Consider the following 144,179-nt stretch of genomic DNA (forward strand, 5'->3'; position numbering starts at 1 on the left):
CATGTGTAAAGCTGCCCTCTGTGATGGAGACATACCCAAAGTTTCAGGTTTTGGACAGAAGGGCCTGCTTTACCATCCAAATAAGGTTCCACTGCACAGCACTGTTATCTGTGGGAGCCTATTGCCCACAAATGAGCCATTTATTAAGTACACCATGGAAAGCACCATGTTGCAGGTTCATCCAAGCTTGCTGTTTGAAGCAGTACAACCCAAGTACTTAAAAGAGTCCTAAGGGAGTCAGGGACTCATTACACGTGAGAGAAGTCATGTTGCATGCATTTACTGGTAATAACCAATTATTCAGGCAGCATTAACTTACTCATAGTTGAGATAAAGCAGATAAGTGGATGGGCACAGCATTTCAAAGGAGTTCTCATAGTCCACTAGCTCAGCACATTACTTGTTCTGGTAAAATACATGAACCACCAGTCCAGTGGAAATATGAGCAATATAAACCATGGAGGCCTGAAAGTCTCCTGGGGAGAGAGCAAAAGCAATCCCCTGGAGAGATCACCTTAAGTTCTGGGCATTCCACATAGCTCAGGGTGAGGAAAGAACCTTCCCCCATGGTGGTCTCCAGCACTATGTTAATTTGTGCCAGTTCTGTTCTCTCCATTGGCCCATTGGCCTTCCCTATGCCTTTTACCCTTATATGTTCATGTTCTAGTAAATTCTCCACTCTGTGTAATCCCATTGGTGTGTAACCCTGCCCATCCACCCTGGCATTCCCTATTAGTCCCTTGCCTGTATACTGCTTCTGAGCCCTCAGACCATTGGATCCCTGATGCTCTTCTCCACCCCCTCATTTCCTGTGTTTATACCATGGATCCTCCTTTGTTCCCTCTCTTTGGCCCCTGGACCCCTTCAGCGGTGTACCCTAATAAACTGTTGTTGGAACTCCATGCCTGGACCCTCCTGTGTCTTCACTGTTGAGTTGCTGCCTCTGTGGGTATGTGTATGTGCTGGTGCTCTCATGGCTCCTACCCGCTAGCACAAGACGCTCTCGGGGAAGATTGTGCCCACCACCACTGCCGACCACAACAACAGACTATAATCATGAAACTGATAAACAGAGAAGCAAAAGGAGAAAGGTGATTTTAAAGCAGCCCCCCTACCATTACAAGCTGACAGAACTGTTGAGTAAAATCTGAAAAAAGAGGCCCACTGTTCCTTGAAAAAAAAAACTTGGAAACTTTGATAGAATATTTAGCAAAGGATATTTCACTGTGTTCAACCGGAGAAATCTTGATAGTCCTTGTTGCACAAAAGAATAATGTACAGGATACAAAACTCACAACAAGCTGAAAACAGAGATACTGTTGTTGGTTTTACTGCATATTAAATGTGCCATTTATTAGCAGGAATTCACACTAAGAGCATTCAAGGAATATGCAGCTAACCCCAACACATATTTTGGGTTTTTTTTCAGAAGGCATTGTCCTGTGAAGTCCTATAGCATGGACTTTCAGGAATTCTATGGAATTCAGTCCATCAATATCATCATATTCAGATGTGTAAAGTGACTTGTAGTGTTTTAACCACCTAATAAAAATACATTTCCATGGGAAATCACCAAGTTAATACAGATTTACATCTCTTCACTACTGTTTAGCATTGTTGCTAAACTTTATGATGAAGAATTGAAAAGACAACAGAAACACCAGGAAAACCACATCAGACCCAGATTTTGGATCTATCAAGCACACTTAGGAGATGTTACATAAAAGGAAAAATAACATGTTAGAAATAAGAGATCAGATTCAAAACCAGTCAAGACATACTCAAACCCCCATAATATCATGTCTAAAAGGAAATACATCAACAACAACAACAACAAAAAGTTTGCCAGGCACTAACACACAAGGAAAGACATTGCTCAGGTTAAAAAAATTCAAGCACACAAGCAAAGACATAGCATCAGGTTTATAAAAGTTATTGTTTTATGCAGGACAAATAATGTATATTATGTTCAATATATTTTAAATACCATCTCCCAAAATGATGCTTTTCTCTCATAACTAAACTGAACTACAAGTAAAAGACATAGGTTATCTTTACACATTTGCTAGCCAGCTGTTTTTTTTACTTTACTAGAGAGTACATGAGTTACATGAGTTACTAATAGTTTTGAAAGTCTTAAGGTCACTTTCCATTTTCCTAGATGAATTGCACAATACTGCTTACCAACACATGAATGAACAAGAATTTGAAGTTCTGTTTCATGATTTAGATTCTAGCACTGGCAATAAAAATAAAATTTAAGCTTGAGTAATAAATGATTTTTAAACTTGAACAAATTATTTCTTGCAAGGCTATATGTATGCCATGGCTTATAAATGACAAGCTTCTTGTATAAATGACAAGCTCTTCTGAACACAAGCATTTTCCCATTCACCATCTGTACGCATCACATCATGTTTTAGCCAAATTCACATTACAATCCAATTAAAAATCAAAGTTTTAATAAGTGATCAATAAATAATAAGTGTCTGAGTGATTTGTTTCTGTCTCTGCCTATGCCTATATTTCATTTAACATAAAGTCCCTGGGATAAAAAATGTCTGTGATTGCCATGATGAGCATACTTAGACCCTGGGGTTTCACAAAAAGAGAAACTGAACAATACTCATATCTTATATGGAATTTGTTAATACATTGTGGAAAGAGATCTAAATCATTATCATTTGCAAATCAAGATACAATGACATAAAGAAGAATACCTAAATTCACTGGCTACCTCAAAAACTGAGGGCAGACAAGCCCTCCTCCCTGTCCCAGTCATTCCTTATGAAACTACAGGTCCTAAGGAGGGATGGTTGCAGTCAGGATGTGTCTGTGGTCTTAAGCAATGCAGAAGCATAACCCTGTCATTTAATTTAATGCAGGGCGTGTGACAGGAATCCCTGTTACCAAATGCAAGTGAAACTGCATCCCTCTGCCATTACTATGCACCTTAGGAGAGCAAGCCAAGGTATTCTGGTAAAGTTTTATCAGCTGACAAACTGTGTCTAGAACAGGAAATTGTTTTTTACTTTTTCTATAAAAATGCAGTGCTTCAGCCAGCTTTCAGATGTGGATGAATCCTTTGAAGTCTGACCTTAAGTATGGAAGCAGAGGTGCTCTGTCACAGTACACACAATGGGGAAAAGCTAAACTGTCTAAGTGACCTACTGACTAGCAGAGCTGTGGGATCTCTAACAATTGCAAGAGATAAAACAATTTACAAAAAAGCCACCATTGTTCTTGGTTTGCTGATGATGTAAACACAAAAAACCCCATCTGTAAACACAGAGAAAGGATTTCCCGCAAGTTAGGTGGGGTATTCAAAGCTTGCATCTGAAACAAAAATGAAGAATTGAGCCAAAAATGGAAGAATTCTTAGGACCTTTAGACTCTTATACAAGGGGATGTGCCTGTGTCTCTATGTGCATATCTGAGTAAAATCCTAAGTGCTTCCTACCTCTTAATTGTTGCAGAGGTTATAACAGTGTTTGCACAACAGCAGTTTCCTGTTTCTAATATTTATGTATTTTCTTTTTGAAAGTATTAAACTCTGGAGCAGGTTTTACAGTCTTGGTTTTACTGTCTGAATCACTGAATGTGCTGTCAATTGTCCTACTAGACATTAGTAAATTATATTTCTGGTACTAGCATGTAAGAACATATTAATGTTGATATTTTAACTAACATACACTGTGGTCTCAAGAGAATACCCAGTAACAATTCATACAGCTTGCAATGAAACCCTCAGATCAGCAGAAGCTGGTCTGTGCAGACTTGGCAATGATTAAATGCAGTTCATGTGGAAGTTTAAAAATTTTTCAAGATAGCTAAATACATATTAAATTGAACTGAATTGTGTACTTTAGAAGGCCTTTTAGTAAACGAGAATGAGAACTTCCTCAAATACATTATTTTATAAGATGACAGCATAGTAGGGAAGAACCTTATTTAGCAAAGATGGCTATCAGTTCCCCCTTTCTCAAATTTCATGCCTTCTGCCTGCAGATGACCATTAAATTTCCAGCACCATGATTCATCAAATCTCATTGTGGGTGGAATGTTTCCATTAAGATCCCAAGTTTCTACTAGGAGAGATGTCTGGACTGCTGGATGTCTTCTGCTCAGAGTACCAAATCAAGAAGTTCTGATTCAAAATCAGACGTCTGACACAGAGAAATGCTCATAAGACTTTGCCTCTTATTGAAGGATGGAAAAATAACAGTTAAAATCTCAAGGTCTCTTGAAAAACTCCGATACCAGATTTGTTCAGCGTTTCTGTCATTATGATCTTGCTAAAAAATATTTTGCTAAACAAAGATCTTTTCTTAAACAAAACTAAAAATCATACTTTCACCTCCACATAGAGATGGAGAGAGACTGTCTTTAAACCCTAATGTATTCCAATCAGTGTTGCAGCTTTGTGAACATGTGAGTCTCACAATTAAAGAAAAGTCCTAATTTATAGCTCAAGCAGAAGTCCTTGGCTACTTTTGGATTTAACAAACTAAGTGAATTACTTAACTAGTTGAGTTGAACATCAAATCAACTTTTTTTCCCCCCTTTTAAATAAAATAACCTTTTGCTCTACTGGGGAAAAAAAAGCAGGAATTTTCCTTAACTCTGAAAGGATACAAGTTAATGACATGTCTACATATCTGACAAATCTATTTTTCAGGAGTCAGCATTTGCCTCAAACTTGTCTCAGTAGTTTCTTTGTTGACAAAATAACATGCCCTCACAGTTATATTAACTGATTAGTGAAACATATTTTTTAACTGAGGGAAATACTCCTTTTCCCCGCCCATTTTTTCATTAAGTCTGCAACTGCTGTCAGCTGAACTGTTTTCACTTGTTTAACACCTGCTGAATCTGCATTCAAACTGAATGGCACTGTCCTGAAAGACAGTGCTCATCTCTGAACTATCCCAAGTGAATTCTCTGTGGTCAAGAAAAAAACAGGATTAGATAAGGCTCCAGATCCATTTGAAAGGACTGTAGGGACAAAGCAGCTGCTCTGCCTTAGGAATTATCCAGTTTCCTGGGCCAACCTCAAGAACCTCTAGAGTTCATAACAATGAAAGAGGAACAATACAATCTTAATTACTCTTCATGCTGGTCCCAATGTGTCTGAATAGGTTTTTAAAGAACTATGTAACAGCAAATAGCACAACTAAAACATACATAGTGTTCAATACTGAGTGCTTCCATCTACTGAGACATGCTCTAGCAGAGAGCAGTAGATTATATCTAGATTCATCACAGGACACTTGTCTGCCTCACAATCACTCACAGATCACAATTATTTGCTAGTTATGCCCCATAGAACTCTGGTATGTTCATGCCCTTTACTCATCTTAAAATATATTAGAGAAAAACTGAACAACACTAAAGTGTAAAGTGTTTTTTGCTGATAGAGCTGTTCATTATGTTTCCACACCTTGGGGCTAGGTGGATACACAGAATGACAGAAAAACTTAGAATCATAGAATCACAGAATATGATGAGTTGGAAGGAAACCGTCGGGGTGATTGAGTCCAACTCCTGGCCCATGTTGAAGACAGAGGCAAAGAATGCAGTAAACACTTCAGTTTGTCCCAATTTGTGAGATGACCATCCTTAACTGTCTTTTGCCTTTAACATATTTGAAAAAAACTCTTTTTATTGCCCCTCCACAGTTCATCTCTAACACCATCAGCTTCATCTCTAACTGAGCCTTGGCTGCATAAATTTTCTCCTTACGCTAGCAAATAACATCCCTGTATTCTTCCAAAGTCACCTGGCCTTGCTTCCACTGGACATAATCTTCCTTTTCCATCTTATTTTCCATCTTATTTTCAAGAGAAGATCCTTGTTCAGCCAAGCCATCCTTCTGCCTTGTCTGCTTAACTTGTGACATTTAGCAATAAACCATCTTTTTATAGCATAAAACTACTCAGAGCTGCCATAAAATGATATTTTTTGAGGGCATAGAAAAAGGACCAGAATGAATTTTTCAAATTACTATAATAAAACACTTCTATGGCATTTTTTCTCTCATACCATTTCAGCACTAAGGTAGAATTTTTGGTTCTGATTCAAACTGAGTAATGTTTATCACACCACAGTTAAAAATTATCTATGAGAAAGCCAAATTAATAAATGTGAAAGATTTATTTTTGCAACTGTAATATATGTTAGAAATAATTCATGCAATAAAAGAATGCATTTTATAAAGATTGTGAAATCCAAACGAGTCTCTGACGACAAGCAGGCCAAGAGGTGGACGTCTGTTCAAACTCTGAAATTCGTGAAGGCGGCAGGATAAGGATCGGCATTTAGCTTACGGATAGACACACCCAGCGTGATGATCACCGCTATCCCGAGCCATCGGAAGACGCCTAAGAGCGATCATTGCCCTGTTGATAACATCGATCAAGATAGCTGAAGTCGCCAGAAAGATACATGTGAATACGTGACTTCCCGGGATTCGATCAATGCTGGCTATCAACCAGGAAACGGCGATTGTCCAGCTCTGCACAGTGAAAGAACCAACTATGAATTGCAGAGTCACAAAAGAAACTTGGACTACTTCGCCTCGGTCACAATAAACTGTATAAAACATCCCCACTAGAAGCGGCTCGTGTGAATGGGGGAGGGTCCGATGTGATAGGGGTCGGATCCAGGTTCACCCAGCGCCGATCCCGGGCTCGACACTGTCTCTTAGACTGTGGTTTTTGAGGACCGTATTTTGGTCATGGAAAAAGATAAATAAATCTTTTCATATTTTTGATAATTTGGCTTTCGATTGATCATTTATAACAGCAACCAAAATACGGTCCTCAAAAACCATAGTCAAAGAGATAGCGTCGAGCACTGGATCTGCGCTGGGTGAACCTGGATCCTCTATCACACTGGATCTCCCTCTGTTCAAGAATGCCGTTTCCAGCAAGGCTATTTTTTTGCAGTTTTTTATGCCTGAGGCAGAGGTGCCCCGATTTCTTTTGTAACTCTGCATATGTGTGAAGTTTTCTTTCACTGTGCAGGGCTGGACAATTGCTGTTTCCTGAGTAGTGGCAGGCACTGATCATGTCAGGGGAAGTCATGTATTCAGATGTATGTTTTTTGGAGGACTTTGGTTATCTTGATTGATGGTATCTATCAAGTGCTGATTGTCCTTGGGTGTTCCCTGATGGTTTCCAGGGAAGCCCATCTCCGCACTAGCCACATTCTTTTATTAGTTAATGAGGCATTCTTCCTCTGCTGCCACCAGGAGTTTTGTAACCTCAGTGATAATTTGTCTCCAGGTTGTCCGTGATCAGAGGCTCATTGGATGTTTAATTTATTTTACAATTTTATTTTTATACATTTTTCCCCCTAAGCATGAATTACTTTACATTACATATTTCATAGCCAATTTTTGGAAAATAAGAAATTCTGTCTTCCCTGAAACAGTATGTTTGTTCACATACTCCACAGTGAGTGTAAAGCTCATGGTAAAACAAGCACAGTTAGGATCAGGATAAAAAGTATGAATGAAAAGGATAGGGAGCCTTCATACAAACAGCTCTGTAAACAGATTTTAGAGGCTTTAAATAGCAACAGGAGCTAGCTGACCACTAGAAGCCAACTACTTATGCTTGGAAGTAGTAACCTACTTGCTTATCTCGCAGCTAAGTGATTTACACACAAAGCATGGATTTATACACCTAGAGAAATGTATCATCTCCAGAACAACAGTGCATTCCAATAAAGTTTACATGTATTCTAAATATTCCTTCCAGGAAATCAAGACTTGTATGTGCATGAGACAAATACTTACCTAGGGTGGGAAAGGTCTGTCTGTTGGGGCAGTGGATAACTTCTTGGTGTCTGCCAAAGCTTAAGTTCTCCTTGTGTTTCAGGAACTTGACATTACCAGTGTCAGTAAGGTCAGACAGCCAACTATGTGTGAGAAAGGACTAGTCTAGAAGCCAATGACCTGTCCATATTTTTAGTCCAACAACAACTTCAAAGATACAGTGTTCACTAGAAATATGTTATTGATGCTGAAATATTCATCCAGACTGGCAAGTTGCACAGGACCTAGAATTGATGGAGTTGTAGTGGAGCAGGGTCACAGCAAATCATTTCAACATCTTGGGCAGCTTGCCAGGTTTTGCCTAGGAGAACTTTTGCTTTCTACAGGCCTGTTTTGAGCAGGTGCAAGCAGAGTTCAAGGCAAGGCCAGCAAAATTTTTCTACCTCCTCTCTATCTCTCCACTCAGAGGAGCAAATCTTCAGCACTGTACCTGAAATAGTAGGAGCAAACAAATCCATATTTGCTGGGGATGTGGAATATACCTATGAGAGTGGGACAGCTGGTTGCTGTTCAGGAGTCAACTGGTCCAAAGCCAGACTTTGCCTTTACAATTGCAGTGTCCACATGAGAATGACCCATTACAGGATGCTACTCACCAGTGACCCTCTTTGTCATGCTTCCCACAGCAGATGGGGCAGGACACCATGTGATATGTCTGCGACCATTGTGCTGGACCTAATTCATTTTTCGTTGTCTGACTTGGTTTGTACAAATCTTATTGTGCACACTCGCACTGCCCAGTGGGACAAATTCATTCAACCTTGAAGCTCCTCTGTCATTAGCAAAGTTTCCCTTCTATTGGTCTTATTGCCCACTTGGTTCTGTTACCCTATTTCTTTGTCATAGTGAAGAAAGGCAGTCAGGAGCAAATTATGATGAACACAGGTAGTTGTTGCCAACATATACAAAGTGGAGAGTAACTTGTGAATCAGGATGACCTGCAAAAGAAAGCAGTGGCTTCAGGCTCAGTCAAAACCAAATCATTTTACAGAGCTGGATTCTCTAAATCAAATAAGTCTATTGTTTGTCAGAATGTTTGAGGGTTTTTTTTAAGTCTATAACTCAATGTTCATAAACAGAGAAAAATATTCCTCTGTGGTATACTAGCATTTGGTCGGCATTTGAAAAATTCACCTACAGTACTGAGACATATAGGAAAGACCAAGAGGTAATACAATGCCACATCCACAAGACTGAAAGACCAAGATTCCAGAAGTGAAAAAACACCCCATGTTCCCTTTGATTGCTGATGGATGTGTTTTGCATAAGCTCAGGAAAGCAAGTAAGAAAGAACCTTGCAAAGGAAGTAGAAGAAAAGCAAGCTTGGTAAGTCAAAAAGGAGAACTCAGTAAAATGAGACAAAATCAAAAAATGAGGCATGTATTATACTCTCATGCTGATACTAATTTCAGCTCTTCATCAGTATATATTTTTTCATAGAAGACACATCTTAGAAATGCTACGTCTTCTTGGCTCAGTGTACAGTTTATTATAATTTAATCAGATTTGATAAATGTTATCACATTTAATGTTCTTTTTCTGCACATTCATGCAATTTTGTAATACAGACCTTGTAACAAGGTTGACGTTTCCATGTTATTTCAGAGTCTTTGAATATGTTATGATGATGAAATAAAAGGAGGATCAATGATCCAAAACATTCATCAAGTCTTTTATTCATCAGATAGCAATACCAAAAAAATAACTCATCTTATAAAAATCTTGTTGTAGGCTTTCATAGCAGTATGTAGATTCAAGTGACTACTTCGGTATGTATGTGAAGAAGTTGCTGGCCTTTGTATCATCATTCATTACCCCTTCCTGCTCCCCACCCTTTCCTTTCCATGGCATTAGAGTTATAAGGAAAAAAGGAGAAAAAGTTACTTTCTTCACATGCATAGCTACTCCTGAGGTGTGATATGAAGCTTCACACTGAAAACTGGTAGCCCTGACAAGCTTGCAACATGACATGTTTTGCAATGCAGAATCATCCATAATGATTTTGGCACAATATTATTTTGGCACATAATATTATTTGAGCAAAATTCTAATCATAAAAGCACAATTTATGTCAGATAATTTACAGTAAAACATTTTAATCTGAATGTAAGACATTGTAAAATTAACGCAGAGTAGCCCACAACAGTTTTCAAATGTAGGCCTAATCCAATCACCTCAGAACCAAGCACAATTTGAGATTTATTTGTCCCTAACCCTTTGCAGCCCTGTAACAGCTTTATTAGTTTTATACTATCACACATTTCTAAGCAAATCAACAGACTCAAAAGGAAAATATTCAGGAAAGATTTCATGCTCAGATACAGCAAAGAGATGACACACTTGTAACAGACACAATTACAGATCAGTTGTGTGTTAAGTACCTGCATAGGAACATATTTGGGTTTTACTGCTGTATGTTCATATAGTGCACTATGATGGTGTTCGTTCAGCCAATAAGCGGCTACTGCCATCTACTGGAAACATTATTAAAATACAAAAATTATAATATACTGCCAGCAAGGGATCTGGACTACAATATCCTTTCTGGAAATAAATTCTCAACTTATTACAAATGAAAACTGCTACAAGAATATTATCAGGGACTGTTAGCTTGGATCCTGATACATTACAGGTATGAAAGTATAAGTGAAAGAATTTTAGCTTAGTTCAATTTCAGAACTGTTGTTAAAGTTTGCTTCTAAAACACCAAGTGTTTGTAATTACTTTCATGCCCGTGCTCTGTCCCACGCAGCTGTGCTGACTGCTCCTCTGTTGCCTATTATCTCTGTGCTTCCACTTGACTTGTGACACTCAGAATCTAAATTTATACATCGAAATGCTGCATGACCGTAAGTATCTCATGTTACAGTATTCACAAGGAAATCAAGTTATTAATTTACTAGTTGCATGACACTCATAAATTGGTTTCTTTCTAGCTATAAGTGGAAATTTTCCAGTTGTCAGTCTTACACATAAGGATCTGTTTTTTAATTTTTTAAAAATTATTACTATTTTTCAAGAAACACTTTCCATCCCCTGATCAGGTTTTAACCAGGACTTTGGGTTTGCTTGAGGAAAAAAAAGCCAAAACAACCAAGTGTCCTGACATGGCACTGTCTGATAACTAACTGGTACAAAAGAGCAGCATCTGCTGAGTAACCACCACTGCTTGCTACAGCATTTAGAGATTTCCTCACAAAGATCCAATCCTGCCCAATCTTTTTTCATTATCCCAATAAACACCAGAAACACAGTAAGGTTAAATGCAGTGGTATGCAATAATTTCATTTGCAAACAAAAGACACTGAACTCAGCACACCACTCAGGGTTCAGATTACAGATTTAATGCTGCACAGCTTCAGTTAAGGCAGTGCTGACAGGCAGAGTGTATTAATACTCCTGGTAATGATGTCAACACTGAGCTAAACATGGTGTCCTGTTGGCTTGGATGGGAGCATATGGCTTGAGCAGACATCAGAAAAACACCTCTCTCACATGGAAGATGAGACTGTCGCTACTCACAAGTAGCTTGCTAGACGGTAGGTGCAGCAGTTCTGCAGAGTATGGTGAAACTTGCATGAAGAAACAGAAATGACAAACATTTATTTGAACCTACTTTGGATTTCTTGATTGTTACACAACACAGGATACCTGTAAAACCTTATTACTGAGATTTAAGAAATTAATTGATGTGACTTTACGTTTCAACTGTTACAATTTTTCATGATAAGCATAGTGTTCATCAAGTCCAGATTCCTACATTTACAACAGAAAATCCTTGCCACAAGGACCACATGATCCAAGCATTTTTTGCATAACTGATTCTAGGGTGACATTTGTTTCTAACTACCTATTTCACAATTTCAGTAAGAAATATTTTCCCTTCCCATTCTATCTTGAAGCAAAATGGCACAAAATATCTTATGACCTGCTTTAGTTTCTTATAAATAGCCTTAATTAGCCTACAGCTTCTGTCAAATTACTTCAAAAAGGGAGTAAAATCTGTGGTATGTTGCTGATTTGAATAACCAGCTCCTTTGGATTTTATCTAGTTAAAATACTCTAGTTATACTACTCCTTTCTGGGTTTTTACACTTCACTCTTGAAAATGTATTCAGTCCTTGAAGAAATTTTAATAAATTTTGACTTCATATTCACCAAAGTATATAGAATTTCATTAGTGGTTATCAAAGCAAAGTATTATCTCTGGCAGGCAACTGAAATTGCCAAAGAACTCAAGAGAGAAAATAACAATGAAAAGATATGACGATTTTATTGATTTATATTTACATACATCTACACATACATATTCATATAAAATAGATGTGTACATACTAGAACTGAAGTCAGAATTTAATGGAAATTGGTGAGTTCTAATTTCCTGTATGATTTCAGTCATGGAATTCAGATTTTAAAGAGACTTTTAGATTAATTAGGCATACTAAACTTACAGAAATGTAAAAAAAAAAAATAGAAAAAGAAAGGAAAAAAAGCATCCCACTTTGATTTTAACCAATTCTTTACCACAGTGGAGAATACAGATCTGAACTGAGAATTAGTCCCCAACATTGCAGATTTCTTTCTCTCTAGACATCCAACACAACACAGTAAGCTATACACTTGGCTTTGCAACTGGAAGAAGATTTTAGAATTCTAAAATTATTTCTCAAGTCTCTAAATTATTTTTTGGATTGTATCATTGACTTGCAAAAACATTCCTTATTGAAATGAAGGCTTGTATCAGTTGAGTCAAGGAAATATATTGATCCTTAAATGAGGAAAGACCAAGAGAGCTGAGATTTAATTTAGCAGAGAAGGCTCAAGGGAGATCTTATCAAGTGTTTATGTATATCTGAATGGTGTATAGATCACAGAATGGTTTACATTGGCTGGGACCTTAAAGATCACCTGGTTCCAAGCCCACTGCCTTGGCAGGGACACCACCTATGAGACCAGGTTTCGCAGGCCCCCACCCAATCTGGCCTCCAACACTTCCAGCAATGGGGCATTCACAACTTCTGTGGGCAACGTACTCTAGTGCTTTACCACCCGTTAAGTAAATAATTTCTTCCTAATATTTAGTCTAAAACTGTCATCTTTTAGTCTAAAGCCATTGCCCCTTATCCTGTTACTGGCTGCCCGTATAGCATCACAGAATCATAGAATCATAGAACCATAGAATGATTTAGGTTGAATGGAACCTTCAGAGATCCAATACCATTCTGCCAATGGAAGGGTCTCTTCTACCACATCTGCTAGCTCAAAGTCTTGTCTTTCTCTATCTTTCTTATTACCCCCTTTATATATTGAAAGGTTTCCCTGGAACTTTTTCTTCTCCAGACTGAACAACTTCTTTCAGCTCTTTTTTTTTTTTTTCCACAGGAGAGGTGTTCCATCCTCTCTCTGATAATTTTCATATCCTCTTCTGGACCTGCTCTCACAGATCCACATCTTTCTTGTACTGAGGACTCCAGAAGTGGGCAGTACTCAAGTGGGGTCTTATGAGACCAGAGCAGAGGGGCAGAACCACCCCCTCAACCTGCTTTTGATGCAGACAAAGACATGGTTGGGCTTTCTGGCCTGCAAGTGCGCATTGCTGGGTCACATCCTATTTTTCATCTACCAGTTTCTATCCTCAAATCCTTCTTCACAGGCCTGCTCTCAATCCCTTCATTCTCCAGTCTGTGTTGATATTGGGGAATGCCCACATCAAGTTGTAGGACTTGGCCTTGTTGAACTTCATGAGGGTCACGCACTGCTCAAGCCTGTCAGGTACCTCTGGATGAGATCCTTTCCCTCCTGCATCAACTGTAGCACTTAGCTTGGTGTCATCTGCAAAACTGGTGAGTGAGAATCCCACTGTATATAAACCAGACTTTTCTCAGTGGTATTCATTGGAAGGACAACAGGCAATGGGCATAAACTGAAATTCAGGGAAGACCACTTAAACACAAGAAAAAACCCTTCATTGCTATGGTGAGGTCAAACACTGGATAAGGTTGCACAGAGAGACTATGGAGTTTCTGTCCTTGGAGATGTTCAGAAATGACCAGGCATTAAGGAACTTGCTTTAGCCAACCATGCCTTGAACCAGGGGGGATGGGGGTTGGGCACATGGCCTCAAGAGATCCCTTCCATGACATCCAAGAAACAGCCTCACACAAAGCAAGAACTGGCTCCTAGTCTGGTATGGCAAAGCTCAGAAACAGACACAAGAGTGAATTCTATTCACTTACCACAATCCTCAAAACTGCTACACTTCGTAGCATGATTTTATGATTTTGTGGTGTCAGATAGTTTTAGATGCCCTTAATCTTCCCGTCTTTCTTTTTCCAACCTATATTGGTAATTGTTTCCTGGAACATGAAATGTCTGATGAAAAACATTTCAACGAGTTTGAAACTGAGGTAACACATTTGTAGCTGTTTTTTTTTTTTAACACTAATATTTTCAATCCACAGATTTTTTTCAAAAACATTTTGTAGACTTTTTTAACCTTTCCCATTATCTTCCAATTCTCTCTTTTTCGTCTGGTCAATAAATCTGGAGTTAGGATCTTCCTAATTTCCCCCCTAAATTAGACTCTTAAGAGAAAAATGTAGTCTTTTATCTTGAATATAGTGTATTTTCTAGGTTTACTATAACTCCATATAGAAATGGTTTTCCTGTAGGCCTTCCACAGGAAGAAATTCTTTGAGGCACATTTTCCAAAGGCAAAAACAGAAGGTAAGAAATCAATCATCAAGAAAAAAATATTGTCCATTGGGTCGCACATTCCAGCAGTGCCTTTGGAAATTTCCTCGCATACACTTGCATGAGACCTGCAAACGAACATTAGAATAACAGACAGAGATTAATTTCTAATGGCTATGTATCATTCTTGATGGCTGAACAAAAAATTAGGCACATAGGAAATCAGGACTTCATGAAGAGCAGCTGTCCTGAGCAGAGGGAACATGAGCGCAACCAACAGCCAGTTATTTTGGGGCTAAGGTAATTGACATTAGAATGAGATGTTCAGAAGGTGAAAATTCTGGTACTTAGTACTATGTTTGAGTCTCTTCTTTGGCAGTATAATGAATCTGTTCCTTTTCTTGCCATAATTTCTTAGAAGTAGATAATATGTTGCCTGCAATAAAAAATTTCTGACTGTTACAGACAAACTGTCTATACTGCTCTGAAAAATCTAGCATTTAGTACTTGGTTCAGAACTGTGTATGCTTGCAAAACCACATTTCCACTATGAAAAAAAATATCTTCCCAATGCATGGAAATACATTACAATGTCTGTTTTAACATAATGAGTTCTCCTATGTATTTGTTGAAGAAATCCTACTAAAGATAATATAAACAATCCTAGACATTATCATATTAAAACTATATTTAAAGATAAACTTTTGAACACTGGCAGAACATCAAAAGACTTTCTCCTGTGCTTCCTCCACAGAACAACAAGCATTAATTTCTTTCAAAGTCTGCATTATTTCTACAACTATGATTAATGAAAAAAAATCCCACTGAACATGTGAGATGCAAAGCTATGTTTCGTGTCAGGTACAAACAGGCGACGTGTGTATTTGTGAATGCGAAATGTGTGGACCCTGACAATGGGAGAGCTGTGAATTCTAATAATAACTGAGGAAAATAAAGCATGGAAAAAGGCCTTTGAACCTATCTTTTGTTTGCAATTAACCCTAGTTGATTTAGGAGCATTGGAATTAAGGTGTTAAAGATGTTGCTTTTTGCTTGCATTTAATCCATAAAAAGCTCTGCAATAATAACCTTTTGAAGTATAATTTTAGAATATTACTTGTATCCTTGAAACTATAGCTTTGGAATATATATAAAGGAAATATGCTTATCTCACACCTTATTGAAGCAGAGAAAAACAGCTTGAGAAAGGAAGATGAACATCACCTCAAGGATTTATGGTTTTGACCAAAGGGAAGCTGGACATCACTGTTATGAGATTTATAGTCTCTGCAATTAAAAGGTGGACACATCTGGGGAGCTGGACTCCACCAGATGGGAATCGTCTTTCTTCTTTCGGAAACTGGACCGTCACCATCTGGGGATACTCCTTTGAGAATACATCCTGAGGAATTAAAATCCTAATAGTGTATAGAACTGTGATGTAATAAATTTGGAATAAAAATTGCCAGTGAGTAAAAGATTGGAAATAGAAACTGCTGAAAAAAAACTGATGAGTACCCCTATTAATACCTGTAACCATCAATTATCAGCATGCAGTTGGAGGGAAAACTTCCCCCACTGTACCCAGCGCTGTATTGCTCATACTTTACCATATTAAATAATAAATTGATTGCTGCTTGAATATTGGCCTAGTCAAGCTTCTTATTCATAACAAACAGAACATGGATTAGACACATTAACCATTCAGTGCATGAGCAGAATGCAATTTCTACACATATGCAGGAGACTTCTTTTTCTGAGTCAATCTAGAAAATAAAAAAAGAGAACTCTGCATAAAACCACTTTCTTTTCTTGTGAATCTTGTTTTTCCTATCAGCAACTTTCAACAGTTACTCAAAATCCTTTTTTGACTGTTTTATTGCAAGGACTTCTTAGAAGCTTTATGTGGAGTAGGGTTTGTTTTTAATAGGGATGTAAAGGATTTGGATGTCAAAAAGATTTTAGGAAAGTAACATTTCATTTCCCCCGGTTATATGTCCAGTTGAAGCTACTCTGGGAACTAACTCTACTATTTTAAACTTGCGAGAGTAGCTTTTGTTTTAACAAACTTGTATTGCAACATTCTGTAGTGGTAGAGATAAGTTGCTGTTCTCTTTATGTCTAAACAATATTAATTTTAAAAATATTTATGATCTGCAAATTTCTTAGTTTTCATATCCATTACTATGATGAACCATGGAAACATTGAACATGAAAAAAAATTATTGGATTAGCATTTCCACTGATGAAAAATCAGATGGGCTACATTACATGATCAAGTATTGCTGAAAATCAGAAGACCTGTAGAGGAAAATGCTGCTGACTACCATACCCAGTATACTTGGTACCTTCACTTATAGCTATTACTTTATAGAATCTTTTCCTCTCATTCTTGGCAAAATTATATAGAATAAAATGGGGGGGAAAATACACCTAAATTTAGGGTGAATGGGCACTGTACATAGTAAATACACTCTCTCTTTTTAATCCACTTTAATATTTAAAGAACTTGAATTGAGAATAGCATTAGACTAAAATCTGGACAAAACTTAGACAGATCTATGCCAAAAGCCTTCTGTCTGACTTAGTTAGTCAGAAAGTTTTCCTTGACCTTAAGAAAAGAGAAAGAAATCCTTCCTAGACTTACTAGCAAAAAATCTCAGATTGGTTGAAGATGATAACATGAAAAAAAAAAAAAACCTGACTCTACTTTTAGAAGTTATTTTAAAGGCAATTATATTTATTTGACCCTTCTGCTTTTCAAGTTTCACCTTTGAGCTTTTGTCTTGCACACTAATCTCAAAGTAACCTATAATGGCTTTAATAGATTGATGAGTATATTCTGTTAGCAATAAAATACTATCCAATTTTCAAAAACTGAGTAAGAACTGAGAAAAGCCTACATGCATAGTCAGCCATATAATATAACGGTGACAAAATTAGGCCCTAAACAGCTAACAGAAAGAATGGCAGCTAGCCTAAAGTAGATAAAAAAGGTAAGATGTTTGAGCTACAAAAGGTCTTATATTATAGGGAACAATTATGTTTACTATGAAAAATGAAATTAAGGAAAAAATCTTTAAAAAACATCTCCTACTAAGCAGAAAGAATGCTAGGAGACACGATGCGAGGAAATGGCATAAAGCTGTGTCAGGGGAAGTTCAGGTTGCGTATTAGTAAAGAGATTGTCACTGCAAGAGTTGCCAAGCACTGTCACAGGCTCCCCAGGGAGGTGGTCATGGCCCCAAGCTGTCAGTGCTCAACAAGCGTTTGGGCAGCGCTCTGACATGCTGATCAACTTTGAGGCTGCTTTGTGTGGAGTCGGGGCCTGGACTTGATGATCCTTGTGGGTTCCTTCCAAATCAAGATATCCAATGTTTCTGTGGGTTTGGATTTGCTAGACAGGTATTTCAAGTGACATGAGTATAATCCAAATAAAAGTGCTATTTAATGTATAGGAATTAAGAGAAAAAAAACACACAAGTCAGATATTTAACACCATGATGGATATTCATGTTGCAGCTACTTTTCTCTTTTGAGTCTGTTTTCTTTCTTCTTCCTAACATCCCTTAAAAATCATAAACAGCCAAACATACACTATATAATCCTCACTTCAAGTTATAGAAGTGCATCTGCACATTAACATAACTGCATACATTCTGGCCCTCCCGTCCCAATTCACAGTACCTCTACAGATTTTACACTTAGCAGTTCTTAAGGCCGAAGATAATGTGAGAAGATTTAGTTTCTCTTCTATTTAAGAAATTCACCACTACTCAGGCTTTTTATGTGTTCTTTATCATTAATCCAACAGAAAGACTCTCTATTTATGCTAAAGATACCAGATTCATAATCAACATGATGTAAGTATTTTGGGAGGATCAACAGAGATAAAACCATTTAGACAATCAGTGCTCAAGAGAGTTTGTCTTCATATCATTTTTTTTAAAGGCTGGCAGTATGGGCAGGTAAAAAGACAAGATGCTTTCAAGGCTGAAGATAGCAATGCAATGTGGTTACGGTTTAGAAGACATTATGGACTTCTTCACAAACATTGGGTGTAAATTTGCTGTTTTAAACTGAAACTTTGTAAAAAACTGATCGGCTGCATTCACAGACCATACACATATTACAGCTCAAAACGTCCTCACAGCAGTTAAAAAACTCAGGAAGGCCATCAAGTTAAAACATATTTTATTTTTTGTCATAACGCAACTTAACACCAGAATGTATTACTTCTCACCACCTATAATAAACCAAACATTTCAAGTGAACAGTTTACAAGGGGTAGCAGCGCAGCACGCACGTGTGCCGAAGGGAGGACGAGCGCAGGGATGCCGCACCGACTGGCACCGGCCCAGTTTGCTGCTGGAGCAGGAAGCGCCGTCCCAGGCCCGACAGCCTCCAAGGACGCAGACCGGGCCGCTCACGTTTCCCGCCCGGAACCTGAGCCGCGCTCCCGGCCCATTCCCGCCCATCGCGAGCCCACACGCTTCCCCGGCCTGCACGGAGTCCGCCCAGCCCCGCAGCGGGGCCGGGTGCGCGCAGGGCCGCAGGGCGGACGGCGGCTCCGGCCGGGAGTGGCCGTGAGGGGCGGAGGGGAAGCGGCAAGGAGCGAGCGGGCGATGCGGCGTGCCCGCACACAGCCCCTGGCAGCGGGCGAGGCAGAGACGGGTCCGTGCTGCCCCAGCGCTCCCTCGGCTCCCGCTCGCTGCAAACGGGAGCGACCGCTGTTACTGCAATAAGGGAAAAATTAATTGGTATCACTTTCCCCTGACCAACAATTCATGCATTGATGAAATGACACCGCAGTGGTTCATGTCAGCAGACCATTAAACCCAGGTTTGGGGGTTTGGCACCACAGATAACTGTCCTCTCTGAATATTTAATCGTAAGCACTGTTCTGTGTTTTGCCTACAAATGTAGCAAGCAAAACACACTCCAAACAGAAGAAAATACAAATAGTGTTTTGTTGGTCAAGAGTCAACAGGAAAAAAACCCAACCACACAAGAACACACCGATTTTTAGCTGCTGTGTACACCATATGCCAGAATAGGTATAGTTTGCTGATTCATTTAAGTTCCTTGGCAACTTGCATTTTAGGCGGTAGTTTGTTTTGTGTGCTCAAGGGATATAAATCTCTACAAAATCAGAATGTGTAAATTCTTAGTCAGATGTACATATATCACATAAAAGTACTAGAAGAGAGAAACGTGCTCTTAAATTTGATTTCTAAATATGGTAAGTTAAAAGGTAGTTGATATATGGGGGTGTTTTGTTTTTGTTGTCTTTCCTCATTGCTCTTCTCTTTTCCTCATTTCTAGTGCTGTATCTTTCTACTTTGCACCATCTCTGGTGCTTATTATCTCATGCAGTATTACAATTAATTTGGTAAAACAGCAAAAAGTTCTTGCATAACTCTGGTTTAATTGTCTGTTATTCCATGAAAATTTATTAAATTACTACCAGAGTCAATGCAGAATAAAGAAACAGGAGAACATACCTGGAAGGAAGGTTGATATGGGAGAAGCAGGATTTAAAATTGTCCAACTGTAGGCTGCTGGTAAAAACCCCTCAGGTTGCCTAACCTTTCTGCTTTAAATATGCCAGAAGGCTTGGAATTCCTGCATACGAATTTCCATTGGTTCCCAAACTCCATTCATCTCTTTGCAAGTAGTGGCAGCAGCTGTTATTTTGTTTGGCTGAGCTGACCTTACCTTTACTTCTGTTAGTAGATCATAGAACCACAGAAGGGTGATGGTTGGGCCTTTAAAGGATGACCTTTAATATGCACCTACTCCAATACCCTGCAAGGACCAGGGACATATTCAACTTGACCAAAGCCCTGGCCAAACATGCCCTTGAATGTTCCCAGGGGTGGGACACCTGCCATCTTTCTGGGAAACCTATTCCAGTGTTTCACCACCCTCATTATAAAAAATGTCTTGCTTATATGTAGTCTGAATCTACCCTCTTTTAGTTTAAAACTGTGTCCCTATTTCCTATCACAGAATGCCCTGGTAAAAAGTCTGTCCTCATTTTTCTTACAAGCTCCCTTTAAGTACAGAAAGGCTACAAAAAACTTTCCCTGGAGCCTTCTCTTCTCCACCTAAACAACCTCAACTCTCTGTCTTTCTTCAGAGGAGAGAGGTTCCACCTCTCTAATAATTTTTGTAGTCTCTCTCTGGAATCACTCCAACAGGTCCATGTCTTTTCAGTGCTGGGGACCCCAGAGCAGCACTCCAGGTGGGATCTCACCGGAACAAAGCATCGCCTCCCTTTACCTGCTGGCCACACACTTTTGATGTAGCCCAGGATGCAGCTGACTTTAAGAGCTAACTTAATTTAGATGTGCCACTGACGTGCTTCAGGAAATTTTGAATTATTTCTTGAACTTTGAGTAATGTGAAATACTAAGTGTTTTTCATAATTTAATGAAAACTGAAAGTTTTCAAAAATTATGTAATGATCTAATATCCCAGGGTACTTGGAAACAGCATTCTCAGATATGGAAACTAAGCTCATTAAGGCTTATAAATTCTTCAGAAAAGAAAATGCTACATGTGGAGTTAAATCAGGGGAGGGATAAAGGTAATGCCTGATACACAGACTGAGAGTAGGAGTTCCCAGTTTAGAAATACATTCTTTGCTTCTTGTATTCTGGCTAGATTTTACTCTGGATGCTTCCTGCACTGTATTAATTTGCTTTACAGTTCTTCCTACAGAAATACAGAATTCAGCAGAGATAGGCCCAAGATCACCACAACACCCAGGGAATGCACAATCAACTTTCTCTCTTATAAATTACCTCTACATTAAAAAAAAACAAAAAACAACTCATATGACACATCTAAAATGTTCTTTGTGGGGCAAAACCCTAATATATTTAGAAACTGAGTTTTTATTTGTCCATAGCTTCTTTCCTAAGGAAGATCAAACTCAGATTTGTGTACCTGATGTGTGTTTTCCCTGTATATAAGAGTGATTTAATTTGTATAATATGCATCTACTATAAATACTTGTTTTCAAGGAAAAGCTGGAAGCATAGAGGTTATTTTGTCCTGGAGAGTAGATATGCAGAGTATTGAGCAAGGGCTGGTTTCATATTAAGTGGCATTTGAAAGATATAATGGTTCTTTCTAGCATCCTTTTGCAATAGTATTACTGACATTTAAGAAACCACCAAAAAAGACCCTCAAACAGCAACAAGAAATTAAAGTTTCCTTTTCCTATTTTTGTTTAATACCAAATTCTTGATATACTGCAGAATAGCTTCATCATGCATTTTGTATTAACCCAATTAAGTGCTAAAATGTGTAGAAGATATTACCTGCCTTTCTTATACATATGCTGAGATTATGGATGTTCCCAGTCATGCCCCCACCTGGCCTGCCCTTTTGATCTGAAGTAGGTGATGCACCATCCTTGCTCCTTTCTCACAGGAGAAAATGACTCCTTTTTGAAATTCTCTGATAATTCTATGATAGATCTCTCTCATAATGCATTGGTTAGTTTGGAGGTAAGGATGTTGGTTGGTTGGTTGGTTGGTTGGTTGGTTGGTTGGTTGGTTGGTTGTAGTTTTCTTAACAGCTAGAGTTAGAAATATGTAACTAATACACACCAAGTCTTGAAAGCCTATGGAAGACAAGGTTAGAACAGCGTTAGCTGAGCATAGCAACATTGCAATAGTAACATTTTTGAAATTAGGGACTTTCAGTGCCTAATTCAGTTACAACATATCACTGTAAATAAGGTGGTGATTCCTGAGACATGTATCCTAAGAAGTGGGTAGGTTTCATGCTGAGGTGATAACTGTACTTCTGCACTTGATCCATCAGCACCTAAAACTTATTTTCCTGTAGCTATTCAAACGGCACTTTGGAATGCATGCATGGATTTAGTGTATTTCAGAATGAGCACCTAAAACAAACCAGCCTTTGGCAGTAGTCTGAGTGAAGTAGACTTAGAGCTTGGATAAGTATTTCAAACTTTTTTCCTTTCACAAAGATTATATTGCACCAGTGGGTGACCATGCAGAACAACATATTGCCTCTGCATGTTGAACTGACAACACTTGAAAGATCTTCTCTTTAATAGCAAACGTGATTTCACAGGAAGTCAAACACAGCAAATCACAGAATTCTTGGTAGCATCATGGGAATCCCAGGTGCTTCATATAGGGATCCTGAATAGTTGTTTTGATGCCATGATGACTTTTTGCTGTTTTTAAAATAAATATTTTATATACCTTTTTTTGTATCTTCAGCACTCTTAGCATACATACTTGTAATTATTTAAATCTGATAACTTAGCATAATCCTGGTATTCTGTTAGACCAAACATCCCACAGGCCTCGCAGTTGGAGGCTGGAAGGCCCTACGCTGTCTTGAGAAACCAAGCAGTAAAATGCATCCTGTAAATTAGGATTACGCCCCTCCAGGGGGGAGTTCTTCGGGATGGGGAGATATCAATGCCATTCATTCAAGCCTCTCATTGAGGCATCTTTATTAAATATGCTAATTTGCAAGGTCTGTAAAACTGTATGCATGTTTTATGGGGGTGTGAATTTCAACACATTCCAACTTGGCAAAGTTGTGCACCATAAAGATCCTTTCAAAATACTGAAGTAAAAGCCCTTTACCCCTTAACTGTGTCTGACTCTTAAGTTTTAGGACCAAGGAAAAGGCATCAGTTTCTGTTCTAGGGTTATTTTAGCTACTTAAGTCTTTTTATTGAAAAAAAGGCATCACTATATTAGTACTTCTGAAGTTTTTCTGACTCAGGTGGGATAGCAATTAAGTCTGTATGTTAACTGAAGCATATGTTAACAAATGTATCTGCTGCTTCCTGTCACAAACGCTAAGACGTTTGTATGGCTGAAGGCTGAAATACATAGAAAAGAATTTATATATACATTTGAAAACCAAAAAATACTCCGGTTGGTTATCTTTCAGCCGGACCAGCTTTCCAGTTAACTGTAGTGATAAAACACCTGACATATTCAAGAGATATAATGTAAAAAATGGTGTGAGAACTTGAACAATTGACTGGAAGTGGAAAAGGAGAAATAGCACTTAGTTTTCACATGCTGCTTTAAAACCTGGTTGTCATGCATTACACTAAGATTTTTTTTTTTTAATTAAAATGAAACTTGCTAGTTTTACTTCTACTTTTTATAGCTTTTTGCAGTGGTACTACAAAAATAAAACCATTCTTTTTTCCAAGTTTGTAACAATGAGAATATTTTCATGAAAAAAAATGAGTGAAAAGAATGCCTTGCTGATGCAGCAAAGAATAGCTTTTATTCCTGCATCCTCCTTGTCATGGCAGAGATCCTACCTCACTCCCTGATCATGGCTCCTGGCCACATAGTCCTGCATATTCCTTTGCTGTCCCTCTGGCACTCATCAGACAATTCTTCAAGTCAGTTCAGTTCATTAATCTAGCAGAGAAGAGAATCTTCTTTTTCCTGATCCACTTGTTTTCTGGCAAGTTGACACGTGACATGAGCTCACAGAGGAATCCAGAGAACACAGGAGTTTGTGCAAGGTAAAAAATATGTGTACTGGCAACCTCTGATTGGAAGCATGAAAAAGAGAACGAAAAAACAGGGGGAAAGGATTGTCATCTCTCTCTCTTTCAGGGTATGTGAGCTTTTAGATCAGGTTGTCTTGGCACATCACAGTCTCAGGTTGATGAATGCCAATATTAAAGGAGAACAGAATTTGTAATTCAGTCTTGTTTCTCTTCTAACTTTATGCTCATCTAAATAAAAAGGCTCTTGCTTTGGGCTACTCTGGCTTCTGTAAAATACCAAATTTCTATTAGTCCAGACTCTACTCTGGAAATATAAAATTAGTTCAGACTACAGTTGTTTTGAAGTAGGCATCAAAGTAAAACTCAGGGAATATAAAACAATACTATATTTTACACTTAAGCTTTTATATTACTGTCCTATGAGGACATGACTTGATTAATTCACAGCTATTCACAGGAATCCACTAATCTCACAAATTGATGGTATACACAAATGTTTTTGAGGTGACAGCTTTATTTTTTTTCCTTGGAAATGTTGTCTGATCTTGTGCTCACAGTAGCATCAGGGAAGAAAATTAGATTCTGTTTCCCCTGGGAAGCTGGACTGTTTTTAATTGTCTTTAGAGCTGCAAAACAAATTGCCATATTATTACTTTGTAAACTTCCATCTGTCATCCATATTGTAGTTTATTGCTTTATCACTGATATCAAAGGCCACAGTGAAGATAGCTACTTCTATTAATAGTTACTAGTATAACTAACACTATTAACTGAGTAAACAATATTGCAAGAGGTATATTTGGAGTGGAAACCAAATAAACTGTGAAACCTTGTGTTTTCTGTGACTTTTGTATAGTTATTTCTGTACTATTTTTTGCAAGTAAACTTTGTTATTCAATCTTCCCTGTTACCAAACTTCAAAGCAGACCGTTTGCATGCTTACCTTTGTATGAATGAAATCACATTATTTCATGTGTAAGACTAAGTTAAAGGACAGTTATCACATTCAAACAGTATTCAGAAGCTTTCCTAGTTGTACATGAAGTACCAATGCTATTGACGTTAGTCATCAAATTTGGCCACAAAGCTTATTGCCAAAAATTCTTATTGTTCAATACCAAACTAAATTTTCTACATGCCTTGCTGTTGCATGTTGCTGGTCTAAATTTGTCATGCTTTCTTTGTATTCCTAGATATTCCAAAAGTATCATTAACATAAAGTCAGCAAGTTTGTTCCTAATGCTTCCTTTAGAGCTCTAACATGTGCTGTCAATGGGAGATGAACTTCAGCAACTTATGTAACATAATGAATTATTTCAAAATGGCCATCACAAAGTAACCTTTTCATGACACATGAGTTTAAAAAATTTAAAATCTTCTTTACTCTGAAAAATGGCTAGATTTACATGATTTGTCAAGGTTTTGTATACAGTTACTCTGTCAGCATCAATTTCATGTCCTAAAATGCTATCTTGACTGCACTTATTTTTCATTAACATTTATTACCCACCTCAGTATTGATTCATGACATTGCTGAATTAAAAGACAGTTTATCAATCAAATCTTAAAGATTTTGGGGCATTGCTCAAACTTCCTGACTTGAACACTTGTACAAGTCCTAATTTTATAATTTCCTATTGTAGATGATTGTCCAGTGAGTGATAATTGAGTGAAATGCATCTTTGGTGCAGTTTAGTACAGATAATGCATTAAAATTAGGTTTTCCTGAGAAACAGAATCAAACAATTGAAGGTACAAATGCATTAATTGAAACAGTGATATTGCAGTGCTGCCACAGAAGTCTGAGCTTCATTCAAAAGTGAATAGTACAGTTAGGTGAGTTCAGGAAAAACCTGTAGTGAAATACTTACAAAACCTACAAGACTTCACTCAACATTTGAATTTTGCCTAAATATTTTGGAAAGACAATTACACATACAGTACTGCAGCCTTGCAGTGTGGTGAACTGGTTACATACAGCTTCATGCTTCAGTGGCTGGAATGTTTCTGGTACATCACGTCTCATTTAAAAATAGCTGTCTTGCAGCATGCTCAGCAGCACAAATATAGCAGAGACATCTAACAAGTCTTGTCAGTTTCTTGTGCATTAATTCACTTTTGGAGGCACCTTTTCAGCTGGCATCCTCTGTCATCAATTAGTCTCTTGACATTCATACATCATTGGTGGGCTCGTTAAGACATTAATTTTCAACACTAGCATCGTATGTTCCTGATAGCTTGTTTGGAAACCTGGAATGGGTTTGCAAGCATTTTGGGAACTGAATATCTCTAGTTAGCATAGAGGAGAAAGGATTTCTGATGTATTCAGAATGGGTCTGCTATTTTGAAATACCTGGTTTGAGCGTTCTTTGGTTGCATTTAAATTTCCATTCTGTTGGTTCTTTGTGTTTATGTAACTGCATATTGTGCCTTTAAGCACCACTTGTCAATAAAAACCAAATTTATTTTATGTTTTGAATGTTAGCTTTGGTACTATCACTTTGTTATGCCAAGATACAGTATTAGAATATAGTAATTACAATTAGAGTAATTTTATTATTTTGTTTTTAATGTATTTCTGTGAATTTTTAAAATAACTTTATATTTTTTTATATGTATGCTCACATAAATACAGGCAGAATATAATTTTTAGCTTGCCCAGTGTTTTCCAGATCAGCAGTGCTCTGTTGTCTCCTTCTTACCTAGCAGATTGCAGCTTTCTGAGCTGTTCTCAGCAAACCATACTGCCATTAACTGCTCTAAATTAGCTTATTTTAGGCTTATTTTAGCCATCTGATTTTAATTGTGGAGATGGCTAACTCATCAGGCTTTTAGTCTTACATTTTAAAAGCTCTCACAATGATTTACTTGTAAATAAAATAATGGCTTTTTTATTATTAAAAATGGCTTTACGTCATTTTTACCAGACCTGTGACTGTCTGAAATATTTTTATCACCTTCCTTTCTGTAAAGCTATGGGCAGCACATAGAAAGTTAAGCAATATAAACCTTCTAACAAGAACTTGTGTTGTCTAGTTTTTATTCAGCTGAAATGTCTCTCCAGCATCTGTTGTATGTAGAACTTTCTCACATGGCGAATCCATAAACCCTAAAATGTCTATTCTTGCTCACCTTAGGAACTTGTTTTTCTGGACACACAGCCAGAAAATTGTGGAACAAGCAAAAACCACTGTCATTTACTAAAATTGCATTCCTCAGCATGCTCAAACTTAGGTGTCTAAAGTAGACTCATCAACTTATATTCAGGGCCATCACCTTCAGTTATAAATGTTTTTTTTAATATGATCATGTGATTCTACAGATATCTTCAAAAAGGTGAGTCAATAGAGCAAGTTATTCCAAATAAATGTATTCTGGGTAAACTTACATTACTTTTCCTATTCCAATCCCAAAGCAACAAGATAATTTCTAAATTGAAAGGAGTTTCATGTTTAGAAATGTATAGCAAAGAACAAACTGGACATGGCTTACTGTTAGTAAGGAACTTAACCAAGCTTGAGAAGTTGGCAGACATAATTGAGTTCATCAAAGACAAATGCAAAGTGATACCTTGGGTAGAATAAACCCCTGCAGTAGCTGCAGGATCTGACAGGTTATGTACCAGCTCTGCAGAAAATTTGGGCTTTTCCTGGGTAATGAGTTGAACATGACTGCAGTGCAAGTTGGGCTTTATTAACAAGGGCAGATTGAGAGAAGACATTATTTCCTTCTACTCAACACTTATGAGGCAGTAGTGTATTCCTCTTTGGGGTTCCCCACGAAAAAGAGAGGTCATAAAACATAAGAGTCCAGAGAAGATGGTATAGGCTGGAACATACACTAGGAACAGGCTGAGAGATATGGTTTTGTTTACTCTGGAGAAGAATTAGGGAAAAGTGAGGAGGGGAATCTAATTATTTTCTTTCACATGGGGGCATATGGAAAGATAAAACCAGACTTTCACCAACACACACAGTAAAATGACAAGAGGCAGCTAACATTTCCATGGCAACAAAGACAATTCCAGCTGGACATAAAAAAGGATTTTTTCCACTGGTCAAACACCTAGAGGTGATTTTGAAATATGACTCAACAGAACACTGTGCAGCAGCTTTGTTGACATTGAAGTTAGAGAGCTCATTTAAGCATAAGTTGGACAATTGAGGACATGGAGAGGTCCCTTACAGCCTGAGTTATTTTATGATTTTAACTAAGATACAAGTAAGTTATATAGTGTAGTATTTTAAATTTGATTTCTTCTCTGAAGATGGTGTTGGAAAATTATCAAATACATAATTGCATTTCATTTAAATCCTTTGCTGAAGTTGTAATATGGATTAGTGGAGTCACAGGCAGAACTGTAGTGAAAAATGGCACAGACCGCAAGTCAGAAAAAATGATGATTGCTGTCTCCAATTTATAAAATGGAAGTTGCAACACAGAGATGACCAACACAAGAACAGGCATAGAAATTTCTGATAGTGTCTTTACTGAAGATAAAAAGGTTGCAGTCTTTAGTCATTTAGTCATTTGTGTATACCTGTGGTGAGTGGCTGGCTAAGATTTGTGCATGCTGGCCAAAAATTGGCTCTTGCTTCTCAAGCAGTGTGAGTGAGAGTGCTTCCACAGCACAGGTAAACATAAGGGAATTTAATAACTAGAGGTGCTGTTGTGGAAGAAGACATGCATACGGGCTGTGCAGAAGAGTATCTCGAGGTAATATGGGACATAAAGGACACATATCCTGTGGTGGAAATGACAGGGAACTGATCCACAAGCCTTTTCCTTCCTCCTGTGTGATAGGAGAAATGGATGTGACCTTTAGGGTTCAGCTCAATGTCATGCATTAGGTATTCGGTAGTTCACTCACCCTGCTCTACTCTAGCAATATCATTCTGTGCAGGCTTTAGGACAAAGGGTTTTGTCTTTTTAGCAGTAAGGTTTGGTTTTCTTCCAGATGTAGTCATTGAATCTGCATAGAATCTGCATAGAAGACTTTCATTGGCAAAGTTAAATTTGCTTGTATCCTGGATTTCCAACTGAGGCTTTTTATCAAAGATTTTAAACTTTGATTTTGGGGTTACTTTTGATTCTTTGTGATGACTTCTTTTTTTAACTGAAAACAGTTTCTAGGTGGCAGTTAGGTCTCCAAAACACTGCCTGTCTCTCCTATGCTTTGTGCACCACCTACTGGATTCTTTTCAACATCCTGCCAAAGACTTTACCCTTTCACAGGTCCATGAAATACAGATTTTACTTGTTTCCAAAAAGTAAACTCATAACCCCAATACTTGAGTGAAAAAATATTTCTTAACTTATCATAGATAAGGCTTAATTCATGTCTTCGGTTTAACATCCAGTTGTATTTAGCAACATCATAAAGTGTTCTTACTTTAACATATGGCATCAATAATAATTAGTGGCATTCTGGTTGGTATACAATATCTGAGGAAAACAGCTACTTATTCAGTAATTAGAACAAGAGTTGTTATATGGTCTACTTCTGCAAAGAAGTAAAAATTTTGGTTAAAATGAAATTTTTAAGACAATCTCTGTTACTTCTAGAAAGAATCAGAAACACCACTTGGTCCAAAATTATCTCAGGTAATGTTTAAATGAGATCAAGCTAGGGCCCAGGAGTATGTAGAAACCCAGACAATAAGGAGGTAATATGTATGTCTCAAACACCAATAACTGGACAGCCATGGGGTTTTGTACCAAGAACAAGATTTTCTTGGAGAACAGGACCATGTGGAGGTAGAGCAGGGAGAAACATTCTTGTTTTACTCCCTGGAGGCACAACAAACAAAAGACAGCAACAGTGAAGAAATAGGCATGAACTGTCAACCAAGAGCAAATCCAGCAGGAGGATATGAGACCACTCAAGACCTCTGTGACTCTCCAAACTATGTCCAGATAGATCTGAAAGAACAGTCTGTCAATGATGACTAATTTGCATAGAAACCAGTCCTCAGGGCAGGTAAAACTGTTCTGTAAAAAGGTATTCACATCAAGCCCAGGCACACACCCTCAGGACTCTTCACATCCCATTGGCCAAAGAGATGATCTCTCTTGTTCTGTTCCCCTCTTTAATTCATCTTTTCCTTTTTCTCTTCCCTCTGACCCTACCCCTTCACCCAAAACCCACTGCTGGCATACAGAGTAGATCAGGGACTAACATATCAATTTCCAGGCCATGTGTGTGATTTACTAATAAAACTTTGTGGGCCCTCTGACTTCTGTCATTCCTTTTGACCAGAAGCATTTACCATTTTTGGGTGCTTCCTTCCCCATACAGTGGGATATCACAGAGCAAACAGACAAGAAACTGCAAAGAGCAGAATGAGACACAGCTCAAGATGAAAGCCATTGTCAAGCACTGTTTATGAGGATGATGAGAATGAGAAGGCATGGAGGACAAGACACTGTGATCTGTTTTAAGGCAGACAAGATTTACTTAAGTAAAAGATTACATCCTTCAGGATTTCTGTGTCATGGCAAATAGCTAAAGCAGGATCCCAAAATTAACATACAACATCACCTCATACTACCGACAGTACCTAAGAACAGAGATGGAGTTTTAAATAATGGGAAACATTTTATACCAATTTCAATATGTGTAGATATATCTAGATATATAGATATGTTTTACATATAGAGATATAAGAAATTTTAATCTTATATTAAAAAAATGTATTTACTTTTCATATTTTATACTCCATCTGGTCCAGTGACATCAACATATGAAACCTACTCTCACTGAATAAATGTCAGTGTATGACTGCAAGAATTTTTTCCATTAAGAAACTACTAAGAAATGTTCCTTTAAAGTGTTTGCTTTGAGGCAAAAGTTCAAATTAGTAGTACTAAAATAGAATAAACCTACCAAAATACTACTGAAAGGAAATATTAAAAAAAATTAATTTAGATGGAGTAATGAACAAAATTAGTTGCTTGAATTGTTTTAATGTAAAGAACTTTAATTTCTATCAAGAAATAGCAGACATGCACATGCCTTGAGACTCAAATTGAGCAATTTAATGGGAGCTATTATCAGTTAAGAAACACAACAAATCAACATTTTTGTAACAATGCAGGCAACAACAGATGTTAGTACCATTGCAAATAAGATACCATTGCATAATAAAGTATAAATGCATAAACCAAATAGAGTACCATTGCATTGTTTCATGATGGTAATGCTGATGGACAGAAATCCTCCACACTTAAAATAAACAAAGCCAGCACCACCAAAAAACCAAAATCGGTTCCAAGAACCTGTCTATGGCTGACCAGGATGAAGGGCTGGTCAGGAAACACGTGTATATTTAATGAGATTCCCTCCAGCCAGCCTATCCAATGGCTAGTGCCTGGATCACTGTTTTTCCCTGCTGCTGGAATCTGGACATACAAGTCTATGAAGATCACAGCTACACTTCATCTGCTGGGACAGTCCTATGTCATCATTCCCTTCCCACCTAAAGCACACACTGGATCCCTTGAATAACCAGGATTGGATGTGCAGCCAGCTGAGTAACTATCCCACAAATTCTATGTGTGTAGAGACACACGTCATCAGGCCTTGTAGCCTCCCCAGTAGTTGTTATGGACTGCCTGGTCTCTCTGGTATGTGCTTCCAGCTGTCTCAGAGACACACATGTATCTGGCCCAGCCAGAAAGCTTTGGTAACTGAGCTAAAGCCCCTGCTTGCTGTCTAGGTTAAGCTCAGTATCTGCTGGCAGCCAAATGGTGCTAGACACGCCCTCACTTGACCCAGCTGCTAGCACCACAGGCATATGGGTTCCTGACACCCACAGATTCCACTCCAGTTGCTGGCACCATAGGTAACACCGGCTATTGTAACCCACGGTATGACTCAAGCTGGTAACAATTAGACCTCCATAAGCACATATGTACACAGAACAGAGAATCCCCTCACCCATGAAAATAGTTAGATATTTAATTTAATAAGACAGGGCAGCTCACACTTAGAGGACATCCAGGACATCACCAAATAACTGCAGGGACCAGGGACTAGTCCCTTATCCCTCTGTTTTCCTGTGCTTGTTCCTCCCCAGATCACCAACATCCCTACCTTTGGTTCCTTCCATACATGTTCACTATTGCTGTGGAGAAGAGATGACTGAGAGGGGATTTAATAAATACTTATCAATAAGTATGTGACCTTGGGATTTAATGAATACTTATAAATAAGTATGTGACCAATATGCTTGGGTTATTTTACATTATTAATGAATCGGTGCTGTGAGTTAAATAGAAGCTAAGGAAATGAAAAAAAAAGGCTAATTAGAAGACCAGGTTAAGTCCCCTGAAGACTCAGATTTGGCAGAGATAGCCTTTGCCTCGACACCTCTGAATGTAGTCCTGGCTGTGGTAGAACAGCTTGACAGAGCCATGAAAGATCAGCCTGCACGCGATGTATGGACACGAGAGCAGGAGTGTGTAGTTACGGCAAGAGTAGCTACACAGACTGAAAACTAGCAAAAATAATTGTATTCCTGGAGTAAAGAGAACACATCCTGGCAGACGGGGGTTATTTTCATTTTAAAGCCATGATGTGAAAGTGGTCTGTAGGGGTGAGTGGGCATTTCTAGAGGCCCTATAGGAGAATAATAAAAAATCTTTTTTTGAAGGAAGAAGGAATCCTCTTTTGAAAATACAGATCTTAGTTTCCTTCTTAGAGGAATCCAAAGAACAAAACCTCATTTGAAAATACAGATCTTAGTGTCTTATATTCTCATAGGGCAGAAGAGTACTATCTTCGCCTATCTTAAAGGCTTTTTGAATAGTAAAGAATTTGATTTTTCCTTTAGGTTCTGCTTCACTATGTTTTTTACAGCTTCAGTACCCATACATGCTAAGAGTTAAAAGGAGTATAGGTGGCACAGTCCATGGTCTCTGTGCAGGAAGAAAAGCTATTTCAGGACACAGCTGTATTTGATTTCACTTAAAAGGCAGTTCTAAAGAAGGTTGTCTAGTGTGTGAGAACAAGGAATACCATTTCCAGTTTGGGAACAACTGGTGAAGAAACAGGGTAGCTGTAAGCTATTTAGTTACGTTGCCTTGCAGTTGCTAACCACTGGATTAGCAACTGACTGCTCATTTTGTCAATTAACAATTGACACTGCTGCATTTCTAGAGCAGCACTCTGACTTTTTGTTTTGTCACATTATTAATTATACTATTACAATGTTGTGAATTAAATACTTCAGCCTTCTGCTTCTTGAATAAAATCATGGTATTTGCTACTGGAAAGCTGAGTGATGTTGTTATTTACAAACAGAAGGTCCATATTTGATTTTGGATGTAACATCATTGAAACAATGTTCTATGTAGCAAATTACTTTCTTTCCTTACAAGTAAAATATTTTCAACACCACTTAAAGAAGCTGAGAGAAGTAACTCAGGCTTTTGCACTGAGGATCAATCTAAGGTAGCTAGTTAAGAACAAATGGCTTCATTGATGACAGATCTCATTTGGTGGATTACCATTATGATGGCTATTCAAGCATCATACAAGAATTCTCAAAATATTAATGGATAGCTTTAGTCATTATTCCAACTAGGAAAATAAATGGTAAAGAAGAAATCAATTCTGCTCAGAACCAGACAGCTGAATATTCAGAGAGTATTTTCATGTAATTTATAAATTCAGCAGCAACTAAATTAACATCTCAACTGTAAAATAACTGTTGCTTACAAAGTTTATCAGCAAATATCATTTACTCAATAAATGGCAGAACTGATGTAGTAACACATTTATTGATCACTTTACCAACTAAAAATACAATTTTATACAGTCAGTCAACAGCAGTAACATACTTTATGAGAAGCTATGCTTTAACAAAATGGTGTTTAAAATATGGATTTCACTATAACTTGTCAAGCCAAGCTTTTACAGGACTAATCAAAACAACTGCTGCACTTGAACTTTTCCCCTAAAACATCAACAATAATGTTGCAGACAAAGTAGCTTTTCCATTGTTAATGTGGGTTTAGAATTTAACAAGACAACTTCAAAAGGTTTAAAACATCTGTAACATTGTCATTACTTTAACATTCACACAGATAAAGTGATACATTTAATACTTTCTAGCATTAATAAACAGTGTAAAAATATATTGCATATATATATATATATATATATATATATATAAATTTGTTTCCTTTTCCTGAAAAAACCTAGTACAAACTAGTAGTATATGATCCCCCCTTCAAGTTTCTTTTACTTATTTTAAAGATTGAAGAGTAGTAGTTTTAAATTAACAGAAACAAAGACATGGAAATAAGAGAATCACTGTTGTGCTCCCCCATAACCTCTTGTCATGGTTACTAAGCATATTAACCCCTTGGTGAAGGTGTTTCTATTTTTGCTAACACCAGCTAGAATTTTGGAACTGGCTGCAGTGGGGATAAGATTTTGCCCAGTGGGCTTTGCACTGGATGGTGCCTGGCCCCCTTCATCAAGCGGTTAAAAATCTTTGCTTAGGTCATGTTTTTCTACTATAGTTAAGATTTAGAAATGCTATGCTCAAGTTGTTCATTTGCAATAATGAAAAGAAGATGCAGTGTTAAATTAGTGAGAAAAAGTAAACTTGTAAGGTTAAATGACCATGTAAAAGTTTTTACCGTGTTGAAAATTTCACAGTGAACACAGTAGGCTAGTACAGCTGCAGGTTAATGTTTGCAATGCCTGCAATTATAAATATTGCAGGTAATTATTAGCACACAGCAGCTTCCTGGTTGATGAAAGACAAATGAAAATAAGAACAAAAACTAGTAAGCTTCACTGAAGGTTTTTATCATACTGTACAGTGCTCCAAGAAAGACTATGTCCAGACCTATCTCCACATCCCAACTGCTTAACGATTAGTTAATTTTAATTAGTGCTCTAGCTCAAAGACAAAACAGTTTTGCCTTCCCCCTTTATGATCAGGTCCTGACAGCATGCACATTCAGATTTGTGCAAATGACAAATCAAAACATCTAAATCAAATCAGAAATGGATATTGGAACAGCATGAACTGATAAACATGCTAGCAAAGGAATAAAGCATAATGTGGATAAATAAATGGTTTATGACTGAACAAAATCAATCTCATTCAAAAATTATACTTCTGTATAAATATATATTTCTCCTCTAATATTTAAATCTGTGAAACATCACACCTTGCTAAGAATAAACCTCAATACACTTAGCCAACATTGACCATTTCTCTGCTTTACAGAATGTAAAGACAAATTACTTTGTATTAAAGCATTGTACAAAAAAATTTCCCTGCTGCAAGAATTTGCCAAAGCTGATATATTCTGAACCCAGCATAAAGATTAAAAATAAACACACTTTTTTGCACCCTCTAACTTGGTTTTGCCTATGATCTTACTTTTTCATATACTACAGTGCTAACAAAAGTAGCTTGCCAACATGATTTTATACAGGACATCAGTTTGTAGGTCAACTGACTTTACACAAAGCCTTTGTAAAGATCTAGTACATATTTAGCTTGAATATTACAGACATACACAGCATTTCAGTTGCATTAATATAACCCTATTTAACAGAGTCCAGGCTGTATTATTTCACATTATTTAATTACTTTGTTTAAAAATAGCATTTGAGCAAATGCAAGCATACAGAAACTCATCTGATGTAAACTGGAACTTGAAATAATTTACCACTGTGGGGATTCAGACTGCCATAATTTTTTCTTATTTTGTTGTTCTCTATAATGTAGCTCCTGATCAAAACGCAAAGATGAAAATGGATGAATTGAGTGTATTTTCAGGGCCACATTTTTAATTTAGTTGAGTGTAGCTTTACTCGTATTTCTGATTTTTCCTGAAAAATGTGAAAAGTTGTAGAAAAACCTTGCATAAAGATAACTGGAGGTAAGGGCAAATTATGAGCATTATATTTGAGGTCTTTGCAAATGTTTACATCAAAACTCACTTTGTACAGTGCCATAAGCTTTACAGTAACTCACAAAAAAGAGATGCTGTATATCTGTATTTGAAAATTAATTCATTGGCTATTTAGCTGCAATGGAATATGATAGCAGGTTATCATTTTTCCAAATCAGGTTAGTCAGTTGGGTATTTCAATGCCAATTTCTAAATGCAGGATTTAAAGATAAAGAAGTCTCTTCTGTAGTTTTGCCCTCATGTATATCCATGTCTCCAGAAAATGCCAGTGTGTGTGTGCATGAACAGAAAAGATAACTTCTTTTAAAAAAAATTGCTTCAGACTACCAGAACTGCAAATGTGTGCCAAGAATGCTCAGCCAAGAGGCTGGATTTCCCTCCCCTTTTTTTATGATCAGGCTTATTCTTGCCAAAGTCTACCTTGAGTGGATGATCAAGTAGTTTGAATGAAATAAGCCAATTCAAGTGTTTTCTGACAACAAAGTCAAGAGTTGTATCTTAAACTTGTTCTGAAATCCACCTTCTCCATAGGGTTTTTAAAGCAATATACCAAGTTTAATATACTGAAAAACATGAAAAAAAAAACCAAATATATTAACAGATATTTTTCCCTGCAAGAATAAATTACTTGGACAATTAAAACATGGAGGTTCTATCTGCAATATTCTTTTATTTTTTATTATTCTTAGCTAGGACATCATTCAAAGCATTGGTTTTGAGTTTAATGCACCAGCATGAAAGCAACTACAGGTTTCTTGGTAGTTCTAGGATTCTGAAGAATTTAAAAGAACAACCCTGACTGTAATATTAAGTAAGCCAAATGGGCACTTTGGGGTTGCACAAAATGAGTAACTGATTGTTAAATTATATTTTATGGGCAAACACTTCAAATACAGGAGGTACACATGTATTATTTGGAGGTACTCCAGACTTTAGGAATTCCACACAAGTTTAAGAGCTGTCATTATGCTTCTGGTATTTAACTGTACAAAGGTTTAAGCAAGACTTGAGTCCATAGGCAATGTATGACACTCCTGTTTCCTGTTCCCATCTCACTGTACCACAGCTTTATGCTTACTGACAGATGATGAACACCTCTGTGTTTACACAGTGAGTGTCACCTTGCTTCACAAAGCTGGGGCAAATGCAGAGCATAGTTTTAAATGGTTTCTTAAGAGCACTCAGAGGAAAGCTTGCTTTCACTCTTTCTCTCTCTCTTACTTCCTCACTATGGAGAAACTCCTCTTGTCACACTAAATCTATGTTAGAATTGCTGAAGAGTGATTTCTCTCAGAACAGTGTGGACAGGTAAAACCATAAAAGCCTCCTTAGCTCTTCACCTTTATGGTATGAAGGGAGAATGACAACACCCCCAACCAGTCATGCTGAACAGCATTGACTGCAGGACTAGAGCTTGGCCCTAATAAGATTTTAGTTTTTCATCAACATTTACACAGTTCAATTACTTAAGCTGGATCTAAAGAGCATGTGTACACACACAAACCTACACAAGTCTTGTGCATTACATTACTTAATACCAACTAAGTGACAAACCAAGAACATAATATTCACACTACAAACAACATACACAAAAGTGTAGTTATTTTGGCACACACGCAAGGCTGACAGTCAGTTAAAAGGACACTTACCAGTGCAACACTACATTTGCTCTATCATGAAGGTAAAAGGTTTGCTCTTGGCCAGTGCAAACAGAGAATTCTCAGTCACAGATGACAGGCACATGCCCCCAGAATACATGCATCCCTGAAGGCAGGGTTATGTTTTGACTATTATACATGCAGGCACAAAGAATTAAAATTTATTTCATAACTATGAAAATTCTTAAGGAAAAAACCTATCAATTACAACTTTAAAGTTTTGGTCTTGGAGGAATATACATGAGGATTTTCTCAACAGATGGTTACAGATGGCTGGGATATCTATCACTTGCAAGTCAAACCCATAGTAGTCATTTGCCTTTTTGTTCTGCCTAATTCCAGCTACTATAAAATATTAATTGAGCCAATAGAGGGGAAAAAAAGGATGACTGAAATGGTACTTTGTGAACAAAGCTTTGTAAAATTCTAAAAAATTGTCAGACTTTTAAATTCAATTGTCAGAATTTTTAGTTTAGGAAAGGTCAGTAAAATACATACTTCAATTCAAAGTATCTTTGAAAGACGATCTCTATGCTGATGAAAAACATAAACTGTGACATGTATGTAGTTTTCAAATCTCCCTTTCTCTTCCCTAAATAAAAAGGAGGTAAGAAGTATTATAGTTTTAAAAAATAGGGATTAAATTTTGTCTATAGTCTAATATTCAACATTTCCCTTGGGATTCCAAATATTTGACTACAATTAATTACAACTGTTCATATAAGACCCATGAAATTATGTGTGTTTTTTAATGTCTGCTTCTCAGTAATGCTATTGTGATAGCTTTGACAACCACAAAGAACAGGACAATCATTTTTAGTTTTGATACTTCCATACTAATGGTTGCAAAACTCCCAGCAAAACTCTGAACTAAAGCTCATGAAGTGACTAAACAGAATTAGTAAGCAAGCCCTAATAAGAAAATCCCTTTTGACCGCTGCATATTTTACTTAAAAACAACATTATTTTTAAAAACTTATTTGTAATGACTATTCATTTGCCTCAGTAAGAATTTTAGCTTCTTGCTCTCAGTCTTCTCAGGTTTTGATGGTCAGGTTAAGCTTCAGTAGACACACAGGTAAGGATTGTGTACTGCCACAGTATTTAAATGAAATTTGAGTCTATTCTTTAAGGCAGTTATTTCTAAAAGCTATCTGACTTTCTGCTCACATTTTTTTTGGTAGCATCTACTGTAGTAATGAAAGCAAAGATAACTAGGAACAACAGGGTTTTATAGAAGATGTCACATAAGACAGTGCTACATAGTGGAAGATGCTGAAAATCAAGCTGGAAATTTAGATGGAATCAATTGAGATGCCTCCAAAAGAGAGAGGACAGTAAATCTTATTAGGTTCCCATGTCCTTATTTCAGACATGATGTTCAGTTACAGTCTGCAGCATGGTGCATCAGAAGAGAATATGCTCAACAACACACTAAGGGCTGAAAATGGGGCACCTCCTCAGCTATCCTTTCCTGTCATCTTTGAGGTATAAGCCGTACTTACTGTCCTGAGAGTTGAGGGAATAGCAGATGAGTAAGAAAATGTACTTTGCCTCATTCCCAAGCAGGCCTGGCACTTAAAAGCTAATAATCAAGCAAGTATTTAGGCTTTTAATTTCCTATCAATATTAGTGGAATAGTAAGAGCTTAAGTAGGTAGTGAACCCCTAATACACAGCTGCATAAGATGCTTTTATTCATAGCTATTATCTTTCACACCAAGCGTAGTAAAAGAGAAAAACCTTTACTATCTTCCCAGTAACAACTTTCCTTTGTAACTGTTACATCAGAATTACTTCTTTTCATGTAACACTTTGAGGTTTAAAACTATCATACTGTAGAAACAAAGTAGAAAAAAGGAAGTGTGTTCCTCAAAATAAAATACTGCTATCTGAACCATCTTCTCAGGTTCTGATCCCAAGCTTAGTATGGCATTGAAAGAATTTCAAATTTTGCATCAGGTATAAATAAAGGGCTTTTGGTTCATGGCAGGGATTTTCTACTGCACAAGCAATGCAAAGTAAACTCTGGCAGAACCTCTGCTTGTTCCATCAGCCTCTTACAGCTCAATTTCTAGACAGTGTCAGCTTGGATCTGTTCGCACTCTCAATTCCCTTGCATGCCTTCGTGTGCTGATCTCTCTCTCACTTTGAAACAACATCTTAAAACCTAATTATATCTGAAAATCTTCCTAACCAATCACTCCTCCTGTATGGAAACATTCTGGCATTACAGACTCTGTATTTGGGCAAAGTGTCACCCAGTGTCACCCAATAGCTAGCAACAAAGACCCAGGTCAACAGTGTGCTCCTGGACTCTGCAGTAGGCTGGACACCACCCTTTAGTGAGGCTGGGTCCAGAACTTTTCAGTTACCAGTGAGTTATTAGTCAAGTCTTAAAATCAAAAGGAAAAACAGGAACACTGATTTTGCATGTAAGTCAGCTGAAGGATTCATCAAGGGTTGTAGGCTCAGCCATTTTATTCATTAGAAAAACTAGGACTACCCTGGAGCCATCTTCGGGTGCCCACGCACCAGTGACAAAGAAGGCTCTTTACATTTTGACAGTTTACTACCATGCCAGAATAATTTAGCCACTGTTGGTATCAAGTATTCTATTTTCTGCTTTGGAGTATGGCAGGTCCCCAGTGCAATACAGTAGTGGATAACCCTTCACTCTTCCAGAACACTGGGTAATTCTTGGAAAGGGTTCACAAAGCTGAACACTTTGCATCCTGAGCGTCTTTACATACACCTAAACTCTTCACAGGTAACCAAAGTCATCCGTGGGAAAAGCAATTTAAATCTTCAGGAGCATGTGTTGTGTTTTGGCAAACTTCCCTCCCGCTTAAAAACAAACATCAAAATGAATTATAAACAAACAAAAGGATGTCCAAGTCCACAAGGAAGCTCTTGCCTTTTGTTTGCTATTGTTTTGGTTTTAGGCTGATGTATGGGCTCAAAGGGTCACTGAGGACAAAGTTACAGGACAGGGTACCTCACAATGTCAGCAGAATAAAACATGAACAGTTTAAGGGCTGAAAACCAGAGCTCTCTTTCCATACATTGGCCAAATACAGACTGTTCACCTGCATGGCACATGACAGCACACACTGCTCACCCATGTTTATGTACTCTCAGTGGGATGCTGGTACGGGTGGAGGGAGAGCAATACATCTATTAACCTTTATTAAGAGTTGAACATGAAAATCAGGGCACAAGCTCTTTTTGAAACAAAGGAAGGCAGAAGTGCAAAGAGCTGGCTTTGAATACTGAACATCCTATCTTTCATAACTTTAGAGAAAGAGAGTAATACATCAAGGTACTTGTTCAGCTCTTGCAGAAAATTAGAATGGCCTTGAATGGCCTTTTCTCTCCTTGTCAACCAATATTGAAAAAAGTTATTTTTATTCCAATTAATTTCTTTCGGCATTCTGGATCCCAGCTAGGTCACACTCAGCTGCCTGTACCCTGTGGGACTGGCTCTCCTGGTAACATTGGAAAGCCATTCCCAGCAATACTATCACTCCCAAGTCTGGTAGCAAAAGTGAACAGAGAATCAAATCCCTTGGATTCAAACAAATCAACCATAAAATGTAGCCCAGTTATAATGATTTGGGGTTTTTTTGAGGGAAAATTGCACCTGATTACATAGATATTAATTGTATATGTCCTTACTCCAAGGGGCCATAAGCTTTCCTTACATATGTTAGAGCTTAAAGGGACTATGTGCCAACATATGTGCAAAACATTCATTTAATAGTAATCTGATTGGCAGTGTTAAGTCATAAACAATATTTTAAAGTATTATTAGCTTAATGCCCTTTTCACTTCCAATGTGAGGCAGTGCAAACTTGAAAACAGACTGAAAATCCTTAACTATACTTTCTTAGTAATGTCTTGCTCCTCACCTCTCAGTTACTACAATAGCTCCATCCAAATCCAGCCAGTCAGAACCATGCTACAGTAGACACAAGAAAAGCACAAAGTATAGACAGGAGGAAAGTAAGGGCTGGAATTTTCCAACTCTTTCTGCTGACATAAAATACTTTAGAGCCTATATTGTCCTAGAAATAGCTTTTTTTTTCAGTTTTTCAATAAGTGGTATATGACAATCACAGGCTAGAACCTCGTATATTACTACCACTTACTTCCCCATAGTTTATTTAAGAGAAGTGCTAGATTCCATATAAGACATTTAAAAAAAAACCCTAAAATAATAGTCAAATGAAACTGCGTAAGTAATGGGATATTCTTCAGAAAGACTGCTACGAAAGATCCTCTTTTCAAGAGGTTCTCTTTGACATCATCAGGGCAACTGAACACCAAGGAATGTTTGAGTTATTTTGCTTCAATTGACAAAGTGTGGTATAACTGCTCTTGACTTTGGCTTTGTTGTTTGTTGATTTACGTTTTTTTCCTAAAGCTCAACAAAATAATATCTTTTTTATACCTACATATTTATTTATTTTTGCCAATATATGAATGAGGAATGTAATGAAGTGGCATTGTGCTGCAAGTAGCTCAGCAGATGTTGAAATCAGTTCCAGTTCCTGAAGACAACTTCTTGACAACATAGTCTCAACATTTACAATAACTGAAACATGTGGGATTCATAACATCATCCTTACAAATGTATACTCTATTCCCCTCTGTGTTGTAAACCCTCAGCCTTACTTGTTTCCTTGTACTTTATGATCATATGTGCCTGCATGCTTGTAACCAGATACATATCCTGAGTTATCCACCAGATCTTCTCGGCCAGCTCTGCCTTTTCCTTTCCCACTGGCATCAAACCTCTCTTTGTGAGAACCCGTGAATTTTGAAGTATCTGTAAGGCGTGAAACAGTTGGAGATGAAACGGTTTTCTATTGGAAGAAAAAAAAGAAACAAAACAAAAAAGACACATCAGAAATCAGCTATTCTTAATACAGATATGTTTACATGCTACCAAGATTTAAATCTTTCTAATGACAAAGACTATGGAAATACCTACTCCTTCCCAGCAATAGCATACAAAAGATGTTTGTTTCTTGCCATTACATACAATGACAATAATAATATAGCAGAAAAGGAAATAGCAAAAATTATGTCAAAACCTTTTGGAAGAGACTTTCAGTATAAGATACTTTTGATTAATAATCAAGTTCTAAGCACCAAGGATACAAAGAAGTTTCATCTTGATTTCACATTTTGAACCATGTTCAAAATCCATTATGTCAACATGAAAGTATAAAAGCATGGCTCCACCAATATAGAAAAGGTATTCCAATACAACTAGAATTCATTGCTTCAAAAGACAATTTCATTCTAAACTCTAGGTTTCATGAGAGAAGTAACAAACTGGAAGGACTGAAAGTAATTTCTAATATTAGAAAATTAGCAGTCCATGAAATGGCGCTTAGCAAAGACTTTTCTCCCACTGAGTCATATCAGGCTCAAAAATCAGTTTTGTTGTCATCAGGATAAAAAATATTTGACTACAGAAACAGAAAAAAAAATTATTGCACATAACAATACAGAAGCATGATAACCTCTGTGCTTGGACTAGGAGCAGCCTCTTTGATCCTTAAATTTATATTTTAATTTTATTTATTTATATTAATTAATTACATTATATTTTAGTTTTATTTATTTATTTAAAATCATGTGAAGAAAAAACATGCAAGACTTTTTGTCTTTTAACAAAGAGTGCTAAAATATGGGCATTTTTTTATGTGCGTCACCTGTCACTATCTGAAAGAAAATGACCACTGGAGCAGTCTTTGCTCAAAACAGCATTGCTAAATGACCTTTAGGGACTTCTGTCTTGCAGTCTTAAGAGTACTATTTGCAGAGGTAGTTATTTTCCTATACTGAAAAAACAGGTATCAAGACAATGCTTAGGAAGAAATATTGGTCTAATATATACTGTTTACTTGTTCACATTGACCTGGTAGCACCTTTTAACAAGGAAAACTCCAAATGAAAGACAAGGGCAATATATTCAATATGGAGTTAATTAAACTTAAATCATATTTGCTTTCTTTGTATTTAAAAAACATTACAGAAAATCAGTTTTGTCTACATGTGCATACACTCTCTACCATCACACCCACAGAGAAGTCTCAGAAATTCTCTGTTGACTGCCCTTTCCTTTACCTAATTCATTCTCAGGACAGATGGCTCTTCTGAGAATTTGTAATGGTAAACTTAATCACTATTTGAAAAAGAAAGACTACAGCTTCTGCTCCTCTGTTTCAAAGGTGCAGTATGAAATGTATGAAGTTTTCCTCAATACACAAACTACAATAAAAACATATCAGAATTTTTGTACAGCAACATATTTAGTAACATACATATTAAAACTTGTGTGAGTGGATGGAAATGCACACATATTAACATGCAAGAAGAAACAGTAGAACAAGGATTAATAGAATGGCTCATGTCAAAAATGAAGGATGTTCCCAGAAAACTATTCCCAGTGGCAAACTTGAGAAATGTGGTGTTTATATCCAGACACCTGCATTCTGATAAGACCTTGACACACATGCCTTATAAGGTGCATCTTTACAAGACAGCAGCATGCCACACAAGGCCTTCCTTTTCTTATTTATATGTAGACACGTTTCAAACCAACAAAGAAAACTGAGGATGGGCAACAGCTTGGCAGGTTAAAAAATATAATATTTTTGTCCCAAAAAACAATTAAGCAAAACCTAAAACCACAGCACAAGGAACAGCACAAATCCAGAGCAAGAGCAACAGTGATCCCACATCATGTGATCTTTCAGCCCAAGATGGATCAGAACGTTTCCTGCATCACAGGAGTCATAATATATGACTTGAACATTAAAGGCAAGGCAAACATTCCTTCTCTGAATTGCTTTTTACTGAGTAAGAAATACAGCCTTTTCCTAAGTTGTATGTCAAGTCACTGATGTGCCCCTTCCTACATATGACAGATTATTACAATTGAAATACTGTTGATTTGCTGCTGGCAAAATTCTTATAAAATGAGAATTTTTCTTATAAAATTCTTATAAAATTTTGTATTGTTTCCAACAATACAAAATCCAAGCAATGTTAATTCCTTGCACATTATGCTCTCACTCCCTGAACTGATGTATCTATATAAAAGATCAGAGATGAGATGCCACTACAAGGCTATGCAGAACACCTCATTTCTCCTGTTCCTTCTTTTCCATCACTGTTATGATGAACATGTATACATTAAAAAGAAAATATTTGTTTCCTTTTAAGGTGAGGTGAACATTTTTAAGGTTGTGCTAAGATGCTTTCATTCAAAAAAGTCTTTGTAAATACAGAGTAGAATACACAACAACTTTACACCCATTCTGGGCTCCTCAACCAGAAGCAGCTAGTGGTACTATATATCACAGAATCATAGAGAAGTCCTGTGACTGAGCACTACTGAAAAAAAGCCTTGCACCATCATCTTTGCACCCTCCCTTCAGGTATTTATACGCATGGATATGGGATTCACCCTTGAGCCTTCTCCAGGTTACACAGTCCCAGCTCCCTCAGCCTTTCGTCATAGGAGATATGCTCCAGTCCCTCCATCATCTTTATGGTCCTTTTCTGAACTCTCTCCAGTAGATTATCAGTCTTCTCCAGGGAGCCTAGAACTGAATGCAGGACTTCAGATAAGATTTCACCAGTGCTGAGCAGAGGGGAAGGAACACCCTGTTTGCTTGGCAATACTTCTAGTGCAGCTGAGATACCAGCTCACTGGTTCATGTTCAGCTTGGTGTCCACAAACATTCCCAGGTCCATTTCAACCAATTTCCTTTCCATCTGCATGGCCCCCTGCACATACTGGTGAATAGGGCTCTTCCTCACGTGTTGCAGGACTTTGCATTGCTTGCTGAGCTTGCTGAAGTTCCTGCCAGCCCAGATCTCCAGCCTGTGAGGTCCCTCTGGATGGCAACCATCCCATCTGGATGACCTATCAGCCACTCCTGCCACCTCTGTGTCATCACAAACCCACTGAAAGTATACCATACGCTATCATGAAGATGATTAATGAAGATGCTATGTATGGACCCAGTATGGACCCCTGGGGTACACCACTGTTTTCCAGCCTCCGACTAGACTTTGCACTGTTCATCAATACCTTCAGGGCCCAACCATTCAGCCTGTTTTCAATCCACTTCAGTGTCTGCCCATCCAGCCACTACAGCACCAGCTTGAGGGGCTGTGAGACTCTTGTAAGAGATGACACCAAAGGCCTTACTGAAGCCTGGGAAGACATTGTACTACTCCCTTCTTGCCCAGTCTACTTGGGCAGTCATTTAATTGTAGAAGTTTACAGGTCAGTCAAACACAACTCTCCCTTGGTGATCAACCATGCTGATTAATCCTGATGACTTTCTTCTCCTTCATGTGCCTGGATATGATTTCTAGGACTAGCTGTACCATTACTTTCAGTGTCTTAACATGAAAAATTTATCCATAAAGATTCCTCTATAAGCCGATGACTTATTTTTAGTGAAAAGCCTTTAGAAACTGAATGTGCAAGCAACAGTTCTTATCAAAATGGTTCTTTTCTGTTTCTGAAAAAAAACAACTATGCAGATTAAACTGGGTATTAAGCAAAAGGCAAAACCAATTGAAAGGGTGGCCATGAGCTCATTCTCTACAATCCATCTGCTCATTATTGCACAAGGGTATGGGGAGGCAAATAAAAAAAGTGGGGAGTGGAGGGAGAAAGCTGACCATTCTTCTTAAGTAAAGAAAAATGTAGGAAGAAATATAGTGAAGAGCACAAAGGGCTGGATGAGAACAATTTCCACAATACCAAGTTACTACTCTACTCTCCCTTCTTTTTCACAATGAATCACATACAAATGATTCTGCCTTGTCATATAGCAATTCTGCTTGAACTATTTATTATCTAAAGTAAGTTATATAATCTCTCTAGTTATATTATTCTAAAGGAAATAAATTCCTTGGGGCCAATCTCCTCTTTTTTTTTTTTTTTTTTTTTCTCTGAGACCATAGAAGTCTTCATTTTCCATCTCTTATTTGCACATACAGTCAACCACAAAGTTTGCATATAAAAGAAAGTGCCCATGAACTTCAATTTTTTATTTTAAAAAAAACTTAGTCTAAGGAAGAAAGTTTTACTTAGCACAACAGAATCAAACATAATCATTTAGTGCTCCAAATTGAGTTTATTAATTTTTTTGTGCATTTTTTTTCTTAGAAATTCAGTATTTTTCCTCACTTTGTGTTAGTGTCTACAAAGAAGTGCTGCTAAGATAGCAAGGGGCTTGGAGCATGTGACATACATGGAAAAGATGATGGGAATGTGTTTATAAAGACTCAGAATTGAAAAGGGAGAGACAAATCATATTCCTGTCCTCAACAGAGTGGTTATATTAGAAACAGAGACGGTTAGGAAGTAAACAATAATGGGCATGATTTGAAAGATATGAAATTCCAAGTAGACACATGAGAATTTTTCACCACTGTGGTTGGTCAAGCCTGGAAAGGGGGGGGGATTCTCTGTTTCTGAGGACTACCAAAACTTAAAATGATTAAGTCACAGAACAACTTAGGTTGGAAAGAACCTTTCAGTATGAGTGTTTACCTAGCATAGGGCCCTGCTCACAGCAAGGCTCCAACGAGCTTACATAGAAACTCCTCCAGTCAAGTCCTGAACACCTGCAAAGTCCCATAGCCTCCATGGGCAACATGTTCCAAGGTCTGACAAGACTGCAGGTAAGTAAAAAAACCAAAACAATCCAACATCTCATCCAAATTCCCGATTACCAATAGTGCAACTTCTGTCTGAAGCAGCCCTCATACCAAAGACAGGAAGTGAAAGCTGTAGTCTTTAAACCCTGAAAACCTTAACAAATGCCACATTCCTCCCTTGCCCTCTCTTGAAAAAGACAACTCTGCAAACTTACACAGATTTTGCCTGCTACCTCGAGATAACTAATGAATCAAGGACCAGTTTACAGAGCAAGCAACACAATCCACTTCATTATATTCAAGAATTTGAATTAGTTCCAGAAATGCATTATCAGCCCTTAGAAAACTGAAATGAACTACTGTAAAAAGGAAATGAGGGCACAGAAGTCAAGAACATTAATTTTCTCTACTGTAGTAGAAGTAGAAGTATATAGCAGTTTGCCAAAGAAAAATATATGAACTGAAAGCTCTGCAGCTGTACTGGCTTGGCTTGTTTGCAGCAGGAAAACTGTATGATTTTATAGACTCCAAAGACCCCACAAAATCAACTCTTGTGTCAAAAGGCTAGAAGCATCACATGATGTGATGCCACATCACATAGTGAAGCCACAATCATGAAAATAAGGTAACAGTGTGAGACTGGAAGATTTCCCACACTTTCAACACTTTTCCCTCCAGAACAAAGCTGAGGCAAAGAAGAGGAAAGACAGATCAGTGCTGCCAAGGTAGCGTTCCTCATTTTCTGTCAGCACACATTACCATCCCTTCCTCAAAGCTCACAGTTCAAAACCCAAGCAAATGTCACAAAAGCTTTGCACCCAGCACAGTGCAAAGGGCTTCACGAGCAGGGCAGTGCAGCCCACACTCCTGCAGCTGCACAGGGCTCACTCCTGCAGCACCACGGCCCCTGACAAGCTTGCGGCAACTCTGTGCTGGGCAGCTCTGCACACAGCATGGCACCATTCCCAAAAGGCTTTCCACAACCACTTCCTGGGAAGGAAAAGCACCAAGAAAACCTACTGGACTTCAGGAATATCACACCTTCCAAACAAACACCGAGTGCCCTGGCTTCCACAATGAACTCTTGGCTCCACTCAAACAACTTTGCCTCAAGGTATTTTCTACCGCTTGCCATCGCTGACAAAGACTTGGGCTTCACTTAAAGCTGCTCCACAGCTTAGGCAGAAACTTAATGATGCAAAACCCTGCAGTTGGGTTTCCTGCTTGGTTTTCCTTCCTGAATTACAAATGTCCAGATAGTACAGAAATAGTCCCTGCCTGCCTGAGGGACTGAGTCTCTTCAGCAATCAGTGCTGGGAGTGCCTACACGGCCAAAAAACACTGGTGACAGACAGGAGGTGACCTGCTCCTCTTACTCCTCACCACAAGGGTGCAACACCTTAGCCACAGTACTCCTGGCCACACTGTCAGCTTCAGTCTGACAGTTCCTCTGAACGCTTTCCAATATCTGCTCCTTCAACCATAAAACTTCACTATCTAACAGCACATCCTCCTAGAAAACGTTGCCATGGAGATTTCTTTATGCAACTAAAATGTTCTGGGAGCCCGCAGAATCAGCACCAACATTCATAGTCTCAGCAAGGTTTTGAAAAATTATCATTCTGCTGGTAATATCCACAACCTTTGTAAAAATAGGAAACAAAAAATGACTGCAACATGGAAAAAGAATTTCAAAGGGAAAGTCTGCCACCCTTTTGGGGGGTGTGGGGGGCATTGTACCACAACTCCATACCAAAACTGTATTTCCTTTGTTTTTAAATTCATGGGAATGCATGCACATGTATTAGAAGTCTGCAGAAAGTCAGAAACAGAGATCAAGCTTCAAATAAAATTTGGATTTCATTCATGTTCCTTTGCTTTAGCACATGTACAGACACACCAACACAAAAGTAAACAATAAACAACTCCACTTCAATAATGCCAGAAAGTAGCATCATTTTAATGAACCCTGGTGAGGACTTTCAATGGAATGGTTCCCAGTAATGCCACTCAGATGATATAGCACTGCAAGTCCTAATTCTATATCCTTACCTAAACCTTCTCACTTACTAGGAGCCCAGCCAGAGATAGAGAAAAGATATCAAAATGGTTCCTTATATGTGACACCACTTAGGGCAAAATTCACATAAATGTGCCTGACCAAGGTCTAGCTCCATCAAGAGATGACCATGTGTAGTCCAGCTGTCAGGTGTTATTTGGCAGCTGCAAGAGACCCCTTCCTTTCCTCCTCTCTAAGATTAGCCCCATAACTCCAGTTCTCCAGCATTTCAACAGTCCAAGTCACTGCATCATCCCAACTCATGGGATCTAGCAGCCTGATTAATAAGATCTCCCTCAAAAACAGTGTGGCAACACTTCTCTGAGGAGTTTTTCATTCTTTTTGGTGGTGAAGACAAAACAGAAGGGGAAATATATTATAAAGCCTTTTTTTTTCAGTGAGGGTGTTGTTGAATCCTTCTTCAATTTAATGCTACAACCAATCTTTAATGAGACTTGGTCCAAAGCTAGATGCTGTCAACATAAGCCTTTACATATACTACCATCCCTCTTCCTCATTTTTTAAATGTATTTCCTGGAGAGCCTCTATTCATCCCTCACAGCACTCCAGTTAGAAGAGTTAACACACCTGCACAATCCCAGCGATTCACATCTCTGCCACTAATTTGCCCTGGTTTCCCCATACTATATGCTTTTGTGTGCAGGCATTAGAGACAGACCCCATGTCCTGCTGCATTTATGGAAGGGTAAAAATCTCCCTTGTCAGGCTTGTCCCCCAAACATATCTGCTCTACCCCTTATGATCTTTCATCTTCAGGTTATGGCAACCTTCCATACCCAGTCTAATAGTCTCCTCAGCAGATCAGTAGGCTTAGTTTGTAAAGATACTCTTGTTCTACTTTGTTAGATTTATTCCATCCCTGCTGAGTAGCCCTCATTTCTCTAGTCCTGGAAGCCAAAGCCCCATCTTCAAGAGAAGCCATACAGTCCACTTCTATCCAATCTTTTCTCCTCCCAGGACTGGCAAGGCAAGATCTTAGCTGCTTACCCATCACCCTCATCCTTAAACCTCTGTAGTTCCTCTTTATATGCACCAGGTTACCTCCAGAGCAGTACTCTGGGTATCCACAAGGAAGAGAAAGGAAGAAGAGGTCCATGTGAGGAGGTTGGACAAATCTTGGCTGTGCATCTGCAGCAATCCCAGATCCTGGCACCTACCAAGCAATAAAACTCCTGAGACATCAGGTGAGATCAGAAAATACATGCCTTGATCATCCACAAGAAGAATCTCCAGTAATTTTCTGTGACTGGTACCCATTACTCCTGACTCATGGTACAGCACTATTGCCAGAGTATAGTGTCACCATTATGGAACAGGGAAGTGTAATAGCACATGAGATATTTGGGATGGCAAAATCTTCTGGGACTATTCACTCAACTCCTTTCCAGATTTTCACTAACACACAGCTCATGCTAAGGCCTGATATAACTACAAATCTGTGGCCAGCCAAGGATTCATTCAAGCAAGGATTCTTAAAAGAACCTGTCTGTCCTCACAGTGTGAGATAGTGCTGCTCAACATTATCACTCATTTCCCCCTTTTTGTGTGAACACTAAATTCAGGTTCAGCTGACTCTGATGTGTCGTGTTGATCCCCACCAGTGCTTAGGATACTATATGTATTCTGAAATTGAACAACTGCAGGTGGAGCAGATCTGTGATCTTTTGTTGCCAGAAGGCACAACCTTTCAGCCTTTTCTATCTCAATAGTCTCTGTCCACTCGGTCTTCAGCTGTCACTGCTTCCTCACCTTGTGTAGCTTGGGTTTTCCACAAATACCACGTCAGTCTCCTCTTCATCTTCTCCCACCATGGAATCTCAGGACCTCAACTACAGCACATCTCCCACAAGAGTGGCCACCATTGCCCTGACCTCCAGGAAGACACAAAAGCTCTCTGAAGCATTTAAGGTGGATATAGGACTTCTTCCTAAGAGAGCCAAGGACTTTCAGTTCTGCAGACTTCTAAATCTTAATGGAAGTCTATGTGCTGGACAGTATCTCCTGCAGCTTTTTCAGACTACCACTGTATAGTCTTCAAGCAGATTCACATAGTCCTAAGTGGAACTCCTAGGCCTCTTTGCAATTCTGCTGCAACAACTGTTTTGTCTCATTTACCACACTCTGTGGGATGCACTCTGGCTTCCTTGCTCTTGCCCTAACAGGTATGTTTTGGTGATAATATGATCCTGCCCACATCAACATCTCCCTAAGCACCCATCATCTAGCTTTTAAAGTGCTGTTGCTGCTGTACTGCCCTGCCACCCACACTCCTCTCACCATGAATCTCACTGGATTGAGTCCTGAAAAACCTGATCTGGCTTTAAGTTACTCCTCTTGTGAACAAAAAGGTTTGAATGAGATCAACTCAGATTCCTTGCACTTGAAATTGTTCTGCATTTCTATGTCATGAATATACACTGAAGTTCAACTGGTTTTATTTTAACAGCAAACAATAACCAAAGTAAGGATCTGTTTCCCAGGAGGTGCAAAAATGCATTCAGGATGGTTATGGCACACAGTCCTTGGTACAGGAAAAGAAAGAACCTCAGTTTTGCTCTTTGTAAAATTTGTGTAGGAATGAGGACAATTAAAAGGCCCTAGACTTCATTTACATGTCTGTTTACAAGCCGCCAAAGTTACATGACCTACACCATATATTCTATTGAGAGATTACCACCAAGTGAGCTAATAAAGCTACTGGCTTCATTAACCTGTATCACTTTTCTGTGTTTTTCTTCCTCTGTGACAAAATCAATAATATATGTTCTGTTCCCAGATTGGAAAGCAGCCTAAAATTCACTTGGTTTCAATGTCTGGCTGCTGAGCCTTCTCAACTGCATCAACAACAAGCAGGGATTTTTGTAATTCTGTGACATTCTGAAGGAGAAGAAAAAAATAAACAGGAGAAGATAAAAGATCTTCTATTACTTCTATCCCAACATGCACTAAAATCCTCATTGTCTGATGTGAAGGTAAACTTTCCAACTGTTCTGCTGAAGGAGTGCTTTCACCAGGCTGCCATTTAGTCCCCACATACTGACCCTACCACCTACCTGCCCAGAATACCCAGTGCAGAATATGAGAAGAAGCCAAGACACTAAGTTCCCCACATGCTGCTGAAGTATTCTTATCCACAAGCTTCACTTAATCATACTTTCAACTCCTTCCCTAATATGTTTAGAGTAATGTGTCAGTAGAAGTTTTCTGTCTGAGACCTGAACCAAATCTACATGACCTATAGCAGAGTTTTACAGAGCAGGGCACACACTACAAGGCATGACTTACCTTAGAACTTTTAAGAAAAGCTTAAAGTAACTTTATCTAACCGTACAGAAAGCAGCACAATTTGAAATTTCCACAATACTGACTTCGCAAAGTAAACTAAGCATTAAAAGCTTGTATAGAGAATTCATATCTGTGCTCCTGGACTGCAGGAGGACAGTGGCCTTGTATTCATTCATTTATTTTAATGTCTTTAATTGCCAAGTTTGTGGGTCTTTTTTACCATCCAGGAACTAAATTAGCATGAGAAAACAAACATCAAATTTGGTTTTATATACACACATGCACACACTCCCCGTCTGCAATCTCCCTCCTTTTTAAGCTCTGCCTCCTGCCCCTTACTTTTCCAGGTAGCAGAACAAGATATTCTGATCCCCTTAACTTCTCAACTCTCCCCAGAAGGGCACATATTGAACAGTCAAGGCTCACATCTCTGGCTCATATTCCCCTCCACTCTTTCTCCCCTTCCTGCTCACTCATATACCTCTGCTGAACCTATATGATACTACGTTGCATCTGCAAAGCTCTCTCATCCATGCATCCCTCACAGAAAGAGACTACTCCTTTAGTAGTAGACACTGCTCATTTCAATGTCTGCCTGCTAAAATACCCAAAATGGAAGCAGGAGTGAGGTGTAGAAGAATGTACACAATTTGAGAGAAGACTCCCTGAACAGATGAAGAAGTTATTCAAATCTATTAAGGCAAGTGAAGAAAAAAAAGGAAGGTTCAAGTTTTAAGTCTGTATCAAAATTATCACTTGTTTTAAATGAGAGTAGAAGAGCAATAAAATAAAAAACTTGCAAAAAGCTAACTTATTTTAGAACTCAAAAGAGATATTTCCACTTGATGTTTATTTTACACTGATCATTTGCAGAGAACCAGTTTCTGAAAAGATTACATTTTCATTCAGAGCTTTACAGGCAAAATTCAGGAGGATCACAAATTTTAAGCAGATGAATTAAACTGACAGAACTATTCAAGCTGATGGTACACACTCCACTATCTCCAAAAATACTGGAAAAAAGCTTGCCTAGCCCGGGCATCTAAAAGGACAATCAAGCTAATGTACAGTATGCTTCTCCATTTTCACATACAAAGCTCAACACCAGTATTTTAAAATGAAAAAGACAGAACATTATAGCTCTGACAGACTTGGAACAAACAAGAAACAAAGACCAGACCACATGATAATTATTCCCAGATTTTCAGTGTTCTGGGATTCACATGGTGTAATTAATGTATTTTAAGATGTCTTTGCTTTCTGGTATTTCACAAAACATCTTAAAACTTTTTATTGAAGGAAATAACTTTTTATTATACTCCTTTTGATTTGGATACACCACTCTTCAAAAACATTTCATTGTTCTAAGCATGCACAAGCTCAGGTGCTACTGACATGCTACTATGTGATAGTACAATTCCTAGAAGACACAATGACAGTACCACACAGGAACACATAGTAGTTGTTGCACAGTCTTTGCTCCAATTCTGCTTTGCTCAGAGTCTTCGCTCAGAACCTTCATGCTCACAGAGAAATTGGATTTGTGGATTGTGGAGGGAAGTGGTAAACGTAACAACACTGCAATAGAACAAAGGACAGGTAGAAACAATCTGTCCATGAGACCAGTAACATACCGTTACTCCAGTTAAACCTGGGCCTTTTCCTTCAATTAGTTTATACATTTCTTGAAGTGCTTCCTCATCACTTTTGCCTTTAAATCGCTTCTTGGAGAGTTCTTGAAGAGCTTCCTTAAACTGCTCAAAAGTAATAGTTCTTACAGACTTTCCCCTGTTGAAAGACACAATTGAAAGAATTTACAAGAGAGCACAAAAAGCCATTGAAAGAAATTACAAGAGAGCACAAAAAGTATTTCAAGAATAGCAGAATGGTTTCAGTTTACCACAGTGAACAACAGAGAACTGTAACAGAACAGGAAAGCCCATGCATCCCATTTATGGTGTCAAATAAAACATATTCCAGGAATATAATTTTTTTTTTTTATAAGCACATCAGCAGGATAGCACTTCACAGACTTCCTTTGATGAATGTTCAGAAATAAAGAGGAAATAAAGCGACTGGGTCTACCGTCAAAATGCCTGCAGCTCATCAAATTAAATACAGTCTCATTTGGTTGATCACTTATAATGCCTGCATGTATAAGACAAGATCTGAAGCATCTTAGGCAAGTCTTTTTATTTACTACTTTTTATTCCTCTTTGAATAACTTACTATCATATTATTTATAAGTTACTATTCACATATTCACAAATAAATTAAGAATTATTCTGCTATTGTGCAAAGCAAACCACTGAAATGCATTTTAAAACTTGAAATTCCTTTTCAATTGAAGACTGACAAGTTTTTAAATGACACATTTAAATTCAATACCTGTCTTCCTTTGTAGACCATCATCTTCAAAAAACATTTAAAGGTATGCAGAAAACACAATATAGTAGCCTGGTAAATTCATAGATTTTGCTGTACAAGTATGTGGTGCAAATTCTGATAATGGGAAATTTACACTTTACAAACACCAGTTTATACTGTCATTCCTGCAGATCTTTTTTGGTCCATCACACCAAAGGTTTCAGTTGATAGAATTCTTAAAAAGCATTCACTACAGTGATATGTTTAACCAAAAGAAGGTTAATGCATGTCTGTTTTCTAGCATTTTAAAATATTCAGTTTAGGCAGGAGATAATGTTGCAGAGTAAGCACAGTTCCACTCAATTCCCTAATATTAACCTAGTTTTAGTGTTCCTCATTTTAAAATTCAGGTACAAAGCAACAGCATCAGTGAACTTACTCACATTAAACAAAAACCAACTATTTTTAGTTGTTATGAATTACAGAAGAGACAAACCACATCTTTTCCTCTATTAGTAAACTACAGATTCTCTGATCTTTAGAATAAGAATTTAACCCTAAAAGGTAGCCATATATTCTGAACTAAAGTTTATCAGATCAAATAGAACCATTTTCAAAAAGATGTTTTGATACTTATGCTGATATAATCTTAAATAGTATCACTTAAAAAGCAGAACATGTTTACATTACCAAACTCTCAAAGTAAAAGTAACATTTGAGAGTCTATGTTGCTGGGAAACATGCTACTACACAAGTTTTGTTTGCTGCTTGAGCATTTATTTTTATGCCAATTTAGAGAACATTTCAAGCAAATCAGGGGAAAAAAATAACGAAGCACCACCACATAACCCAGACCAGTCCTTTCAACAGGGACAGCTGTTTATAGAGGAATAAACAATAGATGCTAGGATAAAGTATGCACCAGCAACAGAAATCTTGGGCTAGAAAAGCAGTACACAGAGATCTAATTTTAATTCAAGTGTCAAAAAGACCATTGTGAAGAGCAATTCAGCTATACATCATGGATTTATCTTTGATCTTCATTTAGATACCTTCAGTGGTTAAATTCCTCTCAGCTAGAGGATGCCTCCACTAATGAAAAGGGGAAATTATATTTCTGGTTTAGCAACCAACACTTAGAAAATGACTCCTGCTTCAATTAACTAAACAAAAATGAAATTTTATACCAGGCTTTTAAAACAAAGATAAATTGGTTATTCACAACAAAATTCAACACTAAGGGAACCCTTTACATAATTGTTCATTACTAGCATTCTTTATTTTCAATGCAGCCCAACATATGTATCAAATGTCAGCAACCGCCACAAAATAAACTTGATGTATTTTTTGACCAAACATTGCTGTTTGCAACTACTTGTCTGCTTTAGGTAAAGCATGTGCTGGAGTATCTTAGAATTAGCTGGTAAAAGAACATCATGACAGTAGAAATAAAGAATATGATCCAGCATTTCATTAATCAGAAAGACAGGTGGAATAAACTGCAATTAACTACCTGGAATTTCTCCAGGATTCTCATTACTAGGATTAACATCCCTCTTCTGATGAAACACGTCCAAGAACTTTTAAGTAGCACAAAGAGGTCAAGACTTCATTTTGTTTTGCCTCTAATTTAGAAAAAGAAAGCACTGTCAATCACTGCAATCACTGCACCGTTGTTATGCTCCAGCATAACAACACCCTAAGACCCTAAATTCTCTACAGACTCACTGCTAGGCTAGCCAAGCCTAGCATTCAGGCCTTGCCAAAGGCAGTCTTCTGTAGCACATAGGTATAGCGTGGATCATCAGTCAGGATCATTGCAGTGGGAAAGAGAATGATCACTTTCAGCAAAACCAGCAAAAATTCATGTTGACTTGTTTATTTTTGACAGAATATTCTGAGCTGGAAAGGACCCACAAGGATGATCAAGTTCAACCCTTAAATGATCAAATCCATGACCTTGTTGCTATTAGCACCACACTCTAAACAAATGAACTGATCTCAGGCTTTTATTAACACATGAAGAATTTCTGCTTGCACACTTATTAAACAGAAGAGCATAACTTTTTTGTATGAATTAAAAGGAAAAATACATAAATACGGCTGCCAAGACGAACAAAGAACATTTGGTATAAGACACAGGTCTACCTACCTTTCGCATTTCATCTCTTCCCTGTCACTTACATGGGGCAAGGAAATGAATGGATTTTTCCTCTTCAGCTTAAGGTAAAATCACAAATTGGACACATATATGACCAATGTACTATTATTGCAGCTGAACCCCGAAAGAGAAACAAATGTGCATCATGGCTGATATTCTTTATCAGACAACAACATTAATTGGAGCGATGTTTAAAACAAGATTGGGAGTGAAGGAATTTTTGCAACTATATCCCAAGTTTCCTAAATAAAACAGCTTTAATTTTGAAATTTGTTATCTTTTTCTACACTCCAAAAATATCCCCTCTTGCTCCTCCATGTATTACATTATCAAGTCCACTTGTAAAGCATCATAATTAACTCCAAAACTCCACAGCTGCAACATATGCCAAGTCTTGTGGAAAACCCTAGGAACACGACATGGTCTTGCATTTTTGGTATGCGAGGTATGGTACATGTATGCCACGTACCAGCATCTAAATTATCAAGCAGCAATCCTATACCCCTCCTCTCTCTAGAGACAGGTCTTGAAGAGCTCTGGGCAGATGCTGTCATCATGATTACTAACTAGAAGAGCATGCTCGCCTCTCCTCTGTCTGTACAGACATGGGTTGAATGCACAGGAGACCACTGACTGAGTAGGTAGAAATGACAGAGGAAAAGTCTTTCAACAAACCTTGATTTACACAGTCTCTCCAATCCAGGTCCACCAATATACACTAGGGATAATGACTTGTGTGCACTATTGGATGGAAAATTGGACATGAGCCAGCAACATGCACTCCCAGCCCAGAAAGCGAACACCTGTATCTGGGGCTGCACCAAAAGCAGCGTGGGAGCTGTGGGAGGGGATTCTACTCTGCTGTGCTGAGAGCCCACTTGGAGCACTGCATCCAGCTCTGGGGCCCCAGCACAGGAAAGACACTGACCTGTTGGAGTGAGTCCAGAGGAGGACCACAGAGCTGATCAGAGAGAAGGAACAGCCCTGCCATGAAGACAAATTTGGGAGAGTTGGGGTTCTTCAATCTGGTGGAGACATGGCTCCAGGAGACCCTACAGCAGCTTTTAGGGGGCTAACAAGGAAGGATGGGGGCAGGCTTTTTAGCAGAGCTGTTGTGATAGGACAAGGTAATGGCTGCAAACTAAAATAGGGTAGATTCAGAGTAGACACAAGGAAGACATTTTTAGGAGGGTGATGAAACACTGCAAGAGGCTGTCCAGAGAAATGATAGATGGCCCATCCCTGGTCAGGTTGGATGGGACTATGAGCAACCTGGTCTCATGCAATATGCTCCTGCTCACTGGGAGAAGGGCAAGGTGGTGGTGTTTACCTAGATGACATGTAAAAGGCTCCCTCCAACTCAAAATAATTTATGAAAAATTATAATACTATGAACACAGCATAACACACAAGGCTGTCATACCCCCAGTTTATTTTCACCATTTTTATGTCCTGTTCACATTTAGGAAATCCCTTCCTTGTACCAGATTTTCAGACCTCATGAAATTAAGAAAAAAACCCAACCCATAACCCCCCAAATAAACTAATTCCTTTTTATTAAGCAACTGCTACAAAGAATCAGCTTCTTTGTGTATATTCATAACTTGTTTTTAGAAACTCATTATAAATATCTCGTTTCCATGGGAATAACAAAACAAATATATTCACTTTCATTTTCCAAGTGTTACAAGTTCAAACAACTTGTCTACAATTAAGTATGCCAAGGGTGATCACTCAGCTCTTAAGACTCATCTCTTAGATTTAGCATTCCAGAGAGTTAGCATAGAAAGATTAAAAACTGTATATTGAAAAAAAAAATTCTAAATCAAGGCATCAGAATGACAATTAAAGCTGACCAGAAAATAAGACAAAATGGAAAATAGCAACAAGCAAGGGAAGGTAGGAGGGAAAAAAGGTTTTTACAAAACTAGGTGTCATATAGTTGGCCACTTCAATGAAAAGAAATATATGAGGGACATGAATAATAAAAAGTTTTAAAGCCCTATACTTCATTATGACACAAAGAAACCTTTATGTTTAGAAAGGATACATTCTTACATACCATTCTATTTTAAGGTCTGCTTCTTACAACAAACAGAATTACTGTAATGCATCATCCTTCAGTGGCAGAAATCGTGTTCATGGAACAATAATGACAGCCTCCTGTATCTATGCCTACATTTGGGAACAGAATGAACATACTCAGAAGAATTTTAGGAAGCTTCCCATCACTTCCCCTTCCTTGATAAGTGTCTCCACATGTGGCTACTACGTAATAGGAGGATTATGAACTGAAGCTTGAAATCCTCAGTTTGCTCTTGGGAGCCCAAGTTCACCTATATAAAAACATCAGTTCTGTGTCTGGACACCAGCACAGTCAACAAAGTGCAAAGTATCAATCATTGGCCCAAAGTAGATTGGAACAGCAAGCAATGCAGCTTCCATTTGCAGATATTACTACTAACAGTGCCCTGAATTCTTAAATGTGAAAGTGTACTGCTGCAAATGGATACCATGGAGTTGAATACTATTTGGATTAACAGTTGTCCACAATTTCAGCTGAAAAGCTACACAATTACACTCCATATACCTGATACACAAAATTCTTGATTGGTATTAGAGATCTTTATCTCCAGAGCACTAAAACAGCTCAGTGTTAATAGAACAAAGTCTACAACTTAATAGGTCCTGCTATAATCTCCAATCTACCAAAAGATGTCCCAAATGCCCATCACAATAGGATACTTTTCTATTTTCTTACACTGAAGATAGGAAAGAAAATGTAGAATTACAGAGAGAAGCTTCTATTTTTGTTAGTATGTCAGACAGGATTATGGCAGGATACAATAACCAGGACTGTTCTGCTGTGGAAATTGTCATCTACAGTCTAAGGAGTATAGCAGGTCTGACAAGGGTCTAAAAACACTATAACTAGAAGTGGGAACCCAACAAATGTTTTTGCATAAACTCTAACAGAAGGAGTTTTGTTTGTAATTCTAAATTCACTAGGGGCTTGGGTGTCTGATCAACTGAGCAGTCAAGTAAAACTCAACAGCATCTCCTCTTGTAAATCAGAACAGGACTTTGGGTACTTCCTATATTTATTCCCAAGGCAGTCTCATTCATTCAGAAAACAGAATGAAGGACCAAGCTGGCAAGAGAATACATGAGCAGCTTATTTGTGACAGTTTGTGACTTACTGGCACAATAAGCCTGATCAGGCTATTTCTGATTTGCCACTATTGCTCCCACATCTACGTAGGCAATTGCTAACTAATACTGAAGCACTTCTTAATTATCAGAAGTAAACACTGAAAATCATCTAAATTAATCACATAAAGGCATCACCACTGAGAACAAGACCATTAGTCAGGCGTTCTTCCCTAAGGACTAACTAAAGGCACATTTCCTAATGACATTCAGCCCTGACTTCATACTTTATCTGTTTCTCTTTTATCTTAACATGCCACAACAAAAAGTCACTACAGCTGAAACTTACTGATTTTCATACAAAGATTTTTCTTACTTTCCACTTTACAGCAGCAACTTTATTTTTATTGCTGTTACAGGCAAGATAATTTGCCCCTCTTTGTTTAGTAGAAGAGACACTGTCTCTTCCATGCTAATTGTAAAAACACCAAGTCTTCATGATGTGGTCTATAAACAAAATGTATATCGCTAACAATTGCTAGTGGTATTTGTACTGCGCACCTCTACAAACATAAGGTAGTATCACATACAAATTCAAATTCCTTGAAGCAAAATAGGTTTCACCCATCTCTGCAAAACACAACACTCATCTAACAGATGTATCTTTTTTCCAAGAATGTCTGCTGTAATGCTATCACCACAAAGTCCAAAGCTGTGTAACCAAGAAGCAGATTATGCTGCAGAGCCAGCCTTCCTTCCTTCCTTCCTTCCTTCCTTCCTTCCTTCCTTCCTTCCTTCCTTCCTTCCTTCCTTCCTTCCTTCCTTCCTTCCTTCCTTCCTTCCTTCCTTCCTTCCTTCCTTCCTTCCTTCCTTCCTTCCTCCCTCCCTCCCTCCCTCCCTCCCTCCCTCCCTTCCTTCCTTCCTTCCTCCATCTCTGCCTTCCTTCCCTCTTCCCTTCCCTTCCCTTCCCTTCCCTTCCCTTCCCTTCCCTTCCCTTCCCTTCCCTTCCCTTCCCTTCCCTTCCCTTCCCTTCCCTTCCCTTCCTTTTTGCAATTTTCACTTTCTCCTCTCTTACACAGCTCAGAATTTCTGCAAGCTGCCACCAGCACAATTCATAGCCAAGAAGTCCCAAACTAAAGGTAGGTCCCTAGGCAGCTAACCAGGCTGGTAGAACCTTGCAATCTAATGGAGTATTAAAGATATCCTGTGAAGGTCTGGTTTTCACTATATATCAGTCAAGAACAGAATAAAAAACCTCTTAGATATATGGTGCAAAAAAAACTCTTAAAAATTTAAAAGAGAAGATTTTCTTGGATAAAACTGAACAATGCGTAATTAACCCAAAGCACAGGCTTGTGTATAAATTTTAAAAATAGAGCTGAGGATAGATGAGCAAGCAAAGAAAGCTACTTTAATACTATCAGGGTATTTGCGCTGCAATAACTAACAGCTCTAAAGAGATATGGTTAAAAAAAACAAAATTAAGGTAACAAAACTTCAAATATCACTTTGCATCAGACTTCTGCCCAATTAATGGGTAAAACAGGATACTGAAATTAGACATCCATATGTTGATGCAAGCAGGAGTAATTTGGAAAATTGTGAGGAAAGAGGCATTGACAATATTTTCAAAAAAGTGATACTAGTTAGAAGCTACAACAGAGATCTTCAGCTAAAGTAGTGGTCACTTCTGGAACACAGGCACCTTTGAATGCATAGCTATTTACTACAAGTGGATTCTTTTGGGAGGAAGAGTACGATTGACAATGAAGGCATCCAGATGACCTTCACAATTACTCTCTCTAAGATAGATAGCACGTTGGCCAAGTCACAGTACAGCAGCTAAACTAGATGGCTTCATATACCCCATGACGACAAGCGAATGCCATTATCAGTTTTCTAAGAAAGAAAAACAAGACAAGTGCAATGCAAAATGCAGTACAAAATTCTCTCACTATATTACTGCAAATAGTCTTCACTTACAGAAACCTCTCTGGGAGTGGGCCACAAGGGCAGAACACCTCAGATCATTTACTCAGAAGCTGAACCTGGAATGGCCTGTTTTCCCTCCGGTTGCTTTTTGTCTCACTAATGAGCAAGGGTAAAGCAGAGTTTGCCCAGATTATTCTAAGTGTCTGAAACTGGGACAGTTGCTAAGCAAGAAAAGTAGAAAGCAATGAAAATCTGAAGCAAGAGGACATCAACAGCTCACTAAACCAGCAGTTCATTGGACTTCATTGCAACTTAAATATTTTAGGCCTCTCTTATGAAAACTCTGTTTTCTGATCCTTGAGTTAACATGTCTCTCCTCTTGACTTTTTTTCCTACCCTGTGTGCTTCCTATGTGCTTCACTCATGGTGAAAATTTGTTTCCTTTAAAATAAAATCTGAAATTCAAAAAAAGAGAAATCCAACAGATATAAGCCTATCAGATAAAATAATACTGGGAAAGGAACAAAGGGGGACTGGAGAACAAATATGACTCGGCAAAAACATTACTAAGTAAAAGCTTCCAAAAAAAGCAAATCCCAGAACGAGTTAAAGGGGTTAAAGAGATTTAATGGGATTTACAGAGGATGAGGAAAAGAGAAAGTCCAAACAGACAGTAGGTCTCATACCTATATATAGCTTAGAGGAATAGATTAAATTAGCTAAACAGAGTAGCAGAATCCAATATTTCACATTCATTTGAGGTTTTTTTCAGTTTAAGAGAACAAAAATAATGCTATATTTGAACATTTAATAATGAAGATTATGTAATAGTTAGCTACTGATAAGAAGTACTAGGAAAACTCTGTGAAGCCTGAAGAAAGCATGTGCCCCAACTTACATTAAAAGAGTTTGCAAGTGTATTTGGCATGAGAGGCATGGACCAGAGTTTGAAAAAGATAGAAACATGCGCTACCAAGTAGTCTGGGAGTACTTCAGCTTTTCCTTGTCTTCTGGTTGCCAACCCTGTGGACTCTGCCCAAATTACACACACAACAAGACAGAAGATAATTTTATCACTCCTTAGAATGCTGTCTACTCCTGTGAAAGAATCCAATAAATGACATACAACTTGCAGATAATGTTCAGTAACACAGAAATCCATTCCTTGGGTGTATGAAGGATTGATATCATTTGGGTGGAAGTTAAGACATTAAAGGACATGGCAAGGGTGAGTGCAACTAGCAGGAATATTGGCCAAAGTAGAGAAATTAGAAGCAATTCAAAAAACAGGCTGCAGACAGGTCTTAGCTACAAATGGTAGGGTACAAACTAGTGCTAAAGCAGAAAGACAATGCCTCAAAATCAGGCTTCCGGCATATATGCTTGTTTCTTCTCTAGCAGGCTCAATTTGTTTGCTGTTTTCTTTGGTTCTTGTCATCTTAAGGATATGTGCAAGGCTAGGCATACATATAGACCATAGGGGAAGGGAGCAGACACTAACCACAGTGTAACAACCCAGTACTGTGCCCAGCTGCCAGAGACAGGGCTGAGCACATCCAAAATGCAAAAATCCAAGAGGATTTATAGGTCATAGTGCTCATTAAGTCAGCTTCAAATAAATAAATTAAAGCAGTTAAGAATAGTTGAAGATTTACTAAGTATTCTTAATAGCTAATCACTTCATCTATCTGTCTTCCCCAGGCTGAGCTTACTACACAAACTAGTGGTAAGAAGATTTTTCATATAATAATACTTCCCATTTTATCTTGAGAGAGCTGAAAAAGCTGATACAACCACTGCAGTTTCAAAAGCTCTTTCTTGCTGTTGAAGTGCAGGGGCTTAGGGCAAAGGCTTTACAACTGAGATGACAGGGCAAAGAACCAACATCACCTGTACTTTCTCCACCAGCTAAAGCAGTGCACATGAACACACTGCCTGATAACCCAGGGAAAGAAAAGTAGGATAGACAGACAAGGCATCCTTCTACAGCTCACCAGCAATCCCATGTGAGCTGACATGCCTCCTTCACATCCCAGAACAAAAAAAAAACAAAATCAAACAAACCAGCATTTCGGTTTATTTTGATGCTCTCTCTTGATTTCACACCTAGTGTGAAAACATTTGATTAAAAATGAGACAAATCAAAGTATAAAGAAATGACATCCAACAGAAACACTGTTCTAGAACATTGCAACAAGTAAGTAAGGTCAACGCTGCATGGCCAAACATCTTCTAAGCAGAAGTGAATGCATTTTATTCCAAGCAGTTAATCCATAGAAACTATACAAAATTGTTCATAAGTATGAACAATGACTAAAAAAATATTCTCAAGGTCAGCTTTCAGATTACTAGCTATTTTTCAGGACTTCATTTATATTACTAACCTGAATTTGTATAAATACATGGCACTCAGAGATAGGAAAAGAGAAACAACCTAATGAACCTTCATATTAGCACCCTCAGGCTTTTGGTAACCAGTAGCCTTCCTTACTGCTTTCTCTCTACATACAGTATCAGTGTTTTGATTGAGTTGACATCCAGGGAAGACATTACCTTTTCTGATGAGACCAGTTAACCAAGAACAGGACACAACATTTGTCAAGGGAATAAAAAGTGGAATTTTTACAATAGAAAACAGAGTTACATAAGACAGCGCTGTTTTTATTAATGAGACCCAGAACAGAAAAGCTTCATATCTAAGAACTAGATATTGAATGGTTATCTGGTATGACATCTTACTTGATTTAGAGAAAATTCAGACTCAAGGGGACAAAGAACAATGGCAATATTAAATAGCACTGGACATAGTAAGATCTTAACTCCTTACGTCTCAAGATATTAGAGCTTAAATTATGCTTTCATTGAGAACTGAACTGGACTTCGAAAGTAAACCATTGCACAAGGGACAGAATAATAACTGAATCCAATTCTTTATTATGGGACAACAGTGAGCATCCAAGCTTCTATCTCACAACATATTACTCAAAAAATTTTCTCCTCTCAGTTTTTCCTTAAAATTAAATTAAAACAAACCCCCTAATTTTAAGTGCTACTGACTTTCCTGGAATTTCCTTCTTATTTTCCTTCTCAGATACTGTGATGTCTCAGCAAAAACTCTAGCTGTGTATCCTTACAATGTCTAATATTAATGAGGGATTTTTAATTCCCAGACAGGAATTTAATAACTACCAAAATTTTTAGCCATTTTTCCTACATGGATCCAATCCAGATCAGAGCAACACACAAAGTACAATGCAAAATGGTGGCAAGGCAAAGGGGGAGTTTTGTGGGGACATGTTTTTAAATTACTATGAAGCTCAAGTAAAACTGCAAGTACAACTTGAACATTTTATTGCTTGTTCCTATGGAGAAAGGTGTCTGGATCACTGTTTCAGTGAGGCCTCAGGCAAAACTCCCATCCTAATTCAGAAATTACACTGGTCAATATAAAGAAAAGAAGCACCTGGCTGATTACAAGTAAAATGAAGGAAAAGGGATGAGTAACGCAACCTTGAATTCATATAGAGCATATTCACTCCACTGTTCAGGCACGGCACCTGTTTGTTAATCACCACACTGCACCAGGATACAGCAAGTTTACTTGAATTTCTTGGCCAAGAAATTCAGAAAGCACTGTCTGATAGCTGAGGTAACCAGCTCCAGGAGATTTCTCCCTACCCTCCAAGTAAATATTTCCAGTTGCAGACTGGTTTTCAGTGAGTTTTTTGTGAGAAAGGTACAATACCATTTAATATTATACATAAGAAATATGGTACATATTTTTCAAAAACAGTTTTGCATTGTTATTTCTAAAGCATAATTTAAACAAAGCAACACAGCTTCATGTATTTGGGAGCTGCAGCCAGCTCAGCAGACAAGCTCAGCAGTAAGCAACTCATTGCTGACTAAAATGCAGCTATGGAAGCCAGAGCAGCAGTCCTCTAATCCAAGGTGGAATTTTCCTTTAGAGTTTAATTACACAGAATTTAAAACCAAGAGTTTTATCAGATTGTCTCACTAAGAAAATATCATTGTCAGATGGTTTTACAACAGCACCATTCCAGTTTTTCAAAGGATTTCATGCACTTGGATTGTTTTCCATGTCAAATCACATCTAACCACAAAAGCAATTTCTGAATCTAGTGATAACTCAATGATAGGGAGCTCTCTAAGTAAAAAAGTATATGCTTGTGGGAGAGGTTGTTTCAGTGATCCTGATGACAGAGAGAAAACATGTATGTATGTATATCTGCTAACATTTTTTGCTGGCAATATGAGAAGGTGGCAGTATTAAAAATAGACAGCTGGTGTTAACTGATGCCAGCTCGATCCTAGTGTGTAAGAGTCATTGACCATGGTTGGGAGATAGAAAGGTGTGAAATCAAGAATGACACACCAAGTGAAAAAAGAGAAACAAACTACAGTGCTAGTCCATATCCATAGGTCACGTGCAAAGAAAGCCACAAAACTATTTGCCATAACCAACAGCCAAGGACCAAATCATGACCTTCAAGAAAGGAGAATCCAGACTGCAGTTATGCACAGAGCAGAAACCAAATATTTTCTCTTTCAAAGAAAACAAGAAATACAATAGAAATAATTAAGAAACTGCATATTTCTCATCTACTGGAAGATTGCCTTCCATATGAAAGGGAAAATTGGATGGTGACAGCAAACTTCTAAATATACAATCCCCAACCTTGGAGAATTTCCAATTCTATGTCTGTTTCTTGCAAAGGAGATTTCACTCAATGTTAAAACAACAACATCCACAATGATGTTCTACTCCCCATGTCCTCCTTATCTTCACGTCTTATGAAACAGCAATTAGAGATGCAATTGTCTGCATTGGCAGCATTCTCATTTTACAAAACAAGAAGACAGAAGAATAGGTAGACTGTGGCCAAAACAGTCTCTCAAACCATTTACAATGAGAGTAGCAGAGTATTTGAAGAGGTATTCACTTGAAGAGAACAATACTATTTTTTAAAAGTGCAGATGGGAAATGTTAAGGCTAAACTATAGAACAGCAAAACCCCTGTAACATTTATACATGAGAGCGCCTCGTTTCCACTACAGATCCAAAAGCCAAATCCATATGTCTGCTACTGCCAATGCAGAGAATATTCTTTAATAAGTTCTTCTGCCATGCCTTCATCACTTCTGCTATGCCTTTATCCTTACCATAACTTGTAGAGTTGGGTACCTACCTTTGCACAGCTTAGGGAAAAAATAGCTAATGCATCTGACCACTTACTTCATATACCTCAAGAGCAATCTCTAGGTACTTTTTATCTCAGCACAAGGTTGTTGCAATTGACAATGCAACCCTCAATCTGAATGAAGATCCCCTACTAATCATAACCAAGAACAACTGTACGAAGCCTCAGTATACCTCACAAGTAATTAGGGCACGCCTGTGAGCTTAAGAGACCAAAATAATTGAACATAGACAAAGCACAGTTTTAACCATCTCCTCACAAAAAAACCCTGACTCTAGAGAAAGCCTGCCAAACAAGCAGTTACAATAAAGCTACCTCCAGCTTCAAAAAGAAGCCCCTTTGACTCGTTGGGTGAGAGACTGATCCTCTCTGTGTCCAGAGCAGGGAACACATTTTCCAAATGGAACTCTCAGTTGTGTCACAGAATCTGCAGAACAGTCCATGCCAATAATGTCTTGGCACTTTGTGAAAGCTATAAACAGAGAGTGACCCAATTCTCTATGGGGATCTATCACCTCCCCTGGACTAAAGATCTGTATATCAGTCTTTACAGTGCTGACTCATGTGCATCTGAAATCAATCCAAAAGAAAGGCAGAAAATTATGACAGTTGATACCAATACAGACGTTCTGTCATTTATGTCGCACTTTCCTATTCAAAACATGCAAAAGTTTACAATAAATGGAGGTTTACCCACCTAGTTGCAGACATCATCATCACAAACCAAAATGATAAGGAACAACTGGAAAGACTCCAAGATGCTGGAATGAATTGTGAAAGCAGAGAGGAGACTATAAAAGAGCAAGCATACACTCTTTTGGAAATCTGTGACTTATTTAGACCAACAGCTATGGAACAAAGGTATTGAGGCAGTGCTGGGTAAGATTTGCTGCCCTCTTGATTTTTGCTTTGTACAAAAGGATACTTTCATCTACAAACACAAATTAGTACATTCTTACACTAGTAATCTCCAGCAGCTCTCAGTTACTTACATTCAGAAAATGAAGCTTCATGTTCATTTTTCTCAGATTACTATCTCAATTCTGAAAACTGTTTTCTTTAAACCCTATGATTTCACCAGCAGAAGCAACAAAGTATTGCTCCAAATTGTCACCCACTGACATGCTGGTGCAAGAATATTTTATGTATCTATTCCCACAATGTTTTCTATAGAAGGGCAAGTTTGTAAATAGTGGACAGTTAATGATGCAATTAGTATTAGACTTGTGTGCTCTAATCCCAATGCATGTCAGAAAACTGTCTTACTTTACAGGAATATACTAACTTATTTGTGGTACAAAATCTTCTGATTGAAGGCCCCTGAAGAATTTCCATGGGATCTAACTCAACATATAGGGGTGTCGCCCTCCATCAGCACTGCCAATGCGATAGATACTGTTCGTAAGCAAGTCAAGTGTATCCTCACAACCTATAAAGCACAAAGCAAACTGGCTCTTGCAAGAAAATAGGATGGCACAAAACCAATAGATTAACACAATGTATATATACACAGTTCAGCTTTATGTTTTCTGTTGCATGTACCAGCCTGTACAGGTCTACTCTGAAAGCTCCCAAAATACACAAATGACAAACACCTTTGCAGGTTTACATGTTGATCTTTTTTACTATAGAACCTCTACATTAAGAATGTTTATTCAAGTAGTCAATTTAAACCAGCTTAAGTTCTTGATGGATGCATTTATGGTTATTTAATGTCTCACAGTAAGGACAGTAAAACCAGCAGGAATTCAAAAGCAAATGTTTCAGGCAAATGCTCTCCTTCAATTACTTCAAGTTTGACAATCAAAGAAAGTTTTATGCACTCCTGAACATCTTATCCTATACCTACAGAGTACCCTATACCTACACAAACAAAGCTCTGAGACCACAGCTACAAAAACTACTAAGTCTTTATGTCTTTCTAACCTGCAGCACTTATAGAGTGTCCATCCCCTTAGAGGCATTAGAAGCCAAATCCTCTCACACTTCAAAGCTCAAAAAAACCTCCAGATTTTCAAATAGAACTCAATAAGGATGAAAAGCAGAAATTCTGGCCAGAAATCTTCTGCGTACATGCAAACCAGGTACACTCTATATGCTTCATTTTCTAAAAACAGCAGCATATGACAATTTAGAATGCTGTTGAGAGGTTAGTCAATACTGCAAGCCCTTTAAAAATTACTATGTATGTTGCAGAAGCTGTGCTCTTCAGCAAATTACTTCTTCCAAGATTAAGAGATCACACCTGGGGCAAGCACATATAGAAATCTAATCAACATTTGGCCTAAGTTATTTGGGTAATTGTCTCCAGAAAATATGTCTTGTCATCTTTTTTATCTCAGAGCTTTGACAAGTGGAGTCAAAAAACTTCCAAAAACGCCTAATGTCATGTCAAATAATATCAAGTCAATGCCCCTAACATTAAAGAAGTCCAGCTCTCCATGGGTAGTCCTTAAGTCTGATTGCTCTTATATACCTCTTCTGTTTATCTCAGGTTACCACCACTTCACTGTCCACCTGGACTATGGCTTTCACAGATTAGTACTCAATGAAGTATTAGACAAGGAAGACAAGGAAGCCAATGACTGGGTGACACAGTGTAGCATCTAAAACGGAAATAAAAGGAACAATCTTCAAACCATGCATGAGATAGTGTATTGCTGGGCAAAGAACACAAAATTACATCAGGAAAGGAATTATCAAAATTATTCAGAATGGCCAATGTTGACTGAAGCTGCAGTCAGATGGATTTCCAAGTCAGACTCAAAATTAGAATGTTAAATCAGCACACCAAGTTCATCCAATTTGGTACGGAAGCAGGAAAACTAAGCAGCGTATTTAACTGCCTAGTACCCTCTCTATAGCTTTCTGCATCTGGTTAGAGGAGTCCCAATAGGCAACAGACTGTTGTCTTGAAAAAAAAAAAGTATCAAGCTAGTTCTGTGTATTTTAGTTCAACAAATTTCCCAGCTACGATGTCCACTTCAGCATAATGTAAAGCTCTCCCATTACTCTCAGGTGAAGTGATGAAAGAAAAGAAACCTGTCTGAAAGAGGACAGCAGAGCTCCTTACCTTTCTGTAAAGGTAAGGAAATAATTTCTATTTGATTTTCCAAGTCTACAAGGTCTTAGAAAAAAAATCATGCTATTTATGTTTTTTAATAAAGGATAAGTTGCTGAAACACATGGCAAATGCACTGGGGCTCTCTAAAGGATCTACTAAACTGAATATTCTTCACTGTTCTTTTTAAACTAGTACTAGGACTTACTAGGAACAAAAATTATTTAATCATATTATAGTCTTTAATTTTAGATTTGCATTCACACCACTCCATTATCTCTAATAATTAGCATTAAAAATGTCCTGAACTGAAATCTCAGACAGTTAACCACCATTTTCATCTGAGATCTAGAGTTAAAATTCTTTATTTCTGGATATACGCAGGACAATCACCTAATAGAGTGGCTACTGTATGAGGTACATATATTCTTTTACTACCTTTCTGTACCTTCTTACATTGTTCTGTTAGACGTGAAACCTATCTTTAAACCTACAAAGCTCTTTATACTAAAAAAAGACAGAACCTATAAATGCCAAGTTACTCAGTTTTTCTTATTTTTCCTATTTATAGGCTCTTTTAAGAATACCAGCTCACCTGTTAAATTTTTGGCTGAAAATTAAAAAGGTGCCAAAAAAATCAAATAAAACATCCTCCCTAGAAACCCTCTTGTAGAGCTGAAAACATTAATCAATGCATACGCCTTAGAAACCTACAAAACCTTCTGTTGGCATCATGCCAAATGCAAACAGTTTGACGCATGCTGATCTCCACTTGGATTACAAATGCCCCAGGCATCTATTTCCATACAGCATCCATGACAGGAAGAAAATGTAAACAGCCTAAATTTGGAAGAAAGGTTACTTACAACCTGTTTCAAATTGCAACACAGGAAGACAGCCCATAAAGGAGTATGAAAATAGGACTCCTTGTATTCCCCTAGTAACACAAACTATCTTAAGTGTGCAGCAGCAGTAGCTGCTGTGCACAGAAAGTGATGGGAGAGCTGACAGTAAATACTGCAGTCATTACTTTTTTAAGCAGCACATACCACAGAGGCTTGTTCTAGCAAAAGCAAACACCAAATACCTTTTTGTGAAATACAGACTGCATACGATGATGAGTAAGAACTGCTCACCCTCTACTCTGTGATCCTCTAGTCAGTAGCTTCTTGTATTACTCTCACACTGGTCTGTGTCAAATAGACCCTCCAGTCTCAGCACTATTGGTTCCATTCAGAAGTTTAACAAACACCACCCCAGAGAGAGTAACAAACCCCTCGAAAATCACAAAGCAGCTAAATCCAGGGTTAATTGGTACGGCACTGGGAATTGTAATGAGTAAATCTGGAGATTCTGTATAACTGAGATATATTCCAGACAATAGGCACAGACCCATTTTGTTTTCTCATAAAAATTTTTCAGTTTTGCTGTAATGAACTATTATTGTGTTAGAGTATTACTGTATTATCTGTTGTTAACTGCAAGAAAAACAACTTGTCTTGTATACAATTACAACGATATAAAAGCTATCAGTTTAGTCTTTTACATACCATTAAAAACATCATACTGATAGTACAATAACTACTTGTTAGCTTATTTTAATTTTTAAACAATATTTGCAACTGAAGAGCATATAATAAAGATCTAAGACATCTGGGCAATGAAGCAAGTGCTGTCATGTGTCATGAGAGTCACAGCCTGGTGCCAAAGATCACCAGTGTTCTGCAGCTGTTTATGCCCAGGATCACAAATGGCACTAAGTGGTACAATGTTCTCCTGTATCAGCTTGGACAAACAGATGTGCTGGCTCCTGCTCAGCAGATGATGGCGGTGGCTCATCCTTTTCTTCAGAGTCTTCTATGTTTCTGTCTAGAAGAAGAGCACTGTAGGAAACTTTTAGCTGTTCTGAGCATTGTAGTGACACAATCATGAAAATAAGGTAACAGAAGTATAAAGCAGTTTGCCAAAGAAAAATATATGAACTGAAAGCTCTGCAGCTGTACTGGCTTGGCTTGTTTGCAGCAGGAAAACTGTATGATTTTATAGACTCCAAAGACCCCACAAAATCAACTCTTGTGTCAAAAGGCTAGAAGCATCACATGATGTGATGCCACATCACATAGTGAAGCCACAATCATGAAAATAAGGTAACAGTGTGAGACTGGAAGATTTCCCACACTTTCAACACTTTTCCCTCCAGAACAAAGCTGAGGCAAAGAAGAGGAAAGACAGATCAGTGCTGCCAAGGTAGCGTTCCTCATTTTCTGTCAGCACACATTACCATCCCTTCCTCAAAGCTCACAGTTCAAAACCCAAGCAAATGTCACAAAAGCTTTGCACCCAGCACAGTGCAAAGGGCTTCACGAGCAGGGCAGTGCAGCCCACACTCCTGCAGCTGCACAGGGCTCACTCCTGCAGCACCACGGCCCCTGACAAGCTTGCGGCAACTCTGTGCTGGGCAGCTCTGCACACAGCATGGCACCATTCCCAAAAGGCTTTCCACAACCACTTCCTGGGAAGGAAAAGCACCAAGAAAACCTACTGGACTTCAGGAATATCACACCTTCCAAACAAACACCGAGTGCCCTGGCTTCCACAATGAACTCTTGGCTCCACTCAAACAACTTTGCCTCAAGGTATTTTCTACCGCTTGCCATCGCTGACAAAGACTTGGGCTTCACTTAAAGCTGCTCCACAGCTTAGGCAGAAACTTAATGATGCAAAACCCTGCAGTTGGGTTTCCTGCTTGGTTTTCCTTCCTGAATTACAAATGTCCAGATAGTACAGAAATAGTCCCTGCCTGCCTGAGGGACTGAGTCTCTTCAGCAATCAGTGCTGGGAGTGCCTACACGGCCAAAAAACACTGGTGACAGACAGGAGGTGACCTGCTCCTCTTACTCCTCACCACAAGGGTGCAACACCTTAGCCACAGTACTCCTGGCCACACTGTCAGCTTCAGTCTGACAGTTCCTCTGAACGCTTTCCAATATCTGCTCCTTCAACCATAAAACTTCACTATCTAACAGCACATCCTCCTAGAAAACGTTGCCATGGAGATTTCTTTATGCAACTAAAATGTTCTGGGAGCCCGCAGAATCAGCACCAACATTCATAGTCTCAGCAAGGTTTTGAAAAATTATCATTCTGCTGGTAATATCCACAACCTTTGTAAAAATAGGAAACAAAAAATGACTGCAACATGGAAAAAGAATTTCAAAGGGAAAGTCTGCCACCCTTTTGGGGGGTGTGGGGGGCATTGTACCACAACTCCATACCAAAACTGTATTTCCTTTGTTTTTAAATTCATGGGAATGCATGCACATGTATTAGAAGTCTGCAGAAAGTCAGAAACAGAGATCAAGCTTCAAATAAAATTTGGATTTCATTCATGTTCCTTTGCTTTAGCACATGTACAGACACACCAACACAAAAGTAAACAATAAACAACTCCACTTCAATAATGCCGGAAAGTAGCATCATTTTAACATATTATTGTTGTAATGCATTTTTATACTTTGTAATATTTTGAAGTACTTTTGTTTTGTATCCCCATATTTTGCCCAAATGGTTTATCCCAGACTGTACCCCCCTCCCTTTACCTGTGTTATCCCTCTCTCAGGATGAGATCATCCCCAAACCTCCACTCTGGCTCTCTGTCAATCACTCAGCATCCCATCCCTCCATCTAGAAGCTTCGGTCCAGGTCGTCGAGTGATTAGCCAGAGGCTAGGGTCAGCCCCCAAGCCTTGCCCCATACGCTGTCCTAAATATCTATCCCCCCAGTACCCATTCCTTAGGGTCACCTATTGGTTAGTAAAATGTTATCTACTTTGGGTTTCCACCTCCCTTTAAATGTAACCTTGGCACATCTCCCGGGGCTCTCGGCAGGAGGCCCCTGAGGTGCAGGAGATCCTTCGGGACTCCCAGAATAAAACCTTGGATTAACCCCTGCTAAGAGTCGGCCCTTTATCTTCTACCGATGTCTCTAGTGTCTCTTCTGCTGCAAAGGTGACTAGCCTAGGTGCCCTCAGTACCCTCGGGACTCGGGAGAGTGTCTCCCTGCTGTCGGCCGTGTCAAGACTGCCTCCCCGGTGTCTGCCGACTCGCAACTGGCTGAGGGTTCCTGAGAGGCTCACAGAGGGACTGAGACAGCTTGGCGCCCAACGTGGGGCTCTGAGACCATCCCCAGAACTCACGGAGAGGGCTCGGACATTCTTTTGGACTGTTCTCCAAAGCCTTTGGCCGGCAAGCTACCTCAGAAGAACACACTCAGTTTAACGAGCTGCTCTTCTGTGGACAAGACTGGTAGCTCTTGAAGCACCATCTAGAGTCAGTTTCAAGTGGAAGTCGTCATCCCAGGACCCCCCCCTTTCCTGTCCTACAGCTGGATTGGTAAGTTTTACCTTTTTCTTGTTTCTCCCCTCTTCGGGAGGGGGTTTGTTTCCCTGCCTTTGTTTTCAGGCTCGCTGAGGAGAACTGAAGGTTTTTTTCTCTATTTTTGGGACGCTGCCAGCTGCAGGCTTTTCTTTCTTCCCCTCCCGACCTGGGTTGGTGAAATTTGAGATGCAAAACTTTAAATCACAGCTACAATGGGTGCCAAGCTTTCTGTATCTCACAAAGGTGTCTATTACCATCTTTTAAATTTTCTTAAGAGTGAAGAAATCCAATTTTCAAAAACAGATGCTAAACAATTTGTTAGATGGCAGTTCCTTCATTTCCCCAACGCTTCAACTGAAAATATTAGTGATTTGGCTTTCTGGGACAAAATTGGTAATGAATTATTGAGAGCAGGGAAGTCAGGTGACAAATCTCTGTCAAAGTTTGCTTTTCTAGCTATGCAGATAAGAAATGTTGTAAAATCCAAATCAAAAATGCAGGAGCAGCCATTCGGGAACAATTTCAAGACCTCTGCTTCCCAAAAACCCGATTTAGCCCCTTCCAAGTTATGTCTTCCCTCTCCTAGCCCTCTTTCCTCACCCTCAGCTCCGAGACAGGACATTCTGAAGAAAGCTACACTCCCTCAGAAGCTCCCAGTCTCCACTCCGGAGAGTCCTGGCCAAACTCCCCGGGGCTTTACCCTTTCCCCTATTTCCCCAAGTTGTGATACCCCGTCCCGGAATCCTTGTGCTCGTTTTTGTACCTGCGATCTGCTTCAGGTGATTCCCCCAGGCCATGATGGTGGATACCACATGGCCGTGCCTGCTCCTTCTTCTTCCCACAATCCTTTTTGCTCTCCAAACAATCCATTTCGGTTGGAAAACCCCGCCCCTGACACCCTCCCTCCCAGCACCCTCCCCCCTCCTCCTACTCTGGCCCCACCCCCCTCAGCCCCTTCAGGAGTTTTCCCACCAGCTGCCCCTTCCCTCCACTCCTCCCTCAGCCCGCCCTCCAGCTCCCAGGTCAGAGAAACCGGAGATGCTGAGCCTGGCAGCCGGAACCCTGAAACATTACTAGTCCTTTCTGCAGCCCCTGTATCTTACATTTCAGATTTAAACGGGGGGATTCAGCCGCATTATAGCTCTTTTCTGTTGATTCTGTCAAAGAACTTGCCAAAGCCCAAAAAGATTTTGATAGATCGAGTGAATATTTTAGGGGACTTCTTAAAGCTATGCTTTCTGCTAATACCTTAACCCCTGCTGACATCAAACACCTTTTTTCCTGCCTGTTATCCCAATCTGAATATCTCTTGTGAGATGCAGCATGGAAAAAAGGACTGAGAAACAGTTTACCAGCCCTGTGGGCTGATGAAGCCACCGCCCATGATGTTTATGGTAAATTGATATCACTAGACCATCTCTGTGGACAAGGGGAGTGGGAGGAAGGAGCAAGTCAGGCAGAGGGAATTCCCAGAAAGGTTTTCAAAGAATGTGCTAGAGCAGCTGGGAAGGCTTTCTTTGGGCTGTGTCCTGGTGCTCCGGTTGAGAACTATTTGAAAATAACACAATCTTCATCTGAATCCTTTTTCAGTTTTTGTGGAAAGGTTGAGAAAAACTGTCGAATTGCAAGTTCAGAATGCAGGAGCCAAAATGGAAATCCTCACCGAGACTGCTAAAGAAAATGCTAATGAAAAGTGTAAAGCTGCCATCCTGAGCCTGCCCCTTGATCCAACACCAACACTACAAGCAATGCTAGAAGCGTGTGAGAGGAAAGTTACCATCACCCTTGCTGACCAGCACGAGAGACCAAAATCACAGAGAAAGATTGCAGCTGTGGACGCCCCTGATCCACCATCTACCAGCCAGCTTCAGCATGTCACAATGCCACAAGAGAGAACCTCCAACTCTAATCGATATTGCCATCTTTGTGGAAAGTTAAGGCATTGGACTGCTGACTGCCCTCTGAAAAAGCAGCTTTTAGATTTTAAATACAATAAGGTTAAAGATCAGAATTCCCCAAAAGACAGCCTTTCAAAAAACTGAATAAAGAGCGCTCTTTTTCCCAGCGCTATGACAAAAATAGGGTGGGTTCAATTCCAGCATGGGGGGGACAAAATACCTAGTTTAGGAGATGTGCCTGTGCCAAGTCAGGCACTGGCACTGGACAAAACAGAATATTCATTTAACTGTGACAATCCCAGACCAATTCCAATGACCAATTCTCCCCATAACACTTACAGATTGGCACTGACAGAGCCTCTCCATCTCAAGGACACTAACTGGCATTTCATAACTGTTAACCCTGAACAGCCAGGTACTTGGACACAGCTCTGCCAGAAACGTCACAGTAAGTATGTTGTCCTTGGGGACACAAAACACACACCCCGGGAAATTAACATTTCTCTGGGTCTTATATCATCAGACCTGAAACAGTTTGTCATTTGGCTTCACTGTACTCACCCACCCATGTACTTGTCCAAGGGCCTAATAATAGCCCAAGCCATCCCATTGCCTGAGCCTCCATGGGACCAGGAGCAGGCAGACACCCTCAGAGACAAACTCCATCCCAATGTCAGCTGGACTCAGGTACTGGGAAGAGAAAATCCCAGTTATGTGGGTTGAACAGAGGTGGTGAGTACAAATCTATACAAGGACTTCTAGATACCGGAGTAGATGTTACGATCATTCTGTCCAAGGAGTGGCCGTCACACTGGGAATTGCAAAATGTGGCGGGACACGTGCAAGGTGTAGGGGGCATTCAATTGGCAAGACAATCAAAAAATGTCCAAACTGAAGGACTGAATGGCAAAGTGGCTTCCATTCACCTATTTGTTTTAGACTACACAGAGCCCCTCTGGGGCAGAGATGTAATGGTTCAGAGGGGAACCACAATTGACATCTGTTCTGGTTCAGAGCAAATTTGGGAGAGAATCCCCAGAGGGGTTCCAGTAGGAAAATTCAATCGGCCTCTCCCCCCAGCCGGTCCGGGAGAAAATACTTCCTTGGAGAAAAGAGGAAAAAAACTGTTTATTAAACAGTATTAACCAATAAAACCCCTTGCTGCTCCAAAAGAGATGACAAACTGAGAAAACCCTGTCCCCGGGTTGCAGCTCAGCTCACTCAGTCTCTGATCAGTCCCTCTGGTGCTGGGAATGTCGCAGGCCAGGCCCGGCCCGGGTGGGCCACAGGTGCAGCTGTCAGTGCTCTGGTGGGTGTTCAGTCCAGAGCAGGTTTCAAGAGGTCCGAAGAAAAGGGATAAAAACCACAGTCCAGGAAACTTCCTTGCCTCAGCTACCTAAAAACTAACTAAAGACAAAAAAGAGCTCCATCCTGCTGTCTGTCCGTCTGCAGACAACACAGTCAGGAGCAGGAATGTGGAGGAGTGAGTGCAGTGTCTGATAACAAACTGCTGCTTCTTCTCTCCCCCCTTCACTCTCTGGAACAAGGCTTAAAGGTGCAACACTTATTACTCAGCATAAAGAGAACGAGATGATTCGGGATAAAAGCATCATATATTCAACCCAGGACATTCCACCCCTTATCCCCATATTGTCACCTTACTACTAAAACTAATATAAATTCTAACTCTACAAACACAGACATTATACATCCATTATAGAGCTATACACAGACAATGGTGATAACATTCAGCAAACAGTGATATTTACACAGAGGCCCAGGATGGTGTTACGGGCAGTGGCATGAGACACACGTTTCCAACCATCCAGCGGTGGCTTCCACTATGGTCAGCACGTAGCACTTGCCCTGGCGTGTCTGGGGCAGTGTGATGTAGTCAATCTGCCAGGCCTCCCCATACTTGTACTTGGACCACCGCCCATCGTACCACAGGGGCTTCACTCGCTTTGCCTGCTTGATGGCAGCACACGTCTCACAGTCATGGATAACCTGAGAAATACTGTCCATGGTTAGATCCACCCCTTGGTCTTGTGCCCACTTATAGGTGGCATCCCTGCTCTGATGGACTGAGGCACCATGGGTCCATTGAGTTAGGAATAACTCTCCTTTATGCCTGCAGGTGAAGGCAAACTGAGGCCTGCATTCTGTGGCCAGAGAAATGGAGAAAAATGCATTGGCAATGTCAATGGTGGCGTACCAGCATTGTGGTGGAGTTCCAGCATGTCCGGCGCAGCAGCGCTCAGTGGTGGAGTCACTTCATTCAATGCACGATAGTCCACTGTCAATCTCCATTCTCCTTCAGATTTACGCACAGGCCAAATGGGGCTGTTGACTGGTGAGTGGGTCTTGCTGACCACCCCTTGGCTCTCCAGCTCACGGATCATTTTGTGGACGGGGATCACAGCATCTCAATTCGTTTGGTACTGTCGGCAGTGCACTGTTGAGGTGGCAATTGGCACTCGTTGCTCTTCTACCTTCAAGAGTCCTACTGCAGATGGGTTTTCTGACAGTCCAGGCAAGCTGTTCAACTGCTTGACACCCTCTGTCTCTACAGCAGCTATTCCAAATGCCCATCTGAGTCCCTCTGGGTCTTTGAAATACCCACTTTGGAGGCAGTCTATGCCTAAAATGCATGGGGCCTCTGGGCCAGTCACAACAGGGTGTTTCTTCCACTCATTTCCAGTCAGGCTCACTGTTGGAATCCATAAGGTTAGAGGGTTTTTAGGAAATGGTTAAAAAAGTATAGGCCTCAGATTGAAGTTTTGTTAGCATTGCAAATACAGCAGAAAAGTTTCCCATGCAAGCAGAAAAGTTTCCCAAGCAGTAGACATGACAAACTACAATAGGTCTCTGTGGAATTTGCTTTAGGATGGCAACAAGGTTATTTAATGTATATCTTTAGAAGGTTAGCATGAATAGAACTCTGTTCTTTGTCTCTTATGAACTAGTCTTTGTTTTAGCTACGATTACGTATGTTTTATAAGATTGGATAGAATTCTTGTCAATATGTGTTTTCTGTGTCTGATTGGCTGAATTCTAGTCTGAGATGATTTTATGTATTGCTGTATGAGCCCTGCTAGAGAGACATTTTTTGGTGTGGATCAGTGAGCTGTCATGTCTCCATTTTGTATTTTGAGACTGATGTGCTGGAAATATAAGCAAAATCTCTTCACTGGTCTGGTTACAATGTTATCCATATTTGGATATTTTGCCGCGGCCTAGTGGGTTCCTTTTTAAGGCGTGGGTTCCTGACACAATTGGACTTATACCTGTCCCGTCACCCGCAGCTCACCTCAGCTTCCACCAAAGTAAAATTTCGTGATCCCCCTGTCACACCAGCAATAGAAACAGACTCTGTTCCCACATGTCTTGATGGGATTAATGTACATTGTGCGCCAGTGTCGACCAAAGCTTTGTATCCCTGCAGTTCTGATGTGCCAGGCCAACGAATCCACACAGTCCAAAAAACACGGTTTTCCCCAACCTCTACCTGGCTAGAGGCAGGGCCCCTCTATGCCTGGTTATCCTTCTTTCCCTGGGCATTTGCCTTGGAGGGTCCTTCAAGGAGATCAAAACTATTGTCATTATCATCATATGTAACAGTTCGGTTACTGGCCAGTGGAGCTGCTTCCCTTTTGGAACTTCCTCTCTGAGTCTTTAATTCACACACCCGTTGTGCCAGAGCAGCGGTAGGTTTTCTATGCCATCTCCTCCCCATGTTTTCTCCACAATCACGTAGGTAGAACCACAGCTCAGCTCGTGGGGTGTACCTTCTCTCGCCATCTGGGAAATGTCTGCCTTGGATACCAGAACCTCTGATCTGTACTGCCGAGATTTGGAGAAAGCCCTCTTTAATCTCCTCCCTCAGTTTCTTGTGACTCTCCTCCATCTTGTCTTCTAATTTTTGCTGATGTGTTTCCACTGCTGTAATTCTGGCATGTGTTGGGCCATGTACAGCATCTGCATATGCTCAGAGTTTCTTTGCCATATCAAGCAGTCTCATCACCATCATCCCGCTTCATTATTGCTAAAGATGCATATTCTCGTGGCCCAAGTCGTACAAGTTTTCTCCACATCACAGATGTGCATGGTACCAAGTCTGCATTTACAGTGTTTACATCATCTGAGAAGACAATCTCTGCCACTGCCATTTCCCTCAAGCGTTGAATCCCTTGTTCTATGGTTTTCCACTGGGTTTGCTGCATATAGAGATCGTCTGCACACAGGTATCTTTGTGCTACACTTCCTAGGACCCGCACCCAGAGGCTGTGAGGGTTAGCCCCCCTCATCATTCCTTGGTCAATGACAGGATCCTGTGACAGGGATCCCAAATGCCTGGCTTCAGTGCCATCCAGAATTGTAGCCTCACCTGCAGCATCTCAGAGATGGACCAGCCAACTAATTATGGATTCATCAGGTTGTTGGGTGTCATCCTTCCTTAGGCCACGAAGGTCCTTCAGGGAATAGGACTCAATATTGGCTTCTGATGCTGTGTCAGTTGCGTTAACTTTGGCTTTTGTATCAGTTGCTGTTGAGGGTCCTTCCCCTGGATCATCATCGTCAGTCACTGGCCGATTGGTTTTGCTTGTGTGCTTTTTTCCTGCAGCAACTGCCAGTGGCTTAGGCTCATCATCTGGTTTAGCTGCTGGCTTCGAGCCTGTGGTGTTGGCTGCAGCCTGAGTGGCTGTGGTAGCTGCTGCTTTATCTCCGTGCCCCCCTGCCTCTGTCTGCTGCACTACAGTATCTAACAGAATGTGATAAGCATAGGCCAGGGCCCAGCTTATTGCAATTAGCCTTTTCTCCTTAGAATTGTCATGGCACTTCTCTTTTAGGTATTTCCCCACCTCAGCTGGGTTCTGAATTTATTCCCGTGGAAAATCCCACTCTACAGGATCAGAAAATTCCTTTAGGGTTTGGCCTATATTTTCCCATTCTCCACACCACTCAGGATTTTTCATGCCTGCATCTGCTTCTGGGTCAGGGGTCTCACCAACTCCTCTGGATATCTCAGCCCTCATGCTAGAAAAGCTGCAGACCATATAGAGGAAGCTTACCAGATTTAATACCAGAAAGATGGTCTCTTTAACATTCAGGGGAAACTGAACATTCTCAAAAAGTGACATAACAGATTCAAAGGAGAAGAAGGAAAGGAAAGGCTGGAAAGTCTTATTCCCGGCTCCTCTAACAAACTGGGTGCAATCACTAATAAATTCCCAAAACATACTACTGGAATTGGGATGTAGGGTAGGACGAATGAACCATAAATCATAAATATTGTAAACAGACACCAGTATCTTTATAAACGCCCTGTAAATCATTATCACCAAGGCCAGCACAACAGCTATTCCAATTCGTGCCCCTCTATTGTAAAAATTACGTGTTATGGACAATAATCCTAGTGACCAGAAAAGTATTGAAACCTAAAAAAAGTCTAGAGACCAGAATCACATGAAGGCCTCCATCCCAAGAGACATTACGAATTCAAGCAGCATGGCTACTGACTGCTTTAACTCACTAGAGAGCGAGCACAACCAACACACAATCAATAGAGCTTTTTTCCACCTTCTCGAGCCCCACATTGGGCGCCAATAGATGTATGTGTTCTGGTTCAGAGCAAATTTGGGAGAGAATCCCCAGAGGGGCTCCAGTAGGAAAATTCAATCGCCCCTCCCCCCAGCCGGTCCGGGAGAAAATACTTCCTTGGAGAAAAGAGGAAAAAAACTGTTTATTAAACAGTATTAACCAATAAAACCCCTTGCTGCTCCAAAAGAGATGACAAACTGAGAAAACCCTGTCCCCGGGTTGCAGCTCAGCTCACTCAGTCTCTGATCAGTCCCTCTGGTGCTGGGAATGTCTCAGGCCAGGCCTGGCCCGGGTGGGCCACAGGTGCAGCTGTCAGTGCTCTGGTGGGTGTTCAGTCCAGAGCAGGTTTCAAGAGGTCCGAAGAAAAGGGATAAAAACCACAGTCCAGGAAACTTCTTTGCCTCAGCTACCTAAAAACTAACTAAAGACAAAAAAATGAGCTCCATCCTGCTGTCTGTCCGTCTGCAGACAACACAGTCAGGAGCAGGAATGTGGAGGAGTGAGTGCAGTGTCTGATAACAAACTGCTGCTTCTTCTCTCCCCCCTTCACTCTCTGGAACAAGGCTTAAAGGTGCAACACTTATTACTCAACATAAACAGAACGAGACGATTCGGGATAAAAACATCATATATTCAACCCAGGACAACATCCCAGAAACCCCTCAGGTTTTTTGGGGAGCGGTCTCTGAATTGTGCCACGCCCAAAAACTGATTTGGAAAAGTTATACTCCAATACGGGTAGTTCAGTGGCCGCTCAACAAAAACAAATTAAAGACACTTGAAGAGCTCGCAGAAGAGCTCGCAGAAGAGCAGCTAAGAAAAGGTCACATCGTGGAGACCACGTCACTGTGGAATTCTCCTATCTTTGTCATTAAAAAACCCAACAAAGACAAGTGGCGGCTTCTCCACGATCTCCGTCAAATCAACAACATTATTGAGGACATGGGCTCTCTACAACCACGGATGCCCTCACCAAGCATGCTTCCCCAGAATTGGTCTTTAGCTGTAATTGACATCAAAGACTTTTTTTTCAAATTCCCCTGCATCCTGATGATGCTCCGCATTTTGCCTTCTCGATTCCCACCATTAACCTAGAGGCCCCATTGAAGAGATACCACTGGAACGTTCTCCCACAAGGTCTCAAAGTGAGTCCTGTGATTTGCCAGCAGCATGTCTCTTCCTTGCTGTCCCCAGTCCATGAAACTGCAGGAGATTCCATCATCCTGCACTACATGGATGACATCCTGGTGTGTGTCCCAACCGATGACATGCTTACTCACACACTTGACCTGACAATCAATGCATTGGTTGCTGCAGGGTTTGAGCTCCAGGAAGAAAAGATTCAAAAGATGCCATTTTGGAGGTACGTGGGTCTCGAAATTGGAAAGTGGACCATTGTGCCGCAAAAATTAACTATCAAACACGACATCAAAACCTTAGCTGATCTCCATCAACTCTGTGGGTCTTCAAACTGGGTGAGACCGTGGCTAGGCATTTCCACCGAGGACCTAGCCCCCCTTTTCAATTTGTTAAAAGGGGGAGATGACCTTAGTTCTCCCAGGACCCTCACCCAGGAAGCGAGAACTGCACTGGAGAAAGTTCAGGAAACAATGTCTACCAGGCAGGCCCACAGGTGCCAGCAGGGTCTGCCCTTCAATTTAATCATCTTAGGCAAGTTGCCACACCTCCATGGGATGATCTTCCAGTGGGAAACTGCCCAGGCAAAGAAAAGGTGACCAGGCCAAGAAAGATCCACTCTTAATCATAGAATGGGTCTTCCTCAGTCACAACAGGTACAAAAGGATGACAACGCCACAGGAGCTGATGGCAGAACTGATCCGGAAAGCAAGGATTTGGATCAGAGAATTGGCAGGGTGTGACTCTGACTGCATTCACATCTCCTTAAACTTGAAATCAGGCCAACTATCTCAAGCAACATTAGAACAATTTTATCAAGAGAACGAAGCCCTGCAATTTGCACTAGACAGCTACACAGGCCAAATTTCAATTCAGAGACCGGCCAAAATTTTTAATTTGGACGTTCAGTTTTCTTTATCATTGACAAGTATTCAGAGCATGATGCCTCTAAAGGCACTGACAGTTTTTACTGACATGTCTGGAGCATCCCACAAGTCAGTGGTGACTTGGAAAGATCCTCAAACTCAGGAGTGGGAGGGAGATATTGCCAAGGTGGAGGGATCACCCCAAATTGCTGAGTTGGCCGCTGTCATCAGAGCCTTTGAGAGGTTTTCCAAACCTTTAAATGTAGTTACTGATTCAGCTTACATAGCAGGTGTAGTGTCCAGGGCAGAGAATGCTGCATTGCAAGAAGTTTCCAACATTCCTTTATATGAATTACTTTCAAAATTAGTAAGAATTATCTCCCACCGAGAACAACCCTTTTATGTGATTCATGTCAGGTCCCAAACAGACCTGCCGAGGTTCATTGTAGAAGGTAACCGCAGGGCTGATGCCCTTGCGGCACCAGCCAAGATGGCCCCGCTCCCAGACATATTCCAACAAGCAAAGATCAGTCACCAATTTTTCCATCAGAATGCACCCGCCTTGTTCGGCAATTCTGCCTGAGGCACAAACAACCCCAAGCCATCGTAGCCACATGCCCTTCTTGTCAAAACCAGTCACTACCTTCCCCCTAAGTACAGGAGCAAACCCTAGGGGTTTGCAGAGCTGCGAGGTGTGGCAGACAGATGTAACCCACATCTCATCATTTGGAAAATTTAAATATGTCCACGTCTCTGTGGATACCTTTTCTGGTGCCATCTATGCTTCTGCCCACGCAAGGGAGAAGGTCTGTGAAGTAAAAAAACATCTCATGCAAGCCTTCTCAACATTAGGAATCCCTAAGGTCATCAAAACAGACAATGGCCCAGCGAAAAAGTCCAAAGACCTTCAGAGCCTCCTGCAACAATGGAGAATAGAATATAAAACAGGCATCCCCTATTCCCCGACAGGCCAAGCTGTGGTGGAGAGGGCCCATCAGAGCCTAAAAATGTCCTTCACCAACAACATGAGTTTATGAAGATGGAGACCCCTCAAATCTGGCTGTCCAAAGTGCTGTTCACACTGAATTTTTTAAGCTGTACGTATGAAAACCTTAACCTACCCATCATAAGACACTTTAACGAGAACACTCAGCACAAATTGAAAGTCCGCTACCAGTCCTCATAAAAGACCCTGAAACTTGGAAAATAGAGGGGACCCATGAGCTCATGGCATGGGGTAGGGGATATGCGTGCGTATCCACTCCTTTAGGCTTGAGATGGATCCCCTCCAAGTGGGTGAGACCATACATTCCAAGAGTGTCAAAAGACAAAGCTACAGCACAGGTAGCCGATGTCTGCTGGAGGAGGAAGCGTCATCAGAGTCTTTAAAGTTAAGTTGCTATTACCTGAACCTTATTCCTAACATTTTTTATCTTCAGTTTTTTCAGTGTTTCCCCTTGATCTGAACTCAGCCCCTGTACCATCAGAATGATCCCCATCCTTCTGCTGCTTCTGTTGACAGCCGTCCATCCAAGTCAGATGTGGATCATTTCTCAGCCTCAGGCAAACGTATGGACCACCCTTGCCAGAGTCCTCAACCAAGATCATATTTGCCTGTCTGCCTCCTCTGTGTCTGACCTGATGTCCACTTGCCTTGTGGGGATCCCATCTAAATATGACGAATTTCCACCGACATTAGCAACAGCCTTTTTTCCAGTATATAATCTGTTATCCCCTTGGGCAAAATTAATTGATAGACAAGCAATAACAGAAAAGGAACCCGAAGAATTTGAACTCCTTGGTTCTGCAAAAGCATTCTATCGTGTTCAGTTTATGTTTACACCAAAAGACCAAGTAAATTTGTATCACGAAGTCAAACAGTTTAAAGTAAACTACACAGCAAAAATTTGATGTAAGAAAATTTCCCATGTAGAAATGTCATCTACCCCCAGTAATAAGCCCCATGCCCTCCCCAAAGGGTTTTTCCTCATTTGTGGTGATAGAGCATGGGCAGACATCCCTTCTCGTCTAATCGGAGGTCCATGCACCATTGGAAAGCTGAGCCTGTTTACACCCAACAAGACTCAAATCACGGGTTGGCAACCCAAAACCAGTGCCTGCAATTCGGCCCACAAAAAGAGAGACTTAAGGAATTTAGACCCAAATTGTGATTCTTAAATTGTACACTGGTCCAAACCAAAAGGGGTTGCAATCACCGTGTTTTTGCCATGGGTGTCTGCAGCCAAAGCTCTACGTGAATTATCACAGCTAGAGTGTTGGGTCGCTAAACAGGCCAATATTATATCAGCTGTACTTTCAGACCTCCGGGCAGACGATTAAACAAGGCAAGCCACCCTACAAAATCGTGCTGCAATTGATTTTCTTCTCCTACTACATAATCATCGTTGTGAAGAGTTTGAAGGTCTCTGTTGCCTGAATCTGTCATCCAAGGCTGAAGATGTCCACAAAATCATTGGAAAGATGCAACAAATGGTTCAGGACATCAAGCAAGAAACAGCAGACTGGATGGACGGACTTTTCCAAGGATGGGGACTCTTGGGTTGGGTCAGATCCATACTAAAGTCTGTATTTTTGATTTTGCTTGTTCTTTTTGTCATTTTGATCAGCTTTGGGATGATCAAGAGCATCATGACCAAATTAATATTGAAAGCTACTTCCCCTTTAGAGATCAATCAGGCAACTGTTCCCACCTCTCCCGAGGAGGAAGCAGAAACCTCTGCAGAGTCCACAAAACAGCCTTGGATTGCCGATGCTTGAGATCAGCCCCAGCTGAATTTTAATGTTTAGGTACCTCTCCCTTTTTATTTAAACGGAAAGAGGGAGATGTTGTAGTGTGGTTTGATACTTTGTAATACTTTGAAGTACTTTTGTTTTGTATCCCCATATTTTGCCCAAATGGTTTATCCCAGACTGTACCCCCCTCCCTTTACCTGTGTTATCCCTCTCTCAGGATGAGATCATCCCCAAACCTCCACTCTGGCTCTCTGTCAATCACTCAGCATCCCATCCCTCCATCTAGAAGCTTCGGTCCAGGTCGTCGAGTGATTAGCTAGAGGCTAGGGGTCAGCCCCCAAGCCTTGCCCCATACGCTGTCCTAAATGTCTATCCCCCCAGTACCCATTCCTTAGGGTCACTTATTGGTTAGTAAAATGTTATCTACTTTGGGTTTCCACCTCCCTTTAAATGTAACCTTGGCACATCTCCCGGGGCTCTCGGCAGGAGGCCCCTGAGGTGCAGGAGATCCTTCGGGACTCCCAGAATAAAACCTTGGATTAACCCCTGCTAAGAGTCGGCCCTTTATCTTCTACCGATGTCTCTAGTGTCTCTTCTGCTGCAAAGGTGACTAGCCTAGGTGCCCTCAGTACCCTCGGGACTCGGGAGAGTGTCTCCCTGCTGTCGGCCGTGTCAAGACTGCCTCCCCGGTGTCTGCCGACTCGCAACTGGCTGAGGGTTCCTGAGAGGCTCACAGAGGGACTGAGACAGCTGATGAGGATTTCATTTCCAGTCTTTCAGAAACTTGCTCCAATTCAGTTACAAAAAGTCCTCCTAAATATCTTGATAACGGAAAGAATACATCAATTAAGCTCTTCAAGTCAAGCCACTGTTGTTTTTTTAAGGAAAGATAAACAAAAATCAAAAAGGTTGAAGAATGATAAACATCACATCAGATGGAGCACACCTCCATTCACAAACATCAGAATCCAAGCAGACTACATCTAAATTGTATAAGTAGTTTTACACACATAGGTAGATTAAATATATGTAATTGCAACATATATAGTATATTAATCTTCTTTCTGAGATGAAGGATTTTTAGCTCACGTCTACTTTTAGGAGTAAATAGCATCCATACACACACTATTTTTTCCCTATAAAATTTCCACTACTCTAACTTCATAACAAGAAGTTAATTTCTGCTAATAGGAGCACAAAGAAACTTATACTTATTCCACATGTCACCATGTACCACAACCAGCCCCCCTGACCATCTTGGTGGCCCAGCACCAGGGCTGTATCAATCTATTTCCTACACAGGGGAGCCCCAGACTGGGCACAACACTCCCAATACAGTCTTACAAGTCCAAGCTGCATGGAAGGATCACCTCCCCAGACCTGCTGACCACACACTGACTCACGCAGCCCAGGATGTAGCTACCCTTCCTTGCTGCCACAACTCACACTCACTGCAAGGACTGCTGTCACCTCACCTTCAGAAACTTCTCATCTGTGCTGGTTTTGGCTGGAATAAAGTTAATTTTCTTCACAGTGACGAGTATAAAGTGGTATGTTTGATTTGTGCTAAAAACAGTGTTGACAACATAGAGATGTTTTTGTTATTGCTGAGCAGCACTGAAACAGCTTCTGGGCCTTTCTGCTTTTCCTGCTGCTCCTTCAGCGAGAAGGCTGGGGGCATGCAAGGAGTTGGGAAGGGACACAGTCAGGACAGCTGACCCCAATTGACCCCTGGTATATTCCATATCATATGACGCCATGCTCAACAGACAAATGTTGGGAAGGAGGAAGTGAGGGATATTCAGAGTGATCATATTTTAAAGTGACTATTCTGCATGATGGACCCTTGCTTTTCTGGGGATGGCTGAACACTTGCCTACCCATGGAATGGGGCAAATGACTTCCTTAATTTGCTTTGCTTGTGTGAGCAACTTTTGCTTTTCTTATTGAACTATTTTCACTCAACCCATGAGTTTCCTCACTCTTATCCTTCTGATTCTCTTCCCCATCCCACTGGTAGAAGAAACAGAGTGGCTACATGAGGCTTATTTTCCAGCTGGGGTTATTAAACTACAACACTGACACCATCACCACCTCTAGAGCTGCCCCCTAGATTGCACGGTCCACTCTCCAGCCCATGCCTCACCAATTTGGGGACAATGTGACTGGAGCCAAGTCCTTGCCTTAAGCAATGTATACCAACTACACTCCTTTACCTACAGTGTCAGTCATTTCATCAGAGAAAGCAATGAAGTCAATCAGGCATAACTGGTCCTTGGCAAATCCATGCTGGTTGCTCCAAATCATGTTCTTGTCCTTTGTGTTTTAAGAAAGGACTTCCAAAAGGATTTACTTCATAACCTCCCCAGGGACTGAGGTTATGCTGACTGGCCTGAACTTCAACTTTGCTCACTCTGTTTCTTCATGCATGGGCTTTATTCCTCCCACAAAACCTGTCCCTGCTTCCATCTCTTGCATACCTCCTTCTCGTGATCCAGATCCAGCCCAGTAGGATGCTCAATGCTTACTCTTGCTAGCCCGCTGCCATGCTTCCTGACTTCCTGCACAGGGGAATGAAATGTTGCACTCTGATGAAGCTGCCTTGAAGACCAACCAGCTGTCTTGGACACCTCTACTCTCCAGGGCAGCTTCCAGAGAGAAAACACAGAGGCCAAGAACTGCCCTTCTGAAGTTCAGCTTTGTAATTCTGTTGTTAATCTTGATCATCCCCTCACAGGATCTTAAACTTTACAATCACCTGGGTGCTGCAGACAAGGCTGCCTTGTCCTCTGCATCTTAATAATCTTCTACTTCAATCCAGGAAATCAAAACTGATATTTAACCATCTGGAAAATACTTGCCTGTTATTTAGTTTATTTAGTCAGTAAAATTAAGGCAAATTTCACATAGCTGCTTTTACATGTGAAAAACATATAGTTTTAAATTATGGTGCAATAGGTTGACCTGCAAAAGAAACCAAAAACCAAAACAACTGACTTCTACTCTAAGCCAGTAAAAGTTTGTGTAGCACACATGTGGAATAGGCCACAAAGTGTGGCAAATACCAAGAAAGCTGCTATATACAGTACTGTGTATGACATCATGCAGCATTCTGTATCAGCTGGGAAATGAATCACTCACCACCTTATCTATAGGTTTTCATGTGATATCCTGTAAAGTGGTGTTTTTAAAATCCTAATCAGCAAACATCATTACAGGTATAAAATTTACCCATTATACATGCATAAAACAAGCCTGTGTTACAGCAAGTGAATTTAAAACCATCTTCCTTCTCATATGCTATCACTGTTTTACTTTGAGAATTTATGCCTCTGGGCAGAAGAAGAAGACCTGCTTTGTTTTTTTTTAAATAAAAAGCTTTTGAAGGATAAAGTGCAAATGGCAACATTACATTTGGCTTTTTAGGCAGAAAAGGCAATGGGCTCCTAATTTCAATTAAAATATAGATGTGGCAAAAAAGAACACTTTCTGTTGATACTTACATACATTTCTACCTAAAAATGCACAGCTTCACAACTTGCCTGAGACTTACTAGATAAGCTTTTGCTCTACATATTGTTCTATACCCACTTAAAACTTATTTCCTGATGTAAGCAGACTGAAGTACAAAAGTTAGCTGTTATGCCTACTTCATGAATGAAGTAGGATTACAAAAATCCTTTTCTATGTCACTATCAAAATCTACAATAGGGATGTAAAACATAGCTTGCAATAACTAGGTACTTCATTTATATATAAAGACCACTTCATACCTATTTGAAATACTTGAAAAATTTAAGAGAGACTTCAGTAAAAATCTTCATTAAAGACTATTTACTTCAGAGAAACCTCATGGACAGATATTTGTTTTGAATGAGCTCAGGTGTCAAACTACTAGTCCTTTCAAATACAAAAAGAAAGCAAGAAGCATCATACTTATTCAATACAAAGAAGACAACAATTACAGCTGACAAATGGGGACAAATACTCGTTTTTGCCAAGAGTTTTCTTGCCAGCTTCTCAGAGCAAACATTACCCATTACCGAAGTCTTGCAGCCACAGTGAACTATTGCTGCATTAAGGCCCAGCTGTTAGGTCGAAGTGCTCCTGCAGAGACCTAACTGATCTAGGCTGTGGGAATTAGGCTAAACAGCCAAGTGTGCAAGACAGTGAGGACAGTGCATGGGTGGGTCTGCTCAAAAGTCAGGGCACAATAAAGTGTGTTGCGAACATTCTCCATGGGAACAAAACTTTCTTTTCTCAAAAAGATGGAAGAGAGTTTTCTGGGCTTTAGAATACATGGCTTCCTCAGCAACAAGAAAACACGTCAAAGCAACATCAGGAATGGAATTACAGAAGATAATTATGCTTCCACTTGATCTTTTACCAAGAATATGTTAGAGGGCAGGGAGTAAGGTATATTTACAAAGCTTCTGTAGCTTAATTAATCTTCAATAACAATCCAGTATAGAACCACAAAAATTTGTTTAAAATTTAACACATAGTAACATCAAAACAAACAAACGTTTCCATGGAGATGGCTACCTAAATAAATGCTCACAATGGATCCAAGGGCTGACATCACCCAGGCCTGCCTGCAACCATAGTAACATGCCAGTATAAACAGAAATATTTTTATTTTTCTATCTAATAATGTCATAGAATTAGCAATTTCATGGCAGTGCCTAAAGCATATTCTTGCAGTGCTGAGCGGTAACACTTCTAAAATAAGAGCAGAGATATTTATATAGGGGCTATTACTATGACCATGTTAACTACATACAACAAGTGGACTATGTGTACAGCATAGCTAACATATCAAATTTCCCAGAGCAGTTGTTGACCCACAATAAACAAAGAAATTTAAGTTCCTAAGGCAACATGCTGGAATGCTGGTAAGAGCTCAGTAGCATCTATTATTCTTGGGTGTTCTGCTCTCCTTAATAAAAAAATCCTGAAGTTCTTAGACTGTTGTGTCTCACTATCTTGTTGGAATAAGAAGAATGCAGCCACATTTTGCTTTCCATACCAAACACAGAACTCTTCAGTGCCCTTCTCCTCTGTCACCAATGACCTTGCTTTATCCAAGGCAACAAGATTCACTAAATCCATACTTGCACTCTGCAAGCAAAACACAAGACACACAGCCTACAAACTTCTGGAACTCCAGAAGAGTACCAGAAAAGAAACATTTAATGAAGAAATTTTCCAAGAAAGCAGGCAAGTGTTTCAGTGACTGAAAAGACGCCCATGGAATTCCCACTGCCATGAAAAACATCTTCATTCAAAGACTATTGCATGCCTACATATTGTATGTCTCTAAATTCAGTGGGCCCAGATTGCATTATTGCTTTTCACTAAAAAAATGTAAAACAAAGATGTCTATATAAGGTTCACATAGTATGTGATAAATTAATGCTTTGAATGATATAAAATTACTAAGATATTTATACTAAACTCCTACATTTTAGCAGAAACCTGAGCTACAGGGAAACTGAAGATATTATCGTTACAAAATAAGTCGGGAGTACTAGTTTTGGTCCTATCACAAATACTTCAGCTGCAGTAATTTACGAAAACTACCTTTCCCACAGAATATGACTGTGACTTATTCTTTGTCTCCAAGTATGGCAGTGAATTTATGGACCAGTTAAAAAAATCACTTCCTAGGAAGTATTTTCAGGCTTTTTTTTTAATAATCCCATAAGCCATTTTTTCTGAGAAGAGGTTGTTTCCTTTGCCATTTACAGAGAAAATGTTTTCCTGGTACCAATTAGCAGAAGGGACTTTTACATAACTTTAGGCAATTAACTTTAGGCTAGCTTTGAAATTAAAATTTACCCTGCAACTGGTGTTTCTCTTTTATGTAGTCCAAGGAATATATGAAGAAAGGAATACAACATCTCAAGTGTTGACCATGAAACTACAAAAAAGAAAGCTTACTGCATAATTCATAATTACATTTACAGTTATGTACACTTCTGTTGGCTTTGGTGCATTTTTTAACAGATTTCATCCCATAAGACATGGTAGAACTTTTGTCATTCACTCTTCACAATGCCTTTTGCTCTTCCAAGTATAGGATTAATGGAAAGTTAATTATATTATAAGAGATAGCTTTATTGTATGCTTTATAATCTAAAAAATAAGAAAAGCTTACTCTTCTATTCATTACAGAAACTGCAGACTATTCCAACTGCATTAATGCAATCCAAATATTTGGCATAAAGGTAGGTGTTTTAACTCTGCTCTCTAAGGAAGCAAATAATAAATATTCATACATATGGCTATTCTCATAGGAAGGCTTCAGCTTTTCCTTCCAAGTAATTCCCCTGCAAAATTCTTTTTCATTTCTTGAATTTTCTGAGCTAACAATTTTAAAAAACATAAATTTGTATTACAATCAACCAAGTTGGCAGGATTTGTGGGACCCTACAAATTACTGTTACACAAAAATATTTGGGGGGAGCAGGGGAGAGATCACCTGATTTACATATTTTCTTACCAAAGAATACAATTCTATCAATAATTCTTTCATGTCTACTACTGTGGATTCTTTGCTTTAGACTATTCCTTCTTCTTATCCTCAAATACATATAAATGTTGTGCTCACATGAAGGCCTTCGTAGACCTTTTATGCAAGATAAACAGACAAACTACATTTCAGTCTGACCTGACATTCTCATGCATTCTATACTTATTTTCTTATTTGTAACAAAGGTTCAATGGAATTTCTTCAACCTTTATAACAACAGTAAATTTAACTTCAAATGAACGAATCTCTGAAAGACAGACACATAGGTCCCAGCTTTCAAGAAATATCACAGACTATTTAAAACTCTCAGAAGTTTTGTTCACTTGGTTTGGCAGAGGTGGAGAAGGTGTGTTAAGTCTACAAAAATGTTCAATAATTTCAGAGGTAAAATCTCTCCTGGAGCAAAGCAAGTTGCCAATTGGTGAATAAAACATTATCTTTCAGTAGCTCTTAGGTAAACATATCTCTTATTAATTTTCCTTGTTACTTTATCCTATCAGCAATTTTTAGTTCCTACCTATTTTGCAAGTATCTACTAGAATAATAAATAAAGCCTGAGAAAGTTAGCAAGACAACAAATGTGGGCTTTATACATAGTAACTCATAAATCCAAAGAACATTTCTATTAGATTAATTATTTTCTAGTGTCTGAACAAAATATGTCATTGTCATAAAGTCTAAGTACAGCTTGCTAGAAAACAACCCTGCTAGGTACAGTGGCTTCCCAGTAACAGAACCAGCAGAAAATATATTTGGAAGTTCTAACACAATGCAGATGGCAACTGTAGTTGGGTATGGCAAACATCTTTTTAAATGTTTCCTGTGTTCCCTACAACTGCTAAAATCCACCAGCCCCATCCCACTGAACCATCACTTTGGTTAATAATAAGAATCCCAGGCTGAGGCTAATCTTGTGAGACACACTTTAGCTTAAGAGTTCAAAACGAAGAGTGATGCACAAAGCCTTCTGGTAACCATAAGGAGAATTCTTATTGAAGCATGGAAGCTGCACTTTGCACTTTTGGAGGGAGCTGGAGATTCTTCTATAGTGGCTAAGGTTTTACATTTAACATAGACAGGAAAAATTTGGTTTATCAAAAAGCCACAAAGCTCTGCTGGGAAAAAGCTGCTTGTAAAATAAAAATGAGTGTGAGTTTATTATGTGAGTATGCCTGCTTTGATGCATTACCAAATCTATCATTATCCTTGAGCTTAAGGTTAAATGTGAAGTAAGAGAGAAAGCAAGGAAAAACAGTTGTCTGAACATGCTCAAGAAATCCTGTATATCCAGCTTATGCTTAAACCCTCCTAAGTTAAAGCATATTACTGACACTTGAGTTCCTACGGCCATTAGATCTTCCCTTTTTAAAACTTAAAATATTATATGTGAAATAAATGTGATCTAGACTAAAAAGAATTGCTGACACATGCACTCAAGAATAAAAATGTAAAAAAACCCACAAAACCCCAACAGTTAAGAAAATGTGGAAGTATACCTACTGAAAGCATACATTCAAAAAATACAGACCTTCCTAATAAGGACAGCAAATCTCAGCTCCCATATGCCACTTAAGCAATATAATTTAAAAATAAAATCACTTTAAAAGAGAAGAATATATAAAATATATGTTATAAGTATATATACAAGTTGAGTAATGAACAAAAAATTAAACAATTAAAACTAAGATACTTTTGCATTTGATGCAGTTACCTACTAAGCTATTAAATACTGGAGTGCTGGTTTTGGCTAGAGTAGAGTCCATTTTCTTCACAGTGGCTGTATTTTGGATTTGTGCAGAGCACAGGGTTGATAATTTAGAAATGTTTTTGTTATTGCTGAGCAGGACTTGCACAGAGCCAAGGCCTTTTCTGCTTTCCATACTGCCATGCTGGCAATGAATGTGAGGGTGCTTGGGAGGAGACACAGCCAGGAAAGGTGAAGTGACCCCAGCTGACCAGAGGGATATTCCAGACGCCAGGACATCATGGTCAGTAAATATAGTGGAGGGAGTAATGAGGAAGGGGGCACATTTGGAGTGATGGGTGTTTGCATTCCCAACTTGTGACATGTGATGGGGCCCTGCTCTCCTGGGGATGGCTGAACACCTGCCTGCCCATGGGAAGCAGTGAATCAATTCCTTGTCTTCTTTTCCTATAAACTGTCTTTATCTCACCTATGAGTTTTCCAGCTTTTACTCTAAGTTCTCTCCCCAGTGCTGCTGTTGGGGGAGTGAGCAAGCAGCTGCATGGGGCTTGGCCACTGGCTGAGGTTAAACCAGGACAACTGGATAGAGGAAAAGATGGTATGCCTCTTCCAAGAGAAATGACAACACTTAACAGTGGTCACAGGAGCAAGGTCTGAGAAACTGCTGGCCTAACCCTCCCCCTCAAGAGCCAAAGACAACAACCTTCAAGCTGAAGCGGGAGTGTTCAACAGCAGCAAGGGGATTTGGCAACATTTCCCAGGAGGCTCAGGTACCTGCCACCTTACAACTCACTCCTGTGCAACAGGACAGGATTCCTTCTGCCCCAGTAACCAAACCTGATACTTCTTTATATCTGCTAATGCTGCACATCTGTTCATGCAATATCATGGGGTTATCCTGTCACTAAAGAGCCCAGAAACTGATATGAGAAAGGAGCAATAAGATTTATGTACAGGAAATAATAAAACAAAATTTTAAGCTGATAAAATTTAAAAAAAAATTGAAAATATCACAGATCAAGAAAGAAACAAAACCCTACAACCTAAACATCCATTTCAAATAAAACAGCTCTCTGATGGTATACCTAACTCCATTCAAGTAGGGATTGATACAAGGACAAGAGGGTGGGAGTGTGCATATGTAGCGTTTACAGTTATCTGGGGTAACACAGTTACCTTGGGGTAAGAACCCCAAGGAGAAAAGGAACAAAGAAAGAAATCAAACAAATAAATAAGGTTATTCTAACTATATATGCTACACTGACAACTTTCAAGATTAAAGGTCTTTTCTTCTCTGCCTTTCTCTAGTTTGATGCAGTCTAAATGGTCAGTGCTTGTAGGAAGATTTTCCAATTACCTTGTAAGCAATGCAGTTTGCATGTTCTCCCAGCATTACACCACAACATTTGAGTGCACAAGCCAAATAAGTGTTCCTACAAGTACAATTAAGAGACCCCTTTAAAAAGTATATCCCTCAATACAATGATGTGTGAGACAATTTAAACAGTGTGGCAATAAGAAGCAGAAAAGACAATATTATCATATCAGATGCCAGGGGAATACAAAAGGTACAAATAATCCAATTCTATACATAAAGCAAAACCAAAAAAATTATTTGGGACTTCATACAGAACATGCCATAACAGATTAATCCCTTGTTAACATATTTCCTTTAATATCTTCTCTTAGGTTTGACAAGTTTCTGACTAAGCCAGCCTAGGTTTTTAACTGGGGAGAAAGTTTCACTAAAGCTCCAGTCACAAAAATAAGATCAGATGACCAAGACAATCCTAATTCATCGTAGCCAAGGGTCACCCTAAGTCTGGCATAGCCCCACACTTCAAACCTGAGCTGGTGTTGTGCTGGACATCATGACTGCTGTTAGAATACTGACTTTTAGTACATATCCCACCTTAGCCTCCGTCCTCTGAGGCCAAGCTTTGGCAAGATCATCCTGACATCCTGATTTCATTCAGATATCTTTCAAGAAATATTGACAGCACTTACTGCAGACCAGTTTATTGGAATAGCCTGCATTTATTCTGATCACATCATAGTCTTTGAATAATATAACACCTGTGAAATCAAAGTCAATTTAATATAGTAGGTCAGAAGCTGAAAGCTGTATCTTCAGACAAAACAAGAAAAATTTTTAAAGGAACAAGAAAGAGATTGATTTTGTCAAACAGTGTCTCACAACATCAGAAGCAACGGAAGATAAATTTAGATGGTATCTACCAAACATGGTGGGGGGAAGAGGGTGAGGAGAGGGAAAATAATGAAATTATGGCTAAAATGAACTTACTTGATTTTACTGAAGACGATGTCAACATCTGTGGTTGTCACATTCTTCCCATCTATGATATTGCAGTCCTTACATAGCTTTGACCAATTCTTCCCATGCATTTCTTTTCCTGTGGCTCTTGTATCACCGTGGACAGCAAATTTTCTAAAGGCCTCTTCCAGAGCACTTATTTCCCCTGCCGCAGCTCCTTCATGAGAGTTTGAGTCTGAGGATAACCTTTTTGCTGGTTTTGCCAATTTTTCAGCCATTGTGCTACAAGGAAAAGGAGGGTAAACTTATTGCATTAATTTGCACTAGATTACTTTCTGTCAATCTACATGCTAGAGTTCATGTCACAACATATGAAGTCCATATGAAGAATAAATGGTCTATAAAGTTAGAAAGAACTCACTACCCTCCACCATCAAAAATTAGTCTAAACAGAGAACTGTATAACTATCTACCCATCTGGGAAAAAAAATTCTAGTACATAAAAAAAAAAAAAAAGGTACAGCAAGAAACTAGGGACACAAAACCAGTTTCACCATCATTACATCAGCCACCTAAAGAACATTTAATATTTGCTTGTTTTTTTTTTTTTTTTTAAATGGCAATCATCACAGTCACTCTATTGTTTTGAATAGAAGTATGCCCTTTACACTGTAGGCATTACTTGTACTTGTATTTCTGAAGGAAAAATAGACATCTGTTGGGGAAAATGAAACAGAAAAGCCTTATAAATATGATTGCCTGGCAAAAGATTTTGAGAATATGGAAACTATAAGCGAGATTGAAATGAAAGCAAGCTTTGAGATCCCTTAGTTACTGAATGACTGGAAAACAATGGTGTGGCTGGCTGAAGGTAATCCCCTTTCGATGAAACAAGACCCTCTGCAAGCAGACAGGTCCAAGGGTCAGAGCAGACCCCGCTAGCTTGGCAGAAGGGGTCCAAAGAGGAGTTTTCAGGGTGTAAAATGTAACACAGTATGGGAATGTAGTGATTCTTATAGGTTGTATGGAAATACTATAGGATTTGTATGTTGTACTAGATTGGTTAGTGAGAATCAGAATATTCAATACAGAAGATGATTTATTGTATTGTAATGGGAACTTCGCTCACTTCTTCTTCTTTTCCTTCCACTTCTTCTTCCTCTTACTTACTTACTTTCCATACTCTTACTCTTGCCTCTTGCCCCTTTTACTCTCTTATGCTTTTATGCTCTTATCCCCTCATCCTCTCTACCCCTCTCTTCTCTCGGGCCTGCTCTGAGCTGCGGCCGGCAGCTTCCAGCAGGGCCCTGCACCCATGCCCTTTGTAATAAACCGCAAGTTCCACGACCTGGCTTCAGAGATCTCTCTGTCCTGACCGTGCTGACCCCCCGTCACTCCTACAGACATCCCTTTATTTTCTGGACTTCAACTTTGAATTTTATTTTTTACTGAAAAATTAAGTATTTTTGAAATGCAACAAAAATATTAATGTTAGAACCCTTATGTTACATTATGTAAGGGCTAACAAGACAAGTCTCTCCTGTTATCCAGACCATTTATTTCTCAAGTTTATGCCCAAAGAACTGTAGCTGTGGAATTAGTTTGGAACAAACACATCCATGATGGAGGCATACTGAGAAGGGATGTCATTACTTCAGACAAGAACTTTGAGACTATTCCAAGTACATATAGTATAGGTTTGTTTTTTACATGAAACCTTAAACTGTGCAACAGAATACTATTTTCAGGTGTCTTCACAAAAAAAACACACCCTGAAGCACCAGAAACATGTCATAGAAACCTTTTTCTTCTGCCCACGCACTCTTGGCATGGCAGAAGTAAGAGGCACTAAACTAGGGACTAAGAAGCCTAGGCACAGGGCGCGCTGCCTGCCTGCCCCAACAAACTGCACACAGACTGTCACCACCATCACATCAGTGGCACTGCTATAAATTTTTAACCCATAAAGAGATGGTTAAAGTATCAGAAATCTGAAAAATGCTAGATAAGGGCTGGAAAGCCCATCATACTTACCCAGCCTTTCTTCTAAAGCCCCAGCTGTGAGATGTGATTAACATATGCAGAGATGGGTAGGTATTTCTAGTTAAGGTTTTATTTTTTCATCAGATAGGAAGTTCTTTTGATTTATATACTGTACATCAGTACAAATGCCTCAGCAAGGGAAAGGGTTCTAAAATTCTATCTCTTCCAATATTGTTTAAACTCTGACACTCAAACAACCATGACATACCCTTCCGTGCACACTGTAACCATAGCTACTTGCTATGAAGCAGTTATTGTTGAAGCTTTTGATTAGAAAGAATCTTTTAATTAAAAACATACTAAAAGGACCTCTGTCCTTCACACCTGAGCAAACATAGCATGGCCAAAGCACTACTGCCTTTTTTTGAAAACACCTAAATGCTTAAATCCCTTGCTATATCTTAAGCCGAGGGATCCTTCTGTTTTGTTTACACAGACAGCACAAGTTTTGGCCAACAAACCAAAATGCTAAATTAAAATTATTATGACAAAAATTTACTAACTGTAGCCTGAGAATTGTATGTGCACCTATGAAATAAAAAGTGAAGAACAGAGGGGGAAAAAGAGTTTGAAAATGTCAAGTTCATAAAAACGTTTAAAAAGTAACCAATTCCCATTTCTATTTCCTTTGTATTCTGCCTACTGTCCAAAGAGGAATTTTACCTCAAAAACCTTATCTGAAAGCATCCCAACACTGAAACACTAAAACAAAAAGCATGCACAGTAAATTGAAAGCTACTACAAACATTAAGACACACATACTTTTACCAAAATGTGTCTAGATCAAATCTTCTGTTTCATCAGACTCTATTCTTTTGCCACCAAAACAGTAGTAAAAGAACATAAGAAAAAAATAAAAATACTATTGATATAATGTATACAACAGAGTATTTAATTTAAAATCAGATCATGAAGATCTATGATGTACCTCTATATACAAGGAAGCTTGACTTCCAAAAGCAGAAGTCTCTTCCAAGCTTGTAGCATTTCAAATCAACTGGAGCTAAAATACAGAGCCAGAAATTTTCCAAGCTAATACTAACTGGCTAGAGAAAGAGAGTACAGATCAGCAAAAACAAAGTCTGTGTAGGATATTAAAAACCAAAGTTACCTTTGTATGCAAGAAACAGGACAGGAAAAGGTGGAAATTCGCAATGGTAAGGTATGTATGGTTTGCAACAGTTTGTAATTTTATCTTGTGGCAAATAAACTTTCCAAGAAATTTTCAGGGATAGCTCCTGCTTGCTCTTAGCAATTCTTTTAAGAAGCTATACTCAGAGTGAGTATCTTTAAAAGATACAACAAGAGCACAGTTTACAAGCTATAAACAAGAAAACATCTGCATCACTCTGTCTCATCTGACATTGGAAAATATAACCACATGCCTACATTTTAAAGTATTTCCTGAACAAAATCTTTCCTTAGCCAGTGTCAGTGCCTTGCTGGCCAATTTTCTTTAATGCTTTGTTGTGCATAACCATGAATCAACTTTGCACAGCACAGCAGAATCATGCTTTACTATCTAATACAGTCTTTAATATGATAGCTGTAGCAACTTAAAGAATTTTTTACTTACTTTCAGTAGCTAACATATTTAAACTTTATAAACTTGCTATAGGAAAAATGCTCAGGAACATATTTGGCCTTCAGAAAGATAGTTCCATACTAATTTCCCTCACTCATTAATAAATGAACTTTGTATTGGGGTTTTTTGAGTAGTTCTGGATCAGGCGGAACAGACACACTATAGAAAAGGCTTTAGTTTTGAATGGTGAAATCTGGTATGCAAAACAAACTCATTTCAAATAAATTCTCACCGTCTAAAGCAGAAAGTCAAGGGGAGACTAAAACCAGGGCTTTGCAGCAGTTGCCAAATATTATTATGGACACTCCTTGTCAAATCACAATTACAGTTTACTTTTTAAAATCCTATGTAATAGCATGAAATATATTAAAAAAAAACCTACCTAGATTGATGAAAAAATTATCTAGTCTCAATTTAAACTTAAATTTAATTTCTTTCTTAACTCTACAAACAACACTGTGAAGTGTTTGTCAACATAATTAGAAGGTGAAGAACTGCACAACACAGGATATGAAATTAGACTTTGGATGGGGCCAGCTCCTTTAACTTTTTTTAGTGATTAGAGATAAGGAAGGAGATCATGTCATGTTGAAGAAACAATCTCTCAAACAGAAATAAGGAATAATCTATTTGACAAAAATTCAAGATCAAATGCTGTTCTGAGTCTTCCTTACCCTTTTCCCCTGGACAAAGGAATCAAAAAGTGCTTGGTAGATTCTGCTAGAAGTAAAGATTACGAGTAAGTTGGGGCAGGGCCACAGTAAGAAGATAAGTGAAAGATGAAAGAAAGTGATTACTCTTGAATACCAAATATAAAATACAGTAAAACAAAATTATACCACTGTTCAAAAGCATGAGCTGTGTAGATGCTGACTACAACAACTACAGCTAACCAAAGAAATGCCTTTTATCACCATCCAAAAAGTCTAGTATGTATAAAATTAGACAATACCAATTTCCAGAGTCAGCAGAAAGAAGGTGGGAATAGCCACCAATACAATCCTCTCCAAATACTGCATGCTCCAACCAAGCAGGTCCACATTACCAAAAGCAGCCAGATAAGAAAGAAGTACAAGCAGATGCTAGAGTTTTGGAAGTTTGTGAAAGAACAACTATCCTCCAAAAAAATGGAGTTTCAGACACCCACAGAATACTTAAGACAGTTAGGTACTGTGTTATGAACTGCTATAGTCTGTGTCCTTTAGCAACACAGAAAAACAGTTCTTGTCTCTTCCCTCGCTCTGCAATAGGTAAATAATACAGCACATTATACAGAGATTAAGCCAGGGATCAAACTAACTCATGTTAACTTGTTAACTGATGCCAGCCACTGACTTCATTACTGTCTTGCGTTATATACACTGAAAGTGCAGATCTGTGTTCTCAGCACGTGCCTAAGCAATTAGAAAAAGTTTTCTAATATCATCAAAGTTCCTTTTAGCCAGAGACTAGAATATATACTCATTTGCAGACAGACAGCTGAAAGGCCTCCACTAGATAGTCACTTATTAACCTGGATTCTTCCATAAAAGATGGGACAAGAAGTGAATGTTTCTGTGAATTTCAGTTGTCAATTTCAAGAGCTGTGTGAATACCCAAAGCCTCAGTACTAACCAACTTCCAACTCTACTGAAGGACTTATATTAAATTACACTCTTTCACTTATCCACAACCTCTCCAAGTGTAAAGAAACTGCAGGAATTCCAGTATGGCTTTGATTTAAATTTGTAGGAATTGCTCTTACAAGTAATCCATCTCTCAGCAGCAAGGAAGACTTACTAAGTCCCAGAGTATTTTTTCCAACAATTTCAGAAGCTTATGCAACTCTGAATATGCATGTGTCCTAACAGGTCAGAATTCACCACAGCACCTTCACTGCCCCATCCCTGACAACTAACTCATGGCTTATTTGCTCAGCAGAAAGCTTAGTATTTGTAATACAAATTATCATCACTGCCATGCCATGGATAGGGAAACCAAAGGAGAGGGATGAAGAAACATGTCTATTCTATTCTGCAGTATTCAGAACATCATAAGGACCCCGGGACCCATATTCTACACTACTTTAATTATGAAGGTCACATAAAGCAGATATATGAGTGCAATGACTACTCTAAGAGCCAACATTCTCTGACTTGATAAAGGAAATAAAAATATATTCTTACTAGCTGCAAATCTATTAAACCCTTTTAGGAAGTCCACATCAAAAAAACTGTTTGCTAAAAAAAATTAAAAAAAAAAAAATACACACACATACATGTCACAGAATGACTAGGTTGGAAGAGACCTTCAAGGTCATAAAGTCCAACCCATGCCCTAACACCTCAACTAAACCATGGCACTGAGAGCCACATCCAGGGATGGTGACTCCACCACCTCCCTGGGCAGACCATTCCAGTACTTTATCACTCTTTCCATGAAAAACTTTTTCCTAATATCCAACCTATATTTCCCTTGGCTCAGTTCAAGACTGATACACATATCAGCAGGATACAAAAATCTGAATGCCTATTTTTTTGTGCTATACCATGTACTTTTTCATCTGCTTTGTCTAGCTCACCTCTAATAGCTTTTATTTGCAGGAAGTTTTAAACAGTGTTAAAAACAGTTTTAATGAAGTCATCTCACAACATCAACTGCCATGGAAACAAATATGAGTGTAAGTGTCTAAGACAGAACAACAGACTAGAATATTACAGCATTATTACAGTCTCAGATACATTCACGCTAACGGAAAAGGCAGTGTATTTTAAAAATGTTCATGCTTTACAATACTTATCAACCAGGATTTGCTAAAATGAGGTCAAAAGTCTAGCGTGAATTAAGGAAAACTTCCAACTCACACTTTTAAACAGCAGAAATCATTCAAGAATCAAGCAGACCTCTGACTGCTAAGACTGATGAATTTTCAGAATCCAACAGCACAATGGCCCAGGTGCAATGCAATAATGGTACTGCCAGGATCTCCTGTTTCCTGTTACACTCACCTTTGCCCAGGCTAGCCTTATTTGTCAGGTGTAATACCCGCAACACAACAACTTAAAGTTATGTTTACACTGAGTATCAAGGCCATCATCTAGCTAGCAACCAAAGTCTGCAGTGTAAATTCTTCAGGCTCCTACAACCTAAAATGCACTATCTGTTCAGGGTCTCAGTCTTAGCCCTGATACCTCCCTCATTACTTAATCCTTTCTACCATACACCCCAGGAAACTAGTTTCATATGTTCAGTGTTACCTGTTTTTACCTTCCATTCTCCTACTCATTCTTCTTGCTCACCAAGTTTTGCCAAGCATGCAAGTGCTTAGGGCACAATTTTTATCAGAGTCTGTTACTGCACTGTTGGTAAAACTCATCCAATGCACCACAAGTAGTTGTCATCCAGAATTTCTTAAGACCTTCTAGCCAATCCAAGTAAACAAGAAAGCAACTTTTCAATGAGCACAGGAGGTGTTATTTTTATGAGTTAATTGAGTGCATAATGAATTATGAAACTGTGCAAGGCATTTGAATTTGTCTGACTGTATCTGGTTTATTTTAGTACTTGATCCATTTTCCCCTTGTTATAAAAACTTAACAAAATTGCAATGAAAGAGAATTCTTATTTATTTTCTCCCCGTAATTATTTATGCCAAATAAAAACAGTGGAGACAAAGCACAGCAGATGGAATCTTTTCCCCACAATTTTGCATAAACATTCAGGCTTAGGAAAGGACAAACAGGAGGAGAAATGCAACATCCTCCTAATAAAAAGCAATGCTTTAACCGCTCTTAAAGCTTCCCTTAAGCTTCCTTCACAGCTACCTGCAGGAACCAGAGTTAAAGTATTCCTCTTCAGAGATCTGCTCTGGTTATATTTCTCTACATGTGACGCTGAAGTGAATGACAGCCACCCATTTTCCCTAGCATACAACACAAGGCAAATGAGCAGAGACCACTGCAAAACAAGCAAAGCTAACAACTCTATCTAAAGTTAAACACATCTTTACCTAAAGAAAATTAAATCCTTTTGCAGGCTTTATGAATAACTGCATGGCTGAACCTCAAGCTCTCTTAACAATATATGTGAATTTAGCACTATGGACAAGGGCAAGGCTGGCCAGATCATACAGATACATTTAGACCTTCAGCAGGACATACGCAGAGTAACAGAAAAGGTACCTACTTAACCTCTCCAATGTTTCTCCTCAGCAAAACAGTATTTCAGGCTGTGAACATATGTCATCACATATGCCATTAAAGGGTCTAATTTAGAAACATATCATACAGCACAGAGATTATTTTGACTGCTGACAAATTATTGTTACTGTTGTATTTCTAAAAACTATTGCTATTCAGCTACTTACTTATACAATGTTGCTTGAGATACAAAACTAAGTTTAGTTCTTAGTAAATTACACTCCTCCATTTCAAAGAACCACTTCATAAATATCACCTCTTTATATAAACAAAGCATTTGTACACAGACACACAAACCTTTATCAGTAACAGATCCATTGCAACTTATGTCTTTCAAAAAGCATGTTCACCTGACAACACTTAAAAGTACACAAAAATTCTCTATCTAGCTAACTCTTAACTAGCTCCACAATACCCTGTAAAACCGCCATGTCACTTACACAAGGTTTTAACTATGAAGGTGAAAGCATAAATAAGGCATCCACAACATAGACATGTACTGGTAAACTCTTATTATGCTTTTTTTTTCATTATGCCACTACTCCATTTGAGAGTTCCACTTTCTACGTACTCATCCTAAGCTCTGCCAGGCTGCTTTCAGTGGCAGATGACTAATCTGGACACAAACATTCTGCAGTTTCATACACAGGCAAGGATACAAGCCAGAGTCTAGAACTGCCTTCACAGAAGAAACTGAATGACACCTGTTAAAGAACTACAAAAGAGGAGACTCAAGTGTTTAGATGAGGTATTTTTTCATATTCTGCATGTATCAAAAAAAGACTTCAAATCACAGATCTGAAAAGAGTGGAAGACACTCTACTGCTCTCCACAGTAGTCATACAATTAATTTACAGCTCCAAATAACATGCTGTGCCTGTCATCACTTTAGGATTAGTTGAATACAGGTTCCACTACAATTGCAAAGCTTGCTTCGCCTCACTTCTTCATACACTTACATTGCATCCTCCCACCATTCCCACCCAGACCAGACTTTACTTGGAACTTCCACAGAACCCGTACAAAACATTTCTGGAAAAGCCATGAGTAATGAAGATCCACTCCATGAAAGCAGATCAAAGATTGTACAGAAAGATCACTTCAAACTTGATTCAGATGGGGGACTTTGAGTACCACCCATAAGTAAAAGTATCTAGAGAATCAACTATTGACAGGGACAAAATTAAATCCAAGAAAAACTGAGCTAACAGAGATTGGAAAGCACTGTAAGATTTAGTAATCACAAAGCACTTCTGATCAAAGAAGGATACAAGAGATGCAAAATCATGAGACGATGTTTTACCATAAGACACTTTACAAATCACATTGGTGGAATTCTTGAGACATCCAAATACCCCTGCAGAGAAATTGAATCACCGACTAAATGGCTCTTTACTACCCAAGACATCAAAAAACTGAACAGTTGAAAATTCAGGCAACATCATTGCAAATTAGAAATATGACTTTCTTATGAAGAGACAATCAACCACATCAGGGACTGAAGGTAACTCCCAAGAATATCTGCAAATACTTCACATCCTCAAGTCTGCACATTAGACTGCCTTTAATACAGAAGATTTATTTAGTCACATATCTCTGAAAGACAGACTTTTACCAAATCTAGGTTATTGCTCTTGGATAACTAACACAATATAACCAATACATGAATCAAGTTAGACTGCCTAAAGATCCCTTATGTTCTTAAAATCTGCTACTTCACTTTTGTCTGAATCCATTAAAATAAACTAACCGTTAAGTACAGATTTTTTGCAACCACCTACAGCCTGGTCCAAAATAAGAAGGGAAATACTTATTTTGCTAAATCAGTAAGTTCTTTCACATCTATACATGCTTCTAAGATGAAATATTTGGGTACTACTCCTTCCAATACTCAAATCAGAAGAGACAGGCCTAAATAGGTTTGTAAATTAAACAGTGTCATCAACAATGGAAAAAAAAATTGTGAGCAAGACATCTTAGCATTTTCACTACTACTGCAAGAATTTTCTTAGCATTGATCCATTTAAGAATTTGAACTAGGACTGCAACCCTCAGAGACTCAAGCAAAAACTGTTATTTCATTGATTTTTTTAATTTCAAGTTTCTTTGTGCTCATTTTGTCAAATGCTCCCAATATATGAACACTGACACAGATGCATATTCCTGAGATTAGCCAAACTGAGCAAAAATTAACTTAATATGATTATTTTAAACAGTAACACTGCAGATTCATTTTTATCATTTCATCAGCTGTATAATGCATTGAACCTTTGAACTGTAAACTCTTGGTTGCCACCTTTTGGGCTTCCATTCAGGACAAGGTAAACTCATACCACAAATGCAGGACACTACAAGGCAGGAGAAGTTTTAGGAGGAAAAGAAAGAGGGAACCTTAAGACAACTAGCAAGAGTAAGAGCCTAAGCTTCTCCACAGCTGCCTCAGAGTCCTGACAGAGTTAAGAATCCCTCTTAGCAGCAGCAGCAAAGTGAATTGCCCACCCACCACACATAACAACTAACAACAAAGAAAAACTTCCCAACTGTTTTGATGGATACACCACTGTGAGCAAAGAAAACTGAGTAGCACAGAATCAGTCTGTTCTGCTCTGTCAGCACTTGAGATAAACACCCACTCAAGAAGAGTGTCCTGAAACCTGAGCAGGACATGCATACTTGTCCTGTAACACATGTACAGTCCCTGGGTACTTAAAGACCATATTTTTATAGGGGTATTTTACCAGTAACACCCTTTCACTGTACAGATATTTTCATCACTATTCCAAAGTATCCCAAAATACAGCCTACAGTGGAATGGGAAATTCTTGCAATACTTCCATGTATGGGAAATTTGAGGTGGGCAAAGTGATGCACTCACTCAGAAATGTCTTTTAGCTGGAGGTGTAGTTATTATTATGTATTTCTAAGGGGGGTTAGGCACATGAGTGGGATGAGATGAAGAAAGAGCTAGAACAGCTTACAGAAAACACTCAGGAAAAGGGAAAATAATGGAATTTGAAATGAAAACTCCATTTCAAAATTTTAAAATATTACCCTAGATTGAAAAAACTGTAAAAACTAGATGGTCTGAAGAGAAAATGTTTCAAATTAGGTTGATGGAGATTGTTTACCTTAGTTTTCAGCATTTAGTCAAGTTAGATGCATTTCAAAATCCCCCAAACCCAAACCATTCTCAAGTCCCAAGGATAACCCTCAGAGAACAGAGGCAGTCTTACATTAAGTTCTACAATTCCCATTGCTCTTACACGAGAATGAGAAAGTACACAGCTGGATAATGCACACACATACCAATGTATCCTTCTTAACAACAGCTTGATTTCTCTTTTGTACCACTCACAGTTTTTTATTTTCTTTAGAAAGAAAATGTTCTTTATTTTAGATCATAATATTGGGGGGCCATGCCCAAGTTATTGTTCCATTATACTGGACATAACACATTAGTAAAGGTCCTCGATCACAGCTTCCAGACACTATGGCAATACAAACAGTAAGCAAAGTATTTCCTTTCAACTAACTTGCAGAGACTTCTAGAAGTATTTATGCTCACAGTAGTCATGCCAGTACAGCAGAGAAACAGTAGGTGTGGAAATTATATACCTGCATTTAATTTCAGTTAGGCACAACATTTTTATGGGTTTCGGGGGGGAGACACAAACAAACTTTGCTGCTTGCTGAAGAGAATCCATTCCATTTATCCAAGCCTACAATCAGTATGCATGTACAAATAAAAAAGGACATTACATCATTGAATGACTGACTATGCCACAGAAGGACTGTTCTTGTAATCTATGAAATATATACAGTAATATGTAAACATAGAGAGATAGATGCTTGTGAGTATGGTCACATCCTCACACTGGAGACTTACACAATTAAAGTGTGTAAAGCAAGAAAAATATCTGATTTTATTTTGTATTTTAGCTTATCACCTGAAAGCAAGTTATCAAGGTTAAACATTGCATGTCTTATTCTTTGAAGTGCTATGAGATATACTGAGTGCAATTAATTGCTTTTACCTATAATGAGAATACTTACCTTAACATAAATTGACATAACTGACTGCCTCACTCCTTGAAAGACCCTTATTTTATTTTTTCAAATTAAGCTCAAGATATAAGAGGCAAAAATAGCTTCTACCAAAAATACCAATACCACTACCAAATACCAAGTTAATATAAAAATACCAAATATTAAAACAGCTCCAACCACAGCTGCCTCCAGAAAGTAACTGGAATGAATATATCTACTATAAAAAGTAAATAAAAAGACATGCCTTTTCACCACAGTCAAGCCACAGATTAAATATGACACAGAAATAACTACTTGCTGGATGTATATTTCCATTTATAAATATCTTTTCTTAGATTTACAAGGGTCAAGTGCAAGCATTGCAGGAGATTCCTATGTGAACTTTATCTGCAATTTGATCCTTGCATGGCATGCTGTCTAAGCATTACACTGTACTATAATTTAATACTGGACATACACTTCAGCAGTTACAAATGATGCACTATTTAAAAGCATATAACTGTGACCCAGAAATATACAAAGGCATTCAAAATACCATTTTATTTTGGACTGGGGAGATTTAAGGTCGAGTTGGGATGGGGGTCTCTAAAAACACAAAGAAGTGGCTCATCACTAAAGGATTAAAAAAATGGCCATTGCCATTTAAAAAAAATGTTGTATAGGTTCGATAAACAGTGACGCTATTTTAAGCCTAAGGCTATGAAAGCGTATAGGGGAAAAACCCCATATATTTATGTTTTACTATCATGCTAACCCTAAAATACTAGAGGGGAAAAAAATCCATACCTTTATGTTTTACTATCATGCTAACCCTTTCAAACCCACCTAAAGCATATTATTTAATGATGCTAGCAGAGAAAACAACACGACAGCTCAGTAAATGACAGTCTCACATCATGTGTTTCATTTCAGGCTGGGGCTTTGGTTTGCTCCTCCTCTTTCTTTTCTTCAATAAACATGAGGGGTTATGCAACCCTCTGTAAAATAAAAAAAAAAACTGTCCCCTCCCAAACCTGCCCTGAGTAGAGCCTGCAAAACATGAACAGGGAACCTGGCTGTCAGCAGCATCTCCTACATGATTCAAAGCTGTCAGTGTTTGGGATGCTATTCACATATACATTCGGCACCTTGCAGCATACATCCAACTTCCCTTTGGAATAATTTCACCAATGTACAAGAGCTTTTACCCAGGACTGGAGAAATATTTGCAACCGATGGTGATCTGGCAGAGGAGGGGCTGTATTTATTTTCAAACGAGCTAGCCGAGTTTACAGATAAAAACACAGGATCTTGTCTCGTCCTCGTTTCCACCCCTGAGTACATGGCTGTATATTTACGGGCCTTACCCCGCAGGCCCTAAATGGTCTCCCACACCTGATGCTGGTTTTGTGGAGGACGCTATACAGCAGTGACTCTTGAAGACGAAGCCCCTCCAGCTACCACCTGGGGATTTCAAGAAGAAAAAGAAAAAAAAAAAAAGAAAATAAACGGCAAATAGTCTCTCCACATCGGTCTCCATAAAAGGGGGCCGCTGCCTCTAAACGAGCGCATGAAGCAGCAGCGTCGTCGGTCGAGGCTTTGTTGTTGACTGCGGAGCATTTGGTGTGTGCGCGCAAGGTGGCTCCTTCCCGGCTCCTCCGGGAGCCGCCCGCGGGCGCAGCGCGGGGCTCGCTGGCTGCCCGCACCCAGCCTCCAGCATCGCCCAGCTAAGGACCTGCTGCCGCCGGGAGCCGGGAAGCCGCCCGGGTCCCACGCTGGCTGCGGCCGCGCGTTCCACCTCGATGGCGATCGGGGGATGCGGCTGGCGGAGCCCGTCTCCATGGCAGGGAAAGGCGCGCAGCTCCTCGCCAAGCCCCGCTCCCCGCCAGCTCCTGGTCCCCGGTTCCCGGAGGGGAGCGTGGAACATCGCGGGGACAGCACGGAGGTGAATCCCAAGGAGGGACGCGGCGCCGCCGCCCGCAGCCCCCCGCAGGCGTTACATAACGACGGCGGCGGCCACACCGGGCTGGGCTCGGGCGCCCCTCCGGTGGAGGCTGGCACCGGGAGGGGGCACCGGAGCTGCCAGACCCCCGGCAGCGCCTCCACCGCCCCCTCCCCTCGCGCCATCGGCAGCCGAGCTGCGATCGATTAGCGACGCGATGGGAAAGAAGGAGCGGGCACGGCACACGACACGCACCCCACCCCACCCCCGGCGGAGCGGCGCTCGGCCGGCCCGGGAGCGGCGCCCGCACACTCACCGCCGGCTGCGGAGGGCGGCAAGTCTGGTGGCGCTGGCCGGGCTCCGTGCAGCGCGCTCGGCGGCAGCCGCGGGTGTCCGCAGCCGGCGCGGCCGTTGCAGCGGCACCGCCCCCCCCGCGCGGGCATTGGCGGGCGCGCGGCACCGCCCGCCCGCCGCGAGCGCCCATAGGCGGCGCGCGCCGTCCGGCCGGGGCCGCGTCCGACCCCGCGGGGCGCCTGAGGGGCTGCGCGGCCGGCGCTGCCTTACATGGCCCGCTGGCGCGGCCGCGCTCCCGCCCGCCCCGTTTCCCCCGTTATTCCTGCTATCCCCGTTTGCCCCATCGCCCGAAACGCGCAGGCAGGTGCGCTGCGTCGGGCGGAGCCTCGCCCTGTTCACGCATCCTGCGCTTCCCGCTGCCGATGCACCGAGAGGTACCAATGTCCTTTGTGTTCTCCCGCGCCCCGGCAGGTTTGGGTCTGGGTGGCCACTCGGCTGTGCTTGAAGCTGGGATCGTCCATGTAAATGAACACGGTGTGGAAGACTGGGCTGTGTGGTGCAGCGGGCGTTCAGTAAAAGAAAGCCTCACCTTCCCTCAGGTTGCCTCTCGCCTGGGAGCAGCCCGAAGCCGGCACAGTGGAGAGGCGCAGCCACAAACCTACTCTAGAGCAACTCCATTCAAAACCCTGGAGCACAGACACGGTCCAGGAGCCAGCAGGAATCTAGTCAGCCGTTATGCACCCTCATCTGTGAATTTATAACCAGAGTCCAATGACCCTGCAGAGCATCCTTGGTGGATTTTAACTTGATTTCTTCTGTGCTGGAATGAAGTTAAAACAACCTACCCACAGTTGTGAGGGAGGAGATCAAAATGCTAACGTGCAATGGATTCTCAATTTTTCAAATGCAGGAGATATATATGGCTAATGTTTTGATTGCTTATGTGCCTATGCTTGCCTCAGGAAACAGAATAGTTTACAAACTATTGTAAAATTAGCTTATAAACTCTGATTTCAGTAACTCAAGGCGATTATTGAAATGACCACGAATGTAATAAATTGACTTGAAAGGACCCTTCATGTTAGGGTTGAGTTTGGCTGTAGTATGAGTGAAGGTTTTGTGGTAGTGTAGGGCAAATGAAATTATGTTCTCTCCTAAGAGCAAAATCAATGTCTGCAAATCAACCTCCAAGTCCTTCTCCCCAGGACTGCTCAAAATCCCTTCATCTCCTAGTCTGTATTGGTATTCAGTAGTGAAACTAAACGCGCTCTTGGTAGGCACAGACATACAAACTCATTTCTGCAATATGTATGTGCATTCACCCGTGGACAGCTACACGGATCAATACAGCCAGAAACACTCAGCACTCACACAAGCACGAACAGCACCAATGGCCTCATCTTGCTTCCCTGTGCCTAATCAGGATGAAAGTGTATACTTAGAAATATATGCTATGTATAATGTGGATTCCTCCAGTAGCTGACCTTAGATACTCAGTCTACCCCTGGATCCACCATGTGCCCCACTGTTGTTACCCTGGACGTACGAGCTCCTAAGACTTGCAGTCCCACTGTAGTTGCTCTTCACTCGTCACCAACAGACACACACCATGATCTGCTGAAAGCTGGATCTCTGATCTTCTCAGCTGCTGTACCTTCACAAATGAGCACCTCTCCAAGGGCTGGTGCAGCCCTCCTCACTCACCTGCACCACGGTTCTCTCAGTAGCTGGGCTTAGACATGCAGTCCACCTAGTAACTGGCTGTGAATCCCAGGTCACTCAGTTACTGGCATCTGGACACACTATTCTCCACACCCCACAGTCCCACTCCAGCTGCTGGTACAGATTTCCTTGCACACAGCAGCACATGAACATGCGTACTGCTGATCTCTCCTGAGCAAACACCACCCAGTATCTTGGACAGGCCCTCCTTCCAGCCTGGATCACTGTTGTCCCCAGCTTCTTCCCATACATGTACACACACACACACAGAGACACATGCAGTCTCTCAGCTGACCTTCAGATTTTACATCCTCTCCATAAGTTGGCATGGACTTCTTGGTCCCTTTGGAAGTTACCTTCTCCAACTGCCTTACTTCTACAGACATACTTCCCTCCCAAGCCTCTTAATCTCTTCTCCACCTAGTTTGGCTTGATATTTGCACTCTCTCTTGGTCCAGCTGCTTGCACCAGACACATATAATCCCTTATCTGCAGTGGAGTTATTGGTGCTTGTTTTTACTCACTTCAGTCTCTTCAGTTGATGACTCTGCTGATCTGCAAGCCTTATAATCCCTTGTCCGATTGCAGTTGCTGACTCTTAGACATCCATACAATCACATCCACACAGAACAGAGTCCACTCATTTAGGATGATAGAAACAGAATTTAGGAAGAATGCAGGACAACAGGTGATGATTGGGTGATAGTCATGGCCAGACAAGCATACTGCCCAGCAACCTGTTTACACATGGGCAACTGCTTTTGTCCTCCTAGCCCTCTATGACCCATTTTCTCCAAGCCAAGATAAGCCCTCCCTTCCTCTGTTTTTAGTTTTGTCCCCTATACCAGCCAAAAGATATCTTGTGTAATCCTAAGATTCCCTGAATGTCAGGGGAGGTTCAGACTTGACATTTGGAAACATTTCTTTACCAAGAGGATGATCATTCCCTGGAACAGGTCTTCTGTGGAGGTTACTGATGCCCTGTGTTGTCAGTGTCTGAGGCATTTGGAAAATGTCCCTAAAAACAGCTTTAACTTTGAATCAGCCCTGTCACAATCAGGCAGTTGGACTTGATGAATATTCTATTCTATTCTATTCTATTCTATTCTATTCTATTCTATTCTATTCTATTCCCTTGTATCCACAGTGTGTGTTATACCCTCTAGATAGTGTTGCCTTTTGCCCACCCTGGAAATGAAACTTGAGATAATTTTAGTAAGAAGGCAATATAAAGCGGGAACTTTATTTGAAGGCCTTCAGAGGCATTTATGGAAAGATGTCCACAAAAGCCCGCCCACCCTCTCCCAGGGGTGAGTACATTTTTATAGGTTAGTATAATGGATAAAAATCACCAATTAGGAGGACAAGTGGTGAAGCAATTCTCCTCCCCCCCCCCCCCCCGCCCCCAGGCCAAGCCCCTTCTCTGGAGCCCCCCTTCAGCACTAGTTGTACTTTGTCCATGAAATATATCTGTAAGAGTGATTCTGAGCCTGGGATCCAAGGAAGAACCAAGATAGCATGGATCCTTGTACCCCCCAGGGCTTGGAGCTCTGGAATTTGTTTTGTCTTTCTGCTTAGGGAAAAGCCATGGAAAATCACTGGGAAAACTAGGTACTAATACAATAGGTGACAGAGTTACAAATATATGTGTGAAGAATACAGACAACATGTAAAATAAAAAAAGGCAAAACTCAAATGCCATCAATTGTATCCTTGACTTCAACCCCTAAGTTTGTCTGGAAGGACTACCCAGACTCATCTAGTGTGTTTCAGACCTGGATGATGATCATCAGTTCTCTTTTGTGACACTCCTGAGACTGGGACAAGGAATCCTTTTTCTGAGCTCCCCATAAAGATGAATGTTCCTCTCTTTGATATTGTTCTGTGCCAAATTTAGAGTGTGGACATGAGCTTTTTATCAAAGAACCTAACAACACTTAATTTCTGGTCACACTTTGAAGACCCTATATTCTCAGATGGAGATGATTTTAGAGATTTAATTTAGCAATTTAATTTAATGGAATTTAGTAATTTAGTTCCTGGTCCTGGAGTCATACTATTGAAAATGTGGCATCATGAAGTTTTGGCAAAGACAAATGAGCCACAGAAATAAATCAGTGATACCTCAGGGCATATATGTGATGCCTACCTAATCCACACTGTCTTCCTTTCCACCCTTCAGTTCACAGTCCACCAAGTAGCTCCCTCTCAAGTGGCCAGGATAGAGATGAGACAAAATGTTAGAGCTTTTGTTTCATTCTTTCAACTGGCGTTTGTTGTTCAAGATGCTTGTCTTTTACACTTCCCAAACTAATTTTTAGAAAATTCAAGTATAAAATCACAAAAGCCCATTTTTGGATTATCCACATTTGGGTTACATGCCAATGTTTTGGTAGCAAGCAGGCTACAGGTGTGGCTTCTGTGAGAAGATAACAGAAGCTGCCCCTGTGCCAGAAGGAGTCAGCTCCAGCTGGCACTGACGGACCCGCTGTTGGCTAAAGCTGAGCTGCTGGTGGCAGCACACAGTGACAGTATATTTAACAAGGGGAAAAAAGTGCTGCACAACAGCAGCCAATGGGTAAGAAAATGGTACAGACAACTCTTCAGACCCTAAGGTCTGGAGGGGAAGAAGGAGGAGGAGGAGGAGGTGCTCCACGCACTGGAGGAGAGATTCCCCTGCAGCTTGTGGTGCAGCCCCTGGTAAGGCAGCTGTGCCCCTGCAGCCTATGGTGCAGACATCCACTGTGCAGCCTGTGGAGGATCCTATGTCCAAGCAGGTGAATGCTCCCTGAAGGAACCTGTGAACCAAAGAAGAAAAAGCCCATTCTTGAGCTGGCCTCTGACCTGTGACCCCATGGAGAGGTGCCCATGATGAAGCAGGTTTTCTGGCAGGACCTGTGACTCCATCTGGAAACCCACACTGCAGCAGTCTGTTCCTGAAGGACTGCACCCTGTGGAAAAGACCCACACTGGAGCAGTTCATGAAGAACTGCAGCCCATGGGGAGGATCTGTGTTGTATAATTTTGTGAAAGACTGTCTCCTATGGGAGGCCGCCCAGGCTGGGGGAAGAGCATGAGGAGGAAGAGAGAAAGCATTAATAACTGACCTGAACCCCTATTCTTCATCCACTGTTCAGGAGGAGGAAGTAAAGAAGTCAAGAGTGAAGTTGAACTCTGGAAGGACGGACCAGTGGGAGGAATGTGTTTTAAGATTTTTTTTTTTATTTCATATTATCCTACTTTTGATTTGCAATAAATTAAATTAATTTACCCACACTGAGTCTGTTTTGCTCAAGATGGTTATTACTGAGTCATATCCTTACCCTTATCTTGAACCACGAGCCTTCTGTCACATCTCCTGTTGAGGCAGGGAAGTGATAGTGGGATTGGTGAGTGCCTTGCATATTTTCAAGGCACTCACCCAGCATATTCTCATATTATCTTAATAAAGCAATGTAACTTTGGGTTCATCTTAATCCTGTATGGGAATTAACTTCTTCCGTATTTTAAAGCAAATTTGGTGCTTCTTCTTTGACTGCATTTATTTTAATTTTTATCTTGATAATGCCATCATTGGGTCCTATGTGTGTGCCTTGGACATTTTTCAGAAAATGAAATAATGTGAACACCATCATGTACGTTGTGGATTTCCGCAGCACTCAGTACACTTACGTAATGTAATACAATTGCACTGTTACAAATAATTCCTTAGAGTTCCCAGAAGCCCTCTCTCATCCTTGCACAAAGAGTGATTTTTCTCAGTCCAGAGAAGAATCTATTCAGTTGTACACTGATGAGACAGTAGTGTTCTGCTACAGAACAGGGCATTGCAGAAAATCTGGAGAGTAGTCCAACCCTTAATTATCTCAGTCTCCTCAGGAAGTCTTTTCTCTCACAAGAGAAAAGACCCTTGACCACAACCTGGAGATCTCACTGTCTTATCCTAAGATTAGCTGCATTTTCCCAGGAGGCTAGTACACAGTACAGCTGTGTTTGTAGGCTGTTGCTGAGGATGAAGGATACCATGTTTTCTTCTCAGCACAAGCCAATTGTGTGCGGTCCCATGAGACCTGACCTGATGATTTTTCAGTGTGACCTAGCATTTAAATTCTCTTTTGCTCTTCCAAACAGATTAAATGACTGATCAAATGTCATTGTCTCTGACATACTTTTGTTAAATACTCCCAAGCTACTGCAGCTACTGCAGGAGTAAATATCCTGAGAATCCAGGAATGGAGCAGGGGACAGGCACTGCCTATAATCTGGGTCCCACTGGTACTTTCAGAGTAAAAAGTTCCTACAAGCTGCTGTTTAAGGATGAACTTTCTTGCCTCTGGTCTGGTGGCAACAGACATCTTTCTACAGAGAGTAGAAAACTTACTGTATCCTTTCCCTTTCCAGAGCTACACAATAAAGCACAACCAGATTTCATGTTGAATTCAAGAATATTACTGATTTTAATTAACACTGCAAGAAGAACACAAATCTATTAAAAATAAAACTGTACATATTTCCCTACTTCATTCTCTCCATCAACTAACATGACACTTCTGTTTCAAGACAAAGTTTTCTGGGACTGATGCAGATCTCTTTCCTGCACTTGACACATCTTCTTTTCAAGCTTCTATACTTACTGCCCATTTCTGTTATTTCTATGTCTAGCCTTATGTGAATTCTGTTAAAAGGTTTTGTTATTTTAATTTTTTTTGCTATTTCTTCTTTCCTTGCCTGGTTCTCCACAAGACACATAATTCTTTCCTGCTTAGACAGCTTCTTTGCTAATACATTAAACCAATTCCACCAGAGTTGGAAAATTTTGTGGGCAACATTAGTTCCCAGATTGAGAGACATGTGATGTAACAGTGACAAAATGTTAGATTACATGAATCTTATGTTACTCAGTGAATCAGAAGACACATCCTGTCTTGAGCCAGAACTGGTAAAGAGTAAATAAAAGGATTTCTTGAGCCATCAGGCCTGGGAGGGAAATGTATCACCAAGATCACATAAGTATTATTACAGGTCACTTTAGTTCACTTGTAAATTTCAAATATTATAAGTTTTAATCTTTTAATCAAAAATCTGTGTGAATCAAAGAGCATTAATTTGGTTGAAACTTCCATCAAAATTATGGAATCATTCTGAAATGCCTAGTTGTCAGTTCATTTAGAAAAATAGAGGTTGTTCAGATTTTTCCTTGTTTCTTTTTTTCCACTTCTTGCAATAGTTACTGAAAATAGAAACTGAAAATCCATCAAGCCTACTCATCTTGTGAGTATTATGTACAGCTTTCCAAGTTATACCAATAGTCATAAATAATGTCACTTGTATATCTAAGTGCAACATACATATTGTCAATATGTCATACTATGTTACACACAGTCAATTTATGTACAACTATGTGTATAGTCATAATCACTTTACAGTGACTATTCAAAAAAGTCACTATACAGTGACTATGCAGGCAGCAAAACTAGCTGCCTGCCAGATACCCACTAGCAGTGCTAATGTATTTCTAAATATAAGAAATTTCAAAGAATATTTAATTGCATGAAGAGTGTGGCAGAAGTTCGAATTGGTAGCCAAGCATAAAGAGCCATTCTCATACACAGAAAGTTTGATTTAGAACATTCTGTATTTTGCTATATGCAGTCCTGTAACTTTGTATAGAAGCTAATCTGATTATATTTAAGGAGTCAGGACTGCTCATCACTTTTACTGAAATATAAATTATTGATAAAATCATGCAGATATGGAAGCCAGACTGCAGGAGATGTGCACATGTATTAATGGAATAATTTGATCACTCTAACAGTACAAATGACTGACCATGATAAAATTTTCACTGCCAAGCCTTCCATCAAATATTGTAATGAAAAGTTAAGTTGTAATCAGAGCTTCAGAAGCTTTCTGAAAGAAACACCCTTTCTCACTCAGTCTTTGTTGCACATAAACCCTTTTTGGGAGAACTCATCCATCACATGATCTTTCTCTCAGACGGAATGCTGTTCCAGCTTCTCTTATATTCACTTCCCCAATGCCCTTCCAAAAAGTTAAAAATTAACAGGAAGTAGGACAATGCAGAGCAGTTGTAGGAAAGGATAAACTTTGCAGTACATCCAAGGCTTTTGATCATGATTTAAGAAGCATGGATTCCAGTAGAGCATTTTGTACAGGCTTTCCATTAAGAAGCTATCAACATTCTCATTTTCCCTCTACATCTGTTTTGCTCACATAAATTGGCGATAGTCCGTTTTGCAGTAAGGAATCTGAGCAACACAGATTATCGTAGCACAAAGTCATTACTTAAAGGAAAAAAAAATCTTATTAGGGAAGCATTCAGGGATGTAAGGGTTAGAGGTTGTAAGGACAAGACAGGTCCTTCATCCACTGCATATCAACTCTATATGAAGTGACACTGTAGTTAAAGCCACTGACTTTATAGTTAAAGACAACACATTCAAAAGACAATACCACTGAGCTATTTCTAAATATCTATATTCCATATAATTTCATACAATGGACAAAGACTGAAGTACTTGCTGAAGCCTTAGTAATTCTTTGATTTCTTTCTTCCTCAGTTAATCATTGAAAAACATTTTGTTGTCCCTCTTTGGTGGTTTATTCAATTTATCATGATAGTCCCCTTTTCACTCTATCTTTGTTAACATTGTATACTCTTTTCAAAACCCTAAAATACTCTTAGGAAGGCATATAAATCACACTTCTCTTTTTGACAGGAGGGGAAATGGCCAGGAAGTGGAACTGCTGAGAGGGTAAGCTTCAGTAAAGCCTAGTACCTAAGATTCAACATTGCAGTGAAGGTGGTAAAAAAGCTTGATGGAATTTATGTGGAAACGGCCATGCCACGCTGTTTCTGCAGTGTAAGGCTTTTTCAGCAGTGCTTTGCCTTACATGACCTACATTCTCAAATGCTTCAGGAGGAGCTGGGAAAGTCAAAATGAAAGAGGAAAACTTTAGCAAAACTGACCACAGAGCAGAAGCTTTCTGAAGAGGTAGTTGCAGCAGTTAGCTGCTGGAATCTGAGACGCTGAGTACTTTTTTGTTCAGTTTAGCTTTAATTACTTTGTGTCAGCAAATAACAAAATATATGAAACATTGCTCAAAGTCAATTATTTGTTCATCTCAAATGCTGCTGACTGCCCCCAGCACTAGATTTCACAAGTATTTTCTTTGTGTGAAAGTTAGAATTCTTTTACTGTAACATTTTTTAACAGACAACTGTTAACAAGTGTTCACTGATTAGGAAATGAATTGATAAGAGATGTAGATTTGTGTTAAAACTAAGTGATTGTTATCCAAGCAGCTACCACGTCATCTTATTTCTTGTCTAGAGAAAATAACATGAACCTACCCAACAAACTTATTTGTGATACTTTTTTTTTTTTTCTACTGGTATTAAGACAAACAGATCTTTGTCAGAGCTCATCTGATCAGTGTGAATATGTACTGGCACCATAGATGGATTTATTGAAGTTCAACCTAAAATCAACAAGTGAAGTTCTAGCCCCATTAAATTTAAGACCTTTATCATTAACATAAAAGGAGGTAGCATTTTATTTGCAATTCCCTTACTTCTCAGTTACTGTTACTTAAAAGAAATCAGAAAACTCAGATTAAAGCCTGAATAAATGAAACCAAACTAAACCACATCAAAACATAATCTTTTCAGTACTGCTTAAGACTGTGGTTCAACATGAAGCAAAGGGTCAAATGCAAAAACAGTTCTCAAATCCTGAACTGTTTTTGATTTAGGTCTAATGTCATATTTGGCCTCTTGGTACTTATTTGCCAGAAGTGTCTGAATAGCTGCATCACACTCTTAATTTAATTTGCAAATAAAAACCAATGAACTTGAAAATATGAAGTAAACAGTCAACTAGAGTAAAATCAGAGTATCTTCTGGTCAACAATTATGATTAATACAACAATGTTTTCTAATAATCAGTGGATTTGGAGACTGTTCTTTCCACACTAGAAGACACATGCACATGCTCTGTAAACTTTGCTGAAGCTCATCAAGTTATTCTTGTATTCAGGTGTTTAGATTAGACTTTTTCCACTTCTATCACCAGTGTAACAGGATGTCTGAGTAGAGTATTTGTCCACATGTCAAACAGCAAATTTAATACTCTGATGTGTCAAAGTACTGCTACAGGTAGATGATTTTGTGTCAGGCTATGAATGGGAATACCTGAGATAGGAAAATGCACTCTGCTACTTCTGCTTTAGGAATGTAAAACTCTTGCAGTGAACAAGAACAATTTAGTATAAGGAGGAAAAGAACTCAGGCGTTAAAATGGGGTTAAGTCAGGCATGCATTGCTATAGGACATTCAAAGCCTCAAATGCTGTGGTATAGTCCTTGTTTTTTTTTGGTGGTGGGGGAGGCTGCTGTGGTTGTGTTTGTGTTGTGTGTGTGCACATGGAGCAGCCATACAAGTCATGTCAGACAAAAAACAAAGCTACACTGAGGATCAGGCTTCTCCTAGAATAATCTCAGATCACATTTAAATGCTCATGGTTGAATGACCAATAAAATCATGTCAGTTGAATTACTTAGAGCAAACATGATGTATTTGGTCAGCTTTGTGCTTTTATATTGGATGTATATCCTGTTTGGGAGAAGAACAGCAACTAGTTCTTTGATTGCAATACAAAGATGCAGAACGAAAATACCTAATGTGCCACAAGGGAAAAACCCCACAAACATCAACAGAAACCCATCCATTAGTACAAAATTATCAAACAAAAAGCCTTTCAACATTGGAAATTCATTCAATGCTCCTACACTCTTTTGTTGCAGTAGAAGAACTTCTAATATGAGCCAGAATAATTAGTCTTAAATGGCAAAGAGATGTGAAAATAACTGGAATTAAAAAGGCAGCTTCTTCAGGTTTTTAAGGATATCAAAGTCCCTAAGGCAGTTAACTACAATGTACTCAAAGCTGTGATTTAGCAGCTACTATCTCAACAGAGCTCTATATTTCAGTTTCCAAAGCTCTGATTCTGTGAATTGTTACAGCTAATGATTCATAAATAATTGGCTTAAAATAATATTGATTTGTTTTATTAAGTATAGATGGAAAATATTTTTTCAAAGCAATATTGTTCTACCAGTTGGGTAAAAGAGAAAAGTGCTAAGCAAAAAAACCAAAATGAAATACAAGGGTTAACAAAAAAGGATCATGCATGATAGGGAGAAATCTCTGTGAAAATTATTTGGTAAAGGTTTACAGTATGCAACATGGTCTACCTTTTTTCCCCAACAAAATAAGTCTTCAATAAAGCCACTAAATTTTGCCCTGCCATTCTTCATATATTGAACTACACCCAGAAGCAACTAAAAAAAATCTCAGATTACGTAATGACAGTCTCAGGACACCTCTATCAGTTCATGTCCAAAATAGTATTTTACAAAATAAATCAGAGCACTGTGTTTGATGGCCACCAGTCTGATAACCCAGTCTTGTGCTTCCTCTTATAGCAAGAAGTTTTATAAAGTAAAACCCTTCTCTTACCTTTTTTGAGTCAAAGGGGGGAAAAAGCACTGAGAGAAAGAGACAAAATTTTCCACTATGCTTCCGGGAGCAACATACAAAAGTAGCATTGAAGAAGAACAGAAATATTGGGCCTGGCATGAATCAAGTATGAATGCAAATACATAACTGAACACAGAGAAGAAAAAACAAACAATGAGTGCTGGTAACACCTAGATCAGTGAGTCTATTTATCCTGCCTGGGAAGCCACTTTCTTTAGACAGAGGAGCTGGTGATCCACATCTCAGCTTGCATGAGCAGACACAGAGCTGCACTGTGCTGTGCTGCACACCCAGCAAGGCCTTCAGGCTGTGCTGAGCTGTGCTGTGCTGTGACACCAGTGTGGCCCCCTGGCTGTGTTGTTCTGTGTGTGTGTGTGTGTCCCCATCTCTGCAGGGTCACTTCAGCAGCTGTCTGCAGCAGAGGAGCCTGCAGACAGCTCCTGCTCCACCTGTACATCTTTGCCCATGTCCAGCGGTGCAGCCAGAAGTTCTCAGCTCAATAACCTTTAGAAATAGAGTTGCTTACTTGTAAGAACATTATGAACTATCTTGAAGGACCAAAGAGGAGGAACTTCTGTCCACAGACGGTATCTGCATAGCATGCTGTGCCTATGTCTGCCCAGGGTCCACCTGATGCTGTGTGCATATGTTCTTCTCAGCATCTGAAGGGAAAAAAAGGTTTACTCCCTACTTCTATTTCTGGTTTTATTCTATCTTATTTATCCTGTCTTCTTAGAGCTGTTGTTTTATTAAGCTGCTTTATTTATTAAGCTATTTATTTCATTTGTTGTCAGGTCTTTCATACTGAGCTGCAGAAGGTGCCCTGCACCTTCTTTCTAACCTCTTCCACACTCCAGACCTTGGTGCAGAACAGCAGGTCGTCACAGTCTCAGCGCATAAGCATGCAGCTTATCAAGATATCTAATCAGGCAAACAAAGAACAGACTATTGTTAGAAAAGGAGGCAAAAGGATAATTAATAAAATTGTAATGCTAATAACACTCAGAGGTAAGACATGATGAAAAAAATGAATGATAACAATCACTGTGAACTCAGAAAGGTACAAAAAGTATGTTCAGGAGAACCAGGATATAGTTACTGATAAAGAATAATCCAGGACCACACAGAATGTATGCTGAGGACTTAGTAAGCAGTGCCCCTTGTTCTGCTATGTTGTTGTTTAATCCCAGCTGGCAACTGAGCACCAAGCAGCTAATCACTCACTCCCCTTCCCCTCACTCCCACACCATGATGGGGAGGAGAATCAAAAAATTATGAAACCCATGGGATAAGAACAGTTTATTAATCAAAATAAATTAAGTGTAATAGTAATTAATAATAATAATGAAAAGTGAGGTAACCAAAAGAGAGAGAAGAAACAAGAGAAACAAGTGATGCACGGTGCCATTCCTCTCCACCCACTGACTGATGCCCAGCCCATCTCCCGGCTGTGATCCGCCCCTCCCAGCCAACTCCCCCAGTTTAAATACTGCACATGACATTCTATGGTTTGGAATAACCCTTTGCCCAGTTTGGGTCAGCTGTCCTGGCCATGCTCCCTCCCAGGTCCTTGTGCAGCTCCTCACTGGCAGAGCACAGGAACCTGAAAAGTCCTTGGTTCAGGGTAAGCACTGCTGAGCAATGACTGATCCATCAGTGTGTTATCAACATCAGTCTCACACTGAATTCAAAACACAGCACTGTACCAGCTACTAGGAAAAGAATTAACTATATCTCAGCAGAAACCAGGACATTTTGCCAGAAGTAACCCTGGCCACACCACTTGAATATACACAGCTTGGCTCTTCTGACAGAATGTGTTAAATATAAGTGAGTGAGCTAAGTGAGATGAGCTTTAAAATAAAAATCACCATCTCATTCTGTATGGTTGCACACAGAGTTTTTCTTACATTATATACCACATTTTATTGGTCCTCCATTGAAATTTGCCAATTTAGACATAACAGGATATAATAAAAAAGTAGCACATACCTTCAGCCATGGAGATAGGAAAAGAGAATAGATCTAACTGTGCTATACATGTGGGAGTGTCACAATTAGGAAAAAACAAACCAGTTTCAAGTCATGGACCAAAATACAGCAATAACAGCTACACCATTCTCTGCTGGCCAGAAGCATGCCTGGCCATTCTAGTGAACAGGAATACATTGGAAATCCCAGGCAGTTATTGAATGATACCAGCCACCCTTCCTACACAGATCTGCTTGAATAAGAAATATAAATACCTCAAGCCATTTCAAATTTACTTCTCTTTTAAATGCATAAAACCCCCTCGACAGCAACAAGGGAAAGCTGCATTTACAAGAGAATGGATTCTGCCTGAGATGTAATCCCAAATTCGTTCTCTCATTTAATTTATGCTGAATTTCATTCCTAATATACTGGTCAGCTTCCACATCACCTCCAAATAGTTCACTCCTTTGGATCAAATGGGAATACATTAGGGTACAAAGGAGTATCAGAGCTCTAAACTGAATTTTGGAGGGAAAGCAAACCTGCAATCAGCACACCAAGGCAATAGAGTATCAGAAATCCTGGCCTGAAATGAGACTGAAAAATGGCATGGAAATTAGCACTTTTAGAAGATCTTTTTAGCTTCATGTGAGAACACAGAATGGCTGAAAGCTCTGTTCTTGAAAACACTTCCTCCCAGTGCCGTATTATCTGCCATTAGAAAAATCTATGCTACTTTCTCCTAGGAAACTATATGCTGAATTGAAAGGGAAACTATATCACAGAATATGCTGAGTTGAAAGGGACACAGAAGGGTCATGGAGTTCAACTCCTGGTATATTTAGCTATTTAGCTAATTATGCTAATTATTTAGCATAATTAGGCTAATAAAAACCTATGATGTAGTAGAATCTTAGCAATGAAGTTGAAAGATATTTTACAGCAGAATCTGAGAAATACAAAGCACCACCTCAGCATTTCTCACAGGAGCTTGATTTCCACAACTGTTTCTCTTTAAAAGTCACAACAAATTAATCTACAGACATATTGTTAATAGCTGCTGCATTATTTGCAGAGGAATTATGTAATTTCTAGCGGAGTTTCTCAGTTGCTCTCTCACACTAAAAATATTCACAAGACTAAGCTTAAAAATAGAGTAAAATGAAGTTTTAGGTGAGAACAGACAGGGTTATGGAGCATGTTCTAGAACTATTGACAAAGTGCACTTTAAATTGGAAATGGAATCCCCTCTTTAGATGTTTTTGTAATACTGGAAAGAAAAAGCCATGGTCCCACTTATATGTAGGTCAGAGACCCTCAGCAACCTGACAGCAGGCAAATCCTCTCTTTGTGGTCAATCCTTTGGGTTTTTTTTTCCTTGGACACAACTCAGAAGTGATTTGAAAGCACATTATGTCATTCTCTAAAGCTGCAGTTCCAACAAACTGTTTGGCTGCCAGTCTGTGACAGTCTGAGTCCTTCCCAAAGGCAACAAAGCAGAGAATATCATCTGCTTCATCATGTCCTCAGCATACTAATGTTCAGTAATAAAATAAACATACAAACCCATGCTTATTACTTCCCCACAGAACTCATAAAAAACCACCCATTAAACCCACAGAGACAACACTGACTGCAAAGAGAAGGCAGGATTTTTCTTTCACACATTGACTTGAAGAGGGTTGACAGAGCTCAACAAAGTTTTTCTGTCATTTCTAGAAACAAAGAACACACAGTGGGGCCCAAATCATAATAATTTTGTCAAAGGTAATATGAACAAAAATTTTAAGTAAAAAGTGGAGCTGGGAAGTGAAGAAATATGTCACATGTCTTGCTCTTTCAGAGCTGTGAACTTGTTCTAAGATTAATTACACAGATCCTGCTTTATCATTTTTGTGCTGGATGTCAGGAAAAATATCAGAACAAGCTTGCTTGTTTAGTTTGACAAACAATTCCTGATAAGACTAAGAACTGGTAATGTTGGCCATTTTTAGCCACTTCTGTACAGATAGGAACTCTTGGAATTTAATTTGGTAATTTAACTCCTCTGTTACCATATGATTTGACACAGGATAGGTTTTAAGCAACTGGACCATTTTAAAGCATTAAAGGATTTTAAGGCATTTGCAGGAACTGAAAACTTCAGTTACCGTCTTGCAGAACTGCTTACTATTTGATGGTTGTTCTTTCAACTCTACTTTTTCAGAGGAATATTTTTTCAAAGCCCACGACTGCTGGTCACTTAAATTTTAAATTGCATGCATACAGCTAAGAGAATGTGTGAAGCTCATTTACAGGCATTTTACGTTTATCTAAAACAGGAGCTTGATAAATTACTGATAGTGGTGGAAGTTGGACTTAGCCATCAAAGGGTTTTTCTTTCAAGTCCCCACTGCAATTGGGGTCATGCTGTTTGGTCATTCATATGTAGGTCACATTATGACTGAAGCCTGTTATTCATCCCTTCAAATAGGTTTTTAGTTGCCCAAATAAATGGAAAATCAAAAGGATCAATGGTGCCCTCTAACCAAAATGTGCCCAGTATGGTGGATGCACAACTACAAACTTAATAACACTCTGATACTATCTATCCTTTAAAGTGATTGTATGCAGGTGATAAACCATCCTAACTGAAGTGAAGAGAGTCACTTCTTGGAAGGTGACCAGCAGATGACAGCTGCATCTTAGTTTTTCATTCCTGCCCCCATGCTTGGACATAAGCAGAAAAAAGAAAAAGTAGAACCAAAGAGGCATAATAAATAAATCATTCTTAAAAGCCATTTCTAGAACATTTACTACTCATGTAAAAACACAAGAATAACCCTGAGATTGTATTGTCACAAATAATTAATTTGGGGCCAGTGTGCTCCCAGAACAGAGGAGCCATAGCAAGGTAACTGGATGTTTTTGAAAATCTCCTTTTAAGACAACAACTTTCAAAGGAAGGTAATTTATTGATGAACATTCTTTATGGCAGGGCATCAATGCAATGAAAACTTGAGAGACTTATTAAAGTATGTTTAATCAAAAACTCCCATCCTAAAAAGGCTGATTGCATGTGTATTTCTCAGCTTTATAACAGCCCCAGTCTTGTTGCTTCAAAGTTTCAAGTACTATGCATGTCACTGCACTGAGGGATTATAAATAACAAGCAGGGGATTTACAGGCCAGACTAACAGCAGTGGGATTTCTTCAGGAGTTTAAGGCCCTTTGAGCTGTTCTGGTCCTGACTGGTGATAGAAAAAGAAAGAATAACATGTCAGATGCAACTAGGCAGCCACATAGCTTAGAATACAGCCAACAGCTGGACTTATGAAGTCAGGGAAGGATTGATTCAGCTCATGAATTGTAAACAACGTTTACCATTGAAGACAATGGGACATAATTACCAAGTAGAGAAAACTAGAAGCCCAAAGGAGTATTTTGGTAACTTGTGAATAAACTTGTGATATTTTCTCCAACCTCTGCTTTCTTTTCTTCTGGACACAGATGTTAGTGCGTTACTTTCTTCCTTTTTGTTGTTTTATTTGTTTAGAGCAAAAAGCATCAGGATTTTTGCAGGAAAAACTCTTGCTTTCTTACTTTCTGCAGCTCTTATTAAACATTTTGACACTGGTTAATCAGTACCAAGGAGATGATTGAGTGAACTGAGAAGGAGCAGTCTTCTACAACCTAGTAGCATAGATAAGGGCGATGAGATGTATCATCCAGGTGCCCAGTGACTGCATGGTTAAATGGCTCATGCTTTTAATGCAAGACACAAACAACCAGCCTTGTTCTAAAGAGCAAAAGCTTCCCTTTTCTGCAAAGACATTGTTCTTACAGCAGCAGGTTATCACACTGAAGGACCTGTTTCCCCTAATTAAAGTCAATAAAATCAATGCAAGCAAGGCAGGTTTTCATGTCCACCTCTCCAATGAGTCATTCATGGGTTTAGCAGTTCATTAATGAAACCCAACATCCTGATGATTACATGAGCTTCATAAGATTTCTTTTCTTTGAGCATTAATTTTCTGAGCTGGTTCTAATCAGATAAGTAATGAGGGTAAAGTCTTTAACCTTGTTGTCAAGAAAAGCAAAGATAGGCAGAGCGTAACCATGGGACAGGGTTATACTCTGTGATATCAAGCATCCTAGCAACAGGGATCTACAAACAGCAGCTGGAAAACACATTCTCCTTGCTATTTCACTGAATTATTGTGGGATTTTATACCAAGACTACTGCATTCATTTAGAAGGATTTTTCTCCTCCCCCCTATGTAAACAAATCTCATTACAAAGCCCAAAAGACAAATATTTCAAATATAGATGAACAATTTGCACTTGGACAGCTGCCCTGTAACAATGCAACAGAACACAAGGCCTTATCTCTCTTGGATAGGGAGTGATGTCAACAGTAGCTATGTTAACAAAGAGGTCAATAATGACTAGTAAACATAACCCAAACAATTGAGTAAGTGAAGGGTAAGCCATCAGGGGCTGGTGCAGAAGAGAGGCTAGTGCTTTTACAATGCCTTTTAAAGAATTCCTCATTTATTTGTATCAGGAATACACAAAGCAGGAGCAGATGCTAAGCTGGACTCTTTATTCATTATTATAGAGAAATTGACATTATCTTTGCATACATTCCGCAGCAGTCCAGTTACAGACACTGCTCAGTAGAAAACCCCAACCACTCAGTTGAAAAGACTGTCAAACTCATCTCTTGGAAGAATAATATCCCCAGCAGCATTTCATGAGAGCCAGTATGTACATATACAAGAGAAAATTAGCATTTCTACTGAACCAGTAAAGGGCAGCTATGTAGAAACATACTACGAGCTAAATAGGTCACGATACAATGCACCAATAAACAGTTCATTAAAAAATCCAACAAAACTGCAAGCAATTATTTGTTTGTTTTCAGGTGTCCCTTGAAAATTTTGTGAAAAAATTTGTTGGCTTGCAAATTTTACTTCATGCTCTTGATAAATAATTCTTCCTTCTATGCACATTAAAACTACATATGGTCCCAGAGGGTACAGGACAAAGGCTACTTTTAAGAACAATGCTAAGAAAGATTGTCAGGGCGCCTCATTACTGCTCTGATTATGGGTTACATCTGAAGGCTATGAGAACTGTTTATAAAAACTTGACGAGTCTATTAAACCAAGTATTAATAAATGTCACAACTGAAAATAACACATCTTCATTTTCAGATTTATCTGTCTTCTTTAAGGGCTTTGTCAATTAAATTGTTCAGTACTGCACTTGCCAGGTGCCTTTCCTTATAAAGAAAAAACAACCTCTAACAGTTGCCATGCAAAGATGTTTTGACAGCTATATGACACATAGCTTCAAACTGCTGAATACACCTTAATTCAGCTGGTTGTTGGGTGGCCGTGGTTTAAACTCATTCTGGAATGATAAAATCTACACTTCAGTGCTTCCATGTTTCTTTACAAGCTGTTCTGCTTTTATCTAGTTTTCAGGCAATATTTCTGAAGCATGGGAATACTATGACAAGAAGTCCGTGAACAAGCTACTAAAAAATAGCCTATAAAACCAGAATTTTTCACCAAAATTCTTTAAAGGTGTTCATTTATTTATTGGGTCATAGGAAGTTTTAGATATAATTTGAAGAAAGATGTCATGAATGCTATCAGTTGAACAACAAACATGTGATTCCACGATGTATTGATTTGAGATACTGCCAGAAATCCACGCCTTGCACTAACAGATCTGACTCACACAGTATATAAGGGGGGGGGGGGGGTGCGGGGGAAACAAAAAAAAAAAAAATGCATGAAAAAAATTATCAAATTTCATTCTAGATGTTGAAAACAAACACATTAGTAATTTCTATAAAAGTAATTTAAGGAAAATACATTAGAAAATGAAGTTACATGTTTGTCCTGTTGTTGTTGTTGTTAGTATTTTAAAGAAGTTCTTTCCAGTGTAAACTGTGTCCTTAGCAGGTCCTCCATGAAGTGCTACAGTTAACCAATCATCACAGGTGTTTATAACAAATACTTACATATTTAAACAAACATTGACAGCAGTTTTCAGCTCAGTGAATATTCCAACCACTTAGAGCTTGGCAGAAAGCCCTGTCAAAGCAGATACAAAGGCTATAAAAAGCAGGGCAACACAGAAAATACAGTTCTTGCTTACATTTCTATGGCTGTTACATGATCTCAATTACATAATTACATAATTAATGGTGTAAATATATAAAAAGACATCCATATAATTAAACTCCAGGCCCTTATCCAATCAAAGTGTCTTGAACTGAGAATACTCAAAGCAGTGTGTAACCTGCCGACAAATTCTGTGCACTTCAATAGCACAAAATGCGCGTGTGACTTCTGCACTGTTTGTTCCTAAACATAGCATTTAACTGAGTTAATTAGGACTTGCTGATCTTATCAGTTTTGGAAAGGCAGTAGAACATCAAGGAATTAAATGTAAAGACCCTGCAAAGTAACCTGTTACTACCTTACTCTTAGTTTGATACCTCCAGATCTTTCTGACTGAAATATCCACTTGCTCCACCCCATTCCACTCAGACAGCATATTTGCCCATGTATGTGGCAAAAGTGACAGATGACAGGTAAAGTGTTGCAGAACCCACTAAAACTTTTAATGCTATAAGATAATTTCAGTCAACCGCTGGATGCTCAAAGGAGGACAATTGTTAAAGAGACTTCCCTGTCTCACCATCCAGGAGCCACTCTGGCATCACCAAAGCTGGGACCAAGGCCCCTTTGCAGTTACACCTCCCATACTCCCAGTCAAATCAGGATTCCTTATGGGCTCAACTCCAGGTTTCCCTTAGCAGAGTCTCTGATGTCCAGGTCCTTCAAATAATTAAATCTTGGAGCAATAACAAAATACCAGTTCAAGCTGAGTGCCTCCAGGGAGGGACTCTGAACAAAGGAACCCCTGGGCTTTTACACCTTCACAGTCTAAGCATGGGAAGTCTGGAGTCATCAGCTCCTGAAGTGTCTCTGAGTGTCCAGCACCCTGGCTAGGCCATAGGTCCCTGGGCAAGTCATTGCCTCTTGCCTGGGGCTTGGGCTCCCACACCCAGAGCCCCACTTGCAGCAGCAGCTGCAGCTGCACTCCAAGCTGTACTCCTTACATGAGCAGTAAATGTACTCCTCACACACTGACCACTAACAGCTCCCCATATTTTAGGCATATTTAACACAGCAAACTGTGCTATCCATTCAGTGGTGGTCTGGCTGCAGACAACAACCATTAACATGAGAGAAAGATGCGCAAATCTATTCCTTCATTCCCACAGCAGTTACTTCCCAAGTTATAGATACTGGAACAGATCACACATGGGTCCCTTGTTAAGAAAAAGCAAACAGAAATGTCTACTTCTGGTGCCACCAATTTTTCATCATGGAAAGACTGTCACTTATGAAGGCAACAAAGCTTCTATGGCTGCATGATCACCCTCCTGTTTTGCATGAGGTTTTAATGAGACTCAGGAGAGGCTAAAATGGCTGTTCTGGTACCTAAAGTCTAGCAGAGAAACCCAGTATGTATCCTCTTAACATAGAAAATTGCTCCCCTTGGTTCCATCACCATACATATGTGGAGTATAACAAGTAGCAGGAAAAAGGGCAGACTGAACTATAGGATACTCTCAAAGGTGCCTGATGGCTCCATAATAATTTTGTAATTGCAAGTCTCAGTGCTTTGACAAACACTCTTCTAAAGTAGTTTACACTTACTCTGATTAACTCTTAATTTATGCTCAAGACTGTGAACTGAAAACCAGCAAAGCATGTAGTTCCTGATCTACAGCAAAACAGGCTGTAGCAGCCCAAATCAAGGCTCAGGTAAGTGGACAAGTTCCTCCCTAGCTAGCCTTCTTACTATTCAACTTGTTAATTGATGAAGTGCACTAATTTTAAAGTGCATTTGTACCTGCTCAAATTACTTACTTATTGGGAACATCAATCATCAAAGTGCACTTTCATTTCAGTGTGGGCCAAAATACACTCAGTTTAGGTGAGTGTGCATGAGCACATCCACAGTGTATCTCAACACCCTTCAGGCAAAATTGGAGACAGCCAAGACAGTTCTTATCTTTTGCAGCAATGCAGGTGACAAAAAACAAGTTTGGCCACCTCTTTACACAGACATTTGTATTCTCCTGGGGGAACAATGCCCCACTCCCTACAAGCCACATGGAATTTATAGGTGAACAGAACAACACTGAACCAGATTGCAGACTACAAAAAGAACATTTTCCTCTCAGAATTCTGTTTGCACTACAACAAAATACCTATGCAAGCACTTGCTGCAGCTTCAAAGTTAAAATAACATGGTCTAGATTGAAAGGGCATTTACAAAACTTTATGTGGGTCCCAGAATGAAGACTTTTTCCCACAATAAGATTTTAATCTTGAATCAAAGATCTGGAAAGAAGTTCACTTGTTGCTTTGTAGGAAGAATATGCAGAACCTATTATAATTCCACAGATTTAAAATATGTATTTTTAAATGCTGACATGAAAGCAGAGATCTCAGTGTTTTGCCACTCTTTACATGGAAACCTTCTTTGTGGTAGTTTACTTCTCATTTTAAAGCAATTGTTCAATTTGGTATGTCTTGGACTAGGCTAGGTAGGAAAAAATTGATATAATACAATTTCTCTTTCTGAAAAAAAATTGTGAAACATTCCTTCAATTTAACAAAGGAAATGTCAAACACTTGGCAGTAACCAGGAGGAAAAAAAAGAACTAACAAACAAAAATGGATCTTCTGAGATTAGAAAGACTTTGTTTTGTTGGAATACCTTTGTCATGAAACAGTCACAACAGATCTAAGAACAGTGTTTTGGAAAATACCACTGTAGTTAAGTTGATTGCCAGAGCTTATCAATGCCTTTCACTTTCTGTGGAATGAAGTGATTCCTTTAGGCTGAGAGGCCCACTGAAATCTCTTGCATAGGCTAAAAACGTGTTTCCAGGCTGTGCTGAACTCAAGGATTGTCTAAATCTTTTCTGTAACACCATGAAATACACATTATCTCCCCTGCAGTGCTGCTACTATTTTTTTCTAGTAAGGATAATATGAAACTTAATCTAAATTTTGAACACACTTTTTGAATTTTGTGCCCATTCTGTTTTGCCAGGACGCAAGAATGCTTTCACATTTTGCCCTCTTCCTCCTGTACTGCAGTTACTGGAACAAGCATCTTTCTAAGCATTGCCACCCACAAGGCCAGTGTTCAGCATCAAGGCAGCCAAGAAGAATATTTATGCCTGTGTCAAACCATCTTGGTATTGTAGGTACAGGAGCAAAAACGCCCCAGCAGACTTATGTCACTTAATTTTGTGACTGATATGTTCAGCTTCAAGTTCAGTTGAAGATGGATTCAACACCTTTCTAATACTTCTGTTAATACCCAGGTGATTTTCCATGTTTCTCTTACCCTTTACTGAGGGAATTTAATTGAAGATATGAATACAGTTTGACAGTTTCAAACCTGTTTTTTTAACACAGAAAATGACTAGACATTTTGTCCGCAGTTTTCCTTTGTAGCTGTAAACCTCTAGAAATTATTTTTCAGACAACACCTAACCTTTTGAAAAGCAAATCTGTTCTTTTCACCAAAGTATGGGTATGTCTCTCATAAAAATAAAATAATTCTCAGTTTACCAGAGAACCAGTAACATAAAAACTGCCTATCCATTATTTCAATTCTATTGCTGTGTCCTCATTAAATTGCCTCCAAACTGGCTGGAGATTTCTCAATGGCCCAGGTGAGATTGAAGGCAGCTGTTCTAAGGATGAGCAGAATGGATCTAAATTGCTCCCATAAAAAGCAAAAGGATACGGTGCAATATGGGGCAAACATGTGGCTAAGACCTGGGATGCTTGGCTCAGTTTTCTTGCTGCTGTTTGGGGGACAAGGATACTAGGACAGCTGGCAACAACTTGCTTTTCCTTACCGTTTCCTTGCCATGTTGTATTCCTGTGCCACTCACCTGTTCTCTCAGCAGCAGCCAAAGGACATATCCCCGAAGACCAGAAGAGAGAAATAATGGAAAGAAGGTCAGTAATGTTCATTACAAGAAGATATTCAGAGAGGTACACTGCATTTTTCTTTAAGATTAAACTGTTCAAGAAGAGTGTATTGCCCTTTTGTCAAAACCAGTTGCCCACTAAATCTGTTGTAAATATAAGTTTCAATGCAAGATCTGGACACTTTCCCTCCAGAGTACATTAACCTGCTCTCTCTCCCCTAGACAAGAAGCTGCAGCATTCTAGGACTAGGAGTAGGCCAGGCTGCTAGTTTACTAAGACATGTATGCTGAATAATAACAATCCAGGACATCACGTCCAGTCTGTAGAAGGCCTTTGTTCTGATTTTTGGATTGCTTCCATGGCAGGAAGTTGATTCAGTTGTTGCATTAGAGTTTTCTCAGAATCACTATAGCAACAGAAATAAAACCTTAAAGCAATTAAGGTTTCTGGTCTTATTAAAAATATTCATTGTGTTATTGTTTTGTGCAATGATCACAAAGTTATAATGAGATCATGCACATGTTTCCTACTAGTTTCATGTCAAAATGCTGCATCAGTTTAAGGAAAGAAAATACAGTTTTTTTATTTCTCTATGCCATGTAAGGTTTTCCTGTAGCACATAGTTGAGAGCAAAAAAAAAGCTGAGCTTCATAATTTTGTCAAGTGTTGAAAATAGTTATTTTCTTCCTCAAGCCCACTGTAAACTGTATTTACAAAAACAGAGTGCTAGACTCTGGAAATTAAAAAATCACAACTTACAAAAAAATTCTACCATCCCTATCAAAAAAAGCAATATTTTGCCTATCTTTGCCTTCAGGTTTTAACGAAGTTAAATCTTTGGAAAACAGAAAATTGAAGACATGCAAAGGAGTATATTTACTTTTAAGAGTGAAAATTCATTTATTCTATTTAATGGAAAAGAGAGTACCAGATCAATTCATACAACTGGAACTTTGCTTTAAATTTACATTTCTATTTAAATATCAACATCAAACCTTGATGTTATCTAACTGAAAAGTAAATATTTTTGTTTGCATCAAATAACATACCAAGGTCAATTTACAGTTAATCTAAGATCTTGCTTTTTCTTCTTCCCAGTAAAAAAATGCCCTAAACCCCATTCCTTTTCAGTTTGAAATTTCAAAAATTCTCCTTCTTCTAATTAATGAAGATTAATGAAACACTAATAAGTTGAAAAAGAATATTTTGTTAACATATTTTCTTATATATAGTTTTTAATTTTAAAATTATATTTAAAAATACACATGTATAGGCTGTTTTAGCCACATATTTATATAGAATTCTTAGCTTACATCTTGACATTTCCTACCAAGTTTGAGTGTTGAATTTTAGTGTTTTGCCATACTGCAGCTGGAGATTTTTCTGAAAATTTGTCATACCAGCCCCAGATTTAGGTAGCAGTTCAGCAAAGAAGCCTTAAAGAGACTCCAATGCTCCTGTATCTCAAAATCAACAAAATTAGGATGTATCAGCAGTCAGGAGCTCTAAAACTGATTTCTAGAAGGAAGTGCAAAATGACAGGGGATTTTTAAATTTATTATTTAATGACAAAATAATCTTGAACTGATGACATGAAATCCTCAAAATACGGTGAAAGGTCATAACAATTAGGTTTAAAAAGATAATTTAATATTAATAAGTTAAACTTGGAAAACAAATTCTTATAGTTAAAAAATCATACCTTTACGGTTTCATGGTTTGTTTTCTTCATGTCCTCAACTGAACACTTTACTACAAAAAGTTCTGATTTAATTTAGAAATGTAAAAAAGAAGTCTTGCTTTCTACTGAGTTTTCATACAAGTGTGTGAGACATATCTAAATCTCATGTTAAATAATTTAATTTATATCTTCTTCTTACTCTCTCACCACAACCTACACCTCACTACCCCCCTACTTCCTTAAAAAAATAAGCACTGTCTAAACTGAAACTTCTTTCTTCATGTTCATAGATCAGGAATTGAACAAATTAAATTAGTTTGATTCTGTTTGCTATAAAAAGGAAATTGATATCAACTTATGTAATCCAATATTCAGCCAGTGAATCTACACATTTGGGGAAAATATTAGCAGTGCTTAGTTAGTTTCAAACATCTCCAGGTCATGTGACTAAAATACATTTGTTGCATATTTTCAAATAAAATACTTTTCCCAATTTGGACTATTCAAGACCATAAAAATACAGAGCTCATTAAGACATCTTAGAAGTTAATAAATTAGGATAAAAATGTAAAATAAACTACAGAGAAGAGTAAATTACTCAGAATATGGCAAAAGAAATCTGGTAGTAAGGTAGCAAAATGACACAAGAAAGGTGAGCAATATATGACAGTCTGCAGCTGCAGCTTTCAATATACATATCTGCAGGTTGAAGCATTTTACTTAACTTGAATATTAATGAAAATTATCTTATCTGTCTTCAAGCCTTGACATTTTACTCAGTGACCAACTATTCTTCCTTGCCGTTTAGCTTCTCTGACCTTCAACCACTTTAACTGACTCAAACTCTCTGGCAACAGAAGAAGGATCAGAGGAGATGACCAAAAGAATAATTATCTCAGGGAGTACATAAATAATGATTGCCAATTATTGTAAAAAAAAAAAAGCTTAGCACAAAGGGCACTAAAAGATATTCTTTGTGTAGACACATGAGTGGGTCATTGGGTTATATGCCTTGAGGTGATTAGTGGAGAGAAAAGCATTCTGTGGCAGCCAGACCAGCACTGGGGAAGTGGGTACACGGTTCAGCCCTACAGGAAGTATAAAACCCAAGCAAGTGATAAAACATATTTTAATTTGTGCCCATTTTCTCTTGTCCTGCCAGTAGGGTGGGAAGAATCAGGGTCCCTCTTCTTACCTCCCTCCTGTCAGATATTTGCACACACTGAGGAGACTTCTCCAGACCAAAGAGTCCCATCTATTCCAACCTCTTATATGAGAGGTGCTCCTATCCCCTCACCATGCTTGTCAGCCTGTGCTAGGATTGCTCCTGGAAGTCCACATCTCACTTGTACGTGGGGAGACCAGAACTAGACATGGCATTCCAGATGTTTCCCCAGTACTGACAAAGATGTTTTGTGCAGCCCAGAACACGGATGGCTGATTTAGACGTGAGGGTGATTGCTGGTTTATGGGCAACTTGTAGACCAAGGATGCCAGTGTCCCTCTCTGCAGAGCTGTTTTTCATCCAGTGGGCTTCCAGCATATACTGGTGCATGGGGTCATTCCTTCCCAGTTTGCAGGATTTAGCATCTCCCCTCATGAGGAACCTCATGAGGTTCCTCTCTGCCCAGTTCCCCTGCCTGCCAAGATCCATCTGATTTGCAGCACATCTGTCTAGTACATAACCCACTCCTCAGAGCTATGCATCATCTGCAACACTGCTGAGCTTCTCTCTATCCCAGCATCCAGACCTTTAATGGAGATACTAAGCAGGACTGGACCCAGTATTGATCCCTGGAGTGCACCACTAGCAGCATGCCTCCAGCTGGACTTTGTGCCACTGACTACAACCCTGTGCATGGTTCTAGCCCTTCAGGACCTTGCTGGCAATTTTAATTGAAAGCAAAAAATTCACTTGTAGTGCAGGTTTGTTCTTAGCTTAATAAAGCTCAGAGCTGAAGAACTTCAGTTTCATCTCATAAGACATTTTTAATAAAATTCAGCAAGCCTACATATAAATATTACTGAGTGAATAACCTGAGAACTTGGAGAGAAACTGGGAAAGCAAGCAATGACATTTCTGAAATTTTGGTACAGCTGACATTGATCTTTTATTTGGAACTGGCTCAATCTTTAAACATAAGAAATTTTCAAGAAACATTTCACATCAGCCTGATTTCATACAACACCTCTAATGGCACATTGATTTCCCTCAGCTTTCTGTTTCAGGCTATGAGATTGCATTTCTAGGTGGAAAATATTTTTACATAGAAAGCACCATAAGTAGTATTATTTTTTGAGTGAGGAGCGGTCCCAGTATAGTAATAAATACACTATTTGTACAGACAATTAATTTATGACATGTCACAGCCCAAAAATGAGTAAATGCCTTTGATGGACACAACAACCTTTCTTGGTTTTTTCATTATGATTTTAGGGGCTCTAGTCTGCTGATAGAATATCGATGCAGGGTGTCCCCAGCCAAGGAAATAACATGCTCTGACTCCATGATTCAGAAGGCTGAACAATTGCTTCATTAAGCTATACTATATTACATTGCATACTCTTCTATACTAAACTATATCATACTAAAGAGAAACCTGTGACCCTTATCAGAGTCATAACCCAGCTTTGACCTAATTGGTCAATCAATCAAACAACCATCACCAGAGTCCAATTAACAGATCCCTTTTTGTAAATAATCTTCATAACACATTCCACATGTGCCAAACAACAGGAGTAGCAAATAGAGATAAGAATAAGAGACACTAAATGATAAAATTTGCAGGGCTAGAAAACATTAAATATGGCAACATGAGGAAAAAACCTGTTATATTTACCAGAACACTGATAGAGTTTCTAAATTGGAGCTGCAAAGCATAAACTGAAATATAGTTGAGAAACTACACTAGTTCTTGTTAATTTTCAGATATTCAGAGTACCAGTAGTACCAGCCAAGGGCAGTAACTGAGGCTGCTTGGCAATTTGCAAAGACCAAAGCAGCTGGGCATCCGGAAGTACCTGAAGTAAACAGACAATAATTAAGTACTACGAGCTGTAAAAAGGTCCAACACTAGGAGGCTTGTGTTATTACTATTCCCTTCCTTTCCTTCACTTTATAAATGGATAGAACAGTCAATTTAATCAGTGCTACAGTCTGACTACAGAAGCGCCAACCCACTTCTAGAGAGGAATAAAGAAAAAAGCTTTCATTCTAGGGTAGTGTTAATCAAACTCTACCTTGCTTGTAATATGCTTACTTACTATTCTGCAAGCACATTGTTGTGCTGTCTTCCTCTAAGAATCATCCTAGGAAATCTTTAGCAGCAAACTACAACACATCACATCATTCAGAAAAAAAGAGGTGTTGCAAATTATCCTTCATAACTGGATACTGTAAATGAAATTAATCTCCAGCTAAATGCAATCATTTATTTTTTCACAACTGCTACAAGTTGTAGGGTTTTTTAATGCACTAGATATTGCTTGATTGTGTAACAGTGCAAAACAATTTTAAGTAAGTGAAGGTGGTGTTTATTTTTTAAGGAGGATTCGCAGCTAATACTCTACAAAACACAACCCAAGTTTACTGAGATACTAAAACCTACCTCCTAGGCATAGGGGTCAAAAAAAACCCCCAAACTTGTGAGCTTTTAATTAGAAAACAGAATGTGTTTCTGTGATTTATCTGTAAGCCATAAAAAAGAAAATATGCCTATATTTTTCCATCAATCAATAAAGCATTAATGAAATACACCTCTACCGCTCTCTCATGAGACTCCATCTCGTGCACAACATCCAGAATACGTAAGATACCATTTTCCCTTCCTGAGCATGGGAAGGACATGGAGCTGTTGGGGTGAATCCAGAGGAGGCCACTAAGATGACCAGAGGGATGGAGCACCCCTCCTACAAGGAAAGGCTGAGAGAGTTCAGATTGTCCAGCCTGAAGAAGGCTACAGGGACACCTCACTGGGGCTTTCTGGTACCTAAAGGGAGCCTGCAAGAAAGGTGGAGAGAGACTTTTTACAAGGCCAGGGACTGATCGAAAAGGGGGAATGGCTTCAAAGTGAAAGCAAGTAGGATTAGATTCTGTACTGTGGAGATGGTGAGGCACTGGAACAGGTTGCTCAGAGAAGATGTGGGCCCCCCATCCCTAGCAAGCATTCAAGGCCAGATTAGGTGGAGCTCTGAGCAACCTGGTCTAGTAGGAGGTGTCTCTGCCCATGGCAAGCGGTTTGGAATGAGATTATTTTTAAGGTCTTTTCCAAGCCAAGCCTTTCTAGCATTCTAGAATTCTATGAAATTATAGACACATCTAATTTCTTAAAACAAACAAACAAACAAAACCCCAAAAAAACCCCAAAAAGCCCAAAACCCAAAAAACTAACCAAACAAAAACATACAAACCCCCCCCCCAATATACAAAACACAAAGAAGAGCAGCAAAAGAAGCACTTTAAAATGGACAATCATTTGCATTATTCTTTGCCTGAAGTCCACACACCTATACTGAGATGTATATTGGCACACACACACACACACGTACATTGCAGGGTTTCATTTAAAGCATGAAGAACCACTAACCCAGTTTGCGAGAAAATTATGTCTGCAGCTTTATGGTTTAGTGCAAACATCAACAAGCCTTTCTGTGCTCATCACACCCATAGTGTTACAGCTGCATCAGTTTATTTCATTCTTAAATCAAGTTATCCTCAATCACAACAGGAATGCTACTGCACAGCACCACGAGTCACTGCAAGCCAGTTTGTTTAGTAGTCAACTGTAAAAATGTTTTAGTCCCTGTGCACCATTGGCCACAAAATTATTTTTTCTGAAGCCTTTCATAGCACTTCTGGCAGCAAAATAGTGTGGTAAGAACAAAATGCTAGAGATAACCTCCTCTTTTATCTCATTTGCTAAGCTATTGCTTGAGTCAGTTAACAATTCAAAGGCCAGTATAAATATTTATATTTTATTAACATTGGCCAAGCCCTAAGAGAAAAGAAGCACCTTAAAACAGAGGACCTAGAGATACAAATAATTTGAAATAGAAACTCCACGTTACTGCCAAAGAAAGGTTGTGCACACATAAACTGTCATTCATTCTTTGTCATCACCCAGAGGATTTTGACTTTGTTCTAAAGGTAGAAGTGAAATGGTAGTTCTCCCAAAGTTAATCTGTAATTTCATCCATCAGAAATGGTGTTACAAGTTTGCTGTATGTCTTACATCAGAAGCAGTTTGACCTGTATTGTGTGAGCTCAGTGGGACAGGTCTCACACTGTAGCTTAATGACCAGGAGATGAGAACAAAACCCTCAGAACTCTGGCTCTGAGGCAGCAGTAAAAGAACAAGAAAATGGAAAAGAACAACCCACTAACCTTCAAAAATATTACAAGCTTCAAACGGATTTTTCTCAAAGCACAAAGAACCTTTGTTAGAGCTTCATTTAGTAAATAATGGTATGGGAAAGTATTGTTTGGAAGATCTGCCACTACTTTCAAAAGGTAGAACTTCTTTCTGCCTGATAAAGCAAATGCAGTGTTTTTTGTTCAGAGATTTCAAAATGCAACTGTACATATTCCCAATTAAGGGTGAGGATGTTAAACTTTGGGGTTATTTACCTGGATTAATCAAACTGACAAATAAACAGGTGACCTGGAACCAGCTTTCTCTACCCTTAGTGGTGGCCTCTCAGATTGGCTAAATGTATATCTGCAGCAAAAAGCACACACCCAAAGGGCAGAGGTCCAAACATAGCCACGGAAATATACAAATTCACATGATCTCAAACAAATTTGAGGAGTTATCATTTCCCTTCCAGGTGTCAAAATGCAAATTCCAATAAAATAATTTCAGTTCTGCCTTTGCACAACATGGCAGAAAAGGGTGACTCTTCACTATTATTTTACCAAATACTCTTTTATCTTCTCTCTCCCTCCTTCCTATATTTTTTTTTTATAACAGCATGAATTGCTTTCTGGTTTTACTCTTTGTTTGATTTTTCAAATATCAGTCCTTTAAATTATGGCCAACCTAGTGATTTTTATTACTTTAGGCAACTGCTGCTCTGCTGAGATGGAGGATGGGCAGCGAAAGAGAAACACCATCTGGTTGTTCACAAGAAAAATGACTCAGACTCTTCTGAAGAGAAGACCAAGGCATATCCTACCCTGTTTTCCATATCAGAGGTTCCTAATACAGCATCTTTATCTTTCTCGTAGATATTTTCAAATTCTTCTGAGCAGTTTCCTCATACTGTTCATAGTTTGGCAATAGATAGAACATTCTAGATACGTGCAGCAAATTTTGCCTCCACTTAAGTTAAATCATCTTCACTGTGATCAAGATTTTGTCCACTATGTTGTTACAGAGAAAAGACCTAACAAGGTACAGAATACATAAAATAGCATTTTCAACTGTTTTGCTGTTGGTAAAAATCTTGCCTGTGGACATTTCACAGAATATTATATTTTTTCTGTATTAAATTAACATCCTTCAGTGGAGTGGAAAAAAAGACAAATATGGCTCTTCAAAAAAAATTGCACAAGATATATAACAGATATTTCAATCAGATTCACATTTTAAAGAATGAGTCCTGTAAGCAGAAATTTTTACGTAAATACCATGCATATAATCAGTGTTGAATACAGATAATTTTCCAGTTTTCTCTATATAAACCAAATGTATACAAGAAGTTACAGACAGTCAGTTTTAGTTTTGTTACATTACATGCATTCAACACTCAGCTAACCTAACCTTAGAAGTTCAAATGTCATATTTCTTCTGCAACCATGCTAAAGGCAGGACTGAAAGGCAAGTAAAAACATTATACTTGAAGATCTGCATGGCTTGAGGAGTGCTATTATTATTATTATTTCAAAAATACTTCCATATATGTTCAAGAAAATGAGACAGAATAAATATTGTATAGTGCAGGAAAAATGATGAGTGAGTGAAGGAGGTACATCCCAACATATGCCTAGTTGATATATTTCACACCATTGTGACTAAACCACACTGTTGAGAACTGGGGTAGGATGACTGTGACCTCCTGGAGCACAAACGCAGCAGAGTTTGTGCTAGTCCATGTGTCTTCACAAGGCACTGGGCTCTGCTTAGCAGGGTAAATGTGAACCCTTGCTAGATAGAAATACAAAGCCTCTTCCCACTTGCAGGACTAGGAGGACCAGGGAAAAGACAAGGTTTTGAATTAAACTTACTTGAGAAAATCAATTTCATCAGATCACTTTTGTACTTTCAAGTCAGTTTCGTAATCCATGCTTTTCAGAACAATTATCTCCAAACCCTAATGATGAGTTAACATTATTCTAAAACAAGTCAAAGCCATTGGTACCTAA

The 144,179-nt window shown here is 39.3% G+C and overlaps 1 protein-coding gene across 2 annotated transcripts; it reads right to left on the reverse strand.

Moving 5' to 3' along the window:
• Positions 1-33,835: 33,835 nt before the first annotated feature.
• TPPP (tubulin polymerization promoting protein) lies at positions 33,836-111,927 on the reverse strand. 2 transcript variants are annotated; one of them, XM_058821135.1, is made up of 4 exons: positions 111,869-111,927; positions 97,809-98,060; positions 54,373-54,526; positions 33,836-42,539 (listed from the first exon to the last, which is right to left on the reverse strand). In XM_058821135.1, the coding sequence occupies exons 2-4, from the start codon at positions 98,054-98,056 to the stop codon at positions 42,345-42,347; spliced, it is 597 nt and encodes a 198-aa protein (XP_058677118.1). In that variant the 5' UTR covers positions 98,057-98,060; positions 111,869-111,927; the 3' UTR covers positions 33,836-42,344. The 2 variants fall into 2 exon arrangements, with proteins under 2 accessions (XP_058677118.1, XP_058677126.1); XM_058821143.1 differs by lacking the exon at positions 111,869-111,927 and adding an exon at positions 110,819-110,997.
• Between the last annotated feature and the right edge of the window lie 32,252 nt (positions 111,928-144,179).

This window comes from Ammospiza caudacuta, chromosome 1 (assembly GCF_027887145.1).
Source record: "Ammospiza caudacuta isolate bAmmCau1 chromosome 1, bAmmCau1.pri, whole genome shotgun sequence".
NCBI lineage: Eukaryota > Metazoa > Chordata > Aves > Passeriformes > Passerellidae > Ammospiza > Ammospiza caudacuta.

Coding starts and splice junctions, on each gene's coding strand:
- TPPP (XM_058821135.1), bottom strand. CDS start 98,056: ATGGCTGAAAAATTGGCAAAACCAGCAAAAAGGTTATCCTCAGACTCA. Junction 54,527..97,808: donor ATCGTCTTCAGTAAAATCAA/GTAAGTTCATTT, acceptor GTCTTTCAACAG/GGGAAAGTCTGTAAGAACTA. Junction 42,540..54,372: donor CAGGTTTAACTGGAGTAACG/GTATGTTACTGG, acceptor TTCTTCCAATAG/AAAACCGTTTCATCTCCAAC.